General features: G+C 46.4%; 3 protein-coding genes across 14 annotated transcripts; all 3 read right to left on the reverse strand.

Annotated features, from left to right (window-relative positions):
* Window positions 1–23921: 23921 nt before the first annotated feature.
* On the reverse strand, window positions 23922–24576 carry LOC103875490 (the record flags this gene model as incomplete). Its single annotated transcript, XM_017962121.3, has 1 exon — window positions 23922–24576. A coding segment is annotated over one exon (582 nt), but the record flags the coding sequence as incomplete, so codon positions are not given.
* SMIM12 (small integral membrane protein 12) lies at window positions 23922–29452 on the reverse strand. Of its 7 annotated transcripts, none has more exons than XM_017959560.3 (2): window positions 28576–29452; window positions 23922–24860 (listed from the first exon to the last, which is right to left on the reverse strand). In XM_017959560.3, the coding sequence occupies exons 1-2, from the start codon at window positions 28868–28870 to the stop codon at window positions 24577–24579; spliced, it is 579 nt and encodes a 192-aa protein (XP_017815049.2). In that variant the 5' UTR covers window positions 28871–29452; the 3' UTR covers window positions 23922–24576. The 7 variants fall into 7 exon arrangements, with proteins under 7 accessions (XP_017815049.2, XP_003891609.1, XP_009202786.1 ...); XM_003891560.3 differs by having other exon boundaries at window positions 28354–28636; XM_009204522.4 differs by lacking the exon at window positions 28576–29452 and adding an exon at window positions 27736–28339.
* A 4905-nt stretch (window positions 29453–34357) lies between these two features.
* On the reverse strand, window positions 34358–99687 carry DLGAP3 (DLG associated protein 3). 6 transcript variants are annotated; one of them, XM_031666841.1, is made up of 13 exons: window positions 96570–97087; window positions 94843–94946; window positions 76810–76892; window positions 73859–75016; window positions 69659–69864; window positions 69262–69334; window positions 56642–56855; window positions 56061–56374; window positions 55579–55664; window positions 38624–39108; window positions 37575–37666; window positions 36016–36159; window positions 34358–35223 (listed from the first exon to the last, which is right to left on the reverse strand). In XM_031666841.1, exons 4-13 carry the CDS (start codon window positions 74963–74965, stop codon window positions 35005–35007), a joined length of 2940 nt encoding a protein of 979 aa, XP_031522701.1. In that variant the 5' UTR covers window positions 74966–75016; window positions 76810–76892; window positions 94843–94946; window positions 96570–97087; the 3' UTR covers window positions 34358–35004. The 6 variants fall into 6 exon arrangements, with proteins under 6 accessions (XP_031522701.1, XP_009202819.2, XP_009202842.2 ...); XM_009204555.4 differs by having other exon boundaries at window positions 94843–94951; window positions 95188–97087; XM_009204578.4 differs by lacking the exons at window positions 94843–94946; window positions 96570–97087 and adding an exon at window positions 99486–99687.
* Window positions 99688–140508: the final 40821 nt, after the last annotated feature.

Here is a 140508-nt window from a genome sequence, read left to right on the forward strand (position 1 = left end):
AGCCGGGCGTGGTGGCGGGCACCTATAGTCCCAGCTACTGGGGAGGCTGAGGCAGGAGAATGGTGTGAACCCGGGAAGTGGAGGTTGCAGTGACCCGAGATGGCGCTACTGCACTGCAGCCTGGGTGACAGAGCGAGACTCTGTCTCAAAAAAAAAAGAAAAAGAGGAAAAAAAAAAAAAGAAGCTGATACTATATGGCAGGATCCAGTCAGATCGTGTGTCCCAACATCACCTCATTGCAAGATCCAATAAGATCACGCCTCATTATCCTAGGCTTATAAAACCTGACTCAGTCCCAGCTCAGGGAGACACTGCTTTGGAAACTACCCCTGGCGTTCTCCTTATTTGTTACATGTAATAAAATCCCCTTGCTAAATCTTTCTTGGTTGTGGTCACTGGGTTGATACCCACCAAGAGACCGAACCCATCCGTGATGTGATGAACGTTACCAACAGAACACTGTAAGGAGGATGAGAAAGGTTCTGCAGTCAAATAAGTCGCTTGAGAAACACTGGTGAGCTTGGGTTCCTTCATTTCCGGACAGCTCAGAGTCTTTACTATGCCAATGTGCACTGGGAACATCTAGAAGAAATCAACAGCTTTTCCCTGGTTTATTTAACCATGCAACTCGATTCTCGTGGAGTATTTTGTAGGACTCGTGTTCAGCAGATCACACTTAGGCAAACTGATCTAACCTAACCCCCTGATATTCAGACAGGGAAACTGAGGGACTTTCCTGGTCTCACCAGGTCCCTGGCCTCGTAAGAGTCAGCTCAGGACTCAAGGAAGGGACCAGTTCCCAGAAAGAGGAAGCAAAGATGGAGGTAGGGACCTGGGCCAAGGAAACTGCTCAGGCGGTGTCCAATCCCTGGTCTGGTGCTGCCTTCCCTGTTCTGTCTGCTGACATGAGCTCACCACCAGGTGCAGCTGAACAATGCACACTCTCTATGCCTTCAGGTCTCACTTCCACCTTCAGGAAACTCCTTCCAGGAAAGAGGGGGAAACATCATGGGCTGCACCAGGCGACAGCCCTGCTCCCCAGCTGCCTCCACAGCCAGAGGGAAGGGGCAGGACACTCGGTAATCAGCAGGTGCCAGGGCCTGGTTGTGAAGCGCGGATGCTGGAGTCCAGGCCCGGATCTGCCACATGGCTGTGTGACCTTGAGAAACAATAGTTAATTCTCTGAGCCTCAGTTTCTACAGCGGAAAAAGAAAACACTGATCAGTTGAGACATTTCAAATGAAAGTATCCAGCAAAGTGTAAAGGATTCTGCAAATGTGGAGAGTTATTGTTACATTGGACATCAGATATGAAACAAACTTTCCTCTTTTTCCTAACGAGAGATCCTGAAAAAAGATTTATCAGATGGGTTACAGTAACCCTGGGGGCTTCCCTAAAAGGAGGTGTCTCCTATTTGGTTTAATTTGACAGGGCTGTGATCTGCCAAGAAACAGAGATAAGACAGCATAACACTGAAGTGTTTATTCTAGAAATATTCACTGAGGGCTGCTATTGTGCCAGAACTTTGCTTAAGTCTCTCTCTCTCTCTCTCTCTCTCTCTCTCACACACACACACACACAATATACACACGCACACACCATGTCAGCTTGCACCTTCATCTCCACACCCTTTCTCTGATGGTCCAGGCTGCCTAGAATGTGCTGCCCTCGCTTCACCTGGTGAATTGCTATTCATCCTTCTCAGTTCAGCTGAGGCATCACTTCCTCAGGGAAGTCTGCCCAGCCTCTCCTCCCTCCAGGCTAAGTTGGGTGCCTGCTTTGTGCTGCAACCATGTAGACTGCCATCACTCATCCTCCTATCCCAGAGTGACTCTTACCTGTTTGTACACCTGTCCCCTCTAATAGGTTGTGAATGATTTGAAGGCGATGACCCTTGAGCCCAGCCTGGCTCATACAGGTTGACTGAATGAATATGTGACCCAGCTTTCAGTTCTCCCTGTTGAGGGAAGCCTCAGATTTTGCCTCCTGCCAATTCTTGAGCCAAGATTCCACATGTCTTCATATGTCCCCCCAAGAAAATGCATACCCCAAAGCACCTGAGCACTGAAGGTTTTGTAAGGAAGTCAGAGGTGATGCACACACCACAGCAAAGCCCCCCAGTATTCAACAGACATGTGTATCCCCCAGTCTCCTTCCTATCAGCAGTAGTCCTTGGTGGAAGACAAAATGAGGCCCTCACCCCCAAGATGTCCATGTCTTAATCCCAGAACCTGTGAATATGTTAGGTTACATGGCAAAATGGAATTAAGGCTGCAGATGGAATTAAGGTTGTTAATCAGCTGACCTTAAGACGGGGAGTTTATCCTGGTTTATCAAGGGAGTCAGTAAAAGTATAAGAGGAGGCTGGGTATGGTGGCTCATGCCTGTAATCTCAGCACTTTGGGAGGCCAAGGAGGGCAGATCGCTTGAACCCAGGAGTTCAAGACCAGCCTGGGCAACATGATGAAACCCCGTCTCTGTAAAAAATACAAAAATTAGCCAGGCATGGTGACACATGCCTGTAGTTCCGGCTACTTAGGAGGCTGAGGAGAAGGATCGCTTGAGCCCAGGGGGTGGAGGTTGCAGTGAGCTGAGATGGCACCACTGCACACCAGCCTGGGCAGCAGAGTGAGTGTCTCAAGACAAAAAAAAAAAAAAAGTGCAAGAGGAAGGGAGAAGTGGAGGTCAGAGTAATGTGATGTCACTTGAGCTGGCTTAAAGATGGTGGAAGGGAGCCATGTGCCAAGGAATGTGCGTGGCCTCTAGAAGCTAGAAAGGATAAGAAAACAGGTTCTCCCTTAGAGCCTAAAGAAAGGATGCAGCTTGCTGACACCTGGATTTTAGCCCAGTAAGATCCACTTCAGAATTCTGGCCTCCAGAACTGTCGGATAATAAATTTCTGTTGCCTGAGGCCACCACATTTGTGGTAATTTGTTTCAGCAACAATAGGAAACTAATACATCCTCTTTCTTGCCCTTGCCCCATACCATGCCCAGACTCTCCTGTCTCAAACAATTCAGTTCTGGCCCAAAACCTGCAGCACATCTCACTCAGTTAAACAAAAGCCCTGCAGTTGCCCAATCTATCATTTTTTTTTTCTTTTTTTTAGACACAGAGTCTCACTTTGTTGCCCAGGCTGCAGTGCAGTGGCACAATCATAGCTCGCTGCAGCCTCGAACTCCTGTGCTCAAGGGATCCTCACACCTCAGCCTCTCAAAGTGCTGAGATTATAGACATGTGACATGGCACCTGGCTTACCCTCTTTATTTTATTTATTTATTTATTTATTTATTTTGAGATGGAGTCTCACTCTGTCGCCCAGGCTAGAGTGCACTGGCGCAATCTTGGCCTCTGCCTCCCAGGTTCGACTGACTCCCCTGCCTCAGCCTCCCGAGTAGCTGGGATTACAGGCATGTGTCACCATGCTCAGCTAATTTGTGTATTTTTAGTGGAAGGAGGTTTCACCATGTTGGCCAGGCTGGTCTCGAACTCCTGACCTCCGCCCACCTCGGCCTCCCAAAGTGCTGGCATAACAGGCATGAACCACCGCACTCAGCCTACCCTCTTTAAATAAAGAGTTCAGCAACCATTTGTTGTTACTCAAGGATAACAACAAATGTTGTTACCCCTAGCAACTAGTCAAAGCATCCTTCCCAAGCAGACGGTGTGCTCCCTGAGGGAAGTACTGGTAAATGCAATTTTCTCCATCTTATCACTTGTGAAATAAGAACACAGCTAACATGTGGGAGTACCTGCAGTGGGCCAGGGACTATTGTTAGTGCTTCGCATGTATTAATTTGCTTCACCTTCCCAACAACTCAGTGCAGCAGGTACTGGTATCATCCCCACTATATAGTAGAGGAAACTGAGACACAAGGTGTTCAAACAACTTGCCCAAGGTCACACAACTGAGATGGTAATTCAGGCAGTCTGACGCCAGAGTCCGGGCTTTTAATCATCACAGTAGAGTCTTCCAGTATACAAGTAAATGAATAAATGAAGTGAACGTGGATGCAGGTGTAGACATATACCTATGTGTGCAGATGCTGACAGTCATCACAACAGGTCACCTGTGCTTATAATCACAGCACTCTGGGAGACTGAGGCAGGAAGATGTGCTTAAGCTCAGGAGTTTTAGACCAGCCTGGGCAACATAGCAAGACCCCATCTCTAAAATAATTTAAAATTTAACTGGTCATGGTGGCATGTGCCTGTGGTCCCAACTACTTGGGAAGCTGAGGTGGGAGAATGGCTTGAACCCAGGAGATCAAGGATGCAGTGAGCCATGATCACAACACAGAACTCCAGCATGGACAACACAGTGAGACCCTGTCTCAAAAAACAACGAAGAAAAAGACAGGGCACCTCCCCTCAAGTTTCTCACAGTCCACCTGGGGAAGCAGGGGCAAACTGCATCCGCAACCACCCAGAGCTCAGAGAGCTTTTCTGCGCAGAGCTCTGGGAGCAAAGGGAAAGGGCATCTAAACTGGACTGGAGTGAGGGGTCAGAGAAGCTTTCTGGAAGAGGTGGCACTGAACCGAGTTTTATGGGGTACATAGATAATCGCTGAGTGAAATGCAGCAAAGGCACTGGGTCAAAAGACCCTGAGGCCTAAAGGGAAAATACAGGGACAGGACAGGGACACAGAGAGACAGAGAAACACTGACTGCAAATGGTAGAGGCAGAGAAAAAGCTACAGAGAAAGAGGCAGAAAATAGCTGATTGTGTCGTGAGTGGCTGCTCCTGGCCCAACCTCCCTCCAGTCCTGGGACAGAAAATAGCCTGGCTGACCCGTAGTGTGCAAAGCATTTCCTGTGCAGCCCTGGGGACCCCTGAGCTGTACTTTCTCAGGGGTGGGGCTGGCTGGAGTCTGGGTGTGAGGGCAGAGAAGGAGGGGTCAAGCAGTCCTGGGCCTGGATGAATTCTCCAGAGCGAGAGTGGCTGAAGATGGGAAGGCGCTGGTGTGCATATGTCAGGGTCCGTTTCTGCATACGGGTGTGCGTGTGCCCTTGTCCGTGCCCATGTGGGCAACTGCACCTCAACTCACCCATGTGGCTAATCCTGGGTTTCCATGTGTCTCTACATGGGCATTGAAGGCCGGATGGGCACAGCAGGGCACAGTGGCCACCTCCCTATCTTAGGTACTCAGGCAAAGGGCAGCTATGAGCCTTCTTGAGGTTACAAGCCACCTCCTCTGGGAAGCTACCAGCTTCAGTGTTCCTGGAGCAGCTTCCACTTGATTCCTTATCCCGCCTGGTCCCCAAGGACACCACCTCCATGTATCCCTTTATGGGTCAATGAACTAGTCCCAACTTTTACTGGGGACTGAGTGATCCAGAAAGAACTTTCTCTGGAGGCCTTTCCTAAGGAACAGGGGGAGGGGTTGGGGGACAGTTAGGCCTGGTTCCCAGAACCCAGCACATCTCACTGAGGAGGACACCTCCTTTCAGGAAGCTCTCACACTTCCCAAGTGACTGCTCAATGACTTCAGCCTAGTCCTTTTCCCCTGCCCCCTTGTGGAGTCCCTGTCCCCACCCCTGAGCCTCCGCCAAGGTTGATTTTTTTTTTTTTTTTTGAGACAGAGTCTCGCTTTGTCACCCAGGCTGGAATTCAGTGGTGCAATCTTGGCTCACTGCAAACTCTGCCTCCTGGGTTCAAGCATTTCTCCTGCCTCAGCCTCCTGAGCAGCTGGGATTACAGGCACACACCACCATCCCCGGCTAATTTTTGTATTTTTCGTAGAAATGAGGTTTCACCATGTTGGCCAGGCTGGTCTTCAACTCCTGACCTCAAGTGATCCACCCACCTGGGCCTCCCAAAGTGCTGGGATTACAGGGCTCACAAAGTGCCAGCCCCCAAGGTTGCTTTTTAGATTAACTATCTTTAAACCAGCTCTCCCCATCCTGTCTTTATGCAGTTTGTTATTTTACCCTCTACCCCTGTTAGACTTTTCTCATTCCAACACACAGAGATGGCTTTGAATCTAGAGCACAGGTCATTCCTATTCGATGGACCTGATTTCAGAAGCATCCTAGCAGTAGCTGCGTGACCACCAACGGGGCTGCCGCAGAAGGACTCCTGCCCGGGAGGGAAGCTGGGCTTTCATCTGCAGCAGGGCAGATGCACCTGCTGCAGGGGCAGTCCAGGTGAAACATCGGTTTTCAGGATGCCCAAAATGTACATTCTTGGGCTGGGCACAGTGGCTCACACCTGTAATTCCAACACTTTGAGAGGCCAAGGTGGTGGATCACTTGAAGTCAGGAGTTCGAGACCAGCCTGGCAAACATGGTGAAATCCCATCTCTTCTAAAAATACAAAAATTAGCCGGGCATGGTGGCAGGCACTATAATCCCACCTACTCGGGAGGCTGAGGCAGGAGAATTGCTTGAACCCGGGAGGCAGAGGTTGCAGTTAGCCAAGATCACGCCACTGCACTCCAGCCTGGGCGACAGAGCAAGACTCCATCCCAAAAAAATAAAAGGGGGGGGCCGGGCGCGTTGGCTTAAGCCTGTAATCCCAGCACTTTGGGAGGCCGAGACGGGTGGATCACGAGGTCAGGAGATCGAGACCATCCTGGCTAACGGGGTGAAACCCCGTCTCTCCTAAAAAATACAAAAAACTAGCCGGGCGAGGTGGTGGGCGCCTGTAGTCCCAGCTACTCCAGAGGCTGAGGCTGGAGAATGGCATGAACCCGGGAGGCGGAGCTTGCAGTGAGCTGAGATCTGGCCACTGCACTCCAGCCTGGGCGACAGAGCGAGACTCCATCTCAAAAAAAAAAAAGAAAAGAAAAAGAAAAAAAGATGTATATTCTTTTGCTCGCCTCCTATGTTGGAGGTTTCCAGCCCACATCTCAGCCAGGATTACCTCTCCATGACCTTTGGTCTCATACCCTGGCCCATCTAACCACCAGTTAGGATCTTTGATTCCACCACATTTGGACCCATGGAGCTCCTGTGAAAAGTCCATAGAAGAGTTGCTGGGCTGGATGAATGCCAGCTTCATTGGCCAAGCCATGCCAGGCCTTCCTGGCCTTCAGGGTCTGCTCCCCTACTCCCCTGGTTTCCAAGCAGCTGCACAAATAAGGGGTGCTAGCATCCCCGCCTTCCTAATAGGAGAGCAATGCAACTAACATTTGTTGAGCACATATCCTGTGTCTCCCTTAATCCACACAACAATCCTTCTAAAAGGACACTGTAATTCTGATGAAGAAGGGCTTTCCAGATATGGCAAGTCAGGATTCAGAGCCGGGTATATCTGATATGTGGAAAGGCCAGCATCTGCTCCTCCCAGCATATATTTACAAGGGGAGGGTCTGATATGGAAGGAGTGTGCAGGGGGCAGGCCTCTGGAGGAGGTCAGGGCCAGATGACCCTTCTCTGGCCCAGCTCCTAGGACTAGGGCAGCACCTCAGGAAGAGACAGGGGATCTTCTGGCAGAGGCCAAATAACTTTCTTTCCTGGGGGATTTTGTGAGAGAATGCTCACCAGCTGAGCTGCTTTGGGGGCCAGTGACAAGGTATGATCTGGATGTGGTAAAAGGAACCTTCTCCCGCCTTCTTCATGGAGCTTCAAATGGCTCCAGTTCAATAAAGACCAATGGAAATATGGTGCCACCTGGAACCCGGGCTGTCTGCAAGTTTGAGGGCACCAGGACAGCACTGGACACAGATGGAGTAACGATTCCTCCAGGGGCCCTACAGCCCTTCTGTAGCTTGCAAGCCAGGGCCAGTCATGAACTAGCAGCCTGTGCGCACATGAGAGATAGCCCGGGGTCTCTCTGAGTAGGCAGAAGTCTGGGGTTCTAGAAATGGGGAGGAATATGAGGCAGAAAAAGTAGAACATTAAAGCCAGTGTGATTTCATTTGAATCCACAGGTTGATGAGGTCAGGGAAACTCACATCTCGTGCACTTTTAGAGATGGGATCAGAAAGGCCAAGTCACTTGCGGGGGTGGAGCTAATGCCTAGCCTTGGTCTCTCAAGCCTGGCTCTACAGCCACATACTTTCCAAGACACCAGGCTACTTGGGCCACTCTTAACACCCGTTTCCAGACCTCACCTCAGTTCCATTTTTAAGGTTAGTGCACTTCTAAGAAATGACCAGCCAGGTGCGGTGGCTCACAGCTGTAATCCCAGCACTTTGGGAGGCCGAGGTGGGTGGATCACTAGGTCAGGAGTTTGAGACCAACCTGACCAACATGATGAAACCCCATCTCTACTAAAAATACAAAAATTAGCCAGGCATGGTGGCACGCGCCTGTAATCTCAGCTACTCAGGAGGCTAAGGCAGGGGAATCGCTTGAACCCAGGAGGCGGAGGTTGCAGTGAGCCGAGATCACACTACATGTTCTCCAGCCTGGGCAACAGAGCAAGACTCCATCTCAAAAAAAAAAAAAAAAGAAAAGAAAAGAAAGAAATCACCAAAGCAGAGAAGGCTGAGTCCATCCCTGCAAACCCCTGCCCTGCCCAAGAGCAACTGTCACACCTGTTCCTTCTTGGAACATCATCTGAGGAACCATGTGCCTTCTCTGGGAACTGTGACCCCAACCACAGGCCATTGCAGAAGCTGCCTCGTCTTACCTAACATGTCTTCTTCCCAGACACTATTTAGTAGTCAAGGGACACAAGTACCTGGGCTAGTGTGTCCCTTCTTTAGGATTTTTGGATTTAGAAACCAAATTTGATAGTCAGCCCTCTCCTGTGACTGACAGAACCTGGCACACAGAAGACCTGGGGGTTATCAGTGGCCCTGCTTTCCTCCACCTGGAAGAAATAGGTCTGCTGGGAGAGGTTGGGGCCACCCCAGAGAGAGATGCGGAGGGAGGGGCAGGGAGACAGTACCGGGGAATCTCGTGTCTGTCGCCAAAGCTGCCCTGGGAATTAGTAAGGTCTTTTTGCCTGAACGAGTTGGATTTTGGTCACTTGCCTAAAGCCCTATCCAGCCCCCATATGCCCTTTCCCATCCATCCCAAGATAGGAAGGACAAAGGGCAGCAGCACCAGGGAAAAGAAAAGCCCTGGGGGGTGGGGAGGTAGAGGGAGGCCCCCGTTAGACTGTCCCTTGGGTTTCTCCCAACAATGGCACGGGCAGTGACATTGTTTGTTTCTGGGATCGAGATCCCTCCCCGGATACCACCACCCCTTGGCTGGCAGTCAGGTGGGATGGAGGTAAGAATTGGTGGTGAGGCAATTGCCAGTGTCTTTGGAAACCTGGTGCCCGTGGACCCCCTTTCTCACACAACTTCACACGGGCAGGGAGGGAAAGAGGAAGAGATCAGATGGGGACAAGAGAACAGCTTGTTCTATGCTACAGAGCAAGAGAGTGACCCCAGGCTTGAATGAAAAGGGCTAGGAGACTTCAGAAACAACCTGGATGCTTGATCACTACTCAGACACCCCAGGGTGGCCTTGTGCAACCAGTTCTCTTTTCTTTGCCTCAAGATCTACAACTATGAAATGAGCAATGGGAGCAGAACATACTCTGGGCTGGAGACCCTGATCCCTCCCACGTTTGGGGAAAACTTGGCCTCACATGTGATCCCAGATAGGCTCCTAACCGTGTCACCTGCCAAGCTCCTATGAATTCTAACTGCTGTGACTGTCTGGGAACCTACCAGAGTAGACCAGCCCACAGGGCCTTCCTAGACCGGTCCAACACCCATGGCCTCAGGTGCCAGGCTTGCTGAGCCTCCACTGTTGGTACAGCTGATGGGAAAGGACAGGAAGGTGGGACGGGGCAGGGAGGGTGAGTTATTCCAAAGGCAAGATCCAGCCCAATGCTGATCTCTTGAGGCCATTTTGATGTTCACAGCAGACAGATTTCAGAATTAGGGTTTCAGGAAACAGGCGTGTTCAGAGCAGGATCCCAGTCCAGAGCTTAGGAGTACAGACACCCGACCCCGCTCCTCCAAGGGGAGCAGAGAGGGACGCTGACAAGGCTAATCAGTGTCAGGAAGCAAAGCAGGGCTGATAAACTGTATAAACTGGGAGTGTGCAGCTGAGGTTAGATGGCTTTGGTCCGGGGGTGCCCAGGACTTATACACACCAGGATGTTGGCAACAAAGCTAATAATTCCAGAGCCCACAGCCCATGGAGGCTCAGGGAGCAGCCTGGCTAAGAGTGGTAAGATCGGTGCCTGTAGCAGAGGAGGGAGAGACTTCGAGCCACATGCTGGAACTACAATCGATGCTTGGGGGATGAGTCTGTCATTGACATTAGGGAAAAGCCATGTGATTGTCTATGGTTTCTGTGCCAAGGATGGGAGACAAAGGGAAGAATCTAGAGTGGCAGGTGTCGGGATAAAGAGTTCTAGGGCAGTTGTGGCTTCCTTGGGCCTAAGCAGTCACAATTTACACCTGTATGGGGGCCACAGAACACAAGGCAAACTCTGTTAGTCAGTAAGGCCTGGCCATGACCCATCTGTGGAGCACGGGGCCTGCTTGGGCAGCTTTCTCCGTCCAGCCCCAGAAGTTCCTGGCCTTTGAGTGTTAGACCAAGTGTGCACTGGATTAACTCCACCAATGGAAGAAGAGAACCAATATCAAGAATCCAAACCCCATAGACACTCCAAATAGTAGAGGGATACTATGTCACTCAGTTCTCAGTCACCCAAATCCTTTTTCCTCATTAATTTATTTCCTTCCACTTATCAGGTTCCACAGTTATATCACACTCTCTCGCTCAGCACCATTCAATAGGACATTCTGCAGTGATAGAAATGTCGGTCCCCACCGTCCAATACACTAGCCACTAGCCACGTGTGGCTAGTTAGGAGCTAATTTTTCATTTGTGTTCATATTACTTTAAATAGTCACATGTGGCTAATGGCTACCACATTGAACAGAGGCCTGGTTCTCCTATGCTGTAGGGCAGTAGGATCCTCAAGTCCAAACACTTAACTATATCTGTACACCAGCAATGATTAGAAAGGGATCTCTGCTCAGGGTAGGGCTGAGTGACAGAGACAAGAGGAGAAGGGAAAGAAATGGAAGGAAAACATGACTAGGTGAGGAGCATGTGCATTACCTTATTTTATCTTCACAGAGACCTGCAAAGTAAATATGATTAAGCTCAGATTATAAGTAGAGACAGAGACTCAAAGAAGTCAAATTACTTTCCTTGTCACACCATTAGTTAGGGCCAGAGTCAAGATCTGAACCCAAGTGTCTGCCTCCAGAGTCCATGGTTTTCCACCTATCAGACAACTGAGAAAGAGAGTGGCCCCTTCCTGGCAGCGATGGGTCTCAGAGTTGAGCAGGTCAAATTCATGGGCTGCTAGACAGTTCTCTAACTCGCCTCCTCCAGAGCAGGTCTGCCCTGTTACAACTGCATTGATGTGAACTTCCAGAAATCAGACACACCCAGACTCACACACAAGGCCAAAGGCACATGGCCAGAAAAAATTATCTGTGACTGTGCCATCCATTAGTGCAGATAATTAATGGTCTATTTGATATTCTTGGCATTAAAAAAAGGCAGAAATAATGCTTTGTTTGGGCTGATATTAAAATATCTCTTCATAGCCCTGCTCTCACTAATTCACTTGCTCACTGGCAGACCAGGCAGTAGGGTCAGAAGTGAGCTACAAGGGAAGGAGATGAGGGTGGAGAAGGAACTCACATTTCTTAGACATCTAATAAGTACCAGGTACCAAGTGAAAGACTTCAACAGATTGTTTCAAGCAATGATCATCCCTATGAGTCAGCTCTTACTATCCTCATCTCACAGGAGCAGGACTAAAGCTCAGAGGGGTAGGGTGGTATATGCGCAAAGCTGCACGGCTGATAGCAGTGAGGGACGACTTCAAAATCTAGGTCTGCCTGACTCCAAACCCATGCTATTGTCACACTGACCATTGGCAGAGATCTAGAAAGCCCATCGCTGCTAATAAAGTGATGGACCTCCTTTCCAGCTCACTCTGGTATCATGCCTAAAGCCAGGCTTCTGTGTAGCCATCTCATCTTCCAGAAGTTCAGGCTCCCATGAGCAGGAGAGGACCCAACCCCCAACCCCATTGTGCAACCAATGACAATGAGAGCCAGGCGTCCCCTTTCTTACCCACCACTTTCCTCCCCACCCCATGGGGTGCTGCCAGTTCAGCACAATAGTGTATTCTGTGTCCAAAAGCCTCTGCTGGCGGCCCCTAGTCTTTTGCAGTCCCTCCAGACAATGGCAGAGCCCAAAAGGCCTGATAGCCAGTGACAAATATATGTGAATGACCAGCTCACAGGAAGTGGCCTTCAATAGTCCGATAGTTTCCTGTATCCTGACATTGTGAAGGCCCACTTCCTGTGCTGTCTCTGAAAATACAGCAAGGCAAAGCTGGGGGTGGGTGCAGAGGCAGGGTTTCCCTGTCTACCCCCTAGCCCAGGCTCCCCTATAATATGCAACTCTGCTTGCCTAAGGATGCCACCAGCCAGTCTCACCTGACTTCTGATTCAAGGGTGAATTCCTGGCTGGTCTCTGACCTGTCCCTTCTCCTCTTAACCAAACCCCACCCAAGCCCAGTCAGAACAAAATGACCTATTTTTAAAGATTTTACAGGCTTCCTCAGTCTCACCCCCAACCCCCCTTCCAAGTTCCCAGGCCTTCTCCTGCTGGGAAAGGCTTTCTCATGTCTACTCACATACCTTTGCTGCATACTAAACCCATTTCCGCGTGTCCGCTGGTCACTCTGCCCTGAATGATAACCTTGATAGGTTTACAAATGCTCATTAAGTCACCCTTCAAGTTTATCTTCCCAGAGCCGATAATCACAATGCCTTCAGCTTCCTCCGTGTTACAAAAAGCAAAGCGAAGCAAGAGAGCTGGGGAAACAGGGAGGCCTCCTTTATCTCTGGCTCCAGCTGGACTCAGGAAAGGCTCTCCCAGGTTGTGCCTCCCCACAGCACCTTGCCTCCCAGCAGAAGCTGGCCCAAAAGATCAAGCGCACCTGCCAGTTACCAGGAAAGCAGGGGCAAGAGGGAGAACGGATGTCTTCTATGGAATGAGGCACTATGCTAAGAGCTTTCTCCTCAGTTACTTGGTGAAGGAGGTAGTAAATCCCTATATTAAAGACTAGGACACAGAGAAGCTAAGTGGCTTTGCCCAGGGTCCCACAGCTAGTGAGAGGGGGAGCCATGTGACCCACAGCCTAGTAAGAGGAAGCCGACAGTACCCATAGCCTTGCTTGGCACTGGAAAATGGTTTGGATACGGGGGAATGGGGAGGTTACTGTTTGCTCCCTCCTCTCACACCTGCTCTCAGGACCCTCATATCTCATACATGGAAAGTCATCTCCCAACTTCCTAGCACAGGAGAAACAGTGCTGGAGGGGGGCAGGTGGCTGCAGCAGTCCCGCCAGCAGCCTGTCTCTGAGCATTGTTCTCCACGGTCAACAACTACGGCACTGAATCAGCCTCGGGCCATTGTGGTCACTGGGGTAGGAGACATAGTGGGGGTGGGGGTACAGGTCAAGAGGTGACAACCCATTCATTCCCTCCTAGTCATTGGAGATCTGAGAGCTGCAGCCCAGTCAGTCAGGAGCCCTGAGCCCAGTGTGTCCAGGAATCAGGGAAAACAAAGAGGTCTCTGGAGATGAAAGGAAAGAGGAGGGGAGGAAGCCCCCACTGACTTTCCCACCCTCCACCCTCCACTGTCCAAAGGGAAGAAAGGCCAAGGGCACAGTGAAGCTGGGAGGAACAGCCAGCTTCACTGGAGGTAGAACAGAGCTCCAAAGCCCACAGACCTAGGCTTCGCTTCCAGCACAACCACTCTCTCAACGTGCAATTCAGTTACTTAGCCCCTGAGTCTCAGTTTCCCCATCTATAAAATGGAGAAAACAACCCCTGCTTTGCAGGGCTCCTGAGAGGATTAAATGAGATATCAAAAGCATCCAGCCCAACACTTAGCCTAAAGGAGCTCAGTGGGCACAGTTCTTGGGTTCCCAAGACTAATGAAGTCCACAGGAAAAGCAGGATGGCTGCCTTCTAGCCCTTTTCCAAGAAGCCAGGGAACCTCTGCAATCCTAGGAGTCTGTGGACCTGGCTGGGCAGAAGGCAGGGGGCAGCTGGACCTAAAGCATCCATCCTTCTTGCCCCTCCAATGCTGGCTTCTGGGCCTGGGGGGACAAGAGGGCGTGAGAGACCTAGAACTGCTGACCCCAGAGGAAGATGCAGGATGCTGGGTGAGGGCAGTGCACCATCAGAGGACCCTGAGATGATCTCAAGACCACCTAATAGGGCTGCATGAAAGACTGACGGGGAGGTGGGCTTCAGGGCCAGGCAAAGCGCTTACTTGTCATCTATGGCCAATTCTGATTCCCAGAAAGTTTATGAGCCACTTCCCAACCCGCCCTCAGCTTTTATCAGAAAACACATGCACTCAGAGAGGAAAGTCTTTACTAGAATATCAGCCTAAACCAACTCAGTCAGACAAGAAAATCTCCTGGAAAAAATAATAGAAGTGATGTTTGAACTCTCAGTGCTTTTTCTAAACCACTCCCTGCCAGGTGGGGTATGTAGACAGCTGCAGAGCTCAGCTAAAACAAAGGTGGTGGTGTTACCCCCTTCAAAGTCACTGCTCATGGGGACAGCCTGGGTCACAGCCTGGAGGCGGAAGGGAGTCGAGGCGCTGATAAGGCAGGGGAAGGATGGGACAATGCCTGGGACCTGCTGACTGTTCCTTCACCCCAGAGACCACAGGGATAATCAGCTCACAGAGCCTTCCGGCCTCAGGCATTTAGTTCTGACTCTAAGGCCTCTTGTGGGAGAGAGGGAGGACCCAACACCAGCCTCTCCCCAGGGTGGGCTGAGCGCCTCCCCATTAAAGGCTCTGGCTGCAGCCACTCTCCTATGCAGAGGGTTCCCCAGCGGCAGCAGCCCGCTTCATGCTGCTGTCGTCTGTCTGTTACTGCTGAAATGTGTCCCCACAAGATTCATATGTTGAAGTCCTAAACTTCATATTTCTTCATAATATGACTGTATTTGGAGATAGGCTTTTAAAGACAAGATTAAGTTAAATGTGGCCATTAGGGTGGGCCCTAATCTAACCCGATGGTGTCTTTTTAAGAGGAAATTTGGGCATACCAGGAGTGCACAGGCACAGAGAGATGCCCATGTAAACAGGCAGCAAAAGGGTGCCCACCTGCAAGCCCGAGAGAGAGGCCTCAGAAAAACCCAATCAAGTCGGCCCCTTATCTTTGACTTCCAGCCTCCAGAACGGTGAGAAAATAAGTCTCTGTGGTTGGTGAGCCACTCTGCGGTGTTTCATTACGGCAGCCCTGACAAACTAACATGCTTCCCCTGTCTGGGGGTCATGAGCAACAGTCTGGGGGACCCCCTCCGCATACACTCCCAAGAGCCACAGTAGCCCTAGCAGGGTCCCCTCAGCTCAGTGCCACCCTCAGCCAACCCCCAGCTTCTCCAGCCTCCTCCAGAAATCTCTCTCTGCCTGAAGGCCAATCAGTGAGCCAGCCAAGGCTGTGTGCAGGTTGGGATTGCTGCAAGACACCAAGGCAGTCCAGGAAGGGCCTGGGGACTCGGAGGGGGGCAGTGAAACAGGGGCAGAGAAGCAACAAACAACACAGCCAACAGGCCTCAGGACTGAGGATCAGGGTTCCCCAGCTGTTGGCCACAGGGTTACTGTAGGCCTGTTTCCCCACTACACTCCAGCACCCCTCTTAGAGCCCAGAGAGAAATCAGGGTCCTAAAGTGTGGCTCAACGTATGAAATGGAAAAAATACTCCTAATCACAATAACCAACTTTTCCTAGTGCTAACTATATGTGAGCCACTGTTCCAGATGCTTTGGTGTGTTTTCCTTGAATCCTCGCAATAACCCTATAAGTCATACATTAGCCCCATTTGACACAGGAGACACTGAGAAGAAGCTTGCAAAGGACTGCAGCTGTGAAAGGCAGTGCTGGGCTTTGAATGGGAGCAGTCTAGCTCCAGAGCTGAGCTTCTTGAGGAGAGTGGATTGCAGGGTGCGAGGTGGGGTGGCGTGGGATCTGAGCCCATCAAGGCCCCAGCATATATCAGCGAGGTGAGAGCCAGCCAAGGACAGGGCTTTAGGGACAACAGCAGCTGAACAATCCACCTTGTCATCAATCAACCAAATTATAAACACACAGGACTTGCATCTGTGGGAAACACTGTGACCTCCTACCCTCCCGCACGTGGAGAAAACAGCTTGGAGAGGATCAAAGGGGCAGAGGTACCCTAAGAGTTGATCTTTAGTCTGTGTGCTGGGAAAACAAAACTGGGAGGGGGCAGGAAAAGCAGGCTGCAGCCTTCATCAGAGGTAAGTCACATGAGCCACCAGAGGGGCTGTGACTATGCCCTACAGCCAGCAGGCACCCAAGAGGGTTTCCCCTCATCGTCAAGTCAAGCAAACTGCAGGCCAGAAGCTGACCTTGGTTTGGCATGATGACACGGTGCAAGCTGGAAAAGGGAGGGGGCATGGGGCGGCCACAGGGCCAGCTCTGCTAAGAATCCCATTATCTTGGGGGAGCCATTTCCCACTCCAGGGGTAGAAGGCGAATCGGTGATTTTCTCTCTTTTAATTGAATCCTTAAGAATGACAGACAAGTGGAAAGAGGGTTTCATATAAATACAAGATTTATAGTCTGCTTCTTGAGGAGGTGGGGAAACCGGAGCCTTCTCCATCTCTATTTTCAGTGCTTACAGGCTTCACCTGCCAGCCCACCCCACCCTCTTAGGCACGTGGCTAGAGGGAAGGCATGAAGGGGAAGATGGAGATAAAACAGAGACACTCCAGAAGCAGTGGCTCCCACAGGATCTCCAGGAAGTCATTCTCACCCCTTCCCAGGATTCCTCAAACCAAAGGGTTGGTCCAAGGGTCCACCGAGAGGCTGGAGAGCACCACCTGGTAAGTGCATTAAGAGGATCCCTGGGCTCAGACCCAGGGCCTCGCTGGATTCCTTGGAGTTTTCCCATCCACCCTGCTGAGCTGCTGCAGAGCTTTGATCACTACTACACGAAGGGTTTCCTGAATGCTTTCCTGAGGACATTGTTCCCCACCATAGAGTCATCAGGGTCAAATTCATCACGGGCTATCCTGGTCCAGGTCCTACCCAGGAGGGAAATGCAGTCTTCTGCCCAAGTCCCCGTCCCCTAGAAAATTAAGCCAGCAGTTTCTTTTGGTTCATCCCATTACCAGCCTTGGGGAAGGTAACGCTGTAGCAAAACACAGCTGCCATTAGCTCTAAGCTGCCAGGCACCTCAAAGCACACACCTGGCAGCCCTGCTCCTTAGCCTTCTGAGACCTGTCCCCACACCCAGCCCCAGTACCTGCTCCATCCCAGAATCACACTCCAGGGCCTCTTAATTCATTCAACATTTATTGACAATGATCATTTGTGAGGCACTCTGCAAGGGGCAGAGGAGTAAGAATTGGTCCCTGCCCTCAAGGAACTCACAGTCTAGGGGGGATACAGACACACAGCAATCCCAGTGCCTTGTAACGACATTCTTACAGTAGAACGAACACAGGGCTAGAGAAGCAGAGCAGGAATGACAATCTGTGCTTGGGAAAACTGCATGTGGCCCTGCATGCTAAATCCTGTAGTGTAACTAGGAGTTTACCAGTTACCAGGCAGCCAGTGAGGGAAGTACCAGGCAGGCACAATGTGTAGGGCACATGGAGGTCTCAAAGTTTAAATGGGCATAACATATTCAAGATGTGGCAAAAACTAGGTCCCATCATGGGGAACAATGGGAGATGAAGCTAAGGAGGTGGGCGGGGGCACGATGGTGAAAGAGCTTGCATGACATGCAAGGGCCTTTCATTTGTTTCCTGTAGGCGAGGAGCCAGGAAGGTCTTTAGAAAGAAAATGCTGGTAGAAATGGGGAGAATTTTCAGGAAGAGACCAAAAGCTCAGGCAAGAAATGAAGAGGACCAAAAGCAGGGGAGTAAGGGGGAAAACAAAGGATGGATTTCAGATGCAGAAGTGGCCACCACGGTGGGTGATGGAATCCATGGGAAGGAGGAGGGGCAAGATCAAAAACAACCTGAACAACAGGACAGAGGGAAGAGACTCTGCCCGACACTGCACTAGGTGTCTTATAAACATAAACATTATGTCAATGTCACCACTCTGTGAAGCGGGCAGAATTCACCCCATTTTACAGATGATGTTCATAAACTTTAAATAACTTCTCTAGTCACACAGCTAGATTACAGAGTTAGGCTTCAAACCCAGGTCAACATTTCAACCATTATACTATATGGTAAATCTAGACAGAGATGGGTGGTATGCTGTTTTGGATAATGATCTAGAATTTAAGGGAAAATTCAGAACTAGAGATATACATTTGAGAGTCATCGCCACTGGGGTGGGGGAAGCCACAGATGAGGCTAAGACTGTCCAGCAAGAAAACAGAGGCACAAACGAAGCTGGAAGAACATTCACATTAGAACAGGAGGGAGCAGGGGCAGGAGAGCTGAAAAAGGAAACTGAGATGTGGTGATGTCAAGGGAGAATCCTATGAAGAGAACGTTGTGTACTTCAAAAAGCTAGAATATGACCAGTATAACAAGATTTGCAATTACAAAGGCTTTGAACCAAAATGCCCTCACCGCTGTATTGGTGGAGGCAGACAGCAAGCAGTAAAGAGCAACAAAGGGCACGGGGATGGGGTTGAGATCCTCGAGGAGCTTGGATTTAAAAAAGATTACCTTGGCCGGGCGCAGTGGCTCACGCCTGTAATACCAGCACTTTGGGAGGACGAGGCGGGTGGATCACGAGGTCAGGAGATCAAGACCATCCTGGCTAATACGGTGAAACTCCATCTCTACTAAAAATACAAAAAATTAGCTGGGCTTGGTGGCGGGCGCCTGTAGTCCCAGCTACTTGGGAGGCTGAGGCAGGAGAATGGTGTGAACCCGGGAGGCAGAGCTTGCAGTGAGCCGAGATCGCGCCACTGTACTCCAGCCTGAGTGACAAAGTGAGACTCCATCTCAAAAAAAAAAAGATTACCTTGAAGTGTTGCAGACTCTGTTGCCGTCCACAACCCATGAAGGAAGAGGGCCAGGCAAGATGGTTAATACAAACTACTCCAGCTGCACTTAGCAGCTTAGAGAAGGAGAAATGGACATTGGAGCGGGGATTAGAAGTGAAGAAACTGGGCACTGAGAGAGGGAATAAGGGCCCTAAGGACTTTGGATTCTTCTAGATGGAAAAGCTGCCCTTGCTGGGGCGCTAGTAAAGATTTTTTTAAATCTCAATAATTAGAAGGGCCCATTCAGCATTTTTAACAAAAAACAAAGCCAGGGTTTACTTTTGTATTATGTAAAAAGGATCTGATTAACAGATAATTGATGTTAACAAGTTTAATTCAAAAAGAATAAACTGTTTTTCAAGTACCACAGGCACTGCTGGAAAAGGATGAAAACGGATACACCAGTTACTAATTACTCCTCACTCTTCAAATTGATTCCCGTAAAGACTTCTACTTCGCAAATACTTTAAAATAGGCTGTGTACAGGAAAGAAATAATAGCACATGTATTTGTATTTTACTATTCAGACTGGCTGCCATCCCAACTAGATAAAGGAGGTTTTACTGGGCTGTAATAGCTAGCACTTGCATGTTTTCAGAGCACTCTAAACTGGTTTTCTCCCTCTTCACAGGATCAGCAGGGAACACGTTCCCCATTTTGCAGGGAAACCAAGGCCAGGAGAGGTGAAGCGGCATACCCCAGGTCACCACTCAGACCTCTTGCCTCCAAGTCCAAGGCTCTTTCCTCTCCCAATTCTCCTGATCTGTGACCTCCTGGGCATTCTGGCCAATCTGCTTCCCTCTGACTTTGCAGACTGCCCTGATGGAGCTACCACGAAGGCAGGTGGGAAGCCTGCAGTCTCCTGACCAGCCTGTGCTTCTTGGCTCTTACGCAAGCCAGTTCTTTCTGTGAAATATTTATCAGCAGCTCTCAACCACCAGGTCTATGAGGGTCCCTATTGTCCTTCAGCCAAGGCTGCTCTCTCCCCGAGACCCCCGCCTCACCAGGGGCACAAGGATACACGCAACTATTGCAGGAAACGTAGGTTCTTCCTGCAATACAATTAAAGCTGCTAACATTTACTGAGTACCCACTGGTGGTTGTGAGGATGAGGTAATGTATGTAAAGTTTTAGCATAGTCTGTGACAATGTATGTAAAGTTCTTAGCATAGTCACTATGTTAAGAAGTCATTATGTAAAGTTCTTAGTCACTATGCTAAGAACTTTACTTAATTACCTCATCCTCACAACAACCCAACAAAAATTCTTACCCCTATTTTACAAGTGAGGATATTGAGGTTCAGAAGGGCTAAGTGACTTGCCCAAGGTCATCCAGTTAATTGTTGAGGCAGTATTCATAATTCAAGTCTGTCAGACTCGAGAATCCACTTTATTTTTCCTCTGCTACACTGCCCTGGCTCCCTACTTTACAAGTACTTAAGAGATCTAAAGCAAAGTGGAAAAGAAAAAGTGAGGCAAGACGGAGGGGCTTTTACATTTTCACTGCCTGGCTCCCAACCCAGACTCTGGCAAGGCTAATTCCATGATGTTTCACTCAGCGACAGTCCCACCAACCAGGAGCCCTGGGGAGCTGACCAGAGTCAAAAGGCTCCCTGGCAGGCTTGTTCTGGCAGCTGCCCAGTCGACTTGTGCTAACACAGCAACAGGCACAGGAAAGGGTCTAGAAAGAGTGGAAAAGCACCAGACACTGAACCGCTGCAGGGAGAGAAGTGATTCCTGCCGTGCTCGGACAGCATAACCCTATACTAAAGCCAACACCATCACAGGGCTGGGAAGAGACGGGGAGAAGTGGTAGGAGCAAAAAGCCCCAAGCACGTCCACTCACTCATGTGTTTCAGTGAACTGTGACTGGAAGGCCAGTCAAAAAGAGGGTCACTGCCTCCAAGGTGAATCAGCAAGCATGGAAGAAAACCAGTCTGTACCTTGGTTCATTCCAGCAACCCTGACCTGTCTATACCCACATCCACATAAACCTTGCTACCTAATGTCACCTGAGCAGAGGCAAGAGCACATATACTATCTTACAGCCACTGCAATGACCAATTTCAGCCAGCCTGTGGGAAAGAAAGATCTAGCTGAGAATACTAATAGACTTGCTAGAGGAAGAAATTCAGTGACGACGTGCTCTTGGAAAGAAAAGTATTTAAAAGGGGGCACAATCAAAGTGAGACTGGAAGAAGGGAGCCACTTGGATTCCGAAAGATAGGGCTCTCTCGACCAGACACCGAGTGCAGGCCAATGGGTGGTGACAGGGATATTTTAAAAGATCTGAAAATCCAAAAATGTCTGTGGGAAAATGTGTTTGCTATTATTTCTGTAGGCTTTCCATCCTCACATTTTTCTTAGGTTATTAAGCTGTCTTTGTACAGGATGCCCAAAAGGGTTTTGAGGGAAACCAATTCTGGGATCTAATATTTGTCACAAGTTGATAGATCGAAAAAAAAGCATATTTCTTAGGTGTCATCAGAAGGAGGAGGCAGTTTGAGAGGTCACAAATTGGCAGCCACTGGGTCAAATTAACCCCACAGGTAGGTTAGCATGCTTAGAATTTTGTAAAATGAACTATCAACACTTAAAAATCAGAAGGTTACACACACCAGACAACCCTGAATTTCTAGCATCTTTTCTTTTTTTTTTTTTTTTTTTTTTTTTTCCACTCTCTGGAACTCTTAGAACATCTTTTAGAAAAATTCAAAAATCTGGTACCACTGGATGAGCAGCAGATTGGAAGGTGAGTCGCCACTGCCCCCTTTCGGCAGGTCTGTACTTTCTGCCAGCGTGGTGGCGCATTTGTCACCTGACCTCTGCCGGCACCGGTGTTTGGTTTAGCCCAGGGAAGCGATTGCAGGCTTGGTAATGCCCAGGACTGCCACAGGGTGGCAGCACTGGTGTGCCAATGAGGCCTGCTCATCAGCCAGAACCAGAAATCTCCTTACTTGGTAGCTGACAGCCTCTCCCCAAGTTCCATCGGATTTGTTCCCTGCGAAGCAACAGCAGCTCATTTCCACATTCCCACTAGGCCTCAGTGACCTAGAAGAAGCCAACGACTCAACCTGCTCCCTCCTCTCAGGCCACCACCAGGTCCTGGAAGGTACCTCCAGCTGGCACCTCTTCACAGCTGGCACCTCTAACTGTTCAGGAACTCCACCCTCACCCACCTGTGAACGCCATCAGGCCTCAGGAGAGACAGTCTAAGAAGCAGGGCCAATACCCACTCCCTTTTAGAGGCAGATTAATTCACGAAATGCTCAGTACTGCCCTTTGCTGACTTAAACATCAGACGACTTCAAGAGGCAACAGCTTCTTATGCTTCTTCCTGCTGTCTGCTTTTACTCCCCTCACAGCCTTACCAGCAACATCTTAAGTGGTAACATTTAGTAGAAACTCCTAGAGCCCTTTAGGAAAGACATTTGGTGTTATGCATGAGATCCTCAAAACTGCTCATTTATCCCATTTCATCCAAAGTGACATTTACTATTTTTACTGTTTATTCCAAAATGCAGGAAAAACTTCATATAAGATATTCATTGCAGTATCTAAACAAGTGAACAACCAGAAACAACTGAAATGTCCGGCAATATGGAAACTGTCCAGAATAAACTTATGCCATACTCCCACTTGATAGACAATTATGTTGCTATTAAAAACAACTACAGCCGGGTGCGGTGGCTCATGCCTGTAATCCCAGCACTTTAGGAGGCCAAGGCAGGCGGATCACAAGGTCAGAAGTTCGAGACCAGCCTGACCAACATGGTGAAACCCTGTCTCTACTGAAAATACAAAGATCAGCCAGGCATAGTGGCGCACACCTGTAATCCCAGCTACTTAGGAGGTTGAGGCAGGAGAATCGCTTGAACCCGGGAGGCAGAGGTTGCAGTGAGCCGAGATCACGTCACTGCACTCCAGACTGGGCAATACAGCGAGACTCCATATTAAAAAAAAAAAAAAAACTACAGGCCACCAGGCACGGTGCCTCACACCTGTAATTCCAGCACTTTGGGGAAGTTGAGGCAGACGGGATCACTTGAGGTCAGGAGTTTGAGACCAGCCTGGCCAACATGGTGAAACCCCCATCTTTACTAAAAACACAAACACTAGCCAGGCATGATGGTGCATGCCTGTAATCCCAGCTACTTAGGGAGCTGAGGCGGGAGAATCACTTGAACCCAGGAGGCAGAGGTTGCCTTGAGCCAAGATCACACCACTGCACTCCAGCCTGGGTGACAGAATGAGACTCCATCTCCAAAAAAAAAAAAAACAAAAAACTACAGGCCAAGGCCGGAGGATCGTTTGAGACCAGCCTGGGAAACATAGTGAGACCTGGTTCTACAAAAAATTAAAAAATTAGTTGGGCGTGGTGGCATACTCCTGTAGTCCCAGCTATTTGGGGGGCTGAAGTGGGAGGATCACTTGAGCCCAGGAGGTCAAGGTTGCACTGAGCCGTGAATGATGACCACACAAAATGGAAAAATGATAATGTGAGAAAAGTATATAAAATTAAATGTACAGTAATAACTATCTTTAAAACCTATGCAGAGAATTAGTAAAAGACAACAAAATGTTAATGGTTGTTATTAACGAGCTGGGAACATGGGTGCCCTTTTTAAAATCCCTACCAAATTTTCTTGAATGTGCGTATATACTTTTATAGGGAAAGGCATGTGCGTGTGTGTGTGTGTGGTCTACTTCCATTTAGACTTGAAGCTGCTACGGCCAATTGTAATGATGGTAAAAAGGTTCCTGGGAATCTGTGCCTCCAGGATTCAATGCAACCGCACTAGTAAAGCAGTTTCCAGGGCTCCTTGGCACCCTTTAATACCAATGTTATCCTGCTCTAAAACACCTGTACTTGCCTAACTCCTAAGAAGACTCCCAAATACCATCTAGATGATAAGATTCGATCATTATGGTTCTCAGATACCACTTTAATCAAGTTTTGCACTCTACAGTGATGGGGGTAGATGATGGGGACTGTTTTCAAGCAAATTCACGAGGCACATGTTCGTCCCTGCCCCAAAGTGAACAGTCTGGGCTTCCCAGAACAGAAAAATGCTTTCCTTCCCGGGGGAATCCCATTCCTGAGCTGACAAGACAGATTTCAGTAAGAATGAGCACAAAGGATAGGGCAAAACAGTGAAGGGAGCCAGGTGCATATTTGAATTCTTCCCAGTGCAGACTGGAACTAGACATGCAGGTATCCCTCCTAAAGGCAACACCCAAATCCCAGCCATTCCCACTCGAGGCCAAACCGCCTGCCCACAGAGATTGACAGCCAACGTTCATCTCATAACACTCCTCCCAGCAGTGCACCAGTAAACTCAGATGCCTGAGTGCTTGTGGCCACCACACAACAGATGCGGCCTTCCTCTTCACTGGCCCTTTGGCTGCCGCTGGGTCTGCCTGGACATCAAGGAGCAGCCAGTATTTGTGTGGCTGTGTGGTGTGGGAGGGGCCAGAATAAGCAACAAAGCCAATTAGATGTGGGTTCTGGGGCTGTGTCAACATGGTAGCAGGACAAGTCACCGCCCACAGTAGGGCCGTAGGGCCCTGTGTCCTCCATCAATTCTTCTCTGGGCGGTTTCTGTTCAGCACAGCTTTTGGGGCAAATTCTAGCTTGTCCTTAAGGCTCACCACCTGCGTGTGGTCCTTGCCTAGAAGCTCATCCAGCTTGCGATCCTCTCGGCGCTCTGAGATGCTCTTTTCCTCCTCCACGGGCTGGGGGTCCTTTCCCCTGATGAACCATTCCAGGTGGTAGCCCACAGCCCCGACCACGAAGGCAACAGGGAATGTGACATAAGGAGCATAGGTACGAACCACGGTCCAAAACACAGGCCACATGACATCTGTGGAAGAGCACAAGGCAGCATTAGAGAGAACCCAGCATCACCTCCCACCAAATAAGAGCAACCCACTAGGGCTCTCCACTTACCAGGCAGCCTGGCACAATGTTTTTTACTTTTTGTTTTGGTTTTTTTTTTTTTTTTTTTTTTTTGAGACAGAGTCTTGCTCTGTCACCCAGGCTAGAGTACAGTGGTGCGATCTCGGCTCACTGCAACCTCCACCTCCCAGGTTCAAGCAATTATCTGCCTTAGCGTCTCAAGTAGCTGGGATTACAGCTAATTTTTGTATTTGTTTAGTAGAGACAGGGTTTCACCGTGTTGGTCAGGCTGGTCTTGAACTCCTGACCTCATGATTTGCCCACCTCGGCCTCCCAAAGTGCTGGGATTACAGGCGTGAGTCACCGTGCCTGGCCAGCCTGGCACAACTTACTGAGCACCCACCCCCATGCAGAGCAATGCGAGAGGTGGGTCCCTGAAATAATCTAGGAAATTTCAAAAGATTCCATTGTTAGGGAAGAAGGAGGGATCTTCAGTTTACAGACTGTAATCTTTGACAAGTGTGCACCAATATATGACAATGTTCCCCACAAGGGGACCTCTGAGCCTTACCTAATAGAGCTTCAAGCCCATTGACCCCAGGCCCTAGTTTGCCAACATTTCAAGAAGGGAAAAAGACGCCTTTCTCTGCTCTATGAAATTTCTCCATGAGCGCAGCCAGCCACCTTTTCCCCATGACACACAATTCTACAATTCTCCACCATATGAAAAGTCGTTCCTTTTCCTCATGTAAAGCATAAGGAGTATATTTAAACAGTCAAATACATACTGTGTTACCTAATTATTCTGGATTTTGGGTAAATAGATAATGGTTTTATCCTATTCTGAAACCTGGCTTTTCTAACAAGGGGACAAACCTATACTTTACAAATCTGCTGACTAAACCACTTTCAAAGTATCCTATCTTGGCTAAAGACGGTGGCTCACACCTGTAATCCCTGTTACTCAGGAGGCTGAGGCAGGAGAAATCACTTGAACCTGGGAGGCGGAGGTTGCAGTGAGCTGAGATTACGCCACTGCACTCCAGCCTGGGCGGCAGAACGAAACTCCGTCTCAAGAAGAAAAAAAAAAAATTCCTGTCTTCAATGAAACCCATACAGTCGTATTTACATAAAAAGCTCCTGAAAATATCACAAATCATTATACATACTCTGGATATCGCAGAACTTGAAGATTTACTGTGAAAAACCACTGTACAAGCCCTGGCCGGGAGCTGGGGCGGGGGTAGGGGGGCAGGGAGAGGAGTGGAATTGTCTCAGGGCCTCCTGAAATGAAGTAGGGCAATGCCAAAGTAATGTAAAAACACACAAATTGGGTCACTCTAATGGCCATTCTGTCTCAAATGATTATTACATTATCAATTTAAAAAGATCATTCACAGTTATAATAACACAGCTACCATGTATTGAGCACTTATTACATGCTAGGCCTTGGGCTAGGCACATCGTATGCACTCTCTCTCTTAATCCTCATGTCCACCACGTAAGGTAGATACATAACCCACTATCAGAGGGTTAAGAGACTTGCCCAAAAGTATCCACTAAAAGATCTTTCTGTTTATGCCCCCGTAGGTACTTCTCCAACACTGCTATCTCTGATCTAAAGTGAACAATCAAAACCTCACCAAGGATAAGATGATTCTCCCCCTCTCTCTTTGGTTCCCAATTCTCTTTGAAGGAATCCCATTGTTCTCTGGACATTAACACTATAAGGCAGCGGTCCGCAACCTATATTTGGCACCAGGGACCAGTTTCGTGGAAGACAATTTTTCCACAGATGGGGGCTGGAGAGGGATGGTTTCCGGATGAAACTGTTCCAGCTCAGATCATCAGGCATTAGATTCTCATAAGGAGCACACACCCAGATCCCTCGCATGCGCAGTTCACAATAGGGTTTGCACTCCTGTAGGAATCTAAGGCCGCTGCTGATCTATCAGAAGGTGAAGCTCAGGCGGTAATGCTTCCCAGCTGGCCCACCGCTCACCTCCTGCTGTGCAGCCCAGTTCCTAATGGGCTGAAAACCACCACCGGTCTGTGGCCCAGGAGGTTGAGGATCCCCCCAGTAAGGGAGCATCATGAAATTAAAAATAATAAATAAAATAAATAAATAAATAAAACTGCAGCATCTCCAAGACTCCCCTCCTTATTGTCTTAGCACCAGGCACTATGATGACAATTTACACACGAACCATCACCTGATCCTCATAACACCTCTATGATGTAGGAATGATTAGCCCAGGCTCTTGTTGACACAAAGGCTCACAGACATTATGTTAACTTACCCAAAATCACCAGAAGTGATAGAGCCACTGATTTTGAACCCAGGCCTCTCCAACTTCAAAGTCTACACTCTTTCTAGTGGGAAGAACACACTGCAGAGGTATACGATTTCTGTTCAAATCCTGGATTTGGAGAGAGCTTCCTACAGTTCTTTTCCCATCAGCCTGGCATTTCATTACCTAGAAGAGCTTCCCCTTTCCCAAACCCTGAGATTATACTCAGGGATTTGTGAAATTCAGAGATATAACAATAGTTAAAAGAGGCACCTCTGAAGAATCTCAAACCTAATACTTCTTCATTTTCCTTCCACCTTTAAAGCAAGTCCTCTGTAGAAGTAAATGCTTCCCTAAATAGCAACTGTCCAGACTTTCAAATCTGTCTTAAAACATATCGAGCCTGAGTTCACAACGATCTCTCACATGCAGCATAAAGTCTCTCTCTACCGTCCTGCTCACGTTCTAATCATTCCCAAATAAGTCAATTCATTCCTTTATTCAACACTTATAACCACTTGCGCTGTGTCAGGCACGGTGCTGGCTTACCCTGTTTGCATTTCTCAAGACACTTTAAGCTCCAAAAGGCTAAGCACCATGTCCGTGTGGCCCCATTGTGCCCTATCCATCCAGGCACCTCTCCCACCCTGCCTGGCAGAGTGCCCAAAAAAGGTCTGCTGAACGAATGAATGACAGCCCAAACAACTCCCTAGTGTATAATCACAACATTCTCCACCCACTCTCCTCCAGAAGGTGGCAGGAACATAACAGACGCCTTTGCTGATTACAGAAACCTAAAGACTCCATCATAGTCATCCCCAGACAAGGTATCACAATGAAAGAGGCAAAAGTGTCTGAAAAACACTGTGACGCATATTTCCAGCCCGGCATGGAGGACGTCTGCCAAAAGCATCCGGTAAAAGTCAACTGAGTTGCTGGGAAACCTGCCCCAGTGCGGGGGCCCGGAGGCCCAACGAGGCCAGAAGCCGTAGTCCTAAATTCAAGAACTGCTAACAAGGACAGAGGAGGCCTGAGAAGGTGAAAGAATTAACCCTGACAGTCACTCAAGCGCAGTCCAGGAATGGGAGCGCAAGTGAGGTCAGGGTCCATCCAAATGGCTACCCTTCTCCCTTCTGTGGGGCTCCCGGTCCACTGCCCCTAGCCCACCTCATTCGTGGCCTCATCAACGTCCGTCCTCACTGAGGTGCCGATAAGCCCTGTCTGCGGAGGGCTACTTGGGCTCCCAGACTGGGCACCAGAGCACCCACCAGAGAAGGGGGCTGGCAGGTCTGGCCGGGACCGGGGTGGACCCTAGCGATCACTCCTCCCGTAACTCAGAGGTTACGGGCCTGGGCTGACCGGACCTGCTCGCCCGGACCGCGCGCTCACCTGCGACCCAGCCCACACTCCCCCGTGTGGCCCCCGCTCTCCGCCCGCTCGCCGGGAGCACGGAAGTCGCCGCTCCCAGCGGCCCGCGGGACCTTGCCCTGTGACCCTGCCCACTGGCCGCCGGCTCTCGGAGCGCAGGGATTGGCTGAACTTTAGCCAAAGGAGGGAAGGAAGCTAGGCGCCCGCAACCGGGCCCCACTGCGCTGAAATGGACGTCGCGCCCCCTGGTGGCCTGGAGGTTTCTCAGTGCTGTCGCCACGTGCTTTCTACGTGGAAAAAGTGAAAGATCGATCATCCAGTCATTTTTTTCAACTGATGTTTATTAGGTGTCTTCTAAGACCTAGGTCTTGGCACGCAAAAACAAAAGACATGATCCCTGACCTCAAGAAGCTCTTCTTAGGAAAGTATAATTTAGTGCTTTAAGACCTCTTGGGATCCAGGCTAGCTTTCTAGTGACCCTGGGAACATTATTAACCTGTCTGAGCCTCCCTTCCCCTTCTGTGTAGAGGTAATAACACCCATTTCGCAGGGATGGTGTGAGGGTTGGATGAGACAATATTTGTAAAGTACTGTGGCAGGCACACAGCCAGCAGGGAAATAAATGTGGCTAGTGTTAGTGTAAAAATAATTGAAATATAGTAAAACCTAAGTCTTGCATGACCTCTTGGGTACAAGTATTCACTTCCTCCTCTGTGTCCCCACTGTACCCTATACAGACATCAATTTTATCATATACAGAAAAGTCCCAAAGCTCAAACTTCTTAACGCTCCCACAAGGCCCTTCCCACCTTCAACCCACTAATCTCAGTCTGCATATTTATTTTGCTCACACATACAAAACCCGGCAGACCATGCTGTTTCACACCCAGTGAATTACTGATGCTTTTTCATCTACCTAGAGTGTCCTTCCCACCTTTTTTTTTTTTTCTTTTTAGTTTCACTCTTGTTGCTCAGGCTGGAGTGCAATGGCACGATCTGGGCTCACCGCAACCTCCGCCTCCCAGGTTCAAGCGATTCTCTCCTGCCTCAGCCTCTCGAGTAGCTGGGGTCACAGGCATGCACCACCACGCCCGGCTAATTTTGTATTTTTAATAGAGAAGGGGTTTTTCCATGTTGGTCAAGCTGGTCTCGAACTCCCCACCTCAGGTAATCCGCCTGCCTCAGCCTCCCAAAGTGCTGGGCTTACAGACGTCAGCCACTGCGTCCAGCCGCTTTTTTTTTTTTTTTAACAAGATCTCGCTCAGTCACCCAGGCTGCAGTGCAGTGGCACAATCATAGCTTACTGCAGCCTCGACCTCCTGGGCTCAAGTGATCCTCCCACTTCAGCCCTCCGAGTAGCTGGGACCACAGATGCACACCACCAGGCCTGGCTAATTTTTGTACTTTTTGTAGAGACTGGGTTTCACCATGTTGCTCAGGCTGGTCTCAAACTCCTGAGCTCAAGCAATCTGCCCCCCTCAGTCTCCCAAAGTGCTGGGATTACAGGCATGAGCCACCGTGCCTGGCCATGCAGTGCCCTTCCCGCCTTTCTTTACTATGCCAAATTGTGCTCTGGCACAATTTTCAAACTTCAGGGACACCTCCAGAGGAAGCCTCATACATAGACTGCTTACCACGTTAGGCACCCTTCCCCTATTATCTCAAAAGCTCAAAGCTAAGTTCTGGCAGTTAAGATGGAGAAAGGGGAACAGTGTTGTAGGGACCAAGGTTCACTGAAAATCAACTGACAAAAGGCAGATTAATAGGAGAAAAGACATACAAAATTTTATTTTAACGTGCATAGCACGGGGTGGGGGGCAAGGGGGCGGGAAGGGAAGGGTCACAGGAGAATGATTACCCAATAACCCAATGGGGTACAGAAGCTTATACACCCTTTTTCAAAGGGGAAGGGGAGAGATGGAGAATATAGACAATTCTTTTGAGGGAAGCACGTGATTCTTAGGGCGAAAAAATGGACAGAAATTAACTTGAAAATGATTCTCTTTAGAATTTGAATGAGCCCGAGAAGCAGGCATCATCTTGTGAAAAATCCATCCAGGCGTAGTTGCCTTCCTCAGTCTTCTTTTCTGAGATAGATGAGATTTCGCGGAGGGGAGGAAGGCAATTTTGTTTCTTTTGGAAAGAAGTTTTCTTGATTAGATTAGGACATTCTAGAGAGAGTGCCTCCCTATACTTGGGAGAGAAGGTTAGAGGGACCTTGATTCTGAGGCAGCTTTGAAGGCCTCTCACCATGTCAAAGCGCCAGTCTTTGGGGTATCGCTTTCTGAGCCCCAACAGTACAAAGAAATATTTAGGAGACCGTGGTTAGCAGAACCTGTTCACTAACTGAATATGTGGAGACGAGAAGGGAACAGAACTGCCCAGAGTAACTGGCATTTGGCCAGCCAATCATGTGCTAGGCATTGGGGATGCAAAAATGGCTGGGACCAACCTGCCTCCAGAGTTCTCTGACTAAAGAAACAGATGGGTCTACAAAATGTCAATAGAATATAAGAAATGTGATGACAGAAGTATACACACGCAGCACAGAGGAGGATCTTCAGCCCGGCCAGGAAGATTCAGGGAAGGCTCCCTAGAGGAACCAGGCCTTGAGCTGAGTCTTGAGTCATGGCTAGCAGTTCCCTCAAGCAGAATTGCTGAGGGGCTCAGGAGCATAGACTTAGAAATCAGATAGCCATGGGTTCAAATCCTGACTCTTGTCTGCTTATCTCAGAAAAGCTATTTACACTCTTTGTTTTAAAAAAAGACAATAATAGTACCCACTCCTAGGGTTGCTGTGAGTATTAAATCACCTAAATGTGTATAAAGTGCTTGGCATAGTAGTTTGCACCTTCTCAGTGCTCAGTAAATGGTTATTGACATGTTAAGTATTTCCCAACTGTATTGCTCCTTCTGTAATGTCCTATGTCCATTCGTGGCATTACTCATTCATTAAGCCAGAAATCTGAGTGACACCTTCAAGGCGTCCCATCTTTGCGTTATTCTCCAGATCCAGCTTGCAGCATGTATGCCTCCTAAATGTCTCTCAAAGTCAACATCATTATCTCTTACCTGGACCACTTTAGCAGCTCCCTCAATGGTCTCCCTGCTGTCTTGTTGCCCCCTCCAGTCCATGTCCTGTCTTTTGGCCATAGTTTTATCTTTCAAATAAAACTATGAGGCCTCCATCTTAGCCCCCTACCCCCAACTCTATGGGTTCCTCCTGGCCATATCTCCTCCACGCCCTCCACAGCCACCATAACCTGTCACCCTCTCCAGCCTGTGCTTTCATTCCCAACACACATGTGCCTCCACGGCTTTGCCCAGGTTTGTCCCTTGGCCGGAAATGAATTTCTCCCTTCTCTTCCTTGACTACAAAATGCTAATTCATCCTGCAAGATCCAGCTCACAAGGCTGAAAGCTCTCCCAGACTGCCTGTGCTATGGTTGTACCCTCCAAAACTTACACTGAAATTTGTCATTGTAAGTATTAAGAGGTGGGGCCTTTAAGAGGTTATTAGGCCACGAGGGTTGCACTCTCATGGGTGCAACTGACGCCCTTATAAAAGGGCAAGTTCAACTCCCTCTCGCCCTCTCTTACCTTCTCACCTGCCATGGGATGACACAGCAAGAAGGCCCTCATGAGTTGCCAGCACCTTGAAACTGAACTCCCCAGCACCCAGAACTGTGAGCCAATAAATACCTGTTCATTATAAGTTACCCAGCCTGCAGTATTCTGTTATAGCAGAACAAAATGGACTAAAACACCCTGGTTGCTAGAGGCTCTCTCCTCTCTCAACCCCTTGGCCCCTCTGAGAGAGCAGGTCTCCCTTTGCACCATAACTTTCTGTTTATGTGCTGGCCATGGCCAGACTGTAAGCAACTTAAGCCAAAGGACTGGACCTAATCTTTCACTGATATATGGGGCTCAGCATAACTACCTAGGCCACAAGAACCAAAGGAGACTCATCCACACCAGACATAGAAAAGTCTATGAAAAGTCATAGACCCATAAAATGCTGTATAATGTAAAGGTTAAACTCAGACTCAGCCACTTCCTGGCTTCATGGTTTGAGGTAAGCTGTTTAAACCTCTCCATGCCCCAGTTTCCTCATCTGTAAATGGGGATGATAACAATATCTGTTTTACAGCGTTGCTCTGAGTTCAAACCTCACCCATGCCCCAATTTTAGAGATGATAAAACAATCTCAGAGAGGTAAACTGACCCAGCCCTTCTACTGGAGACCCTTGGACAGTCATCCAATTTAAGTTTTCCCAAACCTGGCTGCTCAGAATCTTGTGGAGCACTTGTTAAAACCTTATTTGAGGGCAGAGTCTATTCACTAAGTCTTGGACGAGGCCCCAGAGTCTGTATGGGATCACCTCCAAACTAACTGCTTTTGGGAATTCAGATCACATTACAGCCCTCCTCACCTTCCAGGCTCATGTGAATTTGTATTGTGGACCATCTCTTGCTTTTCAGAAGTTGTCTACCAAACCAGTCTATAAAATGTTCATGCCACTCTTCTGTTCAAAACCCTTCTATAGCTCCCTACAGCCCACAAGACCCAGGCCACCTGCCTCAATGAGACCCAAACACTGATATAATCAAGACCCTGTGCTCCCAATGTCTCTTCCTCCTCCAGGCCTTTGCACAGCTGTTCCCTGATCTTGGAACATTCTTCTCAACCCTGGCCCTCCTTCAGCAGCTAATCCCTAATCATCTTTCTGGCACTCACCCCTGTATTTTAACTGCTTGCTTATTTATCTGTTTTTCCCATATGACCATAAGCTCCATTAAGGGTAGAAACTACATCTTGTTCAAGGCTATTCCTGTGGCGCCCGAAAGTGATAAATGTCTGCTGAATAAATGAATGAGAAGAATTAGCTGATCCAGTGTGGCCCAAAAAAGCAGCCAATCCTGAAGGATTTTCCTCCTGCCTGGAGGTGACACACCAATCCAAAGGACTGCTCAAGGAGTGGAAAGGGGCTTTCTGGGTGGAGAATGCCATCAGCCCTCTCTGGTCTAAGAAGCCTGCAAAGCTAAAAGCTCACGATTTGACATTAGACCTGGGTCCACCACATTTAGCCCTGTGACCTCAGACAGGTCGTGTAACCTGCCCTGAGCTTTGGCTTTCTCTTCTGTTTTAAGGACCAGCCACATTCATGTAAAACACTCACCCCTTGCCTGACCCACACTGGCCACTCAATAAAGCCATCGATACTAGGTTCTGTTTGCCATTTAGCTTCCCAGGAGAGCTCTGTTCTTTGTACTTCCTCTTCCCCCACCCCAGCCTCCACCAAGGTGGCCACCCATAGGAGGCATCAGAAAATGTGGCAGGACTGAAGTTTTTCTGCTGCTGATCAGGAATGACTGGAGCAGAAGGAACATTGCGTCCCTAGGGGAAGGGAAACCAGTTATTTGTCAATACCTAACAATCACCACACTCCCGGTTTATCAAGCACATGCTGTGTGCTCAGCGAGCTCCGGACTTCCCTCTCTGGGGGAACCCTGGGGACTGGGAGGCAGAATGGGATACAGCGAAACCGGGAGAGAGGAGAAATGGACACCCTCCCCCTCTTCACCCCACCTGGGCCCCTCCAGGAGGGTCCAGGTCCTTACTGTGGGCATCAGGGGGCCGAATCTCCTTTCCACCAGCTGGCCCATCCCTGGGAGGAGCTCAGGCAACACCCCTGCTGTCTCCAAACCAAGAGAGTGGGCTCCCGGCCCCTTCTCCCTTCACCCCCGTCCTCCCACACACGGGACGGAGGTGGCCTCTTCTGGAGAGAGCAGCTGGCTCGAGTGCAGTTCTGCCGTTTTATTTTTCCTGGGATACTCAAGGGGATGTGGGAACAGCCACAGGTGTGGTGAGGGGAAGCCCCCATCTCCCCTACCCAGCCGCTGGGAAAGGGGAGAGGCCCAGGCGCCCTGGTCCTGGGTTGGTCCAGCCACTGTGGTCCCTGGGCCCAGTGGGCAGAGGGCTGAAGATGGAGCCCCTGGGAGGGTGGGGCGGGCTCCTAGGCGGGGTTCGGGATTCTTCATAAAAAGCCACGAAGCTTGATCCCCACGAAGCCCAGCCCCGCGGGGTGGGGGGAGGGGACGCAGAGCCCAGATGGGGGGCCCGGCCCGGCCTGGCCCGTGGGGGGAAAAGAATGGCAGAGATGGTGCCCATTGGAAGGAGGTGGGGACAAAGCGTCGGACCAGGTGGGCGAGGGATCCAGGTGAGGGGCACAGGGCGGAGAGGCACGGCCCCCTGCCCAGCCCGGGCGCCTTCCCGTGGGGTCAGGAAGGTAAAAAACCCACGAGAGTGTGACGGGCCCGGGGGCTGGGGCGTGCGGTGCCGGTGGGGCGGGCGCACGGGGCGGCCCGCGTTCACAGTGACCTCGACGCTGGGTGTACAGTACGGGTGGAGAACCGCGGGCCCAGGCCGGGCTGGGCGGGCCGGACCGGTCACAGCCTGGTCTGGGCCTCGGGGATGTAGATCTCGATGCTGTCGGCGCTCTCGGTGGCCGAGCTGTGGCGGAAGGAAGCGGCGCGCTTGGCCGCCAGGAGCCGCTTGCGCGCTTCCTGCCGCTGCCGGTCCACGGAGTCCAGGGAGCGCTCCTTCACCGGCACGCCCCGGCCCCGCAGGGGCTTCTTTGGTATCGGCGGAGGGACCTTCTTCTCCTCCTGCGGAGCAGAGGACAGCGCTGAGCTGGGGCGCCGAACTATCCTAACACCCCGGTGCCCGCCCCCGCGCCCCCGCACCCCCGCGTCCGGAGCGCTGACGACCGCGCGGCTCCGAACGCCATGGCGCTCAGAATCCGCCACGGATCCCGCGACCTGAAGCCCCACCTGCGCCTGTTCCGACAAGGTCAAATCCCCACATTTTCTACCAAAGCGCGGCGCGTTCGAGCGCCCCCTGGTGGCGCCGTTCTCAACAGCTCGCATCAGAACCGGGTTTTCACTCGGGGTCCCGACCCGGAGGAGGGAATTCCCAACCCAGGCTCCGCAATGAGGGTGCACATACCAGGCCTCTGGCCCTCATCGCAGACAAGGTCCAGCGACCTGGCAGCTGAGGGGACTCTCAAGGCTCTGCCCTGGATGCCTAGGCCCGAACTGAAGACAGTCTGTCCTTCTGTAAGGTCTACTTTTGCCTTTTGCTCCCTCCAGCTGCAGCCGCCCTGCCCCTGCAGCCTCCCTGCCCCCCCCGCCCCCCCCCCCCCCCCCCCCCCCCCCCCCCCCCCCCCCGCCTTGGGGTTCTGGCAGCTCAAGCACTGATGAGCACTGGGGCCAAGCAGACGGCAGTGGCCACAAGCATGGTCACTCTGGAAGGGGATGGTCACCTATCACCTGTCCAAGGCTGCCCTTGCTGCCTATGGGTCCCTTCCCCTGCCCCCTTGTTCGTCCCACCCTTCACCTTTCTGGGGAGGGGAATTTCCCAGAGTCTGGCCTCTTTGCCTGAAGGGACCCCAGCCCCACCTTAGGCTCCAGGAGTTTCCAGCTGTTGGCCTTGAGTTGCTGTAGCTCCAGGAACTTGAGGGTCACATCCTCGATGGAGAGCTGTAGGAGGTCCCAGAAACCCGCCAGGTCCTGGAAGGTGGGCACAGGGAATGCAGTGGGATCCTGCAGCAGAGGAAGACAGAGGGAAAGTGATTGGTCAGGGAGGTCTGAGCCCCAGGCAGGACTATCTGGGGAACCTGTCCCCGATAATTCTTCATGGGTTCTTTTCTATTTTCCCTAAGTGTTGGCCAGTCTGAGAAACAAAGGGAAAGCATACAAAAGAGGTAAATTTTAAAGCTGGGTGTCCGGGGGAGACATCAGATGTCGGCAGCTTCCGTGATGCCCCCAAGCCACAAAACCAGCAAGTTTTTATTAGTGATTTTCAAAAGGGGAGGCAGTGTACGAATAGGGTGTGGGTCACAGACATCACATGCTTCACAAGGTAATAAAATATCACAAGGCAAATGGAGGCAGGGCGAGATCACAGGACCAAGGCGAAATTAAAATTGCTAATAAAGTTTTGGGCACGCATTGTCATTGATAGTATCTTATCAGGAGACAGGGTTTGAGAGTAGACAACCCATCTGACCAAAATTTATTAGGCGGGAATTTCCTCGTCCTAATAGGCCTGGGAGTGCTACAGGAGACCGGGGCTTATTTCATCCCTTATCTACAACTGTAAAAGACAGACACTCCCAAAGCAGCTATTTCAGAGACCTCCCCTTAGGAATGCATTCTCCTTCTCAGGGATGTTCCTTGCTGAGAAAAAGAATTCAGCAATATTTCTCCTATTTGCTTTTGAAAGAAGAGAAATACGGCTCTGTTCTGCCCGGCCCACAGGCAGCCAGACTTTAAGGTTATCTCCCTTGTTCGCTGAAAATCGCTCTTATCCTGTTCTTAAGGTGCCCAGATTTCATATTGTTCAAATACATATGCTCTACAAACAATTTGTGCAGTTAACGCAATCATCACAGGGTCCTGAGGCAACATACATCCTCAGCTTACAAAGATGATGGGATTAAGAGATTAAAGACAGGCATAGGAAATCACAAGAATATTGACTGGGGAAGTGATAAGTGTCCATGAAATCTTCAGAATTTATGTTCAGAGACTGCAGTAAAGACAGGTGTAAGAAATTATAAAAGTATTAATTTGAGGAGCTAATAAATGTCCATGAAATCTTCACAATTTATGTTCTTCTGCCATGGCGTCAGCCAGTCCCTCCATTCGGGGTCCCTGACTTCCCGCAACAAGGACAAGAGAAAGTCCTATCCACCCTAACTGCCAGGAACCTCAGCCTGGGAGAGTGGGTGGGGGCTGGGAGACAGGGGGACAAGAAAGAGCCCAGCCCTCCCTTCTTATGCACAAACACCTGGTCCTACCTCCAGGCACAAGATTGACAGCTACTCCTGCAGGCATGCAGGCCTGGTCTCACCTCTGGTACACACGCACACTGGGTCACCTGCCTGTCCCACCTCCAGCACACACACACTCTGGGTCACATATATCTGGTAGGATCTACTACTATGGGCACTCACCATGCTTTGCTGACACAGCCGGAAGAACTGCTGAACCTTCTGGGACAGGAGAAGTTGTGTGCTGCCCACAGCACTGCGGATCTTCTCCAGGACTAGAAAGCAGAAGGAAATTCAGGGAGGGAAATGATGCATCTCCTTCCCCAGACTCCAGGAACTCTGCCCTGAACGCTGATCCCTCGGTTGCTTGGCACTGTCTATCCATCAATCTCCTCCAGCCCCAGTCCCATCCTATCCTCAAGTTCATAACAAGTTCTTGCTCCACTACACCAAGACTGTATCCTCAGACCCTGATGTTCCCTCCTTCATACAGCCTACATTTCTTGAGTGCTCATTCTCCTTTATCCTTTCTCCCTCCCATATCAGAAAACAGACAGAAACCAGCCCCAGCCTAGCCTATGGCCTTGGCCAGGGCATTAGCTCAGTGACCACCCATTGGCTAAGCTTTGTTCATCACTCACCAGTGCATGCAAGACTCCTTGGCTCTTTAAGAATGACCAAGTAATTTAATGTACGTAACACATCTTCATAGTCACTGTCCCCTCAACTCAGAGATTCTGGAGTAAGACTGTGTCTCTCAGTGGATCTGACTTACAGGAAGCGCCAGGCTTTCCCTCGGGCCAGGGCCATGTCTCCCTGGCTGAATCTCCCTCATCTATGCCTCAGACAGGATCTGACATTGTGAACTGCCTCCCTCTCTGTAATCTCGGTCCCACCACCTGGATCCCCACACCAGTCCAGATCTTAGTCCCCATAAACTTGGTGATTTGGACTAGTAGCCATCCATAGAAGGTCCAGCCCTTTGGCCTGCATTGTCTGCAGTCCCAGCCCCTGGCCTCTAAAGCTGCACCGTGTGCACCCTGCTCCCTTCCAAGAGCTCCCAGCATGCCTTGCTACCAATGTTGACCTGCCACGCTCCAATGCAGACCAGTGAGGCACAAACTGAAGGGGCCTCCTGTTACATTGCAGCCCCAGCCACCCCCATCAGGGTCTCCTGAGCACACACTAGGCCATGGTCCCCAGAGTCCCCTCATTCCGATGCCGTGACTCACTCTCCTCAGGTAGCTCATAGTCCTCCGCCTCACGCTCCATCTGCTGGCACCAGTGCTCCAGCTTCTCCACCTCTGCCCGCAGCATCTTGATGAACCACTCGCCGTCCCGTGGGCAGGGGGACGCGCGGCCTGAGTCGGGGAGGCTACGTGAACCGCGCTCTATCCAGGAGTCACGGCGGCCGGCCCCGGGGCCGGGGGTGGGGGCGGGGGCAGGGCCGGGCGACCCATCGGTGGCCGGCGGCTCGTACGGCAGTGGGTAGCCCTCGCGGTAGGCCCACTGGCCCTGTGTGTGGACCGTGCGGAAGACTGAGTAAGTGGGGGCCCGGGGCCCAGGCTGGGGCTCAGAGGCATGCCTCTGGAAGGAACGTCCAAACTGCAGGGCCTTGTCTTCTGTGGCAACCGTGGCCAGGCCTGCCAGGCCCTCCAGCTCCAGGTCTGCCTGCACGCCGGCTGTCACACTGTTGGAGCGCTTGAACCTTGCTCGCCTGGGGAGAGGGGTGGCTGTCATCCCCCATTGCCCAGGCTCATCCCAGCTCTCACCCCCACCCCAAGCCAAAAAAAAGGAAGGGAATGAGGAAGGGAACCTACAAAGTGATGGACATTAACCTATGCACTTTAAATATATTGGTCCTGGCCGGGCGCGGTGGCTCACGCCTGTAATCCCAGCACTTTGCGAGGCCGAGGTGGGCGGATCCTGAGGTCAGGAGATCGAGACCATCCTGGCTAACACGGTGAAACCCCGCCTCTACTAAAAATACAAAAAATTAGCCGGGCGTGGTAGCGGGCACCTGTAGTCCCAGCTACTCGGGAGGCTGAGGCAGGAGAATGGTGTGAACCTGGGAGGCAGAGCTTGCAGTGAGCCGAGATCCGCCACTGCACTCCAGCCTGGGCGAGAGAGTGAGACTCCCGTCTCAAAAAGAAAAAAAAAAAAAAAATATATATATATATATATATATATGTCCTTGCAACAGTTATGTACATAATATACCTACCTATTGCACTGCCTCTAGACAAGGGTGATATCCAAACTATTTAGCAACCAGTTCAGTCCATGGACAGAGCAGATGCTGGCATACACCAGGCAGAGCAGGCACAGACCAAAATGCTGCAGCAGTGCCCTGGAGAGGCTAGATTGTGGGGTGGGTCAGAGGAGCCAGGGTGGTGGCTCTTTACCAGTGAAGGCAGAAGTATTTCAATTTTTTTTTTTTTTTTTTTTTTTTTTTGTGATGGAGTTTTGCTCTTGTTGCCCAGGCTGGAGTGCAATGGCATGATCTCGGCTCACCACAACCTCTGCCTCCCGGGTTCAAGCGATTCTCCTGCTTCAGCCTCCTGAGTAACTGGGATTACAGGCATGCGCCTTTTGTCTCTTTTTGGAAGAGACAGGGTTTCTCCATGTTGATCAGGCCAGTCTCAAACTCCCAACCTCAGGTTATCCGCCCACCTCAGCCTTCCAAAGTGCTGGGATTACAGGCGTGAGCCACCACGCCTGGCCGAAGTATTTCAATATTTTAACAAATGCTATGTCTATGCTAGTTTACACCAGCTGCACTAGAGTGTCCTCAGCCCTACCTAGAGATAAGTAAACCAAGTCAACCCAGCTTCAAAGCAGCAGAGCCAGGATTTGGACTCAGGGCTGCTGGGCTCCACAGTCCAAGCATTTCGCACTGCACCAGCTACTAGAACATCACAGGAAGAAATGCCTTGGAGCAGCTGCGGGTGGAGTGGGCCTGCAGCTGGGAGGACTTCTCTAGGGACCCCGATGGCTCAGCCCAGAGCCTGGCCAGACACAGTAAGTCAGTGCCAGTGGAGCTGAATTAAGTTATTTGCAGGAATGACATAGGGCTTGGAAATTTCTTGTCTTTGAGTTAATAATATGCAAATCTTATGCAAACCAGAAAGTCAACTGACCTTGTTCATTTTTTCCCTGAATTCAGAGTTCTTTTCTATAAAGAAGTCAGTGGTCCCTTAAGATGCATGAGGTTGGGACCAGGCAATACTTTAAGAAGTGGGAGCCAGGAGATGTGGGAAGTGGGGGATAAACAGAAGATCAAGGTTTGGAAATTCAAGGACCACAAAAGAAAAGCCTGTGTGTCCTGAGCTACCTCCACCCCTACATGGTCAGAAGGGATTGTGGGGCCAGCTCTAGGGGTCCCTCCACCTCCCCAAGAGACTCTCCCAACCCCCGCAACTTCAGCCTTCCTCTTGCTGCCCAGGCCTTCTCTCCCTGCCTGCCTGCCTACTTCTCTCCAGCTGGCAGGCTGCCTGCTGGGAGCCTGTTGCCATAGAAACCATGCCCAGAAGGATGCTGCAGGACCCAGGAAGGAGAGATGCACTCATGTGCAGTCTCCAACGAGCCCTATGTCCCAACCCCCACCCAGAGAGGGAGAAGAAGAGAGAACATATCCTCATTGCCTCCCACACAGTCTTCCCCTCAGTGTCTGCCCTGTCCTGCCCTGGTCAAGGCTTGTACCACCACCTGCCCTGATGATTAAACTGGCCTCCTTTCAGATACCTCTGCCTCCATGAGTACCCTGCAGAGGAAGAGCATGGGACCAGGAGTTAGCTCTGAGTTCTAATGCTGGCTTTGTCACTGTGTGCGTTTGTCACTCATCCTCCATCTAGGTCGTCCAATGTGTATGTGTATGTACTTAAAATATATATATATATTAGATATAAATATACACACATATATACATCTAAAAATACACACATATATACAATTATAGAAATAGATAAGTAATTGCCAAGGTAGCTCCTCTCTCTAAAATTATATTTTGCATATTTTAAGATCTGGGGCCCTCCCCAGTCCACCCAAGACTGGAATAGTCTTCCTAAAGCTGAGCTCTGCCAAGTCATTCCCCTGCTCAAAACACTTCCACGGTCCCCTACTACCAACAAGACAAAGTTCAGACTTCCTGTACCAGCATTATCTGAGGCCCTGATGCCCTGGACACAGTCCTCCTCTTCAACCTCATCTCCCCCACATTCTCCTTGTTCCCCAAGTTGACTCCAAGTCTTTGCACACGCTATTTCCCTGCCTGAAATGTCCATTCCCTGCTTAAGTCCTGTTTCACCTGTTTCACCCCTCTCTGCCCCCAAGACCACTCCTGATTACCACACCTCCCTCAGCAGCCCTCCTGGCTTCACAGGCAGCCCTGCTGTTCGGGCAGATTGTTCTTTCTGGTGAGAGTCTTGAGTGTCTAACTGCAGTTAGGATGCACCTTGACTTGCTTTGAATGTTCGTGTGCCTTTGTGCTCCAGTTAGCTTGTGGCTCCTTCAGAGCTACAGCTGTTGCAAACCACAATGGTAATGGAGGGGTTTGCTCCAATAAATACGTGCCTGATGATCTGCCACGCCTGCGTGCTTTCCTGTCACCCCTGCTAAACACAGCTCTGTCCTTCGGCACTGCCGTGTTCGCTGCCTTCCACCTGTCCTCTGAGATGTCCTGAGAGAATCCCATTCCATCGCGATGGAAGCAGTATGGAAACAGCCATACTGCCGGGAACAGAAGCACCAAGTGCCCCAGGCTGCATGCTTCTCAAGTCACTGCCTCAGTGAGCTCTCTCACATGTCTGCCTCAGAGGAGACCAAGGAAGCCGACGAGCCAATGGGATGACCGGAAGCACAGTCCTCACCAACGCTCCCGGCCAGCAGCCAGAGATGTGTACAGCACAAGCAGGAGGTGCTCATCCCTATGCAAGTGGCATTTAAAACCAGCAGTGTGGGACAAGCTCACCCAAGAAAAGAACAACGGATCCAAGATCCAAACCCCGGGGAAACATGGACATTTCAGGGGTGGGTGGAGATGGTGCAGCTCATAGAGGAGTCTAAGCTGGAAAGGAAGAGGGAGAAAACCAGCAGAAAGTGACATAAAAGCAGAGAGGGGACAGAAAGGTCTCATGAAGGAATGGGCAGCTAATATGGAAAACGCAGCCGGTTAAGAATGAAAGGTGCCCACGGATTTGGCAATCTGGAAGCCACGGGTGATCCAAGCAAGAGTGGGTTTGGTGGAATGTGGGGGCAGATGCAGACTGCAGCAGGTTGTCAGGAGGTGGAGAAAACTAGTCAAGGCAACTCTCAAAGAGCCTGGCTGAGAAGGGAGGAAGGCAGAAGAGAATGTACTGTTAAAGAGGGATATTTTGTTTTGGGTGCTTCTTGCTTGCTGTATCCCAAGAGGAAAGAACCTGTAGGCAGAATAACAGCCACCAAAGGAATCCACATCCTAATCCCCAGAACCTGTGAATATGTCACCTTCCACAGCAAAAAAGGAATTTGCAGATGTGATTAAGTTAAGGATACTAAGAAGAAGAGACTCTCCTAGATTATCCTGGTGTAATCACATTTTGTAAATGAAAGAGGGAGGCAGAAGAGTCAGAGAAGAAGATGGAACGACAGAATCAAGGTTGGAATAATGCAACCTGGGGACTCAGCCCACCACTGCTGGCTCTGAAGACAGAAGCAGGCTACAAGCAAAGGAGTGTGGTCAGCCTCTACAAACTGGAAAAAGTGACCAAATGGATTCTTCCCAGAGCCTTCCAGAGTCCAGTTTGAAACCCCATTGAGACTCTGACCCCAGATAATAAATATGTATTGTTTTCTATCACTGAATTTGTGATCATTTTTTTCAGCAGGAATACGAAATTAACACAACCTGTAAAGAGAAATGGAATGAAGAGAGAGAAGAGAGAAGGAACCAGATATGAGGGGGATAAAAAAGAATAACATCTTCTGAGCACTTAGTATGTGCCAGGAGAAGCACTTTCCATGAATAAACACGCTCAGTCCTCACAAACAGTCCCACTCTATGGGTGTTAGTATCAGCCCTACTAGTAGATCAGAAAACCAAGGCTTAAGGGGGTTGACTCCTAAAATGAAGGCAGGGCTGGTGGAAGAGACAAGGGAAGAGATCTAAGTAAGCTGGGGTTTGGCTTGGAAGTGGACAGAAGTCCCACCAGTTGACCCCAGTCATCACAATGAAGTGGGTGATGGGGGGTGGTTATCTGCTGGAGATGTCTGGGGAGTAGGGAAAGGAATGAAAATGAGCAGCTTTAGTGGGGGCATTAGAACAGAGCAGTTAGGCCGGTGTGCTCTGGAGCCTTGCCCGGGTCCAAAACCCAGCTCTGTGGCTTGTGCCTCATTTCCCCATCTGTAAATGAGAATGATAATAGTAACAGTTCATAAGATTGTTGTGAGATAATATCCATAAAGAACTCAGAACAGCACCCTGCCTGCCCATTGTGTTAGCTATTCTAGAGAAGTAGAATGGTTTGCAGCTCTCACTGAAAAGAAAGGGAGCTGGACAAACACAATCATCGGAATGTAGCACTGAGAACCCGGCTAGGGCATTGTAGTTATTAATTATTATGATTGCTGTTGATCATTTCCATCTGTTCTCCCACAGCGCTTTGAACAAAACTCTTTTATACTCCATATCACATTGTATCATGGCTGGTTATTTGCATAAGTGTCTCCTCACTAAATAGGGCAGTTCATCACACAGAAACGTTGGCTGGTTGGTTGGTTGGTTGGTTGGAAGGAAGGAAGGATGGTAGAGACCACTAACTGTCTTCTAAGATCCACTCTCCACTTCCCCTTAGTAACAGAACCCCACCATTTTATGCTGGACGCATGGCTACTTTGAATAAAGATTCTTTCCCATTCTCCCTACCAACTAGATGTACCCATGTGAGTAAGTTCTAGCCCATGAGACAAAAGTAGAAGTGGCATGTGCAATTTCCAGAAAGTGTCCTTAAAAGGAGGAGGTATGCCCTTCCTTGTCTCTTCCTCCTTCCCAGTCACCAGAATGCAGACATGATGGCTGGACCTCGAGCAGCCATTTTGAAACATGAGACCAAAGGGAAGTGCTAAGTGGGGTGGGGGATGAAGAATAAGATAGAAGGCTCCGGGTCCTGACACTGTGGGGCACCTACCAGACCTCAACTAAGTCTCCCTGGATTTCCTCTAAGTAAGAAAGAAATAAACTTCTATCATATTTAAATCACTGTTGTTTGGGGGTTTTCTAGAACTCACAGTCAAACCCACTCCTAACTATAACAGATGAATTTTTAGAATAGTGAAGTTCAGGGCTTATGTCGCTATTTAGTTTTGGATTTGGCAGTATTTGCTGTGGTGTCCACCAACAGCTGTCAGCACAGGATAGAAACTGGCTTCAGCTGTGAATTGTCATTAATGCGTAACAATGCGTTCAAAGTATTTTCTCCCAAGCCTTTAAATGCGGCTGCAGAAGCCTCCTCCCTTTGAGTTCTCCAAGGTGACAATGATTACATTCCTGATGATTCTGCAAGTTGTTATCATGGTTACTTCAGGGAGAGTTTCCACTGTGATTCTACTTCAGGGAGAGTTTCTACTGTGATTCTCTGGGGGATAACATAAAAGCCTCTGGGTAGAAGCTGGATTATCCCAAGAGACACAGTATCCAAGGAAAGCTCAGTATCCAGAAGTTGTCGAGAGGTTTTGCCAGGAGTATTTGGCAGCAGGCTGGAGGGGTGGGAGGGGGAGTGGGTAGGGAGGGGGAAGGACGGTGTCATTTCAACTAGGCATAGCCTTCAAACTAGCTGCTATAGAAGCTCCTGTGTGAAGGCATCTAAGAGCCTAAACATATAATCAAGCAGGGCTCACTGAACCCACCGTTCCAGCCCGGGGGCTGTGACAGGGATGCCAAGTGGAGGCTAGGGTGGGAGATTCAGGAGGAGTCATGAGGGTCAGTCAGGAACTGTCCTAAAGTTGCAGGCTCAGGAATGGAGGCAGCATCTGTGCCCAGGGCTTTGGGTAGTCAGCTTCTCGTTGCTTTTGCAGGATTGTTCTTGGAATATAACTTCATGGGGATGGAAGCTTCCTTCCCAGGCTTAAGGGGCCATTCTTTCAGCATATACCCTTCCCAAGGTCCCAAAGCTAGAAATGACCATAATGTCAAGGAAAGGGTAGGCAGGTCTTCCTCCACAGAGTTCTCCAGGTGGCCCTTAGTGGGCACAAGCAGGTATGAGTAGGGATGTCAGATAAAATATAGGACTCCCAGTTGGATTTGAATTTCAGATAAATAACAGATTTTTTTAGTATAAGTATGTCCCAAATATTGCATGTGACATACTAAAATGTATTCATTGTTTATCTGATCATCAAACTTAACTGGGCATCCTGGTAGTTTTTCTTTCTTTATTTTGGCGGGTTTTGCTGTTGATGTTGTTGGTTTTGTTTTTGCTAAATTTACAGTTTAAGATAAGGTCTTTCTGGGGGGAATCTAGAGGTGGAAGATACAGGCAGATCCCCATGGTTAGAGAGAGTTGGAGGCAAAAATCCCATTTTCGATGACTTCAAAAGGCCATTTGCTAATATTCAGCAAGGCATTTGATGCATCCTTTTATCATAGCCCAGAGTGTGCTGGGTCTAGGGAAACAGGTGCCGTAAGGACACGTTGAGACACGGCTGGTAACTGATTAAGTATGTTCTCTCTCACCACAAGGCCTTAGCATATGCTATTCCTTCTGCCTGGAACCTTATCTTCCATTTTTCAATCAGTTAATTTTTGTTCATCCTTCAGATCTCCATCCAAATGTCACTTCCCAAGGAAGCCATGCCTGACACCTCTGGCAGACTCAAAGCCCCATAGTCTACACTGTCAAGGCTCACATGCCTCTCCTTTGCGGCACCTGGCACAGTGGCTATGTCATTAATGAGATTCTTAGATTCACTTAGTGGTAAGCTTTGCATGGGCAGGAGCTGTCTCTGGTTCTGCTCACCTTTGCATCCTCAGTGCCCAGCACAGTGTTTGGCAAATAATGCAGATCCAATAAATATCTATGGATAGATGAATCTTGGCAGGGGTGTGTGCAGTGGAGATAGAAATGAAGGGGTGCCAGCCCCCTCCTCGTATATTCTACGCCAAGTGATCACTGATGCTGGGCAACTGGAAGGACTCACAGACAATTCCCAGACAGAAGGGACAATAAGTCCAAAATCCTCACCCAAGAGGTGAGCAGGGAACATCCTGAAAGGCAGAAGAGAAGAGATGTTTCCTGCCCAGCAATTTTTAAAACCAAAGCACAGAGAAAGAAACAGATACTGGGATGAGCGAAACAGCAGTAAGGACAAGAGAGTCAAAGAAAATGGGGCTGGGCTGTGTGCGGCGGGCTCGGCCTGAATGCTGGCCAGGCGAGGCTGCTGGAATTCATGGCTCACTTTTATGCACCAGTTGGGGCATGGTGTGTGAGGAGTCAGACTTAAAGTGCCAGGGACATAAGGGACAGAAAGGACTGTGCAGGTGTATGACTAAGGACGCCTGCAGCAGACAGGCCAGGGAGCCTGGCCAAAGAGATGGGCCAGATTTCCCCTCTCCCCACCTGTCACTCCCTCTGAATTCCCAGTGTGATCACCTGTCCCAGGCAATTTGGTTCTTTAGATGCTTATTCAACACCATGTCCTCTCCTCAGTCCGCCACATCAAGACCTCACCAACCACTTACACGACAGCAAGGAAGGCCACGTTCTCTGCCTGTCCCTGCCCTTCCCTGACTTTCACTCCAAAACACTGCTCAAATTGGCCCACTTCTCTCTGTATCCACCGCTATCAGCCTTACCCAGACCACCGACCAACAGAGTAGACTGAGCTAACTTAGGAAGCTCCCACTCACACCCTAAACACATAGAAATGCTGGGTTTTAAGAAATCAAAAAGGTGTTTTTGCTACAATGCTGGGCTTGAAAATAGGAATGAGAATTTTCAGGGTACCAGAAACAGGAAGGAAATTCAAAACCCGTATAGTCAGAGAGGGTCTAAGCCAAGTGAACCACAGGGAGATCAGGCCAGACATATGCTAGAGGCTGGATGAAAATGCTGAAGGAGGATGAGAGGAGAGACCCCAAAGCTGTGCAGCAAGGGGAGCTGGAAAGAGACCCTGTGCACAAAGCCGGCAGCCAAGAAGGTCTGTTTCATTTGCAAACTTGGACTGGAAACACTCATGCCAGGGATGCAGGAATGTGGCCTGGAAGGAGAATGCTGGGAAATCAGAACATGAAGGCTTCCTTGTGTGGGGGTGTGGGGTTCAAATGAGTATTACCCCCGTGAAACACAAGAAACGTCAAACCTCAAGGGAAGATATTAACTTTAAAATTTCAAGCAATGCGGCCGGGCGCGGTGGCTCAAGCCTGTAATCCCAGCACTTTGGGAGGCCGAGACGGGTGGATCATGAGGTCAGGAGATCGAGACCATCCTGGCTAACCCGGTGAAACCCTGTCTCTACTAAAAAAAATACAAAAAACTAGCCGGGCGAGGTGACGGGCACCTGTAGTCCCAGCTATTCCGGAGGCTGAGGCAGGAGAATGGCGTGAACCCGGGAGGCGGAGCTTGCAGTGAGCTGAGATCTGGCCACCGCACTCCAGCCAGGGAGACAGAGCGAGACTCCGTCTCAAAAAAAAAAAAAAAATTTCAAGCAATGCTTCAGCATGAAGGAAACTGAACCAGGAGGAAGAAGAGGGCAGTAACAAACAATAGTGAACACACAAATTATGGAAACACACTTGTAAATCTAAACTGTTAAAGCATAAAAGATACAACAGCAGCTGATTTCGCAGACTTTTAAAGAGGTATAGTCAAACTGCTAGATAAACATAACATGGAAGATGGGAAGAGAAAATTAAGAAGGAAAGTAAAGTGTTCCAAAAGTCTTGTTTTGTGCCTAACAGGGACAGAAGTACTGACTAATGTTAGACTTTATTAGGAAAATATGAAATTAAGTATATCTGTTAAATTTTTAAGGGAAATCACTACTAAAATGTAAACTTCCAAACCAGTGGAGAGAAGAAGAGAAATAAAATAAACTCTATTTACTGTTGATCAGTTCAACGTAAGATAAAAAGTAGGAGAGGGAGACAGCAAAGAAAAAGCATGTCAACTAGAAAATTTTTAAAGAGATGATAGAAATAAACTCAAATCAGTAAAGAAAAATATATACATGGATTAAATATGTCTAAACTCTAGTTACATATCGCTTATAAGCAACACATATAGGCCAGGCGTGGTGGCTCACTTCTGTAATCCCAACACTTTGGGAGGCCGAGCCAGGTGGATCACCTAAGGTCAGGAGTTCGAGACCAGCCTGACCAGTATGGCGAAACCCCGTCTCTACTAAAAACACAAAAAATTATCCAGGTTTGGTGGCACATGCCTGTAATCCCAGCCACCCAGGTGGCTGAGGCAGGAGAATTGCTAGAACCCGGGAGGCGAGGTTGCAGTGAGCTGAGATCATGCCAATGCACTCTAGCCTGGGCGACAAAGCAAGACTCATCTCAAAAAAATAAAAATTAAAAAAAAAAAAAGCAACACATCTAAAACATAAGGATATAGGAAGGTCGAAAATAAAAGGATGGAAAAAGATGTATTGGAAAATTAACCAAAAGCAAGCAGTCATAGCAATAAAAATCAGGCAAAAAAGACTTCAAGGCAAAAGCCATTAGTAAGGATGAAAAGCAGCCTATTTAATGATAAAAGAGCCAAGCCACCAAGAAGATACAACAGTCACAAGCTTGAATGCTTATAAACAGCACACTCTCAAACTGAAGTAAAAATTAACAAAGTTACCAGGGAAAATGACATATCCACAATCGTGGTGAGACATTTTTAACACACCTCTCAGAACTGGTAGATCAAATGTACAAAAAAAGAGATAAACATTTGAAAAATATAATTTATAAATTTAACCATATACGACAGTGGTCCCCAACCTTTTTGGCACCATGGACTAGTTTCGTAGAAGACAATTTTTCCAGAAGTTGCAGGGGGGCGTGGTAGAGGATGGTTTTGGGATGATTCAAGCACATTACATTTATTGGGCATTTTATTTCTATTATTATTACATTGTAATATATAATAAAATAATTATTCAACTCATCATAATGTAGAATCAATAGGAGCTCTGAGCTTGTTTTCCTGCAACTAGACGGTCCCATCTGGGGGTAATGGGAGACAGATTATCAAACATTAGATGCTCATAAGGAGCACACAACCTAGATCCCTCACATACACAGTTCACAATAGGGTTCAGGCTCCAATGAGAATCGAATGCTACCGCAGATCTGACAGGAGGCGGAGCTGAGGCAGTAATGCTCACTCGCCTGCTGTGCACCTCCTGTTGTGCCTGGTTCCTAACAGGCCATGGACAAGTACCAGTCCCCCGCCCGGGGTTTGGGGACCCCTGATATATGATATACAAATATATAATGAATGAAGTCTCAACAAATTCTAAGGAATAAATATAACAGATACATAATGTGACCACAATGGAGCATATTTAGAAATCTGTAATGAAAAGGCAGTCCTCTGTCAAAAAAATTCATTTGAAAACTTAAAAAAAAAAAATTATTCCAAAAGTTCAGAGGTTAAAGAGGAAATTATGAGAAAAGTGATGAAAGATGAAAGTTACATCTTCAGAAATGTACAATAAAAATGCCGCTTCTCAAAACTTATGAGATACAGCCATGAAAGTATATAGATATAAGGGAAGTTACAGTCCTAACAGCACATGTTAAAACATAACAAATATTGAAAGTTAGGGATGAATTCAAGAGGCAGAAAAAAAGACAAACACAGCAGATGAAAGAAAATAATCAAAAGTAGTAGAAGAAAGGAAATATTAAAGATTGCTCACCAAAACCAAACACTAGCTTTTCTAAAAGACGAATAAAATATAAATTTCAACATACTTTTTTTTCTTTCCCCCCCCTTTTCTTTCTTTGACACAGGGTCTCACTGTCTCAAAGACAGGCTGAAGTACAGGGGTGTGATCAGAGATCACAGCAGCCTCAAACCCATGGGCTCAAGTTATCCACCTGCCTCGGCCTCCCCGGGAGCTGGAACTACAGATGCACACCACCAAGCCCAGCTAATTTTTGCATTTTTTTGTAGAGATCTGGTCTCACTATGTTGCCCAGGCTCATCTTGAACTCCTGACCTCAAGCAATCCTCCCGCCTCAGCCTCCCAAAGTACTGGGATTATAGGTGTGAGTTACTGTGCCCAGCCTAAAAATATATTTAAATGATAAAATATACAAACCTCAGGCAGGGTTGATTCAAGAAAGAGAAGTAAGACATAAATACATGGTATTAGAAATAAAAAGGGAGCCAAGCACAGTGGCTCAGGCCTGTAATCCCAGGACTTTGGGAGGCTGAGGCAGGCGGATCACTTGAGGTCAGGAGTTTGAGACCAGCCTGGTCAACATAGCGAAAACCCATCTCTACTAAAAGTACAAAAATTAGCCAGGCATGGTGGCAGATGCCTATAATCCCAGCTACTTGGGAGGTGGAGGTTGCAGTGAGCCAAGCTCGCACCACTGCACTGCAGCCTGGGCAACAGAGTGAGACTCTGTCTCAAAAAAAAAAAAAAAAGAAATGCAAAGGTAGATATCAATATAGAGATGCAATAAATATTGATAACACATTTTAATACTATGAGAAAGAATATTTGTGCCAAAAACTTTGAAAACCGTCAATTTTTATAAAATGTTTCTTTTTTTAGAAAAATATAAATCACCAAAATGATTCAAGAAAAAAAATAAAACCAGAACAGGTCAATAATCACTAAAGAAACTGAAGCTGTAGTTTTAAAAGTCTCTCCTACCCGCAAAAGCCATCAGACCTAGATAATTTTATAGGCAGCAACTACAAACCTTAAGGAATAGATGAATTCTTTTTTTTGAATGGTGCCTCTGTCATGAGCTGGAGTTGCAGTGGTGGGATCTCGGCTCACTGCAAGCTCCGCCTCGAGGATCCATCATTCTACCTCAGCCTCGAGTAGCTGGGACTACAGGCCTGCCACCTGCAGCCCGGCTAGTTTTTGTATTTTTTAGTAGAATGAGGTTTCACCGTGTTATGGGATGGTCCCGATCTCCTGACCATGTGATCCACCCGTCTGACCTCCCCAAGTGCTGGGATTACAGGCGACCACCGCCCGGCCAGGAATAGATAATTCTTGTCTTACAGAAATTGTTCCAAAGAACAAAAACACAGAGAAACGTACCAAATTCATTTTAGGAGCCTATCTTAGCTCTAATACCTGAATTGAATAACAATAAAAAATGGTAGGCTTATAATTATTATGATTTATCACTTATGATATATTCATAAATATAAATGATTTAAAATTTTAAAGTAGCAACTGTTCAAAAATCTAATAATGTATACAAAAATAATATAGCAAAACTGTAACAAAAACCCCTAGAGTTCCACATACCTATTCTTTGTCTTTAGGCATGAGAACCCTGATTGTTAGCTATGTAGTTTACACCCTCCACATTGCTTCCCAGCTAAAAGACTATACCCCACAGCCTCCCTTGCAGCTAGGTGCCACCATGTGATGAGATTTTAGCCAATGTAATGAAAGTGGTTGTGTGTAACTTTCAGGAAGTCTTTTTAAAAAGGAAGGACTGCATCCCTCTTCCTCTTTCCTCCTTCTCACTGGTCAGAATGCAGACATGCCTGAAGGAGCTTGAACCTGAGGTCCCTGGACATGAAGTGATGTACAAAATAGAAGGAGTCTGGAGTCCTGACATTGCACTCCCTACATCTAAGCTGGCTTTTTTTTTTTTTTTTTTTTTTTTAACGAGAGAAAAATACACTTGTTTAAGACACTACTGAGGCCCTGTGACTCACAGCCAAATTTAATCCAAACTGACAATGGGATCAAGCAGGGTTTATCCCAGGAATGAAAGAATGGAAAATCCATTCATATAATTCACCGTGTTACACATTGAAGAAAAATCATGATCATCTAAATAGATTCTAAGAAGCATTCAATAAAATTCCACTCATGTTCTCTATTTTAAAAAATAAAAATAAGATGCGTAGCCAACTAGGAATAGAAAGGAATTTCCTTAACCTGACAAATGGTATCCATCAAAATATGTAGCAAACATCATCTTGAAAAGCATAGCCACTAAAGTCAGTACTACTCAACAGTGAACAGAAGTCCTATTCAATGCAGTATTACAAGAAAAATAAATGAAAAATACAGATTTAAAAGAAATATCTTCATTCGCAGAAAAATAACTGACTATATATATATAGGAAGCCCATCATGATTTTCAAAATAACCTATGAGACTAGTAAGAGAGACCTAATTCAGCAGCAACGTTACTGAATACAAAATCAACATACAAAACATACAAAATCTAACAGTAGAGGCCAGGTGCGGTGGCTCACGCCTGTATTCCCAGCACTTTGGGAGGCTGAGGTGGGTGGATCACCTGAGGTCAGAAGTTTGAGACCAGCTTGGCTAACATGGCGACACCCCGTTTCTACTAAAAATACAAAAAATTAGCCAAGTGTGGTGGCAGGTGCCTGTAGTCCCAGCTACTCAAGAGGCTGAGGCAGGAGAATGGCGTGAACCCGGGAGGCAGAGCTTGCAGTGAGCTGAGATTGCGCCGCTGCACTCCAGCCTGGAGGACAAGAGCGAAACTCTCGCTCAAAAAAAAAAAAAAAAGAAAAACCTAACAGTGCTCCCACACACTAGCAGTGCCTAGTTGTAAAATACAATAGAAGAAAAACATCCCAATCACAATAGCCACCATACTGCAAAACACAATCACCTGTCTTCTGGATCATGAAAAATTCTCCTAACTAGCCTTCTCGTTTCTACTATTACTTTCTTCTAATTCATTCTCCACTCAGTAGCTTGTGATCTTTCATGAACATAAGTTAGATCATGTTACACTCCTTTTTTAACCTTTTCATGGCTACTCATCACTCATAATTAGATTCCAAGTCCTTATCATGTCCATGCTCTGCATAACCTGCCCCCTGCCTGTTCTCCAATTAACTCCCTCCCCACTCCCCTGCCCCACTCCACACCAGCCACATCGACGTTGTTTCAGTTCCCTATGCATGTTAAACTCTTTCCTGCCCCAACACCTCCACATATGCTAGTCCCTCTCCCCAGAATGCTTTTCCCTCCAGTCATCACCTGAGAGTTCTTAGTCAATCCTCGAGTCTCAGCTTAAATGTCACCTGCTTAATCTAAATAAGGTCCTTTCTCTCTTATCTCCTCTTTTTCTTTCATATTCCCACATAATGTGCAATAATATTCCACTACCTATTATATCATAATATGTAGTCATATTTTTAGTCAAGGATTATTCATTGCCTTGATTTCCCCCTAGGCCATAACTTCTGTGAGGGCAGGAGTCATGTCTTTGATGTTTCCTGAAGCATTTAACACAGTGCATAGGAGCTATCATACAACACGTGCTTAGTAAGTATCTGATGAATGAATGAATCAACGAATGAATGACAAGAGTTTGCTGATTTAGCAAGAGTCTCAGCTAGAAGGCCTGCAGCACTCTTCCCAAGATTCAAGGGTTATTAGGAGGAATGGGGGGACCTCCCACCCCCTTGGACCTAACTAGACAGGGAACCAAAAAGCCTCTAAAGGGAGTGAGTGGGCTTGGTGGTCCATGGGATAGCACTAGAGTTGGGGGTGGGCAGGATTCAGACCACAGAGTTACATCCGTCCATGACTCCTATCCCATCTCTCTGTAATTCAAGTCACAGATTTGCAAATTGGGTTTGCCACAAAATGGTATTTTTCTGAAATCTTTGTGGCACAGTAAAAGTTTGGAGGACAGCAGCTTTAGAAGTCATGCAGGCAACCAGGGCAGCATTCTGCCACCCTCGATGAAGGCATTTATAGCCCCAGGAGCATACAGAACTTCAGGGAGCCAAAGCAGAAGTTGAGAAAAATGGTGAATCCCATAGGAACACCAGAAAGACTTGATCAGACACAAACACAAGACATCCCAAGGACATCTCAGAAATAGCTGGGGAAATCTGGGCGAAGGACGGCAACTAGGAATAGAGCTATGAGGAACCACTGCTAGTGGGACACTAGTTTTTTGTGTTTTGGGTTTTTTTTGAGACAGTCTCGCTCAGTCACCCAGGCTGGAGTGCAGTGGTGCAACCTCAGCTTGCTGCAAGCTCAGGCTCTTGGGTTCAACCAATCCTCGTGCCGCAGCTTCTCGAGCAGCTGAGACTACAGGAGTGTGCCACCACGCTCAGCTAATTTTTGTATTTTCAGTCGAGATGGGGTTTTGCCATGTTGGCCAGGCTGGTCTTGAGCTCCTGGCCTCAAGTGACCCGCCCACCCTAGCCTCCCAAAGTGCTGGGATTACAGGCGTGAGCCACCGCACCCGGCCTGGGAGACTAGTTTTATTCCTCTAGTCGTATGCCTGGGAAGCTCAGAATACCATGAAACCATGATGGCCAGCCCCTGGCAAGTTCCCAGACACTCTTTCTCCCCATAGGCACCCAACAACAGAGACGCCTCTTTCTGGTATCCTCTCCAGAGCTGGCAATGCTAATTCTTCCGTGAAAATTAAGGAGTCAATGTTTCTGAGGCCACCTAATGCCAGAATAGTGGCTGCTGGTAATTGTACTATCTCGGGTACACCACAGACTCAGGCATGTAATAGGTACCCCCGACTGGTTAAATGCTTGTGCGAGCCAAGTGAGGAGGAGTGTTATATCTGCCAGGGGCCCCTGAGAGGCAATCTTCCTGTTTGTTTCTTTTTGAGCTCACATACTTGTACACCACAGGATGTAATAAGGGATTGGCAGATCCTGTCATCCCCTGGAAAGGACAATTGCTGGAGTCCTGCTCGGCACCTACATGTAACCTCTCCCATCCTCTTCTTCCCTGCAACTGCTGTGTATCTCCCGTCTGACTCTGAGCACCTGGGGTGGGCATGGGCACAAGAACTCTAGGTTTGATGACTCCCCTGGTGATATCTCTGTGGACAGCCTCTGTGGCTGCTCTGACCACCCTCTATAAAAAGGCTTGGTCTCACCTCCAGGAAAAGAGGATGTGCAGGGAGACTGGGCTAGTGGGGACACTATGTAGCCCTCTCTCTCTTCCTCTCCCCCAACAAAGCCTGGGCAGTCCCACCGTGACCTACCTCTTGTCCTCTTCCACCTGCACGCCAATGGAGTGGAACTCCCTCCGGCTCCTGTTCTCGGTGTCTGAATCTGAGATCGTCTCCACCTGGTGGCAGGGTGGAGGAGTCAGTGGCTGTGGCGAGCCAAGGTGAAAACCCTTCCCGGGGAGAATGGCTAGCAATGGCTGCGCCCCAAGCCAGCTGGCAGGTCCTGCAAAGACCATCTGCCTGAACAAGATGAGAGACCCAGGCGGTCGGTCACAGGCCTCAAAGTGGCAACCACTGGGCACGGCCCTCCATCCCTCCATTAGCCAGGACGAGGGACGAGGGAGTGGGCGGAGGCTGGCTGGAGCAGCCCCGTCGATGTCCAGGCACGGGGCTCACTTGCAGCTCAGGGGAAGCCAGGAAGAAGGTCGATATATCCAGAAGGCCGCTTCCGGCCCCTCACCCCAGCCCCAACCCGCCAGGGTCCGAGCCCTTGTGGGCGCCTCCCCGTTCCATACCTGCACCCCAATGGACGGCCGCCACTTCCGCTGCCGCGCCAGGCTCCTTAGCTCCTCCCTGCCAGGGATGGTCTTGATGATGAGTGTGGGGGGCTTGGGGCTGGCCCGGGGCGGCACCGGCGCCAACTCCAAGGTGCGCGCACCCATGGCGGGGCCGTCCAGCCCGTCGGCGGAGCTGCAGCGCCGGGCGGGGCCCTCGGCTGCCGTGAAGCTCTCGTGCGCGGAGTCCGTGCTGCTCTGGGCGGTGATGGAGATGCGGGGCGGGGCCTGGCTTCCCGGCGGGATGGGGGGCGGGGCCTTTCTGAAGTTGAAGGCTGTGGCCGGCGGGCACAGAAGCGCAGTGCGTGAGGCTCGCGGCCCTGCCTGGGTCCTGGGCCCGCGCCCGACTCCCACCCCAAGAGGCCCTACGGGACCCTGCAGCGGCTGCTGCACACACGCCAAGGGACGCTCTCCCCGTTATATCCGACCCCGGGAGCGAACGATCTGCGCAGGGTCACAGCACAGTCGAGGGGGTGGCCAGAACCCGGACCCAGGGCGCTCTCCAGCCTAGGGCCGGGCCAGGGGCAGGGAGGTGTACTCACAGGAGCCGGGCCTCCCTGAGACAGCGGCAGGGGTAGCGAGGAGAGGCAAGCAGTCGTCGTCTTGAGAGCAGCCGGCCTGGATGGCCCGGAGGTAGCTGTGGCTCCGCATGCGGAAACAGCCGGGCAGGTCCAGGGCGTCCACGGCCTGGGACTCCAGCTCCCCAAACACGGACCCGCACACGGCCTCCAGCTGCTGGTTCAACTCATCGCTGAGCTGGAGGGCAGGGGGTCGGGAGGACAGTTACGAGGTGCCGGGAGGGGGTGGAAATCCCTGGGGTGCTCTGCCTTAGGAAGACCTCTCTATATCTGCAGAGGCTGTGGGCGACTCTTCCGCGTTTGAACTAAAGGGAACCCTCTTTGCAAACGAAGATGGGGTCATCTCTGCTCCATTCTAGCTCCCCAGGCTTGTCTTGGGGCCCAGTCTTTCCTCTAAATATCCCACCCCCACCCCCACCTCCACCCCACCTATGCCTCTTCCAGGTGTCTGTCTGGCTGCACCCCAGGCTGCAGACCACCATGTTTTCCTCTCCACCTAGTCCCAGCCCCTGACGTTTCTCTCACCTGACCCCAACAGAGAGGACCAGGGACCTGGCATGCACCCTCCTGCCCAGTATGGGGGTGGGGACTACATGGAGGACACCTTTTGTTTTATTATTTATAATCCATTACATTACAAAATTGACTGAAAATTGATATATATACCCATTAGTTTCCGTCCTGCCACTTGGTATTTTATATGTATGTTTATATTTTATATGTATGTTTATATTTTATTTATATATATATATAAAAATAAAATATAAAATACCAAGTGGCAGGACGGAAACTAATGGGTAAGTGATGGAGCAAAGTTATTAACCTACCAGTGTCCCAAGCCTTCCCCCACCTTCTACCCACTCACTCGGGTTCTGGCTTAACCTGTGGGCTCCTTCTCTACCCTCCCCCACTGAGGAAAGCTTAGCCATTGCTGGATGAGGTTCTTGGTTTTGTTTTTGGTATTTTGGTGGTGCAGAATCCATGGTGTTAAAAAAAAAAAAATTTAAAGCATGAAAAAAAGCAAAACAAAAATTTTGTTCATGGAACTGTGCCGCACACCACCACACGAAGACTAAATATACCACAGAGGTTGCAGCTTCATTCACATTACATGAGAAAACTGGTGCAAAGAAAAAGTACAGGCAGGAAAAGGTGCTACCAGAGGTAAGTGCTACCCCCAGAACACAGGTGACAAAGTCCTGAACATTGCTTAAGATGGGCACATATTTAACCCTGAGCTTCCAAGCAGGCAAAGCATCAGGGAGTATAGCCTCAGAGTTGCCTGCATGGGCTATGAGTGAGACCTCTCCAAGATTCAAGTGCTTGCTCTACCACTTCCTAGCAGAATGGCTTGGGGAAGTTAAAGTTTGGGGGCCTCAGTTTGCTCACCTGTCAAATGGGAGTGATAATGGTACCATCTTCACAGGGCTATTGAGGGGACTCAAAGAAAAATATGTGAGGCTTTTGGTACAGGTACTAAAACATAGTAAGCCCTCAGCTAGTGGCATGCAAAGGTCTCAGGGCTTCCCTGGTAAACACAGGCCAGATGCCGAAGAGAACCACAACAATTCCTGTCCCTGAGACTAAGAGACAGTCATCCCCTGTGGATGATTATGTAGAGTCCATTGGATGACGTCATGGACAAGGTCCTCGACAGCATCCCATGGCAAATGTAACAGCAAGTATCACATGGCTGCATCTTGTGACATCTCCCAGGAAAGATTCATGGCATTATATTTATGTGTAGTCAACAGAGGCTCAAAGGAGTGGCCTGATCCATGTGTAAACTGCAGCTCAATGTTTCCATAATTCAGCCTCCAAAGCATAACATGATTTTGCTGGATTCTACTTCAAATAGAGCCATTTCTATTCCAATCTATTAATGGGCAAAAAGACCCAGAGAGGGCAGATGAATTGTCTAAGGATGCCCAGCTGGTAAGTGATAAAACTGAAATTAAATGTCATGCTTCCTGGCTCCCACGGAAGGCTGATTGAGCAACAGAATCTCTTGGGGAGCTTGTTAAACCTACATTAACTCAGGCCCCACCCCAAGGATCTGAACCCAGGGTTAACAAAACACCTCTCTTGCTTTGGCTGCTTAGAAGCTCAGAGTCAAATTTGCTGGAGATTTAGATTCAGTGGTTTCAGTGTGGGCCCACTAATTAAAAAGAAGAATTGTCTGAACTTTTTGAAGCTTTTTCTAAAGTGTATGGAAATCACAGGCCATGGAAAAATCAATCCGAGACCCCATAGAAGTTAAATTATCTCATACTTGACTGTCACAAGCCACACTTGTGTGACAGTTGTGGCTTTCACCATGATGCTCTGTCATCTACCTCTCAGTCTTTCTGTCTCTGTACTTCTGGGGCACCAAGGACAACAGTTGCCAGTGTATTTCCTAAAACACAGGAACTGAACTAACTCCTGCTATTTCTGGGCTAGGCTCAAGACACTCCCCAACTAGAACAAATGCAGCCCAGAGTGTCCCTCTTGGAGCACAGGGGAGCTAATCTAACCCTAGCAGAAAGCACGCTGGTCTCAAGTCCAGACACCAGGGATGAAAGGAATGTCACTCTGTAGTACGTTTCTGTATCTCTAGCCCTCTTCTGTGTATAAAGCACTAGGCATAATATCTGGCACACAGTAGATGCTCAATAAACTTTAGCTACTATTATTAGCAACAAGAGGCTCTTAAATCACAGTGACAATACCACTCAGAATGAGAAGTGCCTCTTTCCCTGGGGTTCTGAAGCTCTTGAAATCCCACCCACAGGCAATATTCACAACCAATTCTATCCAACGCAGACAAAAGAGGGTGAACAACTCCCTGGGGTCATACACCTGCCAGCTCAGCTGGCCAAGAGGAGCTTCTGGGGTTCCAACAGGAGACCAGGACACAAGGGAAACACGGACTCAAGAGACTCTCAGAGAAATATTGCACCCAAGTTGATCTTTACTATCTTACAATTATAAAACTATAACATTGTACTATGAATGTTCCTATTATCCCTGCACTGACTTCCATCCACCCTGCTTCCCTCCACACCCACTTACAGGAGGGTCAAAGTCAAAGGATCCTCTTGGGATGAGATCCTTAGCCTTTCTCCAAACCGGACTGAGAATCAGTAGCCATTTCCAAGCTCATGGCATATTTACAGTAAAAATGCTTTGTGTCTAATTGGAAATTGTCCAGACTAGAGTTGGTGGGTCCAACAGGGGGCCAGGCAACATCCTGTATACTTTACATGTGTTATTTAGTTTAGATAACCTTTAGAAAACTCTCCCATTTCAAAACATTGGATAAAATATAACAAATGTTGCTTTATATGCATAGCTGAGCTCACAAGAAAGCGAGATAAGTCCCCAGGGGACAAAAGCAAAGAGGAGACTGGAAAATCAGAATATTAACTGTATGAGCCAATGCTGCAAACAGCCCAGTGGAGGCGGGAAGTGGGGGCAGGGGCTGTTGGTCTCAGCATTTTGGTAAAGACTTAAGTTTTAAACACCCACTTGGGCATAGGAGAAAGGCTTTGGGCCCACATGAAGCATGGAATTGGAAAGGAGAACCTGCATAAAGTTAGGAAAAGTGAAACCTTTGATGAAAATGTAGACTAGAATAAAAAAATTAGTCATCACCACAGGCTGATGACAAGGAAGCTAGTCTGAAGTACAAGGATGGCGGGAAGGGAAAAGAGGCAAATCCCCTAAGAGTCTGTACCTACAAGCTGGTCCTCACACAGCTACAGTACCGTGTATCTGCATGAACCTTCATGGGCCACACCCCCAAAATTAAAACTTAACATAAAATCATCCCAAACCATGGATATTCTAACAGAAGCAACTGCAAAATATTTCCTGGGGAACTCACTCCTAAGCTGCTCATGCTTCTCACAGATAAATTTCCAATGAAGGTGAGTGTACTATGTGGGAGACAGCCTCTGACATAGCTCCTAATGATCTCTGTCTCCTGGAACTCACACCCTTGTGTAATCCCTTTCTCATGAGTATAGACTGGACTTATTGGCCCACTTCTAATGAATGGAATATGGCAGACACAATGGGATATCACTTCTGAGATTAGGTTACAAACAGACCATGGCTTCCATCTTAGACACCTTTTCTTATTCTCTTTCTCTCAGAGCCTTTGCTCTGGGGGAGGCAAGCTGCTATGCTGTGAGTAGCCCTATAGTGAGTCCCACATAGAAGAAATTGATGTCCCTGGTCAGTAGCCAGCAAGAATCTGTAGCCTGCCAACCGCCATGTGAGTGAGCATGGAAGCAGATCTTCACCCAGTCAAGCCTTGAGATGCTGCAGCCTTGGCGAAAACCTTGATTGCAACTTTGTGAGGCACTTGACCCAGTCACACCCACAGCCAGGCTGCACTCAGGTTCCTGACCCACAGAAACTGTGAGACAATAAATACTCATTGTTTAAAGACACTACATTTGGGGATAACTTACATAGCAATAGAAAATACAAATTGTGACATAAACAAAAACCAAACTTTTATTGGGTTAAGCCATTGAGAATTCAAGATTTCTCTGTTATAGCAGCTAGTGCTACCTTAGCTAAAACAAAATAACTTTTAAACGATGTTTAAAAGTTCTAAACTTAAAAGATAAAACTGAAAACAGAAGAAAATAAGACTCTAAAGCAGGACAAAACTGTCAAAAACCACCATTTTATCACTCTGCAAATCAATAAAAGACATATGACAAAGAAACATGTATTCATAAAAATTACTGAACTTTGGGTAAGAATAGCATGACTCTATAGTATCCTGAGGCTGCCCTCGTTCACCAGGTCCCCAACGCTATCAGTTGCCATACTTCAACAAACGTGGTGCCGCATGTGAAAAATCAGCTGCTTCACTGCCTCTGCCAGGGGGCTCCACTTAATATGGGGCATTGTCAGTTATAATATCAAGAACGGGGAAGGCCAGCAGCACTGTTAGGCTGGGTTCCAGCAATGTTTGGGCCAAACAATGGACTGGCAAACTAGCCAGGAATTTATCAGAAACTTCCAGGGGGTGAGACAGACCTGGGGAGTTTAATAAGCTCTCCACATATTTTGGGTTAACTCGAAGCTGGGTGAATGCACAGCAGAGAGCAGAGAAGCCTGAGCCACCCACACATCCCTAACGAATGGAGCCTATATATGTGTGCAGGGGAAATAAAAGAGTCTGGTGAAGAGTAAAAGCCAGGGTAGGTTTGAAAACAACCTGAACTTTGCCCTCCCCAGCTCACACGTAGAACTATAGGCAGAGAGAAAGTCTAACTAGCTTGAGGTTCTTGAGCACAACCTCCGAAAAATCTCTGGCTGAACACTAAGCTATGCAGATATGGGGGAACCCTCTAAGAAACAAGGCTTAAAAATAAAAATAAGAAGGAAATAAAACGGAATGGAAACATTAGAGGCCACATGCTGTAGGGAAGACAGATTTCACAGATTTCATTCAGATTAACAAACAAATAAAGCAATAACAATCTTCAAGAGGAAAACATAAGAATCTAGAATTGCTACAATATATTAGCTAAAATGTTCAGTATTTAACAAAAAATTATGAGACATGCAAATAAACAAGAAGGTATGCATATCCCCAAATGTTGGATTTATCAGACAAAGACTACAAAGCAGCTATTATGAATATATCAAAGAATTAAAGGAAACCATGTTTAAAGATTTAAAGGAAAGCATGACAACAATGACTTCATGAATACAAATCACAACAAAGAGAGAGAGATTAAAAAAGGAAGAAATTGAAATTCTGGAGCTGAAGAGGATAGTAACAAATTAAAAATTCAGGAGAGGGGGTCAACATGATAAATGATCAGTAAACATGAAGGCGGATCTGTATAAATTATCCAATATGAATAATGGAGAGAAAAAATATTAAACAGAAATGAACACAACCTCAGAGGCCTATGGGACAACATCAAGCATATCACCATACACGTAATGGGAGTTCCAGAAGGAGGAGGAGAAAAAAGAGAAAAAGGAAGAGATGGGGCAGAAAAGATATTTGGAGAGATAGTAGCCAAAAACTTTCCTTTTGTTTTTGTTCTTGTTTTTTGTTTTTTGCTTTTTGGTTTTTTTTAGAGATGAGGTCTCACTATGTTGCCCAGGCTTGAGTGCAGTGGCTATTCACAGGCACAATCATAACAATCATAGTGCACTACAGGTCAAACTCTTGGGCTGAAGCAATCCTCCTGCCCCCACTTCCCAAGGGGCTAGGGCTACAGGTGCCCACTACTGTGCCTAGCTACCAAATTTAATTAAAAAACAAAAAGCATTAGAGATCAAAGAAGCCCAATGAACCTAAAGTAGGCTAAACACTAGGAGATCCATATTCACACAAATTATAGTCAAAATGTTGAAAGCTGAAAACAGAGAAAATCTTAATAGCCGCACAAGAAGAACAATTCATCACACAGAGGGAAACAACTCACTTTTCATCAAAAACAATGAACACCAGAAGGCAGTGGAATGGTATATTCAAAGTGCTGAAAGAAAAATAACTGTCAGCCAGGAATTCTATATCCAGCAAAACTATTCTTCCAAGACGAAGTAAAAATAACATTTCCAGATGTTACTGAATAATTGTAGACTGAATAATTTATTGCCAAGAGACTTATATTATGAGAAGCACTAATGGAAGTCCTTCAGGCTAAAAGGAAAATAAAGTAACACCCAATGGTAACTCAAATACAGAAGAAGAAATAAAGAGCACCAGAAATGGTAAATATGTGAGTAAATACAAGAGCCTCTATAAATATATTTTCCTCACTTCCTCTCTTAACCTCTTTAAAAGACATAAGATTACACAAAACACTTATTATAATACCAATATTTATTTATAACAAGTGTTAGGTTTAAAACATATATAGGTAATATATGACAGTAATAGCACAAAGGGGGAAAATGAGTTATATTAGAGCAATGCTTCTATATTTTACTGTAATTATATTTTGATAAGCTAGGATATACATTGTAATTCCTAGTGCAATCACTAAGAAAGTAACTCAAATTGTATAGTAAAAAATTAACAAATAAATGTAAATGGTACACTAAAATATTTATTGATTTAATACAAAAGAAGTCAGTAAAGAAGGAACAGAGGATCAAAAAATAATATGAGACAATCCAACCACATCAATAACCACATTAAGATGTGAAGGCCTGGCATGCAGGCTCATGCCTGTAATCCCAGAACTTTGGGAAGCCAAAGTGGGTGGGTCCCTTGAAGTTTTGAGACCAGCCTGGGCAACATAGTGAAGTCCCATCTCTACCAGAAATACAAAATTAGCTGGGCATGGTGGTATGTGTCTCTAGTCCCAGCTACTTGGGGAACTGAGGTGGGAGGATTGATTGAGCCTGGGAGGTCAAGGCTGCAGTGAGTCATGTTCACACCACTACATTGTAGCTTAGGTGACAGAGCAAAACCCTGCCTCAAAAACAAATTAAATAAATAAAATAAAACACGAATGGACAAAACATTCATTCAAAACGCATAGTGATAAGATAAAGCAAAAAAAAAAAAAAACCATTAGATGCCATCTACAAGAGACATACTTAAATCTGAAACACAAACAGTTGAAAGTAAAAGAATGGGGAAAAGATATACTATGCAAATTATAACATGAGAGAATTTTCCAGAATTGAAGAAAAACATGAATCCACAGATCTATGGAGCACACACATGAACATATCATAGTGAAACTGCAGAATGATAAAAATCAAAGCAAGATCTCAACAGCAACCTGAGAGAAATTAAAACTACCTACAAAGACAATCGGGTTGATAGTAGACTCCTTAACGGCACCAACAGACAGATGACAAAAGAGTATCTTCAAAACACTGAGAGAAAATAAATGTTAAGCTAGAATTCCCACAATAAGCTAAACTGTATCAAACAGTATGGGTAAAATATATTTTTTGTTAAAGTTCAAGTTTGCTACTAACAGATATTCACTGAAAAAATTACCAAGAATATAGGAGGAAACAATGAGATGTAAGGGGGTAAAGTGAGGAGTAAAAAAGGTAGAGATGTGAGTATATATAATCAAGAGCTAACAATATAAAAAGTAACAATAATAATGGAGACTAATTTGACAGGTTAAAAGGTAGAACTAAAATACTGGGCAATAAGTCCACATAAGAAGGGAAGAAGTCAAGGAAATTAAAGTGTCCTAAGATCACTTAAGTATTTGAGGTGATGGGCATGTCAATTCACTTGATTTAATTATTCCACATTGTATTCATAAATCATAACATTACTTTGTACCCCATAAATATATACACCTACAATTTGTCAATGTATAATAAAAATTAAAAGTAAAATAGGCCAGGCATGGTGGCTCACGCCTGTAAACCCAGCACTTTGGGAGGCCAAGGCGGGTGGATCACGAGGTCAGGAGATTGAGACCATCCTAGCTAGCACAGTGAAACTCCGTCTCTACTAAAAAAACAAAAAAAAAATTAGCCAGGTGTTGTGGCGGGCACCTGTAGTGCCAGCTACTCGGGAGGCTGAGGCAGGAGAATGGCGTGAACCCGGGAGGCAGAGCTTGCAGTGAGCTGAGATCATGCCACTGCACTCCAGCCTGGGTGACAAAGCGAAACTCTATCTCAAAAAAAAAAAAAAGTTTAAATAATAATAACAATAAAAATAAAATAAATACTGAAAGAAACCAAAGAAGAACTTAATGAATGGAAATACATCCAATATTCAAGGATAATAACACTTAATATTGTTAAGAATACAATACCCCATCTATACATTCAGGGCAATCCCTTCAAATTCCCAACTACATTTTCTTATAGAAATCAACAAGCCTACCCAAAAATCATGTGTGTACGCAAAGGAAACACAAAACACAAAGCAATCTTTAAAAGGAGTAACAAAATCGTATAATTTCAACTTACCAAAATCAACACTTACTACACAGTTACAGCAATCAAAGCATGTGGTAATAGCATAAAGATAGGTTCATGCAGACCAATGGAATAAGTTTTAAGGTTCATTAATAAACACATGCATTTACAGTAAATTGATTTTGAAAAAGGGGCCAAGAAATTTCAATGAGGAAAGAAAAGCCTTTTCAACAAATGATGCTGGGAAAATTGCATATCCACATTCCAAAAGATAAAGCTGGACCCCTAACTCGAATCACACACACACACACACACACACACTACTCAAAGTGGGTCATACATCTAAATATACATATTAAACTACAAAATGCTTAGTAGAAACATTAGAGTAATTTTTTGTGATCTTGCATTAGACAAAGATTTCTTAAATTTTGCACCAAAGCACAATCAAGAAGAGAAAAATTGATGAATTATGCACCATCAAATTTAAAATGTTTTTTTCTCCAAACAGCAACATAAAAAATATAAAAATACAAATCACTGAATGGTAGAAACCACTCCAGCTGACAGCTTGATCAGATTTCTAGCCTCCAGAACTGTGAGAAAATAAATTTTTCTTGCCAAAAAAAAGAACAAGAAGGGAAGAGGTCATCAAAATCAAAATGTTGGCCAGGTATGGTGGCTCACATCTGTAATCCCAGCACTTTGGGAGGCCAAGGCGGGTGGATCACCTGATGTCAGGAGTTTGGAACCAGCCTGGCCAACATAGTGAAACCTGTCTCTACTAAAAATACAAAACAATTAGCCAGGTATAGTGGTGCAGTTATTTGGGAGGTTGAGGCAGGAGAATCGCTTGAACCTGGGAGGTGGAGGTTGCAATGAGCAGAGATCTAGCCACTGCACTCTGACCTGGGCAACAGAGCCAGACTCCGTCACAGAAAAAAAAAAAAAAAAAAAAAAAAGTCCTAGGGTCTCTGCATTGTTCAGGAGGAGTACAGAAAAAACTGTCAGCTTCAGTCATTAAGTCAAATATGCATATGAAAATTATAAGAGTAACCACAAAGAATAAAATAGGATATATAACTACTAAACCAGTGTGGGATTTGGTGGGGAGAAGAATAAAGAAAACTCAAACCAAAAGGAGGCAGCAAAGGAACAGAAAAGCATCAGCCCAAAGGCAAGATAAATACAAGTCCCAAAATAAGATGATAGAAATAAATCCAAGGGTTAGGGCCTGGGTCATCACAGTACCCTAGGTTTAGGCCAAGGGGTAATCACAGATTATCAGTAATCACAATAAATATAAATGTACTAAACTCTCAAGCAATTATCAGAATGGATATAGGTAAAATGTAGCTATAATTATTTTCAAAAAATATACCTGAGACGTAGACAAAAAGCTTTAAAGTAAAAGATGGAACAAGGTGTTCCAGGCAAATACTAAACAAAAAAACAATGGACTTAAGGGGAAAAAAAGTATTATGAGACATAATAGGGTGACATCTCTAGTGCTTTAAACTTATTTCATCTTCTATAAAGCAAGAATAAGAAGCCATACCTCCAGGCTAAATATGTCAAGTATATGTGATGTTAGATAGTGCAAAGTGCTAAGAAGAAGGAAAAAGAGCAGGAGGAAGAAGGCGGAGAAGACCTCAACAATGACAGCACAGAGAAGGGGAATAGGAAATGTTGGAAGGGGGGCGTTAAATTAAAATTTTAGAGCCTTTGGGAAAAGACCTGAAAGAAGTGAGGAAGTGATCCATGGGAGTGTCTGGGAAGGTGACACCCAGGCAAAGGTAGTGGCAAATGCAAGGGCCCTAGGGAGTCTCGTGTGGCTGGAGTGGGAGGGAGGGGAACAGCGTTAGAAGAGGAACTCAGAGGCAGCTCCACTCCAGCGAGGTCACCAGGTCATGCAGGCCTTGAAAGCCATGGTTAGGTTCCTGAGTTTACTCTGAGCAAGGTGAGAGTTTTGAGCAGAAGAGTGAGTGAGTGTGATTATAGTTTTTAAAGATCATGCAGGCTGTAATGAGAGAGGATGAAGTGGAGCAAGAGCAAATACAGGAGACCAACTAGAAGGCAGTGCCATCATCCAGACAAAAGGATATGGTGCCTGGAAGAACCAGTGGCAGTGGAGGTGGTGAGGAGTGGTTGGATCCTGGATATATTTAAAGGTGGGACCAGCAGGATTAGCTGAAGGATTGGAGGTGAGTTGTGAGAGAGAGAAAGTGGTCAAACTGACTTCAGCCTTTTAAACCAGAGCTTCTAGAAGGATAAAGTTGTCATCTGAAATGGAGAATTCAGAGGATAGAGCAGCAACTGCGGCAGCGAGGGACGGGAGGGGATTGTGGAGGGTGTGTGTATCAGCAGTTTAGTTTTGGACATCTTAAGTTTGAGATGTCTACTAAGCATCCAAATGAGATTTCAATGCACAGTTAGACATATATGCCTGGCATTTACGGGAGAGTTTGGGCTGGAGATATACATGTGGTAGTCATCAGGCTCTCAGCCATGAGCCCGGACAAGATCACCTAAGGAGTAGGTATAGAGAGAAGTCCAGGGGTTGAGTTCTAGAAAACTCCAGTGTTCACATCCTGGGGAGTTGCAGAGGCACCCAAGACACAGACTGAGGATAAGCAGCCAGGGAGAGAATCCAGGAGAATGTAGAGGGCGTGGTGTCCTCCAAGCCAACCAAGTACAGTCTTTCAGGAAGGAGGGAGTCTTCAACTGTGTTACATGTGACTGATGGGCCAGGTAAAATGAGGGCTAAGCATTTAACTCGTGGGTTTAACAACATAGGCTGGTCTGATGTAAAAAGAGAGCTGTGCCAATCAGATTCCCTGGTTCAGGCAATGGAAAAGGAATACTGAGAGACTGCAGCAATGAACAATGGGAGCCAACGTGGATGGTCTTTTGCATTGCATTTTTTCCCCAGCATACAGTAAAAATAGCTAACCTTTATTGAATGCTGGCTATGTGCCAAGAACACTATTATGATGCCTATTTTTAAAAAGGGAAAGTGGGGCTCAAAAAAAGTCAAGTAACTTGCCCCAGGTCACTCAGCTGGTAAGTAGCCAAGCTGGAATTCAACCCCATCTCGTGTGTTTAATTACTAAACAGCACTGCTTCCATCTAATTAAAGGGAAAGTCTGTACTTAGATATGGAACTCACATTTCTCAAATGCCATTTTCGGGCCAAGTACCTTGTGTTTGCATACATTTTCTCACGGAACTCTCACAAAACCCCTGCAAAATAACTGTCCCTACTATTGCCATTTTAAAGACGAGAAACAGAGGTGTTGAAAAGTGAGATATCTTGCTTGTGGTTCCTCAGGACAGAGGGGCAGGGTGGCAGAATTCAGGCCCAGATCATGTCTGAGACTGCAGCTTGGCCTGTGCCCTGTCTGTACAAATCAATCCTACCTTTTACACGGGGGCAGGGAGGAAGCAATCGGGCCTGTGGAGAGCCCCAGGGCACTGGAGTTGCCCTTACAAGCTCATCACTTTGAGGACACTTGGTGGGTTTTAAGGCTGTGATTCTCTGAGACTCCCAGCCTGAGTCAGCTCCAGGAGTCCTAAGGCAGGTTTCCCAGTTTCCCCAGAGCCAGGCCTGAGCTCTCTCCACGGGCAGACCCTCTGATTTTAAGTCCTAAGCTAAGCATGGCACTGAATCCCCTTTTCACTCTTTCCTCCAGGCATACTGGGCCTCTCCCTACCTGTCCAGTGGTGAGGGAACGGCTGTAGCCAGGGATGGAGCTCCGGGGGTGGATCCGGGGTGGGACACAGCAGCTGGGAAGGGCAAAATTCCGGAGTCAGAACAGTGGACTGCTAGGAGGTGGGGGAGGGGAGATAATAGCACTGGGGCCCCTGAGCAAGTCCTATTCCTCAGAACCCCCAAAGAGAGATCCCTTAGGAGATCCTGGGTAAAGAGACTCCCAAAGAGGCCCCAGAGAAGGACTCCCACCAAGACCCTCCCTTTATGTGGAGCGGAGTGAGACACCCTAGTTGAACCCTAAGCAGGACTACTTGACTTTCACCCACTCTACACACATCTCCCGCAGGAATCCAGCCTCAGCCTCCCGACCCGCACCCCCCGGCCCTCCCTGTCCTTACTTGATCCTGGCCTGGTCCACGCTGGAGGAGCGACGGGTGGTGAAGCGTCGGGCGACTGCTTTGGGAGATGTCTTGGGGCTGCCGTCTGAGTCTCCGCTCTCCTCATCCCCCATGGCTTTGATGTAGCTGCCGCTCCGCATCCTGCGGCAGGGGATCTCCCCATCCTTGCCACCAGTGGGGTAACCCCCCCAGTCATCTTGCGGCACCTGCAGGAACAGGGGCCTCTGTCTCTCAGACTTGACCCTAGTAAATCTAGAGGCCAGGACTCTTTCCCCACTGCCAGTGGGAGGTGCTCTGCCCTGGCTTGAACAGGCACACTCAGGTACATGCAGAGGCAGAAGGGGAGGGTCTCAGGCTGTCCCCCTCCCTTACAAGAGACACCTCGTCATCCTCCACAGACCTTCTGCACTTAATTAAGGGCCACCTAGAGAGTCTGAGGAAGTGACATGACAGGCGTCAAGCAGTTGATGATCAGAGGCCAAAGTGACCTGTGTCAATTCCATGCCCGGCAGTCAGGCATCACCTGACCTCAGTCAACCTTCTACCCTTCCTTTTCCTTCATCCTTTCAACCTGCTTACATTCCAAATCCTCTCTCCTTCCCCGCTGTGGGGAGCCACAGAGGGCTTCATGCAGGGGAGTGACATCAGATTTGTGTTGCAGAAAGAGCTCTCCCACAGTCCAAACAGAGGCTGGATTGTGGAGGGCCAGGAGCAGGGCAGAGGCTCAAGTGGCGAGAGGACGACCAATTAGGAGGCTGACGCTGTTATCCAGGCAAGAGATGATGAGGCCTAAATTAAGACAATGACAATGAGGGGGAAGAGAAGGAGATGGAAATGAGAGGTGTTAAGGAGCATCAGTGAGCCTGATTAGACGTGGGGGATGAGGGGGCGGGAGGAGTCGAGGATGACTGCCAGGCTGCTGGCTGAGGACCTGGAGGAGGGTGCTGCCGCTCACTGAGCCATAGAACCCCAGAGAAACAAGTCTGGGAAAAGGTGGTAGGGTCGGGGTTGAGCACCTTGAGCTTGGCATAGAACTGTTGAGCAGGTGGTTGGATGTTTGGTTCTGGGATTCAGTGGGGAGATCGGGGTTGGAGGCGGACATGTGGGAGTCATGGGCGGCAGCTGAATCCATAGCAGTGAATGAGACAGCCCAGGGGAGAGAAGAAGAGAGATGAGCAGAGATCCACTGACATTTAAAAAGGGACTGTGAAGAAAGGAAGAGGAGCCTGTGAAGTCACCTGAGAAGGAGTGGGCAGAGGGGTAGGAGGGAAGTCAGGAAAATGCCATGTCATAGAAACAGGAGACATTTCAAGAATAAAAGGAGTCGATTATGTCAAATGCCACAGTGCGTTCAGAGGTTAGTAACTCAGGCTCGGGAGTTAGAAGATTCATGTGCAATTCTGGCCCCATCACTTGCTGGATAGGTGAACTTAAGCAAAACGGATTAACCTCTAAGTGTCAGTTTCCTTGTCTGCGAGTTGGTCATGATACTTATGCCTACATCGGAGGGTTGGTGGCAAAGATAAATGAGCCAATAGAGAGTTTCCAGGACATAGAAAGTGGTCAATAAATGGTAACAATTATTATAGGCACCAAAAAGTACCTTTTGAAGACAGCTCTCAAGAGATCATCTGTGGCCACTGCCAGGGCATGTCAATGACAGGAAGTGTGGGAATCAGACCACAGTGAGGGGAGAATTGAAGGAAAGTGAAGAAGAGGCGTCTATGCTCTAAGCACTTGATTATGAAGGACATGGAAGGTGGGATGGAGCTGCAGAAATATTTTTTAGGATGCAAGTAACTTTGGACATGTTTTCAGGATGACAGAAAGAGCCAGTAAAAATAGTCTTTAAACCTCAGAAGGGAGGAGAACAGTTCAGGGATGGAGGGGGCCATGAGGAGATGGGCTCAAGCCCTGGAGGAAGGATCAGCCTGGGATGGGTGGTCCCAGCTTTTCCTATGAGCCAAGGAAGGGGATGAGGGTGGCTGAGAATCTGGATGTGTCTAGAGAGATGCTGTCAGGAAGCTGAGGGAGTCTGTGATGTCAGCCTACACTTCGGAAAATGAGGTGTAAGTGAAGACGTGGGGGAGAGGTCTGGGGGAGGTAGGGAGGATTTAAAACCCTTGTTGTAAAGAACAGGTTAAATGGGGTAGGGATGGGAGCTCCAAAAGGGGTAACACCTCAGGGACAGCATAGGGTTCAGGGGAAAGGTGGAGACTCGGGATGAGAAGGAACCCACGGGGAGGAGCAGGCCTCTTCGAGGGGCTGGGGCTCAATCGGAAGATGAGAAACAAAGAGATGAGGCTCCATAAAGAAACAGGGGCTCAGAGTGGACAGAGGGATTCTGGAAGAGGCTTAAGACAAAGCTGGTATCCAGTGGGAGAAACAGGGCTTCAACAATCGGATTGGGAGTCCGACAAAGACACCTGGCTGCATGTGGCCAGTCTCCCCTGCTTTTGTACCAGGGGAGCACGAGGCTTTCTGGAGGGTCCCTGTAGCCCCTTGATTCTTTCCCACATGGGCTCAGACATCCCAGTCCTCAGATACCCTGGAACTCCAGATCAGAGGGATCATTCCCCTTCCCCATTCTCTACAGAGAGCAGCAGGCAGGTGGAGAGAGGCAGGCCAGCAGATGGGAAGGCCACACTGCAGGGTTCCCACTCTAGCCACTGCAGAGCTCCTCACTCCTCTGCAGGACACTGTGAGGTGCATGTTAAAAAGGAAGCCCCCAGGGAGGTCAGGGCAGCCCTGGAGAAGCAGCAGGGAGCAGCAAAATGGCAGTGAGTCTTCAGGGATGGCAAGGAGTCGGCTATGGGGGAGAAAGGATGGGTGTTCCCTCCCTGGACCCTTCAGTTCCCAGCTTAGAGCACCTCCCTACCCAGGGAGGGGGCAAACCAGGCCAATCCAGAAGTCCTGAATCCAGAAGTCCCTTCTTATTTGCTCTGTGGCCCTATGTGCTCCCTTGGGCCTTCATGAGTTCTCCAGGAGAGCCCTAACTTATGCACAACTTACCTAGCAAGGCCAATGTCCCACAAAGACACACGCAGACTCTATTTTCCACACCTTTGAACATGCTGTATAGTCTCTTCCCAGAATACCTTTAGTCGGCACTCAACAACTGCAACTCCTCCACTGAGATTCAGCTCAGGGAACATTCCTCACCCAGGTCGGTGAGGTGTCTCCTCTGTGTTCCCAAGAAGCCCAGGGCTCTCTCCTATCACAGCCTCACCACGCTATATTCTATCTGCTTCCTTGTCTATTCCCACTGTACACTGTGAGCTCCTCACAAGCAGCATCTGTATCTTCATCCTTGTATCCACAGCACCCAGAAATGCTCATTGAATAAACAGATCTGTAGCAGCTATGTGGAATGCAGAAATACACTGAACCTCCAGAACTTGTATTGACTTTTTCTCCTAAAATTATGGCACGACTTAAGAAAACGATGTAGGCTGGATGAGGCTGGGGTGAAGGCTCCATAAAAAGTAGGAATCAGAGTTCCTGGCCTCACCTGCAGAGACCATAGAGATGGTAAGACAAGATGAGAACAGCATGCCAGCTATCACCTGCACCATCCACTCCCAGGAGGCCCTGCCTGAATTGTATCAGGGCTGAAATCCAGTTTGTCCCCTAACCTAGGAAAACACATGAGACACATGAAACTCCCAGGACCCCTCCACAGCTTCGGCTGTCCCACCACAGGTACCCCGGAATGACAAACTTCAGCAGAGGCACATTCTGGAAATAACGGATCTTCATATTCAAACATGTGGGCCACCCGGATTACAGCAGAAAAGAGGGCTGGAGAAGGCTTTGCTTTCCAACTGCTGACCTTCAATCTTAAGAGCAGCCACAGCTAAGGTGCACCTCAGTATCCTGTCCACTGCCTGTCCTCAACTTCATTATGCCTCCAACCTCCTAAGACAGAGATCAGCACAGCCTGTCCAAAACAGTAGGTCAAGCGGAAGTCTCCAGGGACTGACACATCATTAGAACAGAAGGGCCCTTCATGGCACAAATAGGGAAAGTGAAGCCCCACAGGAGCTCAGAGTGACCCAATGGGGCAGGGCAGAGCCTCCCGGCATCCAGGCCCTCCATCACAGGGACAGCTGGCTCTCACCCAACACTTTCCACTGCTCCCTGGTTGACAAGACTGGTGAAGGCTGAGGACCCTGTTCCCCAACCCCCAAAAAGCCTCACCTGCAGATAGTGATAAGTCCTGGCTTTGGCCTTGGTCTCCGGACCCAGGAGCCCCTTGCCTGGCCCGGCCCCCGGGTATCCATCCCGGCCCTGGCTGACCATCATGGTATGCCAGGCACTTCGCTTGACCGACTGTCCATCCAGTGACATGGACATGCCAGTGCAGGCAAGGCAGCGGCCTTCCGACCCGCCCGAGCGCCCCTTGAAGCTCAAGTCCCGGTAGGACCCATCTGGACCCTCCAGGCAGAAGGGACCACTAGGCTCCCCAGGGGGCCTGCCACCCGCCAGGAAGCCGCTATCACTGTCCAAGTTGTCATCGGAGCTCCACCAGCCTGTAGACTTGGCCTGATGCCGCCCATCCCCCTTGCGGTCCTTGCTCTTGCTCCTCTTGCCGTGCCGGGACTGGTGGTGGTGGTGATGGTGGTGGTGATGGTGGTGGTGGGAGGTGTGGGGGCCTCCGGAGCCTGGGCCAGGGTAGCTGTCTCCTCCAGAGCCACCTCTTCCCTCAGCCTTGGGCCCATTATAGTCCCGCTTCCCCGGCGCCTCCAGAGAGTGGGACTTGGCAAAGAGCTTCTGCACAGAATGAACCAGGTGCCGGATGCGGCTAGGGCTCTCGCTGCGGGGCTCTGGGGCAGTGCCAGTCCCTGGCACTGGCCCGGGCCCTGCCCCTGCTGGCCCTCGCTGGTATGGTAGTGTGTGGAAGCCATCTTGTTGAACTGGCAACTGCTTTTCAAACTGATCCAGGAGTGTAGGAGGCAGGCGGGGGGCACCCTTGCCCTGTGGGTGGCCCACACAGTCTTCACAGGTGTCGAAGGGGCTCTGGCCAGGGTACATCCTGGGGAAGGTGCTGCTACCCCCCCCAACCCCGGCCCCCCCTGGCCCTCCCTCAGGGCCTACCGACGGCCCCTCACTCAGGCTCAGAGGCCCTTCAGGAGAAATGTGTCCCAGGCCAGCTCTCGGGGCACAGAAGCGGGGCTCAGTGGAGAAGGCCTCCCTGGAGCCCAGCAGGTATGGGGCCCTGGCAGCTGGGCCCACGTCCATATGCTGCTGGTCAGCAAAGCGGGCTGGGCGGGGATGGCTGCCTCGGTCGCCATGGTAACCCCTCATGGCCTCAGCAAAGGCTCTTCATAGTCTTGGGGGCCAGGCCCCAGGAACCTCCTGGAAAAATAGGGAGAAAAGGTATTTGAATTGAACAGCCCTCTTCACCTAAAACCATCTTTTATTAGGCATCCTTGTATCCCTTTAGGTAATACATATCAATTTATTATGATTAATTTTACTATCCTCCCACAAATGGACTAAAAACTCCTTTAAACAGTCATAATAGACAGATAGACACTCAAGGGCACAAAGTAATCCCATCATTCAACGAAAGCTGCAAATCCGATAAATACTTATTCACAGGAGGATATTCCCTCAGTCAAATGGGTTTTTAAGTGTCCTTAGAGACTGGGCACAGTGGTTCACACCTGCACTTCTAGCACTTTGGTAGTCCAAGACAGGAGGATCACTTCTTGAGCACGAGAGCTCAAAGCTGCAGTGAACTAGGATTGTATTATACCACTGCACTCCAGCCCAGGCAACAGAGCAAGACCTGGCCTCTAAATTTTTATATATATATATATAATATATATATATTTGTTTGATTTTATATTTGTAAATGTATATTAATAAATATTTATAAATGCATATATATTTATATATACATAGAAATATTTACATATATACATATATACACATTTATTTGTAAATATATAGATATACTTTGGGATGTGTGTTTGTGTGTATGTGTATATCCTTAGTTTACCAAAAACAAAAGTATACCCAGGGAGACATAAAATATTCAAAGGAACCAGTCTTTAGGTGAACTAGCTTTTAACAAGCTGGCATTAGGCAAATAGATCCACAGCCACATCTCTACCCCAACCCTGCCCTACACCCCACTGTTGCAAGAGCCAAGCCTCAGGGTCACAGCTCCCAGCTGCTGTGAACAAAGAGAACACTGGACCCAAATCTACATATCCAGCACCATCCCACAGAAAAATCCCTCCCCTTCCTTCCATGCCCTGTGCATTCCATCTGGCTGCAGGCTTATTCTCCCTCCCCTGTGGACTGAAATAAGGAGAATCTGAGATGACTCTTCCTCCTTCCTCTTCTGGGTTCCAAATATTTCCCCCATGAAATTACCCCTTTTGCCTTTTACCCCCCACCCTCCACTCCCATTCCACTGGAGGGGAATCATGAAGAAGGAAAATCCTTGAAGAAGAACAGCAGCTACACAAAGTAGCATCTGAATCCTAAACTGGGATTGGAACCCAGGAGTTCCTCCTCCCAGGAACAGAGGGAATGCAAGACAGGAAAGCGATGGAGGAAAAACTCAGGAACCAGTGCTCCCGGCCTCCATCCCAGGCTTGCCAAGGCTACAGGACAGAGAGGTCAGCTCTCAGCAAGAGCTGCCTCCAATCAGGACTCCAGGAGCTGCCAGGATAGGAGCTACGGCAGGAGGGAGTGACAGCAGGAGGGACAGGGACAGAGGAGCTGGCAGACGGTGCCCTCCCTCATCCTCGACCAGGCTCCTGGGCCATCTGCTGACTAGGAGGGATGACAGCCTCAAAGGCTCCAGACAGCGGCACCTCTGAGACTCATTCTCTTTCTCCCTACCACCACCTCCCCACACCCACCTTTCTTCAGATCCTGCTCATCCCTCATCTCCTACTATTTCCCAAGTACTTGCTATATACCAGGTATTGTGCATACCTGATACTCTCTAATCTTACTGAAATCTTGTAATGCAGATATTATCCACACTTACCCATGAGAAAATTGAGCTCAAAATGGTGAGGTCACACAGCCAGTAAGTGGATGAGTCACTTTGAATCAAGATTCAAACCCATTATTCTGGCATGAGAACCTGAGTCTAATCCCCGCTCCCAGACTCTTCTATCACTCACCATCCAGGGTGTCCCATCCTTGATGTCAGGATCCTCACCACCAGGCAGAATCCTAACTTCAGAAGGCTCAGGACCACTGGTTCCTGATGGAAAAGAAAAGGATGGTAAGCAAAAGGGGAGAGATGTTTTCCCACAGTCCTCAGAGGACTGGTCTCTGGCCCTGACAGTTTCCCTTCCCAACCCCCCCAAAACCAGGACTGATTGGATCCGCCATGATGCAGAGCCTTTGAACCCCCAGGGAAATGAGGTTGGCTTCATTATTCAAATACATGCAAATGAGCTTACAGGTTGGACTACCTCCAACTGCAGGTGTCTGTGGGATCTGTCCATGGTGCTGAGCCACTGCATTTTTTTTTTTTTTTTTTTCCATTGCCCTCAAATATGATTCCATTCCACAAACATTTGTTGAACAGCTACCATAAGCAAGAGAGTGGGAAGTGTATAGAGGTGATTTAAGAGTGGTCCCTGTCCTCGAGGGGTTTATACTCTAACAGGGGAACAACCTCTCACGTGACAGAGTTATTTCAGGCCACTTTATTTTTGCACAAACTGTACCCTCCTCCTAGAATTTCCTTTCATCCACCTCAAAGCCCTCCCCCTGGCTAACACTTACTCATATTAAGCCCCACCTTCCCTTAAAGACTTTCTGTGCTCTTATTCTAGGTTATGCTCTTTATCGGGCTTTTATAACACCCTGGGTGTCCCCATGAAAGCAGCCTTCACACTGCATTGAAAATGTCTGTTTTGGTTTCTGTCTCCCCACTTAGAATGTGGTCTTCTTCAGGATAGGAACTAAGTCCTATTCATCTCTGCATCTCCAGCACCTAATTCAGGGCTTTGCCCAGAGCCAGTCCTTAATAAACATTCACTATGTAGACGAACAAATGACTGTGCTGTAAAGAGGTACCAAAATGTTAGGCTACGTCAGATGAGGATGGGACTAGATTCAATAGTGATGGAGTACAAGATGTCTGTGTGTCCCATACACATAGGTGATGGGGAAGAGAACCTACCCAGTGGAGGAAACAACAAGCACAGGGAGAAGAGGTGTGCAAATAGGGAATTCTAAGGGGTAGGCTCAGAGGGTTCTGGCAGACAGGGAATGGCAAATAGTGGGAATAGGAGAGAGAAATTCAGAAAGTAAGACGACCCTGAAGTTTGCAGCAGCCGTGACTGGAAGACTAATGATGCCATTATTAGACACAGGGACATCAGGAAGAAGAGCTAGCTTTGCAAGCATGATTAATAGTAGTGGAAGAGGCACAGTCAGACATCAGGAAGAACTTCCTGACCCTGAAGGATATGAGACAATGAAGAAGACTGTGGTTTCCTAAGAATCTTCCATAGAGGACAGGGTGAGACATGCCCAGCCCCTGGCCCACCCTGGAGCCTGGACTGTAGAAGATGTTGGTTACACTGCCTAAAGGGAGACTGGGGTGACCTCACGGATACCAGCTGCCTGGCTCTGGATGACAATTCTCCTCCATTGCCCTTCTTCGGGGAAACAGAGGGAATTTCAGGTCAAGATGGCCTCTCAAGTAGTTGTTGAAAAAGCACTTGGAAGCATCTCTCTGCCTTGGAAAGAAGACAGAAAGACAGCCTGGTCCTTCATCCATGTCATTCTCTTTCCTCTTCCTGCCCCAGGCGAGACCTGTACCTGAGACTCACGGCACAAAAGGCCACTTTGGCAGAAGCCCAGATCGTCCCATTTGCTCTGTGTGTGGCGACATCAAGCTAGGGCCTCATGGAACTTCCCAGGGGTGGACATTCCCAGGTGCCCCTCTGTCTCCTGCTTCACGCAGGTGCTGCTGGCAAGCTGTTCAGCTTTCATCAAGATCCTATGAAACTTCAGCCCCTCTGGCATCAATCCACATTCTCCTTGCCCTTGTCTTGGAGAAGATGAGCCCTATAATTGCTGCTCTCCAGACAGATCACCCCTCAACTCCTTTACCCAGATGCTACAGGGCAGCCCTGTATAGTGAAAAAGCACAGGTCCTGAGACCAGAACGTATGTGACACCTGACGTACCAGAGGCGGCCCACCCTCTCTAAGCCTCAGGATACCTGCTCACCTATCTCCCAGGATTTCAATGAATATCAAATAATAAAATCACTCTTACAAACTCTAAAAGATTAATATAGTGTAATCCCTCATGAGAAGCCTTTCTTTGGATTTACAAAATCCCCAGTGTCCAAATAGTAAACAGTATAATCAAAATCCAAATTACTGGGAGCAGGAGATATCCAATTTATGGATTTTCTAAAGAAAATATTTAATTAACAACTGGCTTCCTCCTATATATTATGCTTTATGATCACATTCCTCCCCCCACATCACTCGCCTTCACTCCATTACTAAACAAAATCAATGGGAGGGAAAAACAAGTGAGGAAGAGACTAATAATTCAGTCCATCACCATGCCCTATGGATTTTGCTTCCTAAAAAAAAAAAAAAACAACAGATGTGCCCATTTATTCCATATTCACCATATCACTGTTGGCTGACTCGCTAAAACTCATTCCCAGCCTCCTTGTCCTTATCTCGGCCTCCTTTGTAACTAGAGGCCACATGATTCCATTTTGGTTAATGATATATACATGGAAGCATAATGAGGGTTTCTGGGAAAGACTTTGCCTTTGTGACCAAAGGGGCAGGAATTGCTAGTGCCATCTTTCCTCCTCTTATTTTTAGCTTGACTACAACCATGATAGCCAGAGCTAGGGCCGCTATCTTGCCACCACAAGAGGCCTAGAGAACTGCAGAGATGTCAGTTCTGACATCATCAGGCCATGGAACCAACGTGAACAGTTGCTTTACTCCAGGTCTACATGTGATAAGGAATGCGCTCTTTATTTAAACCACTGTTGGCCAGATTTCCTGTAGTATTTGCAGCAGAAAGCACTGCTAATGAATCCAACTGTTCCTGAGAACACCATCTCCTGCCTGCATGCCTGCACGTCTTCTCCTAACTGGTCTCCCTGCTTCCGTTCTTACCCCGCTCCAATCCAAATGGTCACTTGAAAATGCAAATCTCATCATGTCACTTCTCTGCTTAAAATTCTTCATTGGTTTATTGATGTTCTCAGGATAAAATGCCTTCACTTGTCCAACAAGACCTGCAGGGTCTGGCCCTTCCTACTTTTCCAACATCCTCTCACAACATGCTCCCCTTGCTTTCTCTGCGGCAGCCAGGACAGTCTTTTGTCAGTCCCATGATCCCTCGCATCACGCGGCCTATTCCCCCTGTTGGGAAAGCTTTTCCTACCCACCTCTGCCTTGCTAACTCCTACACACCCTTCAGATCTCAGCCCAGTTGTTGCTTCCTCGGGGAAGCTTTCTCTGGCCTCCCTGACTAGGTCAGATCCCCCTGCTGTTTGCTCTCAAGGCACCATGTACCTGTCTCTTATACTGTTACCATTTAAAATATGTGTGACTCCTAGATTGTCCGTCTCTCCCACTAGAATGTAAGCTCCACATAAGTGCAGGAATTGTATCCATCTTATCCACTGAATTGTCCCCAGTCCCTAGAACAATCCTTAGCATATGGCAGGCATTTGCTGAGTGCATGTGAGTCTACAAAGAACAAGATCCTTTCATTTATGATATTTTGTGTGATTCCCACAACTATTCCAAGGGATAGGTATTGTCCGCCCCCCACCACCTCAGTACAGAAGAAGAAACTGAGATTTGGAGAGGCTAACTTGAGCTCCCCAAGATCACACTGAGAGCTGCTGTCAAAGCCAGAAGTCAAATCCAGTGTTGGCCGATTTCAAAGCCTTAGCTTTTCTCCTATCTGTGTTGCCAGCCCAGAGAAGTCAAACTTATTCAATGCCATTCTGAAGTGAGCACAGTAATGAAAGTGAATATGTGTTTTTTTAAAGTAAACAAACAAATAAAAAGACCTCATCCATACATATCTCCCAGAGCTAACCAGAGTGTAATTTAGCCTTTTCCCATGTGTGGTGAGCACTGAGTTTATACTAAGCCCAAGGTCAGATTAGTATAGAATAAAGGACACTCCCTGAAGTCCTATGACAATTCTGGGTGCTGGTGTTATTTTCTCATTTTTATTGCACCAAGTCATCCATCCACTATCCCAGGACACAGAGAGCTGCCCGAATGGTGAGAGGGCCGAGGGAAGCAGCCACTTTTGCAGTAGTCTATGGTTGGCTGGAAAGTGGTGAGTGAAGGAGTCTGGGAGGGTGCCGTGTGTGACAAATTCTTCTCTGATGCAGCTCAAATCTATCTGGGAATGGAAGAAGTGGCACAGATGCCGTCACCAAGAAATTACCCAATTTAGCACCAACTACACAATCCAGCAATTAGTTTCTTAAACCGGAACTTGCTGGGGGCTGCCAGGCTGGCGGGGTTGTTGTTACAAATCTCACTGGGAAACCAGCTGTGTAATTCGCCAGGAGATTGTCACTGCCCCAAGCAATTACCTTCCAGAAAAAGAATGGAAAATGGGAGAAGGAGTCAGAGTGTTTTCTCTCCCTCTCCCCTAGGGCCCTGCCCAGCCAAATCGGTTGGTTTTCCTCTCTTGAGAACTAGGCAACTCACAGACTCCCTTGATTAAAGCAGTTATTGGTATGAACTCTGCCATCAGACTCTGTGGGCTCAAATCCCTTTCCACTCACTTAATGGCTGTGTGTACTTAAGTAAGTGATTCACCTCTCTTAACCCGTTTCCTCATCTGTAAAATGGGGATAATATTAGAGCCATAATAAAGGTGTGAATGGTGTAAGGTTTAACAAGGTAAAGCATATAAATCCCTTAGCACTGTCTCTGGCACATGACAAATACTCACTAACGGTAGCTATCTTTATCATTGTTTCCTCCATTGGTTTACAGTGACATTGGGTAGGTCACTTAATTTCTCTGGATGACCATCTAAGACCAAAGATACTCACCTGGGGAAAAGATAAGGCATTCTTACTCTAGACTGTCCACATCTGGGTACCCAGAGATTCAGGTGTGTTTGACAAAGGCCAGTATCTCAGCGTTTGGCACAAAGTGATGCCTTGGGCCAAGATGAAGATTTCAAAAATCAAATTTTAGCCAATTCACTCCTTCCCCAGGAAGCTGTCTGGGAGAGCTACAAGCTGGACATGATGATCCAAACAGCAGCAAAAGGTTAGAGTTGTTCCCTTGTGAAGGTCAGCCCTATCCAATCCCCTCACCTGGAGCCTATAAGGTCATCTCCACACCAGTTCCAACACAGTAGAACTTCCAGCAAGGAATTCTAGTGAGGCCTAGAATTCATTTTGCTGCTGTCAGCCTGGCTCCTCCACGCCGGTGAGAAGCCATGTGTGTCCCTGGGATCCCAAAGTTTTAGGCTTTGTCTACCCACCCCCTCTCCCTGTGTTAACCAACCAGTATAGACAGGATTGTGCCTCAGTTTCTCTGTCCAGCCCTTCACACTGGGAGCCCTAACACAGAGCCTCTGACCTGCAGCTCATACCCCTGATTATTCAACTGTGCCCATGGATAGGCATCCCTCTGCCCCCTCAGCCCCTGGTCTCTTCCTGCATCCAGTTCTGCCTGAGCCCCCCGACTGATTTGACACTGGCCTTGCCCAGATGCCTATAGCAGGATCTCTGTAATTGGGCTGGTGTCCTAGTCCCTGGCCTCCCTCAACCCCACTACCCACCCCTGTTGCTGAAGACTTGGCATGCCTTGTATCCAACCCCACACCTTAGGACCCCAAGGGAAATCACCTCCTCTTCCCCTCACCACCCCAGAAAATGGAGAAGGAAGAAGGGGAAACAGAACGGAAGGAGGGAGGCTTGCCGTTTTATTCACTCATCTTTATTACTTTATTTAATCAAGTCTTCCTAGGGGCTTAGGGCAGAAATTTTACAGAAAATGGGTTTACAGCTCCAAAACACTCGAGCCATTTAGGCAGATACAAGTCTAAATCCATCTCCTGACCCACTGGACAGTGCTCAGCCTGTGAATAACCCACACTACCTATAATCTCTTTGAAAATCCCACCTCAGGGGGCTTTGCACTTGATGTTCTCTCTGCTGGAACACTCTGCCCCAGATATTCCCATGGCTTCCTCTGTCTCAGAAGAGACAGACAGGCCTATCTGACCACTCACTCCAACTATAGTTGAGCTGCAACCCTGGGTATGCTCTATATCACCTGCTTCATTGCCCTCAGAGCACTGATTGCCCTTTGAAATTATGTTCTTTGTCTATTGCGTGTTTATAGTATGTCTCCCCATAGTAGAACATAAGCTCCAGAAGGGCAGGGACTGCGTCTGTTTGTGTGCTGCAGCATTTTGAGTGTCTAGAACAATGCCTGCCACTAAACGGTGTTTAAAAAAATACCTGTTCTGTGAATGAATGTTTTCCCTTGCTGCCCTCATCCACTCTGCTCCTATGTACAACAGCCCACAGAAAGGACCTCCACTCCTTTCTCTTCAAAGGCTTTGGAGAGTCCTGGAGAATCTGGCATTAGAAATCCAGCCTCTATACCCAGGGCCTTGTTCATGATGTTTGTCTAGCCACTCTGCTTAGCAGGTAAAGATGGTGCTTTTCCAGTTGCATCTCGGTCTCCCCCAGATATGTCCCTCTGCAGAGCTCAGGGAAGGTAGTGGAGGGAGAAGGGAGAGTAAGAAGGAAAAAGGTGGCCCTCCCCATGCTGCAGAGAGAAAGAATGAGGCACAACTTTCAGGGATGGACTGCAGGAGCAGGGTTCGGGGTCTACCACCTAGTCCCACACAGGTCTCTTCACTCAGACTTGCTAGGCCCCAGCTCCCTTCCCAGCTAGGGCCATGTACCCAACAGGCATCAGAAGCAGAGTCTGGGTTTCCTCCTCCTTCTCCAGGGCTGCCAAAGGCCCTTTGAGACACAATTCAGCCTGATCAGCCTCACTCCTTCATGCCCCCTAATTGCAGCCATGGCCATCTGCTTCCAGCCTTTTCTCAGTTATCTCTTCCTTTTCTGTCAACTGAACCAATTCTTAGGCTATGCTGCCTTATCATTTCCACTTTTCCCCTCTTCTGAAAGTCTGTAGGGGCCTTCTTTGGGGAAGACTGCACAACTGCTGAAAGGGAGGACTTCTAGGACCAGAACTCTTCTAGGACCAGAACTCTTCTAGGACCCTTGTTAGGGGCAGCTGGTGAGAAACGGTGGCTTCTGGGTCTTATGCTAAACTGTTTTGAGTTCATATCCCAGGTCCACCACTTACTACACGTGTGGCCTCAAGGAAGCCTCTTCGCCTCTCTCAAGTTCAGTTTCCCCATTTTCAAATGGGAGCAAGAGTAACCCCTTTCTCACTGTGATGTCAACGAGGACTAAGATAATGAAGGTAAAGTATCTAGCAGGGTGCTGAGGGTTAACTATTGCTAACTAGGGAGAAACTACTTAAATGCATGAGACTTGGAGACAGGGAGAGGATCTCTAGACAGCTTTGGGCAAAGGCTGTTACTATCCATACATGACTTGGTTTGGATCAGAGATGGGTAGTCTGAAAACTCATCTGTTTCATACATGTAGGAATTTCTGTTGGCCTGGGCTCCTTTTGAAGACCTCCCACACCCTAAGCATACCAAAGACAGCAGAGCAGTCCTGGTAGCCAAAGATGGTGGCACCTGAGAGGATGAGAGGACCTTGATTTGCAGACTCCCACAAACTCCTGTAGCCAGGGTTAGTGGCCTCTCTTCCAACTCCAGGGATCTGGAAGGGAAAGCCCAGCAACCTCATAGCTGGGTATTGGAGAGCCAATCATCCACCTCCATCCATTATGTCACAACCTATCTTTATGACCATGAGCAATTTGCGTTATCTGCCTGAGCCTCAGTTTTCTCATCTGTAAAATGGGATCACAATACCTACCTCCTTAGCTTGTGGCAATGAGTAACTAAGCTGACCTATCCAACGCAACTGCACATATATCTCCCTATGTTGGCTTCTTTTGACTTTAGCACTAAAGCACCTTCTTTCATTTGCATGTGATTTGGGCTGCTGCTACCCTAGCCTCCAGGATGCTCCACACCTGAGCCTACCAGGGCCATCAAAGAATAGCAGATAGGAGTCCAAGCCCATGGCAGGGGTCCACTGGGCAGGAGTTTCTCAGCCTGGCCACACCGATGACCTTTCCTACTCTCTGGCCCAGGCATCTGGTCCCCTCTTTGTGTCCAGAGCTTGGGACTGCCTCCTGGATTAGCACATTGTCCTGTAAGCTCTCTGTGTGAGCTGGGACAGGGGCTTCTAGCAACAGGGCCTGAGCCCTCTTTCTGGGCCTTTCCCACAGAAGAGTCAACCACAGGAAGCCAACCACGAAGGCTGGCTGGTTGGCTGACTGCCAGGTTCACGTCGTGGCACCTCCCACCCCTCAGCTCTGCCTGAAACCCTGCCTGACCCTGCCCCAGCTTCAGGGATGTCTATACCTTTGCTCTCTCTGGGTTTCACAGAAGACAGCCAGGAGCTGAGAGACACAGCATGAGAGCACACAGAAAGAAAAGGCAGCACAGACTGCAAAACCCCTGTCCTCCCAACCTTAAACCCTCCGCTGCCACGCAGGTGTACTCTCTTCCAAGAGGCCTCCCCTACAAGTGCCCTCCCATCAATCCCAGGACACAATTGCCAGCTCCTCTTGGGTCTCATACCTCTATTCCTTCCCCACAGTGGGGTAAAGAGTTGTTTGTAAGCTGTGAGTTCCTTGAAGGCCAGGATTCAGGGGATCTATCGCTACATGGACAGACATGGCATACAGGAGGTGCTCAGTGAGTTCAGGGTCAGCAACTAAGCCATCAAGGAGTGCCCCACAGCTGAGGCATAGCGAAACGGGGAGAAACAGAGGGGAAAGGAAGGCAATGACTCCCTGCAGCTGGACCAGAACTTCCCAGCAGATAGAACTGCTCCAACGTGATGTGGCTTTCCTGAAGAGCTGGGAGTGTCCTGTCTGGGGAGGCATGCAAGCAGAGGACCGCTTTGCAGGATGGTACAGTGTGCATTCAAGCACTGAATACATTGAATACATTTCAGACCAGACAACCTCTGGTGCCTTTCAACTCTGAAGTCTAAGGTTAGGCTCCTGAATACCTACAATTGTCCAGACCCAGCGTTAAGTGCTTTAGATGTTTTTCTTCGTATAATCCTCACAAATATCCTTTGCAGTAGACACTATCATTACTCCCATTTTATAGATGAGGAAACTGAAGCTTATAAATGTAAAGAAAATTTCCCAAGGTCATACAGATGGTGGAAGAAGGATTTGAATCTCAGTCTGGGTCCAGGCCTGACCAAGACCCAGGCTGAACGAACACTTTCATTTAAAGTTTATCTTATTTATGTATTTATTTATTTATTTAGAGACAGAGTCTCGCTCTGTCACCAGGCTGGAGTGCACTGGCGCGATCTTGGCTCACTGCAACCTCTGCCTCCCAGGTTCAAGCGATTCCCCTGCCTCAGCTTTCCGAGTAGCTGGGACTACAGGCTGGTGCCACCAGGCCTGGCTAATTCTTTTTTGTAGTTTAGTAGAGACAGGGTTTCATCATGTTGGCCAGGATGGTCTCGGTCTCCCTGACCTCGTGATCTGCCGGCCTCAGCTTCCCAAAGTGCTGGGATTACAGGCGTGAGCCACCGCGCTCAACCTCAGAGCGCCTTTAAAGTAGCATGTCTCCCTGACCAAACTAGTCTGAGGAGGCCAATAGGTGGACCCCAGTGTGCCCTTTCTCATCACTCAGCCCCGGGAAACCTTCCATCTCTGTCATTGTTTCCTCAGACACAGCTATACACGGCCCCAAGACTGCTCATTCACAAATTAACAGGTGTTCAGCCAGAGGCAAATTACACAGCCACACAGTCATCCACACACAACTTACACAGCACCTGACCTCATCTATGTAGTCACTGTCACGCACTATACACAGATCCACACAAACTTGTTCCTGAGAGGGTTCATACACCTCATGTGCATTTCCATCTGATAGATCCTTTTTCCTTTTTTTTTTTTTTCCCAGATAGGATTTTGCTCTGTCACCCAGACTGGAGTGCAGTGGCACTATCACGGCTCACTGCAGCCTTGACCTCCCAGGCTCAAGCAATCCTCCTGCCTCAGCCTCCTGAGCACCTGGGACTACAGGCATGTACCACCGTGCCTGGCTAATTTTTTATTTTTTTGTAGAGACAATGTCACTGTGTTGCCATGGCTGGTCTTGAACTCCTGGGCTCAAGAGGTCCTCCTGCCTTGACCTCCCAAAGTGCTGGGATTATAGGCTTGAGCCACCACGCCTATCCATCTAATAGACTTTGATGCTTGTGTGCATAGAAGCTGCACAGATACAACACCTTAAATACGTGTCCACATGTTTATCCCCATATGACAGAAATACATGACCATTTCACAGCGCTTAGGCACCCATATCTGCTCAGGATCACTCACCAAATCCTCCCCAAACAAGAACTTTATCCATTGTTCCCAGATCCAGTACTACACCCAGGTGAGCCATGATGCTCCTCCTCTCTGGGGTTGACCAGGCCGTCCAGAGAGGGGAAGAAGGCTCAGCCTGCCTGTGATGGATGGAATTAATCTACTGAGCTGGAGAAACTAAATAATTAAATCCCTAATCACCCCCCAAGCCAGCCCAGGCCAATATAGCTGAGGGAGGGAGGGGGCTCGGAGGCCCAGACCAATATCCTAGAGAAAAGGAGGGGCTTGGGAAATGAGGCACAGGCAGAACCCTCTGGGGGGGTCTCTCAGAGGAACTCTGCCAGCCAGGCATACAGACAGATAGACAGACAGGCAGGCATGGTTCTCCAGTGCCACAGGCTCCCTTTCCACATGGAAATGAAGCAGCTTGCGAAGACGGCCTGCCACCATCCACTGACATAGGGAGAGAGGAGGGGCAGAATCCTCCTTCCACCCTTCCGGAGCCCTTCCTGCCTCGCCTAGAGGGGTGTCCTGGGGGTCTAAGGGGATGGCAAGCAGGACCCTCAGAGTGCCCAGGGTGGAGGCAGACAAGGGGTCTGCTCAATGCAGAGCTGATGTGGTCTCAGCCAGGCCTTGGCCCACCCCTGCCCCCCTGAGAACAAACTCAGCCTGGTGCAGATGGCAGGGGAGGACCCCTCCACACAGGTTCACCTGCTGCCCTTAGGAAGTGGGTCCAGCACGTGGCTAATAGGCTGAGGATGGGGCAGAGGCCCGGGCAGGGGGGCTCAGGAAATCAGCCGGGGAACAGGCCCCAGTCCGATTGGCTGAAAAGTGGGTCATTTTCCTTTTGAAAAATAGTGAGAAAATGGAGAAGTAGGTCGGGCTCTTATCCCCTCAGCCCCAGGCACCATCCCCGACTTGTGAGGTAAGGAGAGAGGGAGACGCCTGAACATGCCAAAGCCCCATATACCCTAGGACCCTGGCCAGGACCCCACAGTGCGGGAAGTCAAGGTCATCATTACTCAGGACATCCAAGGACATGCACACTCCGAGGCCAGGGCTGGAACACCAGCCCCACCCTGCCCCAGGGATCTGGGGTGAAAGGAGCTAGGGCTGGGGCCAAGCTAGAGGGGTGGGGGCTTCCGCACGCAGGACCCTGAGGAACCCCTCCCATCCCCGTGTCTGCTGTGAAACCTCCTCTCCTCTCTTCTCCTCCCTTTCCTCATCGTCCACGTGGGCAGAGTCGTTGCCATGACACCGCGGGCAGGTGGGCGGCTCTGGCGGCTGCTTCGGCCCAACCCCCATGCTCACAGCCCAGGTGGGAGGGGAGCGGCTGCAGCACCCTGGCCCCTAGCCCAGATGAGAGAAGAGAGAGGCAAGAGGCCCCCCTACACCCCTAGAGCCTGGAAGGGGCTCTATCACTGGCCTCTCAGTCATGAAGCAACCCAGCCCCGTGCTTGCAGGTCTGGGGAAGGAAGTGCCAAAGAGGATCTTAGGCCTTGACCACTCCCCTCCACCAGAGGTCCCTGGAGTGGCATGGGGTGGGGCAGACCCCCAACTCCCACTTCCTCCTTTTCTTAGCAGCTATCCTCCCAGCTTTCCCCACATACTATGTCTTAGTCTCTTCATGCTAGCAGCTGATTGGTCCTGCCTGAGGTTTAACCTCAGTTGCTCATTTTGCCACACAAGCTCAATTCTCCATGCTCTCTTGGGAGAAAGGAAAACAACCAGGCTGGGCTCAGTGACTCACGCCTGTAATCCCAGCACTTTGGGAGGCCGAGGTGGGCGGATCACCTGAGGTCAGGAGTTTGAGACCAGCCTGGCCAACATGGTGAAACACCCATCTCTACTAAAAATACAAAAATTAGTCGGGTGTGGTGGCACATGCCTGTAATCCCAGCTACTCAGGAAGCTGAGGCAGGGGAATTGCTGGAACCCAGGCGGCAGAGGTTGCAGTGAGCTGAGATCATGCCACTGCATCCCAGCCTGGGTGACAGAGCGAGACTCCATCTAAAAAAAAAAAAGGAAAGGAAAGGAAACAACCAAAGTTGAGACACTCAGAGAAATTCCTCCCCTACTGCCAGACCACAAAATGTCTTATAGAAATGAGGATCCCTTCCTCTAGGTCTCCCCGTATACCTGAATTCACATCACAACCCTGGGGACAAATCATTCCTAAGTCCATACTTGGCTAAGGCATCCACACCACCAGGGTAGAGGACCAAGAGTGGAGCAGGAGAAGAAGGGAAGAAGGGAAGAAGGGAAGAGGTTGAGGCCAGGCATTAGAAGCTGCCTGAGGATGCTGTCCCACCCCTACCATATCTGGCTTCAGGAAGTCTGGGCCATGCCTGAGCTTTCCATCTCTGAGCTCTCCGCAGCCATTCCCCTTCTCTCTACTCCTCTCACAGTCCACGTGCCTCTCTCCAAGTGTCTCTAAGTCTCTATCTGTGGCTCTGACCTCCTAAGACTATTCCCTTTGTTCAAGACCCAGCTCCCGACTCCTGTTCCCTACGGCAGGAACCCTGCATCACTGACAGGGTGGAACCACAGAGACCCCTGCATGGCAGGCCTCTGCAGCCTGGCTGGCCAGAATTAACATACATGGGATATTGGTGACAAGATCCAAAGGAAGGGAGAACTGCAGTCAGCATTAGCTGGAGGGTGTCCAGCCTGTCATGAGGTGTTCATGACATACATACCACACATACACATAAAGACACTTTTACTTTCTTCCTTAGTCTTCCCCTACTAAAACAGCAGATGTGATTAAAGTACAAGCACATGCATGTATATTTGTGCACGCATGTGTTTGTAGATTGTGTCTCCTTTTCTCCACCCCCACTGTTGGTGTTCTAGGTCAGGCCACTCTCATCCTAATTGCTCACCAAAGCTATGACAACAGGTTCCTAACTGGTCTCCCGGCCTTGCGTCTTGCCCCACCTTGATCCTTTCTCCTCACTGGCTGCCAACTATGTAAAATTTCTTTATTCAACAAATATGTATCGAGTGCCTACTCCAAGCTGAATACTCTTCTGGACACTGTAGATACAGCAATGAACAAAACAGATGAAGCTCCTGTGTTCATGAAGTTTATATTCTAGTGGAAAAAGAGGGATGATAAGCAAATATATAAAATAATGGTGGTGGCAAGTACTGAGATAAATAATAATAATAATAATGGAGTGAGGAGATAGAATGACAATGGGCTATTTAAGATAGACTACTGGGGAGGTCTTTCCAAATACGTGACTTTTGAGCAAAGACTTGAATACAGTGAGGAAGTGAGTTGCCTGGATATCTGGCGGAAGAGCATTTCAGGCTGAGGGGAAAAGCAAGGGCGATTGCCTCCACATGGAACTGTGCTTTTTATGGAACAGAAAAGAAGCCCACGTAGGAGTGGCCCCTGAGATCCAGGAGGTAATAGGGGGCTTTGCACACATAGCACTCATGTTGCTCAGGATGCACTACACTTTGGATTTCACTCTGAGTGAGATGGAAAGCAACTGGAAAGGAAAGATCTCATTTTACTCTGGCTGCTTTTTGGGGAAGAGTCTTTGGAGGTGGGGCTGGCAAGGGTGGAAGTGGGAAGACCATCTGGAATATTTCCTGTCACTGAAATACCTGTTCCCACAGTTGCTCACCTGGTAAGCACCTGTTCAACTTTTAAGCCTCAACTCAAAAGCCCCCCCTTCTATGGATCCTTTACCAAACCTTTCCCTTCCCCACTCCAGAGCCAACCTACCTCTCTTTAGGTCCCCAATCCCTCCAATGAACACTTAAGTGTACCTACCCTCCTTAACACTCTCCTTATTTGGTTCCAGGTCCTTTATCCTCCCAAGATTGCAAGTTATCCGAGGTCAGGGACCATCCCTAGTGCCCAACACAGCATGTGGCACATTAGAGGCATAAAATAACCACTGGTTGAATGAATGGATGCACTGGGTGAGGCACATGTGATGGGGAAGGATATGTTTGCAAGCTATTGTTAACCTGGATGAGTGAGATGCACAAATGTATGGCCATGGGTTGTAATCAGACAAATGTTAGCATATGCCCACATATTTCTGTATATTCTGTTCACATGTATATGTGTTAGCATGTATGTGCATGCTGACAAATCCCCATGTTGGTATAGACACTCCTGTAGATTTGTTAATGGATGTACATGTTAGAAAGTGCACCTATGTTGATATATCCCTATTATGGCACAGACAAGTAATATGCTCATGTACCTGTACACGTGTATTGCTACGTGTTGTATGTGTGAGGCTTATGCACGCACTTGGGCTCCCCTCTTGCTCACTATCCCTTTCATCCACTAGGCCCAACTTGTTGGATTTTGAAACCTCTGTAGCAATGTTAATATTTAAGTTCCCATCCGCTTTCCCCACAGACAGCTCTGAGCACCACAGCCTGAAGCCTGGATTTCTTACTCGGCTATCCCCAAGGCCTTATAGGTTTTCCCTCTGCAAACTCCTTTCATATGATGGAGAAGAGCTGGCTCCCAAGGACATGAGAATTTCAGAGACCTCAGAGAGCCTACTTTCTGGAGAAGAGCTACAAGTAGCAGGGTGATCAAGTTCAAGGTAATGGGAAGACACCTTTGGGTAGCCCAACATTCAGTCAGAATTGGTCTCTCTCTCTCTTTCTCACATTTATTCACAGGTTTGGCTCAACTTGTGTACATATATTCATATGTGGTTGATACGGTATGTATATGCATGCCCCACATACATGCTCACATGCATGCTTACACTCACACATATGCATTACTGGATAAGCACACCACACACACACACAGACACACACACTAGTTTAATTCAGTAATTTCCTTCTCATTCACATATATACATGAATGCATACATAGAGTCATACATATATATACACACATTCACACTTATACAAATAAATGTGCTTATACACATATACACAGCATACTCACACATACTTATGGACATATACACAGTCATATACCCACTCACAGGCAGAAATACACATGCATGTCCATGGAGTCCCAGATCTTGCAGAGATATCCAGCCTCTCCCCTGGCTTCTATCCTGTCCACAAAGTTCGTATTCTCTCCAAGTACATCACAAGTTTGCATTTGCTCTCTCCTCTTGCTAGTCTCCCACTTCTCTATTTGGAAAGTCGTTCCTGTTATCAATGAGATATGCCCACTCCTGGACACATCCCATTCCCACCCACTCTCAGGGGGAAAAGAAACGTCACTTTTTTAAAAAGGGCTCTGTTATGCCCTCATCCCATGCCTAGAGAAACGAATATTTCCTCAGACAACCTTGGTAGGAGTAACAATAAAGTAGGTGTACCTCTTCAAACCCAGGAGACAATCCCCCCGTACACACAACCCCTTAACTCTAAAAAAGAAAGAATGAAAGAAAAGAAAGAGAAAATATCAAGGCCAAAGGCCTTCCTCCCAGTACCTCTGGGTAAAAGTCTAACACTCTCAAACTTCAAAACAGTTATTGGGGCAGAGGAAGAAACAGTAAGGAAATTAACTGTGGGCACTAAAACCTCCTAGGACACCCCTTTTCTTCCCTAGAGGGCAACTTCATGATGAGTGAACCCCTCCCTTCCCAGCCTGTGGGCCTTGCCAAGGGAGAGGTTAGACCAGGGGGCTTAAAAATGTAAAGGGGGTGACCTGGGCTCAAATAACAAAAGAAGCAAGTATTTTAAAAACAGAAGCTGGGAAGGGAGCAGAGAGGCAAGCTGCAGACACCTCCTGGCAGGGAAGCAGCTGCTGGAACAGTGGATCAGGAAGAGCAGGACTCTCCAAGGGGCCAGGGAAAAGGGGGTGGACATCTAGCATTTCATGTGGGGGTGGAGGGGTGACTGCTTCAGGCAGGAGCAGCAGCTCCAAAGTAAAGTCTTATCAAAGCTGTTATGTAACCAAGGGAGCTGAGTGGAGCACAAACACCTCCCCTCCCCAAACAGGCACCCACACCCACACCCACCACCTCCCAGCACCCACAGCAGAGGAAAACTCAGCTCCTCCCAAGCAGCTAGAGAAGGCAGGAATCATCTTGATGAGTTACATCAAAAACATGATGGGTGAGGGGCTCCTTATGAACTACAAGTCACATCTGGGAAAGGATCAACTGGTTTAGTTTGAGGTCCCTAGATTCCTCTCCCTTTTCTTGAACTCTCTGCCACACCCAATTTTTGCCCAGTATTATCTGGAAACTGTCTCCTTCCTCTCCTCACAGGGAGGATCCCATTTGAATATTTGATTGTACTCTTGGGGATGGGAGGTGAAGCCACCATCAACTCTTCCTGCCTGTTATTCCCCTACAGACTCATCTGCATGTCCTGACATTTGGCTCTCATCCCCCTGGGATGACAAGGGAAGGGACCTTGAGAAATAACTCCTTGCTCTATTCCCTTCACGGTTACAAAGACAGTGCATAAGATACAGATACTTGAAATGACCCTGACTCTAAGTAATAAGGAGAAAGATATCCAAGAGAACTAAAGACTGAGATCCAGACCTCATCCCTCCATTTGAATATTTTTTACTCCCCCAGATCTTCCTCTTTTCCCACTGCCCTGTCTCCAGTAGCCTCCTCCTTCTCTTCTCCATGGCACTGAACAACCCCACCCACTCCTTGAATCTTTTGCTTAAAAATCTTCCTCCCCAACAAAAAGTATCTCCCAAATGCTGCTCTGAGCTAGGTTTGGAAATGGACAGAACACAAGACAGGCTTGCAGAATATTTCAGTGTCCCCTGTCCCAAATCCCAAAGTATGGTGGGCAAGGGAATATCAAGCGGTCAATCAAGTGATCCTGAACTCCTGAGCTGTAACCACCCCACACCTAAGCAGAAAGACCCAAGTTCTCTTAATCCAGAAGCACCTTGAGCCTGAATTTCTGGGCCCCAGTAGGTGAAAGGCTGGTATCAATATCTCTGAGCTTGTTGCGCGAAAAAACGTTCCCAGGAGATGAGATCTCACAGGCACAAAATCATTCTCCAACTCTACCCCAATAATAACAGTAGGATGGTTTTGGAAGGGAGAGGAGGAACTGAAACAGCAAAAGGGGAGAGGGGCCCCTTGGCGGAAGGGTTCCTAAATACCACTAACAACTGTGAGACCTAAAACATAGGAAGAACCCCAAATACGTATTTCCATCCAGGGACTGTGCCCTTGGAAAGTGGGTCATCTGGGAGAATTTTTCTAGTGAGCCCTTCCCACTGCCCATCGCCTTTCCACCATCGGGACCAAACGAAGCCTCATTCAGCACTCGGGACAGCTCCGAAGGAGCAAATCCCCGCCGAGTCCCATTCAGCACCCGGGACAGTTCCCAGCGACATTCCCGGACCCGGTATTCAGAAACCCAGGCTGCCAGGAAGGAACAGGCTTACCCCACCACACACCCTCTTTAGAACAGAAGCCCCTCTCCCCTGCCCCTCCCACTGTCGCTCCCATTCACCGGGGGCACCTGACAATCCCCCCCACCTTCCCTCTATGTCCCAAGAGAGAAAAGAAACCCAGACATGGGGCTTCCCTGAGCGAGCCTTGAGAGAGGACCCCACCCACCTTCCTTCAGCCCAGAGCCTCTCAACGCCACTCACAGCTGGTTCTAAAAACCACTTTCCTTCTTAATCACCACCCCCAAAATAAAAGAAATACTCACGTGGGGGCTTCCAGCCCTGCAGACAGATGTGGTGGGGGGAGGCAGAGAGAGGTAGCTCCCCAAACCCTGTTCTGAGCCCCCTTTCTGAAGGAGCCAGCTCCCATCTGGACTGGGGGGAGGAGAGACATGTGGAAGCACTGAGTGAGGGGAGGGGAGAGGGGAGAGGGGAAGAAGCAGGAGCGAGGGACTGCGGGGCGGGGGTGTCGAGATGGGGGCGAGGGAATCCTTTTTAATTGCATTCTCTCCCCATGTCTACATCAGCCCTGCAGGCTCAGCTCTTTAATATTTACACACAGGAAGAGGAGAGGATGAGAAAGAACAGAGAGTGAGGGGGGCAGAGACTACCTGAGCTCAAAGGGCATAGAAGCAGGGACCTTTGGGAGCTAGGAGCTTGGGTCCCCGACACCATCCCCAGCCCACTTCCACTCTGAGCTCTTGACTGGAAGGAAGAAGAAGGAACCCTGGGACCATTCTGTCCCTTTGTTAACAAGACACTTTGAAGCTGCATCAGAAAAAGATCAGATCCCCACCCACATACCTGGACACCCCCACAAACCCAGATTTCTTGGGTGCCTTATGTGCAGATGGTAGAGACAGTATTCAGGCACAAGCATGTTCTGAAGCTTGGAAGCATGTTTGCCTGTGGGCTGCTGTGTAAAAACACATGAACATGTCAGCTAGCATGTATAAGTTTATACAAGCATGTTCTGAGTGTTTTCACATGTTAACAGCCCACACAATCATATGCAAGCCTATGTAACCATATGTGTAAACCAGCTTCCAAGAAGCCTCCCCGCAGCTCTCCAGCTACAGTCCCAGGGACAAGGCCACCCACTTCTCCAGACTCCCTTATTCCCAGACCCCTCCCTCAAAGCCTCACTTTTTCTGTCTGTGACATGGGAAGAAGGGCTGGTAGGAAGAGATGCTGCATAGAGCCCAGGGGCCTGACAAGTTATTAGCAACGATGAGCTGGCAGCTCGTTACCATAACGATGGTGCCACTGCCTCACCCCAGCTCAAACCCAGACTCCCCAGACGGCAGGAGGCCCGCTGAGCCAGCAGCCTTCAGACTGGGGAGGGGCGGGGTGGATAAAGAGGAAATCAAGACATAATGCTTGCATAGTGGAGGGTACACAGCTGTTCTTCCAACCCCCACTGAGTGACAAAGCTTTGACTCTACCAAGTGGGAATGAAATCAGAATCTGGGAAGGTTTCCTGACCATGGGGATGGTAAGACCAGAAGGGGTCTTTGGAAGCTCCTCTAGGGAAAAGTTTTTATCATCATTTGCTCCCTTCACCACCTCACCCCCAAAAAACTAAAAAGCAACCAAATACGGGGCCCCTTGCTGAATTTCAGTCTCCCCACCTGTAATATGGGGGCAATCCCTTTATCATTTGTCCTAGACTCCTGGAAGATTTCATTAGAAAGGGTTTAGGGGTAACTACAGACCCTTCCTAAATCAGACAAGCCCCAGAAGTTGCTCTATTCATTAGGAACCCAATAAGGTAAGGAATAGTCCATCCAGCTAGAGGCAAAATGCATTGGAAATTGGGGAGGATGAAGGAAAATGAGCTTAGCCAGCTCGAGCCCCAACATCAGCTGGAAGAGATGATGTTAGGTGTCAGGCAGCCGCTGAAAGCAGGTACTAACACGAGAAAGTCTGGGAGTCTGGCCTGTAGCAGCTCCAGCCCCTCACCAGCAGGAATCAAGACAAGCCCATAGCCTACCTCGGTGGTGGGTGTGGCTAGGAATCCCCATCCCCAGCGACATCTGTAGCGCCCTCTCTTTGGCAAGGAGTCCCAAGTTGAAAGATGTACAGCCTTAGGCTTTTTGAGTCTTCATTTCTTTTCCAAAAATCCCCTGTACTCAGCTCTGATGGGGGTGGGGAGAGTTCAGGAATAGAAGGCAACATGGAGGATTGCAAAGTTCCTGGTCTAAGATTAGCCTAGGAACCCACAAATTTGTTGTGTGACCTTGGGCAAATCCGCTCCCTTCTCAGGGCTTCAGAGTCCCCAGTTTGTAATGAAGACATTGGACCAAGTCAATTCTAAGGTTCCTCTCCTGGCCATCATTCTACAGCTACATACAAGCTCACTCCTTGGATGTGAGCCCCCTGGCACAAAATTCAGTGGGCCCTGCCTGCCAGATCAGTGGGGCAGTGGCGGGTGGGAGATGCGGGGGCTGTATGTGAGGCCGTTCATCCTATGTTCATGTTCCTTTTAGAAACACCTGCCACCCTAGCCCTCCCAGCTCCCTTTTTAGACCCTGATTCACTGCCAGCTCACGAAGCCTCTCCCTCCCCTCCCTCCTCTCTTTCCCCCCCCCCCCTCTCTTTTAGGCATTGGCAGCTGGGTGCAGAAGTAGCCCCAGCATTCAGGGAATGCTGCGCAGAGGTAGGGGGCAGTGCCCCCAGGGTCAGAGAGAGCACACCAGGAAGTACCACTCTCTAACCTTGGCCCAGCCCAATGCTTTGGGTCACTGAAAGACCTGGGCTGAAGTCTTTCTGTACCACTGACTAGCAGTGTGTGGTTGTGGGAAATGCAATTCATTTCTCAAGCCTCAACATCCTCATCTGTAAATCGGCATTATATTTGGTTGAACCATGTGAAATTGCTGTTTTTGTAGGTTAAATAAAAACAGTTGAATATTGGCAATTTCATATGGCTTAACGTGATACCTGTCCTGCCTGCTTCCCAAGGCTGTTGGGGAAATAAGAAGAGTTCAGAGGGCAGCATTTTCAAAAGCCCTGAACTAATATGAGGGCATTATTTTATTATTATTACTTCAAAGAGCTTAGTACAGACCCACCCGGAGCCAGTGGACTGAACCAATGACCCAGAACTTGAAGGCTTGGGACTTGGAAGTCTGGGAGAGCGCCACCTGCTCTGATGACTAACAGGGCAGACGCTTCCACCTGGCCTCCTCATCTCCTAGCTCTAAAAGGCCCTCGGTGAAGCATTATTGAGATGACACAAGTTCCCAGGCCCCCAAAAGGAGAAGCAGCACACACAGGCACATACTCCAGCTCACCCCAGATCCCCCTCCCACCCACCAGGGACCTCAGCATGCAGGAAGGACACGACCAACAACATCCCAGAGGGCACCCCCTGAGGTAGGTGAAGGTAGAGACTAAGATGGGGAGTGCCACATAGCTCTTGCCTGAATGAAGGGTCAGGGGTCACCAGAGAAGGGGGGATGATCTGACCTCGGAAAAGTCTCATCTCCCTGTCCTATATCCCACCAGGAATGGGAGGACGGTGGGGGGACAAAGCACAGGTGTGGGTGATTCAGAGTTAACCGTGCTCAGATACACTCTCTCTCACACAGCCAACGCACGCGCGCACACTCGCACACACACACACACAGTCACACAGGGCAGATACCGGGACCCACTCACAGAGATAGTCACACCGGCACACACATCCATTCACACACTCACAGAGACACACACGGGGACAACACACACTCATTCACTCACATGTCCACAGATACATACACAGTACCACCCTCCACACTCACGCTGCATACACCCACTAACATGCACACACACTCTCGCCCACAGTGGCACACGCACACACGGCATACACTCACCGGCACACACAATCACCCACAGACCCACACAGTGACACACTCGGCACAGACACACAGCGACACGCACTCACATTCACACACCTGCAGAGGAAACTTCTCTCCGGATCTCCCCAACACTACGACTTCCCCCCCCTCCAACCAGCGGGCTACTCCCTCCCAGACCCAAGCCTCCAGCCGGGCGAGGGCTGGGCCGGGGCTGGCCTGCCCCCGCGGCACTGACCGGGAGAGTGGGTCCGCGGTCCGCGTGGTCCCCGCCCGCCCCTCGGGTCTGGCCCGCTGGCAGCCAGGCTGGGGCAGGAGCGGGGGCAGCCGAGGAGGCCCAGCCCCTCCCCCCTCCCGGGGCCGGGAGCCGAGGCCGCTGGAGCCCGGGGCGTGGGCGGCGCCCGGGCCGCAGCCGGGCCGAGCCTGGGGGGCGCTGCAGAGGGCGCCACAAGCGCGGCCCCGTCCCCACTCCTCCCCGCGGCTTACCTGGCCCGGCTCGGGCTACGGCCGGGTTACATGGTGCCAGCGGCCCGGGCCGGGGGCGTTGCGGCGTTGGGCAGGCGGGCAGGCGGGCAGGGACCGGGGCCCGGCACTGCGGAGCCCCCAGCTGAGGGGCCGCGCCGGCTGCGGAGCCCCGAGCGAGCGCCGAGCGGCAGCGGGCGCGGGAGCGGGAGGCGGCCAAGCCACGGAGGCTGGATTTCCCGGGGACCGGGAAGGGGAGGCGGGGGGGATCCCGCCCGCGCGCTCCGCCCCCGCCCCCGCCCCCGCGCAGGGCGACCAAGCCGGGAGAGGGAGAGGGAGAGGGAGGGGGACCGAGCTCCTCGCCCCCGCGCGGACCCAGGAGAGCCGAGGTCGCCGCCCGCGGGCGGCCGCCGGGGTCCCCGAGGAGCGCCCACCTCGCTGAGCGACGGTGCTGGGGGCACCCAGCGTAGGGGCAGGAATGAGATCCCCCTCCCCGGGGACCCAGGAACAGGCACCCGAAGTGTCACGGCCACGCACAGCCGACCTGGGCACAGGGACCCAAGCCCGGCGGCGGGCGGGCGGCCGGGGGCCAGCTTAGCCTCACTGACCGGGTCTCGCCCCCCGCCGAGGCGCAGTCACGCCCTGAATGTCACACACAGCTCCCAGGCCCGTCCGCTTAGGAGACTCTCCTTCGGGCTTTCCCAGTCGGCCGCCCGACCTCAGCTCCTGGCCTGGGGTCAGGGGGGCCCCCTTCTTCTGCCCCAGCCCCTGCCAGGATGGGGCGCTGTGCCCGGCCTCGGAGCCGCTGGCAGGCATCCCCCACCCACAGTCCGTACAGCCGAGGCATCCCCAGTGTGGAGGGAGAGCCCCGCTGTACCTGCAGCCTGTGCTGGGCCCCCGCCCGTGCCCACTGTGCCCGCCCGCCTGTGGGCCCTGAGCCTGGGATTGTGCCGTGGCGGTGTCGGGGTCGGGGGAAAGGGACTGTTCGAAGCACAGCTGGAGGCTGCGGAGCCCGGACACAGGCTGCGGGAGCCGAGAGGCGGAGAGCTGACTGCAGCAGTCCCCTGGCTTGAATCCGTCTTGGCGCCCAGAGCGATGCTGTAATGGGGGGGAGGGGGCCGCGGTGGGGAAGCCGCAGGGGGAGGGGCTGAAGACGTGGGGGAAGGGGTGGCTCCGGATTCTGGCTTTCCAGGGTGCGTGTGAGGGAACACTGCCTCCGGCGCTGAAAGTTGGGGGTGGAGGTTCAGTGGGCCCTCTTCCCTCGTCTACCTTTTCCGATCTTGAAAGCTTGGGGTGGTGAGGTGTGGGCTTGGGAGGCTTGGGAGACTGTCCACCTCTCTAGGAACATACCTTGGAGTTGTTCTGATTCAACGGCCCCCACCCTGCACCCCAACAACTTCCTGCTCTCTGTTTCCTTGTGGAGCCACCGGCTCTCCTCCCTGTATAAAGGAGGAAACCGAGGCAGGGGACGGAGAAGCTAAAGACCCAGAAGAGCTACAACTGGGAGCCAAGACCTCTTTTCCTCAGGGAGATGATGTTTTAAGATGCCACATTACATTAAATAACATAAGGGGCTTGGAGAGCCCTCCTCCCAAGGGAGACCTAGAAGTCTGGTAAGAGACTAGTAGATTGGTCACCTACCCTGCTGCTCACAAGAACAGTTCATTGTCTCTTCAATCATGAACTGAGGTTGCAGACCATTTCCAGCCCAGGGTTCAGTCAAGAGCAGATGTCAGAGAAAATAAGAGAGAAAGTTGTTCCCAGGAACCTACTTTAGAACTGAAGGAAATATCTCACTTTCCGTGGAGCATAAGAAGAGCCCTCAGGCCTAGCGTGGTGGCTCACGCTTGTAATCCTAGCACTTTGGGAGGCCGAGGGAGGCAGATTACCTGAGGTCAGGAGTCCAAGGCCAGCCTCGCCAACATGGTAAAACCCCGTCTCTACTAAAAATACAAAAAATTAGCCGGGTGCAGTGGCACGTGCCTGTAATCCCAGCTACTCAGGAGGCTGAGGCAGGAGAATTGCTTGAACCCGGGAGGCGGAGATTGCAGTGTGCTGAGATTGTGCCACACTGCCGCCTGGGCAACAGAGCCAGACTCAGTCTTAAAGATTAAAAAAAAAAAAAAGAACAGCCGACAGCCAGGCGCAGTGGCTCACGCCTGTAGTCCTAGCACTTTGGGAGGCTGAGGCAGGCGGATCACCTGAGGTCAGGAGTTCGAGATCAGCCTGGCCAACATGGTGAAACCCCGTCTCTACCCAAAATACAAAAATTAGTCCGGTGTGGTGGCGGGCGCCTGTAATCCCAGCTACTCAGAGGCTGAGGCAGGAGAATCACTTGAAACCGGAAGGCAGAGGTTGCAGTGAGCTGAGATCGTGCCATTGCACTCCAGCCTGGAACTCCGTCTCAAAAAACAAAAAAAAAGAGCAGCCATCACAGAGGATGCTAAATAGCACCACGGTGTTTTCGCAGTTCTAAGACCTGTATTTTGTAAACTATTCTGAAACTGGAAAGCATCTTACAATAAACGAGGACATTTAATATGACTCTTCTACCTTTCTGTTAAAGCTATCAGAGTTGGTGCATTTTAGAATTGAGAACATGATGTTATTTTCATTTGTTCATTCAACAACCCTTTACTGATTATACCTGGCACCTTGCTAGCCTCTTGGGGGCATACAGATTAATCAGACAGGCTTACCTTAGGCAGTGTTCTCTCATAGCCATCCAGTGATTAGTAAGGGAAATGGAGATGTAAACCAATAATTACTATACGGGCCAGCTTCATGGGATTGTGACCTGTGCAGTTGTACAGAACCCCACATGTAGAAGGGCATCACTCTTAGTAGAATATTCTGCTGTCACTGTCTTAAAATTGTTAATAATTTTTGAACAAGGGGCTCACCCTGGGCCTAGCTCTGCCTAGGTGAAGAGGACAGACAAAGAAGCACAAAAAGCTGGGCGTGGTGGCTCACTCCTATAATCCGAGCACTTTGGGAGGCGGAGGCAAGCAGATCACCAGGTCAGGAGATCGAGACCATCCTGGCTAACACGGTGAAACCTTGTCCCTACTAAAAATACAAAAACAAAATTAGCCGGGCATGGTGGTGGGCACCTGTAGTCCCAGCTACTCAGGAGGCTGAGGTGGGAGAATGGCGTGAACCTGGGAGGTGGAGCTTGCAGTGAGCAGAGATAATGCCACTGCACTCCAGCCTGGACGACAGAGCGAGATTCCATCTCAAAAAAAAAAAAAGCACAAAAGCAGCATTTGAGTGGAGTCTCAAAGATTGGGAGAGAGACTTTCAGGTAGACAGTCACATGTGCAAAGACAGAGACTCACCCAGTGTCAGTCAGACAGTATGACAGGTGCCTTGTTTGATCTTCCCACTGAAAACATGATAAATAGCAAAACAAAACAAAACAAAAATAAAGTAATTTTTATTAAAACACAATAAAGAAGAGAATATATATGTATAAATATGATATTTTTTAATATTCTTAAATGTATCAATGTGCTGGCAAGAAAATAAGAATCACTCCAGCCAAAATCTAGGTAAAGGCAGAACCAGAGAAGTAAGCAGAGCACTGAAGCCAACTTTAGTCTTGGGGGCTGTGATAGATGAGTTGCAAAAAGAGCACCAATTCTCTGCCTCCACCTGAATCCATCTCCTTTGCCCTGTGACTTTGCAGCTCCCTGCATCAAGAGGTGGACTCTTTGGAACAAGGATCTCTGAGGAGGAAAAAAAAAAAAAAAAAAAAAAGCGGCAGACCCTGCTTTCCCACCCCTTAAATCTGAGTGGACTTGTAACTTGCTTTTGCCGGTGGAATCTGGAAGAAATCATGGTGTGCCAGTTCCAAGCTTAGGCCTTCAGAGACATGAATACTTCTACTCTTTCTTTTGGTCTCCTGCCTTCACTATAAGAACAAGCCTCAAGCCTGAGACAGCTGGAGGATGAGTGACAAGGTGGAAGAGAGCTGTGCCATCACAACCGTCCCAGCTAAGATCATCATGGACCAGCCTGTAGCCAGCAGATCTCCAAACATGTGAGAGAGCCCAGGCAAGAGCAGCAAAGATATCTACCTGTCCACAGCTGACTGCAGACACATTAGTGAGACCAGCTGAATGAGAAGAACCGTCGAGCCAATTTGAAGACTCTTGAGCAATAATGAATACTCATTAATTTAAGCTACTGAGCTTTGGTATGGTATGGTATTATGCCACAATATTATGGCACTTAGTAACTAATACAGGGTCATTTGCTGACAGTTGAAATTTAACTTCAGTTTTCATGATCTCTCAGGGCACCAGAGATAGAAGATAAAACCCCAGTCTGCCCAACATGGTCACATACTCTCCTGTATAAGCTTAGAACCCCAAAGGGCTGTACTCTCAATGTACAGGAGAGCTAGAAAAAACTCACCCCATCCCCAAACCTAGGAAATTGTAAGAAAATTGCATGCTTTAATCCTCAGCAGTAGTAATGAGTGTAGGAAGGAAGCATTACCTCCTGAGTATCCATTACTACAAGTTAGATTTCACACCATATGCAGTCAGATCCACTCTACCTAGAGGATCTGGACAAACTCAAGCCAATAATTTGGTATAAAATGTACCAGACTGGTAGTGCCTCAGGTGCCCAGCAGAAGCAAATGTAAATCTTTGTCTCGGGCCTCAAATAATTTCCACAGATAAAATTCCAAAGAAAATGAATGACTCACAGTTAAATGTCTATCACTGAACAAGGAAACATGGCACTGTAAACAAGAAACAATGTGATTGTTCATTTTTATGTGTTAACTTGACTGGGTTAAGAGATACTCAGATAGGTGGTGAAACATTATTTCTCAGTATGTCTGTGAGGATGTTACCAGAAGATATTAGCATTTGAATCAGTAAACTGAGTACAGATCCAACCTCATCAGTGTAAGCAGGCATCATCCAATCCATTGAGGTCCCAGATAGAGTGAAAAAGGCAGAGCACGGCAAAGCTGCTTTCTTCTTGAGCTGGGATATCCATCTTCTCCGGCCCTTGAACGTTAGAGCTCCTGGTTCTCAAGCCTTCAGCCTCAAACTGAGAGTTATACCATTGTCTGCCTCAATTCTCAGGCCTTTGGGCTCAGGCTGAATTACACCAATGGCTTTCCTGGTTTTCCAGCTTTCAGACAGTATATCGTTGGACTTCTTGGCCTTCATAATTGTGTGAGCCAATTCCCCTGATAAATCCCCTTCGATATGTCTACATATAGACCACTGGCTGTTTCCTGGAGAACCCTAACTGATACAACCAGCAAAAACAACACATAGTAGAAAAATACCTGCAAATAACAACTAATAGTATTATGAGACACAGAATATAAAATAACTATGTTGAGTATATTTAGAGAAATAAAATAATCTTGCTCCTTTGGCTTATTTTTCTTGTCTTACTGTGCTGGCTGGGTCCTAGAGTACAATGTTGGATAGAAGTGGTGATGGTGGGTATATTTGTCATGTTCATAACTTTAATGTTTCTGATAGTTCTTCTTTAGGATGACATTTATTATAGGGTTTTTGGAGACCCCTCTTGATCAGGTGAATGAAGTTCCACTTGATTTCTAATTTACTGAGAGTTTTTATCAAATGTATGTTGAAATTCATCAAAGGCTGGATCTTTTCACTTGATCATATAATGTGTTCAATTATATTTAGAGATTTTCCTAATATTAAATTTTACTTTCCTGGGATAAACTCAACTCACTCATAGAATGTTATGATTTATTTTACATAGATAGTATCATCAGACTCAATCTGCAAATATTTTATTTTGGATTTTTGCATCTATATTAATAAACAAAAATAAGTCTGACATTTTCCTGTCTTTGTTATCTATGATTTGGCATCTAGGTTAGTCTAGCTTTGTAGAATGAGTTGGGGGAGTTTTACCTCTTTTCTTTTTTTTCTTTTTTTTTCTTTTTTTTTTTTTTTGAGAGAGAGTTTCACTTGTGTTGCTCAGGCTGGAGTGCAGTGGTGCGATCTCGGCTGACTGCAACCTCCGTCTCCAGGGTTCAAGCGATTCTCCTGCCTCAGCCTCCCAAGTAGCTGGGATTACAGGCGTGTGCCACCATGCCCAACTAATCTGTAGCCGTGCCCAGCCACCTCTTTTCTTTTTCTCTGAAAAAGTTTGTGTAAGACTGGAATGATCTGTTATTTGTAAGTTTTTGTGAGATTTGTGTAAGACATGTGTTTCATCTGTAGAACTGGTGTTTATTCATTAATTTTTTTTTCCTATTGCTTCTATTTCCTTAGCAGGATATATTAGTCTGTTCTCACGCTGCTGTAAATTACCCAGTTCTCATCGAGACCGGGTAATTTATGAAGAAAAGAGGCTTAATTTACTCACAGTTCTGCAGGCTGTACAGAAAGCATGACTGGAAGCCTGCAGGAAACTTACAATCATGGTAGAAGGCAAAGGGGACATGAGCATGTCTTCATGTGTAGGAGCAGGAGAGAGAGACAGCAAAGGGGGAAGTGCTATACACTTTTAAACAGCCAGATCTCATGAGAACTCACTGTCGTGAGAATGGCAAGGGGGAAATCCACTCCCATCATCCAATCACCTCCCACCAGGCCCCTCCCCCAACACTGCAGATTACAATTCAACATGAGATTCCGGTGGGGACACAGAGTCAAACCATATCACAGGACTATCTAAAGTACTAGTTCAGGCTTTCTATTTTTTCAACCACTTCTAATAAGTTGTGTTTTTTTGTTTTGGGGGGTTTTTTGTTTGTTTTTTTTTTTTTGAGACGGAGTCTCGCTCTGTCACCCAGGCTGGAGTGCAATGGTGCCATCTCAGCTCACTGCAAGCTCCGCCTCCTGGGTTCATGCCATTCTCCTGCCTCAGCTTTCCAAGTATCTGGGACTACAGGCGCCTGCTGCCACGCCCGGCTAGGTTTTTTTTTGTATTTTTAGTAGAGACGGGGTTTCACCGTGTTAGTCAGGATGGTCTCGATCTCCTGACCTCGTGATCCGTCCGCCTCGACCTCCCAAAATGCTGGGATTACAGGCGTGAGCCACCGCGCCTGGCCATACGTTGTGTTTTTAAAGGATATGTCTATTTTGTCTAAGTTTTCAAATGTATTGCCATAAAGTTATTATAAAATTATTCTATCATTTAAATTTCTGCTTTACCTATAATTATGTCCTCCTTTATAAATATTTATTTGTACTTGCTTTCTTTTTCTTGATTCACATTGCCAGAGATCCATATTTTAATCATTTTAAAGAATTAGGCCAGGTGTGCTGGCTCACACCTGTAATCTTAGCACTTTGAGAGGCCAAGGTGGGTGGATCATTTGAGGTCAGGAGTTTGAGACCAGCCTGGCCAACATGGTGAAACCCTCGTCTCTACTAAAAATACGAAAATTAGCAGGGTGTGGTGATGGGTGCCTGTAGTCCCAGCTACTCAGGAGGCTGAGGCAGGAGAATCGCTTGAATCCGGGGGACAGAGGTTGCAGTGAGCTGAGGTCGCACCACTGCACTCTAGCCTGGGTGACAGAGCAAGACTCCTTCTCAAGAAAAAAAAAAAAGAATTAGGCCAAGTGTGGTGGCTCACGCCTGTAATCCTAGCACTTTGGGAGGCTAAGGTTGTGAGGATTGCTTGAGCTCAGGAGTTCAAGACCAGCATGGGCAACATAGTGAGACCCTGTCTCTATTCAAAAAGAAAAAGAAAAAATCAAATGCTTAGCTTCCTAACTTTGTTGATTTTCTCTGTTGTATCTTTTCTAATTTGTTGATTCTGCTCTCATTTTTATTATCTACTTCTTTCTACGTTCTTTGGGTTTACTCATTCTTTAAGAAATTGCTTAAGTTGAAAATATAATTCCTTAATTTTCAGCTTTTCTTCTTTTTTAATATAAATATGTAAGGCTATAAACTATCTTTAAAGAACTGTTTTCACTGCATCTCATGTTTTCATTATCATTTAGTTCTAAGTATTTTTAAATCCATATTATGATTTTTTTGACCTATGAGTTATTTGGAAGTGTATTTTTCATTTCTAGAGAGTAACATTTAGTTTATATTTTTGTTATTAACTTCTAACTTAATTGAATTGTGATCAAAGAATCTTGCCTGTATGGTACTTATTCTTTGAAGTTTGTTGAAACTTGCTCTGTGACTAGTATGTGATCAAGGTTTGTAAATGTTCTGTGTGTGTTTGCAGCTGTCAGTCTCCAAGGTGGCTTCATTTACTCTCATCTCATTGTATGTCTGGCCTTGGGTAGCCTCCTCCCACACTGGATAATAGGGCTAATATGTACAAGCAATAGAATTTGCAGAAATGACAGTGTATGACTCCTGAGGCTAGATCATAAAATACATTGCCGCTTTCACCTTGCTGTCTGAGGTAGTTCAATAGCTAACTCTGGGAAGCTAGCTGCCATGTCATGAAGACACTCAAGCAGACCTACATGGGGCAAAACTGAGCCCTCCTTCTGAGGCAGGAAGTGGGACTCAACTCCAGAGGTGGGGACACGGGACCAAATAGACAACTATCCAAAACAGGGCTGCGGCAGAAGCAGCTTTCTATAAGACATGCCCCCCACAGTGTGCCATGTCAGTTTACCATTGCACCCAGATGTTACTGTCCCTTTCCACGGCAATGACCTGACCTGGCAACGAATCCAGAAGTTAACACCCTTTTCCTAGAAATGTCTGCATAAACTGCCCCCTAATTTGCACATAATTAAAAGTCAGTATAAATATGAGTGCACAACTGCCTCTCAGCTGCTACTCTGGGCACACCGCCTATAGGGTAGCCCTGCTCTGCAAGGAGCAGCACCTCTGCTGCTACTGTGCACGGCCCATTCAATAGAAGTTGTTGTCTAACACCACCGCTAGCCCTTGAATTCCTTCCTTGGTGAAGCCAAGGACCCTCCTGGGCTAAGCCCCAATTTGGGGGTTCATCTGTCCTGCATCACTTCTAGTCATTAGCACCAACCTTGTGATTATGTGAGTGAGTCAGTTTGACAGCAGATCCTTTGGCTCCAGTCAAGCCATCAGATGACTGCAGCTCCTGACAACATCTCTCTGAATTTCATGAGAAATCTTAAGCCAAAACCACCCAACTAAGCCACTCCTAAATTCCTGACCCATAGAATCTGAGAAATAATAAATACTTGTAGTTGTTTTACACTACCAAGTTTCCACAGCAATTGGACAACTAAGACAATTCTGGAGAAGATTTTGTAGTCTCTCACTGTAAAAAGCAGAATTATGTATATGTTAAGCCTCTGTTTTTCAGTTTCATTGTTCATATCTTCAACATATTTACCAAATTTCTGTTTGACCTATCAACAACTTTTAAAATGTGTTGAAATCTCCCACCATGGTGGAGGATTTGTCTATGGTAGCCCTATTAAATTTTCTTTATATATTTTAATGATACTTTATTAGGTGCATGCATATTAGGATTAAAAAAGGAAAAAAATAAAATTATCATTATTTTCAGATGACACAAAATTCACCTGGAAAATAAAAAAGAATCTAAACAAATCGTTAGAGTACTTGTACTTGCCAAGGAATTTGGATAAAATATCAACATACAAAAGTCATGTGCATGTTTATATTTGCACAATAATAAAACATAATTTTTAAAAGCATACCACTTACAATCATTACAAAAAGTTATATATTTAATAATAAATATAATGAAAGATGAATAAAATTATGAATATTTACTGAGTCATTTTTAAATACTTAGTAAGTGGAGAGATACTTCACATTCGTGTATTTAAAAATTATAATTTGCAATGATGTCAGTTCTTCCAATATTAATCCCTAGATTCAATGCAATTTCAATCAAAATACATGCAATTTGATAACCTGATTCTGAAATTAGTATGAAAAAGTTAAGAACCAGGAACTAAGTTACAATTTTTTAACTTTTTATCATGACAAATTTCGAACATAGTTTTTAAATAGAATAGAAAAATATCTCCCCATGTGTTTTTTACCCAGATTCAATGATGATAAACTCTTAGCCAGTTTTGTTTAATCTATGCATATATTATATATATATATATATATTTTTTTTTTTTTTTTGAGATAGAGTCTTGCTGTGTTGCCCAGGCTGCAGTGCACTGGTGCTATCTCAGCTCACTGCAACCTCCGCCTCCAGGGTTCAAGTGATTTGCCTGCCTCAGCCTCCTGAGTAGCTAGGACCACAGGTGGGCACCACCATGCCCAGCTAATTTTTGTATTTTTAGTAGAGACAGGGTTTCACCATTTGGCCAGGCTGGTCTCAAACTCATGACCTCAGGTGATTCACCTGCCTTGGCCTCCTAAAGTGCTGGGATTACGGACGTGAGCCACCATGCCCAGCCATAATCTGTATTTTCTACTCTTCCCCTCTTTGTACTATTTTGAAGCAATTGCTAAACATAGTACTTTATCGATAAATATTTTAGTAGCTATCTCTATAATAAAAGAGATTTTTGTTAAGCATAATCACAATACTATTACCACATCTAAAAATTTTAATAATTTCTTAATATCATAATATCATTAAATATCTAGTTAAATATCCAATCAAATTTCTCTGATTCTTCTTATACATTGCAATCAATTGATGTCATCTAAGTCTTTATTTTTTTTCTGAGACGGACTCTCACTCTGTTGCCCAGGCTGAAGGGCAGTGGTGCAATCTCGACTCACTGCAACCTCCGCCTCCTGGGTTCAAGCAATTTTCCCACCTCAGCCTCCCCCATAGCTGGAATTACGGGCATGCGTCACCATACCCTGTTAATTTTTGTATTTTTAGTAGAGATGGATTTCACCATGTTGGCCAGGCTGGTCTCGAACTCCTGACCTCGAATGATCCACCCACCTCAGCCTCCCAAAGTGCTGTGATTACAGGCGTGAGCCATGGCTCCCGGCCCACTTAAGTCTTTTTTAATCTGTAGGTTCCCTCCTTTTTTATTCCAGCAATTGTACTTGTTGAAGAAACCAAATTGCTTATCCTGAGAATTTCCCAGTTTGGGTTTTGCCTCTGAAGTTTTATCATATTTCTCTATCCCCTATATTTCCTGTAAATTTGTAATTCGTTTTAGAGATTTGATCAGATACAGGTTCAATTTTTAGGCAAGATTTCATTAGTAATGTTGTATATTTCCATTAGTAGATATATCTTACATATCTTTTGAGTAATGGTTGCATAGATATACATACATGTAAATTTGCATCAATCAATACATTTAAGATTGTACATTAGGTTGTATATATTAAGATCTATACTTTTAAGATGCACTTTAGTATGTGTCTTTTTTAACTCAATAAAAATGAAATAAAAGTAATAATTTGGTTCCCTTGCATATTACAAAGGTGACTAATAAGGATTTTGTGGGATTTTCTTTGGTAAAATTATAACTTTTTTTTTTGAAACAGGGTCTCACTCTGTCACCCAGGCTGGAGTACAGTGGCACAATTACAACTCACTGAGGTCTCAACCTCCCAGGCTCAGATGCTCCTTCCACCTGAGTCTCCAGAATAGCTAGGACCACAGGCACATGCCAACACCTCCAGCTAATTGTTGTATTTTTTGTAGAGACAGGTTTTTCCCATGTTGCCCAGGCTGGTCTTGAACTCCTGGTCTGAAGTAATCCACCCACCTCAGCCTCCCAAAGTGCTGAGATTACAGGCATGAGCCACCGTGCCCGGCCTTTGGTAAGATAATGAACTCATGCATTTAAACATGTTTGATATATTTTAATACACTGAAGGTATTCTATTATGCTCTATTTTTCCCAAATTTGACCAAAGGTAGTTTCTTTAAGTTGGCTGCTGGGTCCTTCACAAGCCCATATTTGGTAATTTCCTTGTTTTTTAATATAAGAAAGCATTTCACTCACTGATTACCTGATGACAATAAAAGATCTGATATTCTGCCTTCCCATGTAGCATTTTAATTGAAGTCTGGAAATGTGGCTAAAAGTCTGTCTTATTTTTTGAGACAGGGTCTTGCCTCACCCAAGCTGGAGTGCAGTGGCCCTTTGAGGCTTACTACAGCCTCAGACTTCTGGGCTCAAGTGATCCTCAGCCTCCCAATGGTCTTTGTAGACAGCCTGATGGAGTCTCATGGCACAAGAAGATTAAAACAGTGTCTCCAATTTTAATAAATTTTTGCAATCCAAAAAAAAAAAAAAAAAAGAAAGCATTTCAATTCAGTTTGTGCATTTTCTGTACAAAATAGTCATTTTTTCCAAGGATTCAGAATGCTTTTAATTCAAAATGGTATTAAAACCTTCAAACTGGGTACTAGGAGATTTCATTAATTAACCAAAACACTTCTGAAGAAGAAGAATAAAGAGGTGTTATTTGCCTTATCAGGATCAGTACTTATTAAAAAGATATAGCATCAAGACCATGTGGTGCTGGCTCAGAGAGACAACATGATCAGTACAATAGACTAGAGAGCTCAAAAACATATTTATATGTGGAACTTAGATGTGTAACAGAGGCAGCATGGCAGATAAGTGGAAAAAGGAGGGAAAAGGATTGCCCGTTTTGAAAAGTAATTAATTGAATTCCTACTTCACACAATACACAATTCATCTCCAGCTGGATTGGGTTAATGATTTAAATGTCAAATGCAAAACTCTTAACAGAAGTTGCGGGCAGGCATAGTGGCTCACGCCTGTAATCTCAGCACTTTGGGAGGCTGAGGTGGGTGGATTACTTGAGGCCAGGAGTTTGAGACCAGCCTGGCCAACATGGCAAAACTCCGTCTCTACTAAAAATACAAAAATTACCTGGGTGTGGTGGTGCGCACCTATAGTTCCAGCTACTCGGGAGGCTGAGGCACGAGAATCGCTTGAACCCAGGAGGTGGATGTTGCAGTGAGCCAAGACTGTGCCACTGCACTCAAGCCTGGGTGACAGAGGGAGACTCTGTGTCAAAAAAAAAAAAAAGAAGTTGCACTTGTCTGGGTTCTTTTGACAAACAGAACCAACAAATGTGTGTACGTGCGTGTGTGTGTGTGTGTGTGTGTATGCATGGATGGATGGATGGATAGAGAGAGAGAGAGAGAGAGAGAGAGAGAGAGAGAGAGAGATGCATAGATGCATAGATAGACAGACAGGTAGATAGATAAGTATAAGGAATTGGCTCACACAATTACAGAAGCTGAGAAGTCTCAATATCTGCAGTAAGGCAAGCTGGAGACGCAGGAGAGCTAACAGTAGAGTTCCAGTTCAAGTCCAAAGACGGGAGAAGAACTGATGTCCCAGCTTGAAGACAGTCGAGCAGAGAAAAAGAATTCTTTCTTACTCAGTTTTTTTATTCCACTCAGGGCTTCAATGAACTGGATGAGGCCCATCCGCATTGGGGAGGGTGATCTACTTTCTCAGTCTGCAATTTAAATGTTAATCTCATTCAGAAACACTCTCACAAACACACACAGAAATAATGTTTAGCCAAGTATCTGGGCACTCCATGACCCACTAAAGTTAACACAGAAAATTAACCATCACAGAAGTATAGGTAAATATCTTTCTGACCTTGAATTAAGAAGATTTTCTTAAACAAATTGAAAAAAAGAAAAAAAAAAGCACTATCTAGGAAAGAAAAGCTGGATACCTTTGACTATATTAAAGTTAGGAACTTCTATTCATAAGTCATCTTAAAGAAAGTGAAAAGACAAACTATAAATGGGGAGGAGCTATTTATAACAAGCATAACTGGCCAAGAATCAGGATCTAGGATTTTTTTTATTTTTTCATATGAACTCCTTCAAATCAATAAGAAAAAGGCAATCAAATAGAAAAATACATGATACATGAATAAGATACATGAGCAAGATAACTAAGCAGGAACTTCTCAGAGAAAACACATATAGCAGATACACGCTTGAGGACATGCTCAAATTTATTAGTAACAAGGGAAATGCAAATGAAGACCAGAATGAGAAACCAATTTGCTCTCATCAGATTGGCAAAAATTAAGAAATCTGATAATCTCAACTGTTGGACAGAATGTGAATCAACAGGATTTCCTACACATTTTTGGTGGTGTATAGATTAGAATAATCATTTTAAAATAATTTGGTTTGCAAAGTTTGCCATTCATAGTCCCTCAGGGATAACATTCAAAGTTTTAATGAGTACTACATGGGACTGACCAAGCAGAACAGATCCAGCCAAACCAGATGCTAGCCAATAGTTCTGCTGATGTGTACTGGCTGACTACTAATCTTACATACACTTAAAACTTAGCATTTCACCCCTAGTTATCAATACGTACCCAATGGAACTTCTGCTCATATTTAATCAAGAGACATATACAAAAGTATTCATAGCAAGATTGTTTGTGGTAAGGGAAAGAAAACTAGAAACAACCAAATGCCCATTAACAGAAGAATGGATAAAATAATCATAGAATAGTCACACAATGAAATATTACATACAGCATGCAAAAACATGAATAAATCTAAGTGAATATAACATTGAGGGGTTTTTGAAAAGTCCCAGAAGATTATATATACCATAAAGTGACTAAAACTGAAAAATATTTGGGCCACAGATACATTTGATAAAGCTATAAAAACACAGGGAATGTAAATCACAAATTTGGTAAAAGGCGAAAAATTTATACAATTTGAAGAGAAACCAGAGTATAAATCACAAATTTGGAGAAGAGGAGGCAGAGTTGTAGGATAGGGGAGAATCAGGGAGAGTGCTCTTGTAGCTTGTGAGTTGGGTTGTGGAATTCTAGGCATTTATTACATTCTTTTACAAATATCCACAGATATATACTCATACACAAATAACAGGTCCATGTGCACTGATGACAGTGAACCATAAATCAAGAATTATGATTTATCCAATTCTATGAATCTTAAGTCATTAAAAAATAAAAGACAAAATATGAGCAGAAAACACATTTAAAGAATGACCAAGCAAATAACAAAAGGACCTAAACAGAGCATCTAGAAGTGAAAAATATAACTGAAACATAAAACTCGATGAATTGGTTTTACAGCCAACTGGAAGCAGGTGCTAATTGAATCAATGAACAGAAAGAGAGAGCTGAAAAATACACACAAAAAGCATCCTAGAGAGAGATTGTGAGAGACAAGTTAAGAAAGGAACATGAAACAGCCCAAGTTATATCTAATCCGAAGCCCAAAAGAGAGGGAGAGAATGGGGCAGGAGCAATATGTGGAGAGACAAGGGCTGATTATTTTCCAGAACTGATGAAGATATCAAGCTATGGATGCCCAACAAATTTCAAGTAGAATAATTAAAAGGAAATCGAGACCAGGCACAGTGGCTCACGCCTGTCTTCTCAGCACTCTGGGAGGCCAAGGTGGGCAGATCACTTGAGCCCAGGAGTTTGAGACCAGCCCAGGCAAGAAAGAAAGACCTCGTCTTCATATAAATACAAAAAAAAATTAGCCGGGAGTGGAGGCATGCACCTGCAGTCCCAGCTACATGGAGGTTGAAGTGGGAGGATTGGTTGAGTCTGGAAGGTTAAGGTGGAGCTGCAATGAGCCATGATCGCACCACTGTACTCCAGCCTGGGTGACAGAGTGAGACCATGTCTGGAAAAACACACACACACAGACACAATAATAAGTTCTGGTGGGTTTCTCACACACACACACACACACACAAAACTCAGATTATATATATATAAAATATATATAATATATACATAATATATAATATAATAGATTTTATATAATAGATTATTTATATATTATATAGTATATATTATATAATATATTATAAAATATATAAATAATATATAATATATTATTATATTATATATAATATAACAATATAATATATTATATATATATTATATATATATAATCTAAGCTATCGCAGCCTGTGAGGTCGATGCCTATATCATTAACCTCATCTCTTACCACTATCCCCACACAGTTTAATCATTCTGAAATGGTACTTGGATTTCCACTTCCCTTGAATGTCTCTTATTTCAAATTTCCTACAACTATTTTGGAATTTATACATTCTTTCTGTTCTTTTAATGATTGCTCTAGAAATTTTAGCATATATACTTAACTTATCAAAGTCTGAAGTTAATCAAACTCCAAAATACAAGAAACTTAGACACACCGTAACTCCATTCTTTCCTCTCTCTATATATATACATATACCTACTCACACAGACACACAAAATTGTCATGTTTTAATTCTATCTTTGAAAAACCCACTAGACCTTATTATTACAGTTTTATACACTCAAGATCTACTTACATTTATCTTTTTTTTTTTTTTTTTTTTTTTTGAGACAGAGTGTCTTGCTCTGTCACCCAGGCTAGAGTGCAGTGACGCAATCTCAGCTCATTGCAGCCTCTTCCACCCAGGCTCGAGCAATCCCCACCTCAGCCTCCCAGGTGGCTGGGACTACAGGCACACACCACCATGCCCAGCTAATTCTTGTTTATTTTTCGTAGAGATGAGGTCTCACTATGCTGCCCAGGTTGGTGTTGAACTCCTGGACTCAAGCAATCCTCCTGCCTTATCCTCCTAAAATGCTGGGATTATAGGTGAGACCCACCATTCCCGGCCCTATTAATCCACATATTTACCATTTTCTTTTTTATTATTTCTTGCATCCTAGACTTTCATGCTGAGATATTATAAAATCTCACAAAGGTCTGGGTGCAGGGGCTACTTCTGAGTAGTCCCAGCTACTTGGAAGGTTGAAGCAGGAGGACAGTTTGAGGCTTCAGTGTGATATGATCGTGCCAGTCAATAGCCACTGAACTCCAGACTGGACAACATAGTGAGACCCTATCTAAAAATATAAAAATTAAAAATTTCATGAAGGTAAGCAGAAATCTCAAACTTTCTGAGATGTTTATTTTCTTCTTCTTTTTTTTTTTTTTTTTGATACAAAGTCTTGCTCTGTCACCCAGGCTGAACTGCAATGGCATGATCTCGGCTTACTGCAACCTCCTCCTCCCAGGTTCAAGCAATTCTGCCTCAACCTCCCAAGTAGCTGAGACAACAGGCGCACACCACCATGGCCAGCTGATTTTTGTATTTTTTGTAGAGACGGGTTTTCACCATGTTGCCCAGGCTGGTCTCAAACTCCTGAGCTCAGGTGATCCCCCTGCCTCAGTCTCTGAAAGTTCTGGGATTATAGGCATGAGCCACCATGCCCAGTTAACCTAGAATTTTTGCAAGCAAGCAAAATGTGGAGGCTTTAGGCCATGGCTAGCCCAGCCATAAATCTGTATACTCAGAACCAAACATTCAGGGAAGGGCCTCTCCACAGTGGCAGTTGACTCCAATCATTGCCATGTGCCATTGTTAGTGGAATTGAAATGCTGCTGCTTTGGCTTGATGCCTGAGATTAAAGTTATCTCTTGTGAAATGGAGAGAATGATTTTTCTGTGTTATGCTCAGTTGGAGAAGTCCTGCAGTAAAATTGCTTGAGCTGTTAGTTATATGACTCTTTTTCTCATTGCCATGGACATCCAGGCAGGGACTCCATAACCTCAGGCCCTAATGATTTCACAAGAGTCAAACTCCTGCTGCAACTCCATTCCTGCTGATGTTATCACCACCACCACCACTAGGAACCAATGAAGCAGGAACTCAGCCATGCCACATGCAGGTGGAGTGGGAATTCAGCCATAGCCTGAAGGCCATGGAACTTGGAGGCTGCATTGCATTCAAGGGAGAGGTTTGTGTTTTTGCTCCTTGGAAGTAAGAAAGAGATGCTCCCTTTGAGGAGTATTCAGTGGAAGAGAGGAGGGGGTCATAGTAAGGTTGACTAAATTTTTAGAGATTGGTGGTTTCATTCTTTCAACTCAAACTCATAACCCATGTCTCCCAGGGTGCACATCTACCACCGGAGTGACCAAATTGAAACTACCTCCAGTACCAGCCTCTGTCTTGTATCTAGAACCAGCACTCCGTTCCACTACTTAGGATCTATTGCTAGAGTTGGTTCATGTGCCCAACTCCTTCTATTTATAGTGAGTCTCCCTCACTGACTTCTGATCTCTTTCCCTGCCCTCCGGCTTCTGTTGGGGTCACCCGCAGTCCATAGTCTTATTTGTATATGTCTGAAATAGGTCAGGACTTCTCTTCAGAGATTACTCAGGCCTTGTGTAAATCGTAAATACAAATGGATACAAAGGGAAGAGATTTGCCTAACTTTTCTCCGAAAGACCTGAGCCCTAATTCATACCTAATCATGGCATTCTGTTACATTTATATAATTTAAAGCAGTTTTAGAGGTACATTTTTAAAGTACATTTTTTCATTTCTAATGAATTAAATGTTTTAAAATTTAAATAGCTTTATTAAATTGTAATTGCATTGTATGCGTATATAGATGTGTATATATCTACATACAGTGCATAAATTAGAAGTGTACGATTTGATAAATATGTCACAAAGTAAACGTATGCCTGTCACCAACCCTGATCACGAAACAGAACATTATCAGTATTCATGTATATGTTCAAGTTAAGAAGGACTCGGTGGTAGGAGAAAGAAGAGCCCAAGATCATCCCAGAGTTTGGTTTGGATGACTGAGTGGATTGTGGTGCCATTCACTAAAATAAGAAACACAGGAGAGAAAGGAGGTATGGAGGAGAAAATTATAAGTTTGATTTTAAACATGAGTTGAAGATGCCTATGGAACACACAAAATAATATTTCTAGTACTCAGTTGGAATTATGGGATTAAAACTCCAGAGAAATGTTGGGGCTGGATAGGTAGGTTTGATGACAAGCACATTTTTGTGCTTCTCCCACACTTGAGAGAGAAATTTTTAATACCGAAGTATTGACATTCTTGGGATGTTTCAATGCTTTAGGAAATGTGCTTAACCTCTCTATCCCCAATCTCCTCATCTGTAAAATTGGGATAATCATGGTACCTACCTACTTTACAGAATTCTTTTTTTTTTTTTTTTTTTTTTAGACAGGGTTTCGCTCTTGTTGCCCAGGCTGGAGTGCAATGGCACGATCTCAGCTCACTGCAACCTCCGCCTCCTGGGTTCAAGTGATTCTCCTGCCTCAGCCTCCCAGGTAGCTGGGATTACAGGCATGCATCACCACACCCAGCTAATTTTTGCATTTTTAGCAGAGACGGGGTTTTACCATGTTGGCCCGGCTGGTCTCAAACTCCGGACCTCAAGTGATCCACCCGCCTTAGCCTTCCAAGGTGCTGGGGTAACAGGTGTGAGCCACCATGCCCAGCTAATTTCTGTATTTTTATTAGCAATGGGGTTTCACCATGTTGGTCAGGCTGGTCTCAAACTTCTGACCTCAGGTGATCCACCCACCTCGGCCTCCCAACATGCTGGGATTACAGGCGTGAGCCACCGCATCCAGACTTAACAGAATCCTTATGAGTAAATACTGAGTATTTAATGAGTAAATAAATGTAAAATGCTTAGAACAATGCCTGGCACATAGGAAACACTCAGTAAATGTTAGTCACTCTTGCCTATGGGGACAACAGAACTAAATATTTGAAATGAGAAGTGCTCTCAATATCGGGATATTTACAACTGCTTACTACAAACAGGTGTTAGGGAAAAAACCAGATGAACCCAGCCAGTAGCCTCTTTGAATTGAAGCAAAAAGAGTCTGTCTCTGGTCCCTGTGCTTTAGAGGGCCTTACATCACACACACACATACACATACACACCACAATTTATTAAAGAACACATGGATATCTGTCTCTCTAAATCCAGAGCTGTTGAAATTGTATTTAATAATTATATCTTTAAAAGGCTTAAAAATAGCAACAATTGAGAGTATTAAATATAAACTTTGATATAAAACGTTGGCATGATATTCTTAAAAGAATAATGTTATGTTTTGATATTTAGCCAACAAAAGCACATTATTTCCAGGAAAGAAAAATATCTATTTTCTAGGTTCAGTAGAAAATATTTTGAAATTTGATGATAGAATGGACAAACATGTAAAATGGATAAAAAAGTAATGATAAACAATCACTGTCTGAGATGGCGAGTTCAAAATGAAATTAATAATTTAACAGGCAACATATTGAAAGAAGAAATAACAGTCAGCCCTCTGTATCCATGGTTCTGCGTCCAAGGATTGAACCAACCAGGGATCGAAAATATTCAGGAAAGAAATGAATGGTTGTGTCTGCACTGAACAAACACAGACTTTTTTCCTTGTCATTATTACTTAAACAATACAATATAACAATTATTGGCCGGGCGCGGTGGCTCAAGCCTGTAATCCCAGCACTTTGGGAGGCCGAGACCGGTGGATCATGAGGTCAGGAGATCGAGACCATCCTGGCTAACATGGTGAAACCCCGTCTCTACTAAAAAAAATACAAAAAACTAGCTGGGCGAGGTGGCGGGCGCCTGTTGTCCCAGCTACTCGGGAGGCTGAGGCAGGGTAAACCCGGGAGGCGGAGCTTGCAGTGAGCTGAGATCTGGCCACTGCACTCCAGCCTGGGCGACAGAGCGAGACTCTATCTCAAAAAAAAAAAATAAAAAAAAAAAAAATAAAAAAAAAATTATTTATATAACATTTACCTTGCATTAGATATTATAAGTAATCTGGAGATGATTTAAAGTATACAGGAGGATGTGCCTAGGTTATATGCAAATACTATGCCATTTAATATCAGGGACTTTTGTATTTGCAGATTTTGATATCCAAGAAGGTTCTGGAACCAGCCTCCCATGGATACCAAGGAACCACTGCATACATAAAATTTCAAAATGTAACTATTACTCCATTCAACTAGATTGTGCAGGAACCAGAGTCATGTTGAACAACTAACTTTAATATATATAATGTGAACTACCAGAAGAAAATACGGAAGTCAAAAATAATTAGCACATCATTAGTTTTATGCTTGCTATAAGAAGTACAAGATTTTTTTAAATTGGGATGTAATTTATAGTGTAACAAAGTGCACAAATCTTGAGTGTACAGAGCCACTGTTACATATGTAATTTCCATCAGATAAAGATACAGAAATTTTCAGTACCCCATAATGTCTCCCTTATGCACTATACCAGCTAACACCTCTCAAGAAATATTATCACTGTTCTGAACTCTATTATCACACAATATTTTACCTGAACTTTATATAAAAAGAGAACCCAAAGAGTGTAATTTTTCATGTCTTTTTTTGCTCAACTTTATGTCTGTGTGGTTCACCCATGTTACTGCATCCAGTTAATTCTTTGTCATTGCTGTGTAGTATTCCAGATACAACTATATCATAATGTATTCATTCTACTGTTGAGTAACATTTGGTTCACTTCAAATTCGTGGCTATTACTATTAATGCTGCTATGAGTATACTACATACCTGTCTTTTAGTGGACATATGCATTCATTTCTCTTGGGTATACACTCAGCCCAGGAGCTGAGTTGCCCAGTCATGCATTATATGTTTGCTTAGCTTTAGTAGATGCTGCCAAGTAGTTTTCTAAATTGTTGATGGAAATTTATACTCACATAAGCAATATATGAGACTCCTAGCTTCTCTGTATCTTCACCAAGTCTTAGATTTGTCAGTCTATTCACTTTAGCCATTCTAAAATTAGATGGAGATGAGGTGGTACCTAATGGTAGTTTTAATTTGCCTGTACTTGATAGATAATGACGTTGAACACTTTTAGAAATGTTGATTAGCCATTTGGATATCTTCTTCTGCGAAATGCCTATCCAAGTCTTTTGATCTTTTTGAAACTTATGTTGTCAGTCTTTTTAAAAAACTGCTCTGAAAGGTTTCATGATATAGTCCAGTTATGAGTTCTTTTTCCAAAATATGTATTGCAAACATTCTCTCCCAAGTTGCGGTTTGCCTTTATACTGTCTTAAGTTTGTGATTTGTTGAGAAGATTTTTATTTTAATGAAGTCAATTACCAGTCTTTCTTTTAGTTTTTCTTATGTCCTGTTTCAGAAATCTTTGCCTGGCCAGGCACGGTGGCTTACGCCTGTAATCCCAGCACTTTGGGAGGCTGGGGCAGGCGTATCACCTGAGGTTGGGAGTTTGAGACCAACCTGACCAACATGGAGAAACCCTGTCTCTACTAAAAACTACAAAATTAGCCGGGCGTGGTGGTGCATGCCTGTAATCCCAGCTACTAGGGAGGCTGAGGTAGGAGAATCACTTGAACCCGGGAGGCGGAGGTTGCAGTGAGCCGAGACGGAGCCATTGCACTCTAGCCTGGGCAACAAGAGCAAAACTCCATCTCAAAAAAAAAAAGAAAAAAAGAAATAAATCTTTGCCTACCTAAAGGTTGTAAAGATATTCTTCCACGGTTTATTTTGAAAGCTTTGTCCTTTTACACATACATCTATGCTCCATACCCAATTATATGGATGATGTAAGGTAGGGATATGGTTCATTTTTTTCTCTATCATGTATTTAAAGATCTTCCTCCTCCCACTAAATTGTGGTGGGACCTTAGTAATAAATCAGAGGATAGTATATGTGGGGGTCTGTTTCTTCCTCTCTATTCTGTTCCATGGGCTATTTGTCTGTTATTGAATCAATTACATACTCTTGTTTTTGGGGTTTTTTTTGTTTGTTTGTTTTTGTTTTTTTGAGATGAAGTCTTGCTCTTGTCAACCAGGCTGGAGTACAGTGGCACGATCTCAGCTCACTGCAACCTCCGCCTCCCGGGTTCAAGCGATTCTCCTGCCTCAGCCTTCCGAGCAGCTGGGATTACAGGCCCACACCACCAAGCCCTGCTAATTTTTGTATTTTTTTTAGTAGAGATGGGGTTTCACCACGTTGACCTGATTGGTCTTGAACTCATGACCTTGTGATCCGCCCGCCTCGGCCTCCCAAAGTGCTGGGATTACAGGCGTGAGCCACCGCGCCCAGCTTAATTACATACTCTTAAAGCAATACATGTCTTGACTTCCGCTTTGGGCAATGATGGAGTAATAGGGCCCATGCTTACCCTTCTACCCAAATAACTAGGAAACATGACAAAATATAAGAAACTATTTTTTTCATACATCAGACAAATAGTACAAAACTGTGAACTTGAGAAAAGGAAAATAAGCATAGTAAGCCCTATGAATCCTAAACTTTCTACTTGAGGATACATTCTGGACCATGGTGCAGGATAACAGATCCCAGCAGAGTACGGAAGTCTTGTTTAGTTGAGAAGAACAGAAACTGTCTCTCATGGAGCCTACAGTAGTTGCAAGTAGCAGGGCAGAGTTATAAATAAGAAGAACTCTATAGAAAAGGAGCTTCTGAAATCTGTTTAGGGGTCCTCTTAGTTTATGTCAAAGTCTAAGCCATGCATGAAAGGGTGAACACCACAAAGCTAGATAAAGAACATGTAGAGAGTTGTAAAGTGGAAATTTATCACAGCTCACACAAGGTTAGGAGACATTCAAGCTCTGACCAGCCAGAGTGAAGAGTCTTCATTGAACACCCTTGGCATTTAGTAAAGAATAGAAGGGTAATATATTAGTAGTAGAGACAAATTATCTGTAGATCTGGCTGAGTACAGTGGCTCAAGCCTGTAATCCCAGCATTTGGGGAGGCCAAGATGGGTGGATCACTTGAGGCCAGGAGTTTGAGACCAGCCTGGCCAATACAACGAAAGCGCATCTCTACTAAAAATACAAAGCTTAGCCGAGTGTGGTGGTGCATACCTGTAGTCCCAGCTACTCAGAAGGCTGAGGCATGAGAATCACTTGAATCCGGGAGTTGGAGGTTGCAGTAAGCCAAGATGCTGCCACTGTGCTCCAGCCTGTCTGGGCAACAGAGGGAGACTCTGCCTCAAAACAAACAAACAAACAAAAATCTGCAGAGTAGAGACCATTCCGGACCATCTCTCATAAAACTTAAAAACAAGTCTCAATCCTCAATATCAAGAGGATCAATATGATCTTAAAGTAGTTTCGCTGCCTCACAGGACAAATCCCAAAGTTCTTTAGAGAAAGACACTAAAATTCTGTAACATACATTTCACAATGCCCAACATCCAATCCAAAAATAACAGATACACCAAGAAACAGCAAAATGGGATCCATAAACAAAAGAAAAAATAGTCAATAAAAACAAACATCAGAAATGTGAAAGATTATGGAACTAGAAAACAAAATAGCTATCATAGATATATTTAATATATTCAGGAATTTGAAGAAAAATATGAATATAGTGAAAAGAGAAATGGAAGATTTAAAAATTACTAAGCCAGGCATGGTGACTCACACGTGTAATCCCAGCACTTTGGGAGGCCAAGGCAGGTGGATCACCTGAAGTCAGGAGTTCAAGACCAGGCTGGCCAACATGGTGAAACCCCGTCTCTACTAAAAATACAAAAATTAGCCAGGTGTGGTGGTGGGCACCTGTAACCCCAGCTACTTGGGAGGATGAGACAGGAGAATACTTGAACCTGGGAGGTGGAGGTTGCAGTGAGCTAGGATTACGCCACTGTACTCCAGTCTGGGCAACAGAGTGAGACTCTTTTCAAAAATAAATAAATAAATAAATAAATGGAACTTCTAGGTATGAAAAATACAACATGAAAAAAAAATCACTGGATGGAATTATTAGCAAATTAGAAATTGGAGAAAAAAAAATCAGTGACACAATAACAACTATTCAAAATGAAGAACAGAGAGAGGAAAAAAGGTGGGAAAAATAAACAGAGACTCAATGGAACAATTTCAAGTGGTTGAATATATTTGTAATTGGAGTCACAGGAAAACAGAAGGAGGAAGACAAAAATACTATTTTAAGAAACAATCCAAAATTTGTCCAAATATGGTGAAACCTCTAAAGTCATTGATCCACAAAGCCCAAAGAACCCAGAGCAGCATAAACACCAAAAAAAGCACATAAAGGCGTATCATACTAAAATTCCTAAAAAGTGGTGATAAAGGGAAAATATTAACAGCAACTAGGATAAAACACAAAATACGAATAAGAGAAACACAAATACGGATGGAAGCAAATTTCTTATCAGAAACACAGCAAGTTCCAGAAGACAAGGAATAACATCTTGAAAGTACTGAACAGAAAACAAAAGCAAAAAAACTTCGTCAACCGAGAACTCTATATGCAGAGAAGATACTCTTCTAAAATGAAGAAAAATGAGTGAATTTATGGTATGTAAATTACACTTAGATAATGCTGTTTTGAAAATCAAGAAAAGCTAAAGTTTGTTTCAGACCAAAATAAACTGAGATAATTCACAGTCACCAGGCTTGCACTTGCAGAGATATTAAAGGAAATTCTTAAGGTAGAAGAAAAACGATCCTAGATGAAAACATGGATCTACACGAAGGAATAAAAAGTGCTGGAAACAGTGCCTATGAAAACATTTTTATTATTTTTTAAAGTCTGTAAACCATAATTGATGGAGGGGACATGGGGAGTTATTGTTCAGCGGTGTAGAGTTTCAGTCACGCACAATAGGGAGGTTCTGGGGATTTGCTGCACAACAAAGTGCATGTAGTTGAGAATATTGTAGTTCACACCTGGAAATTGTTGGGAGGGTGAATTGTATGCTATGTGGTTTTTTTCTGCTATGATAAAAAAAAAACATAACTGATGTTTAAAGAAAAGATAGTAATAATTTGTTATTGGAGTTTATAACATATGTAGAAAACAAATGCATGGCAACACTAGTACAAAGGATGGGAGGGAGGGCACAGAAGTACACTCTTGTGAAGTTCTCATATAATAGGTGAAATGTGAAGTAGAATAATATTATTTCAAAGTTAATAGAAATAAGTTACAATCCTAGAACAACCACTAAATAAACAAAACGAAGAATATAGCTAATAAGCCAGTAGTGAGTGCAGATTAACCTCCATCTCCTGGGTTCATGCGATTCTTATGTCTCAGTCTCTTGAGTAGCTGGGACTATAGGCAGGCACCACCACTCCCTGTTATTTATTTTTGTTTATTTATTTATTGCATTTTTAGTAGAGATGAGGATTTGCCACATTGCCCAGGGTTGTCTTGAACTCCTGAACTCAGGCAATCTGCCCACCTCGGCCTCCCAAAGTGCCAGGATTACAGGCATGAGCCATATTTATTTATTTATTGGAGCTTTATCATCCAAGCTGAAGTGCAGTGGCACAATCATGGCTCACTGCAGCCTCAGCTTCCCGAGGCTCAAGTGATCCTCCCACCTCAGCCTCCCCTGTAGCTGGGACTATAGGCACATGCCACCACACTTAGCTAATTTTTGTATTTTTTTTGTAGAGATGAGTTTTACCATGTTGCTCAGCCTGGTCTTGAACCCCTGGCCTCAAGTGATCCTCCTACCCTGGCCTCCCAAAGTGCTGGGATTACAGATGTGAGCCACCAAGCCCAGCCAATTGTCCAGGCCTGGCACAGTGGCTCATGCCTGTTAATTCCAACACTTTGGGAAGCCCAGGTGGGCAGATCACTTAAGGCTAGAAGTTTGGGACCAGCCTGACCAACATGGCAAAACCCCATCTCTACTAAAAATACAAAAATTAGCCAGATATGGTGGTGGCACCTGTAGTCTCAGCTACTTGGGAGGCCAAGACACAAGAATCGCTTGAACCTGGGAGGTGGAGGTTGCAGTGAGCCGAGATCGCACACTACACTCCAGAAAGCAAGATCCTGTCTCAAAATAAAAATAAAAATAAAAATAAAGAGAGACAGGCTAAAAGTAAAAGGATTAAAAAGATACAGCATACAACAAAATAAAGTGAAGTGACTATATTAGTATCTACCAAAGTAGACTTCAGAACAAGGACTGTTACCAGTGATAAAGAGCTACATTTCATAATAGTAAGGAGTCGATTAAACAAGAGGGCATAATAACTCTAAATTCACATTCATCTAATAAAGGAGCTTTCAGCAGCATAAAGCAAAAACTGAGAGAAGAGAAAAACAATAGACATATCTGCAATTATAGTTAGAAATTTCAATACTCCTCTCTCAGTAATTGATACAACAAGGAGACAAAAATTAGTAAATACGTAGAAGACTTGAAAATTATCAACCAACCTGACCTAACTGACATTAATAGAACACTCTACCAACACAGAAGAATAAATATTTTTCTCAAGTGCACAGGGAACGTACAACAAAATAGATCATACGCTGAGCCACAAAATAAATCTCAATAAATTCAAAAGGATTTCAATCATACAGAATGTGTTCTCTGGCCATAACAAAATTACATTAAAAGTAAAAAACAGCCATATATGCAAATAACTCGTGTCTAGGAATTAACAAAGTTCTAAATAATTCATGGTGAAAGAAAATATCACAAGAGAAATTAGAAAATATTTAAAACTGAATAATAATGAAAGCACAATATATCAAAATGTATAAGGGCATGGCTAAAGTCGTGCTTAGCAAAGAATGTATACTTTTTTTTTTTTTTTTTTTTTAAAGACAGTCTTGCTCTGCTGCCCAGGCTGGAGTGCAATGGTGTGATCTCAGCTCACTGCAACCTCCACCTCCTGGATTCAAGCGATTCTCCTGCCTCAGTGCCTGGGATTACAGGTGTCTGCCACCACGCCTGGTTGATTTTTGTATTTTTAGTAGAGACAGGGTTTCATCACGCTGGCCAGGCTGGTATTGAACTCCCGACCTCAGGCGATCCACCTGCCTCGACTTCCCAAAGTGCTGGGATTACAGGTGTGAGCCATCGTGCCTGGCCAAGGTATACTTCTAAATGCTGACATTAGAAAAGAAAAAAGTCAAAAATCAATAAGACTCCACCTTCAGAAAAAAGGAAGCATATATTAAACTCAAAGAGAGTTTCCTTCTACTTATTAGTAGAAAGAAAGAAATAATGAAGATAAGAGCAAAATTTAAAAAGTAGAAAACAAATAATAGAAAAAATTGCTGGGCGCGGTGGCACGTGCCTGTAATCCCAGCTACTTAGGAGGCTGAGGCAGGAGAATTGCTTGAACCCAGGAGGTGGAGGTTGCAGTGAGCCAAGGCCAGCCATTCCAGCCTGGGTGACAGAGCGAGACCGTGTCTCAAAAAAAAAAAAAAGGAAAAAGAAAAAAATCAATGAAACTTAAAGCTGTTATTTAAAAGGTCAATAAAATTTATAAACCTTTAATTTAAAAAAGACACGATTTATTGATGTCAGATATGAAAGTGGAAACATCATGATCCTACAGATATTAAAGTGATAAGATAATCTTATGGCAATTTTATCTAATAAATTCAATAATTTGGATGTAATTGACAAATTCAATGGAAGAGACAAACAGCTAATACTGACTGGAGAAAAAACAAAAAACTTCAATAGCTCTATATTCTTGAAGAAACTGGGCCAGGCACAGTGCCTCACACCTGTAATCCCAGCACTTTGGGAGGCTGAGGTGGGAGGATCACTTGAGTTTGAGACCAGCCTGGGCAACACAGGGAGACCTTATCACTACAAAAATAAAAATAAAAATAAAAATAAAAATAAAAATAAAAAACTAGCCAGGTGCAGTGACACATGCCTGTGGTCCCAGCTACTCAGAAGGCTGAGGTGGGAGCATCACTTGAGCCTGGGGGGTCGAGGCTGCAATGAGCCATGATTGCAACACTGCACTCCAGCTTGGGCAACAAAGTGAGATCCCATTTCAAAAAAAAAAATTGATTTTCTAATTAAAGCCTTCCCATAAAGAAACCTCTCAACCCAGATGAATTCTGGTGAATTCTATCATTGTTCCATCCAGCTGAACCCACAGCTAGACTTTCCCCAAAAGCAATGGCAGGGGAATTCCTTCAAGGGCCTACTCCAGAACTTCTGGATATGGGGATGGTTCAAATTCCAAAGAAAGAGGCACTAAACACCAGGGTGATCAGTCCAAAACATGTATTAGGGCAATTTATAGCCCGATGCAGCGATCATTGCATTGAATAGTGAGTGAAAGAGAGGTTCTGCCTAAGTATGTCTGCAAGGAGGGGATCAGCTTATGGAGTTGATATGAGGGTTTAAGGAATTTAGCTCAGAGTGAGAGCTAGTTTTTTCTACATGTTTAGCAATGTGTATTTCAGGCAACAACCTAAACAATTTTATCAGTGTCTGGGAATATTCAAGGCCCAGGTTTGGGTTCAAGCCTGCGTGATAAAACATGCAGCTGGCCAGGGCACAGAGCAGACAAGGCACTCTGTGTTTCTCCGTCTGAACAAGAAAAAAAATGGGGAGAACTGAGAGATCCTAGAAACATCAAAGAAGAAATAATACGTTCTACACAAAACGTTTTCAGAAAACAGTTAAGAACACTTCCCGACTTGTGTATAAGATCAGCATTACCGTGTTACCAAGGTCATACAAAGACCTCTCAAGAACAGAAAGCTATTGGTCAATATACCTCAAGAATATAAATACAAAAAGTCCACAACAAATATTAGCAAACTGAATCAAGCATGAAATTTAAACATATGTCTTGATATCTGGAAGTGTAAGTATTCCAAATTAGTTCTACTGTCAAGACTGCCTTGGCTATTCTAGGTCCTTTATATTTCTATATGAATTTTAGAATTGGCTTGTCAATTTCCACAAAAATAACCCTGTTTGGATTGTTACTGAGATTGTATTAAATCTATGGATCAATTTGAGGGGTACTGGCATTTCAAAAACATTGAGACTTCCAATTCATAAGCATGGTATATCCATTTATATAAATCTTCTTTAAGAATATCTTAAACATTTTGTAGTTTGCAGTTTATAAGTCAAGAACATCTTTCATTGACTTTGTTCATAGGATTTGTGTGTGTGTTTGTCTGTGTATGAGTGCATACACTATAGCGACTGATATTATTTTATTTTGTTTCCTAATTGTATGCTTCAATGTAGATATACCATTGTTTTTGCACATTGATCTTATATATAGTGACCTTGGTAAATTCATTTTTAAATTCTAATAGTCAATTCTTTGGATTTGTACAGAATTATCTACAAATATTGATAGCTTTATTTCTTCCATTCCCATCTTTTTAATATTTATTTCTTTTTCTTTATTGCACCAAGCAACCAAACTAAACCTTCATAGGCACATAATAGTCAAACAGCTGAAATCCAAAGACAGTAGGAAATCTTAAAATCATACAGAAGAAAATACACATTTCAGTCAAAGGAGCAATAAAATTGATAAATATTTTTCCAAAGAAAGTATGCAAGCTAGAAGACAACATAATGACATCTTTAAAGTGTTGAGGGGGGAAAAAACTGGAAACCTAGAAAAAATTATTAAGGTAAAAAGATCAGGTGAGATGGTTCATGCCTGTAATCCCAACACTCTGGGAGGCTGAGGCAGGAGGATTCCTTGAGGCCAGGAGTTCAAGATCAATCTGGGAAACATAACGAGACCTCATCTCTATAGAAAATTTAAAAATTAGCCAGGGAGATAACATATACCTATAGTCCCAGCTGCTCAGGAGGTTGAGGCAGGAGGATTGCTCCTGCCCAGGAGTTTGGGTGGGATTGGACAATGATCACACCACCGCACTCCAGCCTGGGTAACAGAATAAGTGAGACTCTGTCTCCAAATAAATAAATAATTAAGGTGAAATAAAAAATTTTTCAGAGCTAGGCTGGCTGCAGTGGCTCATGCCTGTAATCCCAGCACTTTGGGAGGCCAAGGCGGGCAGATCACAAGGTCAGGAGTTTGAGACAAGCCTGGCCAATATGGTGAAACCCTGTCTCTACCAAAAATACAAAAATTAGCTGGGCATGATAGCATGCACCTGTAGTCCCAGCTACTTGGGAGGCTGAGGCAGAAGAATCGCTTGAACCTGGGAGGCAGAGGTCGTAGTGAGCCAAGATCGCGCCACTGCACCCAGTATCGCCTGGGTGATAGGGCGAGACTCTATCTCAAAAAAAAAAAAAAAAAAATCAGAGCTGAGACTAGTCTTCATTAATAGATCTGTGATACAATAAAAACTAAGGTAGACAATAATAAATCAATATTGTAATATCTAGGGTAAATATTGAAGGAATTATAAAAGAACGTATAACAAAAGAGTTAATAGAATTGAGAAAAATTTAAGAATATCTGATTAATTCAAAAGAAGACAAGAAAAATATATAAAAGAACAACAAAAAGGTGAGACGAAGAGAAAACAAATAGCAAGATGGTAGATTTAAACCAAAGCATATTAGTAACTACACTAAATGTAAATGAACTGAACAATCAAATTAAGAGATAATGTTGGTCTCATTAGATAAAAAACACCAACTATTTGGTTTTTATGAGATTCACTTTACATAAAATGAGGCAGAAAGGTTGAAAATAAACCATGGAAAGGCTCTATATGATAAAGTATATTGCTCCCGGCAAGGGCTTTCATACTGCTTTTTCATAACATAGCAGAAAATCAGAATGGGAAGCGAACACATGCACAAGAGACCAAACTCTGTGCACTCTGTAACCAGCCACTCTCGGTCAGGCGCGGTGGCTCATGCCTGTAATCCTAGCATTTTGGGAGGCCGAGGCAGGCAGATCACTTGAGGTCAGGAGTTCGAGACCAGCCTGGCCAACATGGTGAAACCCCAGTCTCTACTAAAAATACAAAAATTAGCCAGGCATGGTGGCCCACACGTAATCCCCGCTACTCGGGAGGCGGAAGCAGGAGAATTGCTTGAACCAGGGAGGCAGAGGTTGCAGTGAGCTGAGATTGCACCACTGCAGTCCAGCCTGAGCGACAGAGACTCCATCTCAAAACAAAAACAACAAACAAGCCACTCTCACGGTAACGGATCCAGTCCTGAAAGAGCTGCTAATGCAGAGTTCCCAGGACCCAAACACCTCATAAAGTTCCCACAACTTCTCAACACTGTTACACTGGGAACTAGGTCTTCAATACATACATTTTGGGAGACAAATCATATTAAACCATAGCAATGCCTTTCATCAGTTTTGAAAAGTTCTTGGCTTTCATTTATTTAAATATGCCCTCTGCCCCATCTCTCCTCTCTTCTGGCACTACATTTACAAGCATAATGGAATTTTGATTGATCCCACATGTCTTTTATGACCTAAACTTAAAATAATAATAATAATAATAATGCTTGGCTTGGCATGCTGGCTTATGCCTGTAATCCCAGCACTTTGGGAGGCCAAAGCAGGCGGATCACTTGAGGCCAGGGTTGGAGACCAGCCTGAACAACATGGCCAAACTCGTCTATACAAACAATTAGCCAGTATTGGGTACTAGGCTTAATACCTTAATGATGAAATAATCTGTACAACAAACTCCCGTGACATGAGTTTACCTACAGAACAAACCTTCATATGTGCCCCCAAACCTAAAATAAAAGTTAAAAAAATAAATTAGCTGGGCATGGTAGCTCACACCTGTGGTCTTGGCTGCTCAGGAGGCTGAAGTGGGAGGATCACCTGAGCCAGGAGGTCAAAGCTGCAGTGAACTGTGATCGCACCACTGCACTCCAGCTAGGGGACCAGAGTGAGACCCTGTCTCAATAAATAAATCAATACATATAAAATAAACAAACAAACAAATAAATGTATTCTTAATTCGCTTTACATTCTGTTTGGATATTTTCTAATGACCTGTCTTCAAGTTGGCTAATTTTATTACCTACATTGAGTCCTCTCTTAAATCCATTCAAGGAATTCTAAATTTCAGATAGTGTATTTTTTAGTTCTGAATGTCCATTTGGTCCTTTTTTTTTTTTTTTTTTTTTGGAAAAAGGCGAAGCTCAGTCTTATTTTTTGGTTTTTCGGCAAATGGTGCTACCTGGGGAGTTTAGACAAAGATGGGCTGTAGGCTTAGTTTGGAAGTCCAACTCTGACCAGTCATTGTCAATCACAATCCTTGCCAAGAAGTAGTGTTAGAAGGGGACCCTTCTAGCAAACAACATTCTCTGTTTCATTTGCAATGGAAATCTGTAAGCATTTATTTTAGCAGGGGGTATAAGCTGCTGTTCCCATTTGCTTAAGTTTGTCCCACCTTGTGATAACATCAGGCTTTTCGGAATGGCCATTCCCCTGAATTAGCCAGAGGAATCTATTTGTTCAGCACAGCCTCTTGTTTTAGTTAAAATTCACAATGCAGAAGATAAATTATAGCACAGAATCTCAAACGTCTCCACTTCTGACATTTGTGCTGCTAATTAGTTTCTGCTCATTGTTACATTCCATCTTCTCTGTTTTACTTTGGAAAAAAATACATAAATGTAAATACATTTTCACATATTCAGAGTTCCATTTCAATATTCAGAAGAAGTATAGTTTCAGTGTCTGTCCTGAGCATGTGACAAGTGTTTAGATGCCACATTTCATATTCAATCACATTGTGTTTTATTTCTACAGTACCATAGAAGCAAATCTGCTCAAACAAAGCCCAATTAAAAACAAAATCTTACTTGGGAGGCTGAGGGGGGAGGATTGCTTGAGCCCAGGAGGTCGAGGCTGCAGTGAGCCATGATCACACCCACCACTGCACTCTGGCCTGGGCAACAGAGCGAGACCAAAAAAAAAAAAAAAAAAAAAAAAAAATTCCAGCATGAAACTGGAGGTTAAAAAAAAAAATCAAAACAATGAGCATTTTATCTCCAAACATCAGTTCTATCCCATTTGTAAGAATTATCACTACTACCAATTGACCCCTGATATATCCAAGCACTATATGAAATGCCTTATGGATGCTGCCTCCTCCTTTACACCTGGGAAAAACCAAGCATGTGGAAGAGCAACACTTTGCTAAGAGTCTATAGTTGGAGCATGATGGAGCTGAGATTTTATCCTAGGTGTCTCTAACTCCAGATCCCATGCTTTTTCCCATCTGTATTCCAGGCTTTCATCATGCCTTAATTTCCAAGCAAAATTTGACAATCCAAGCAAAATGATTTTAATTAATTGGAATATTAGACTTTGCATTTTCTTTCAAACCAAAATGATACCTAATTTTTTCTCAGCTGACATTTTTACAAAGACAGTTTTCTCCTAATGGTTTCCCCTTGTCTCTGAAAACTGCTGCTGTACTTAGAGTGTTCAAGGGTAACCTACCCCACCTCTAATTTCCTTTAATGCCCCAGGATAAAAGCCCTGACAGCTTACAGGATGTCGGGAGGTCCTGGACCACTCATCCTCCTGAATGGCTGAAGCCAATAAAATAATGTGATAGTAGACTTTTCTTACTTTGTTTCCATCAGTGTTGAAATGCTAGTGATTCCTTCTTCCCAGATATCTCTGGTGACATTTTACCATGTAACATAAATTATTAATGTTTATTGATAGATTTGCTTCTAGCAAGAGGTCCATTAATTTGTTGTACTTTATAGGGTTTGGACTGAGAGAAATTATACAATATTGAATTCTGCTTATTAGCTGTTATTCTATTGTAAAAGAATCCCACATCCTGTCAATGTTATCTTACCTATAGTTCTCAAATCAATAGTTTTATTCCTTTTTATGAATTCCAATTGTTAAAAAATATCCATTTTTCACTCATTTGTTGATATTTTCCTCTATTTTAAAACCACTTTAATTATCATTATATCATTACATTATTATAATTATTTAAGTATAATTTGTGTTTTTTTTAATAGTTTGGGTTTTTGGGTTTTTTTTGTTCTTTTTGTTTTTTTTTGTTTTTGAGACTGTCTCTCTCTGTTGCCCAGGCTGGAGTGCCGTGGTGCAACCACAGCTCAAGTGATCCTCCCACCTCAGCTTCCTGAGTGGCTGGGACCACAGGCGTGCACCACCACCACATCCAGCTAATTTTTAGACGTTTTTCATAGAGACAGGGATCTCACCATATTGCCCAGGCTGGTCTCAAACTCCGGGGTTCAAGTGATTCTCCCACCTTGGCCTCCCAAAGTGCTGGGATTATATGTGTGAGCCACCATGCTCAGCCTATAATTATTTAATTACAGTTACTTAAAGTCCTTGTCTTATTACTTCAACATCTGGATCATTTATGAGTCTGTTTCTATTGTCTCTCTATTCTCTTGATTATCAGCCACATTTTCCTGCATCTTTGGATATCTAGTGACTTTCTATTTAAAAAGAGCTGCAGAGACCTGTATATGAAAGACCTGTAGAGGTTCTGTATGGTATTTCCCACCAAGTTCCAGCTTTCCTCTGTTAGGCAGATAGAATGATGGACTGATCACCTCAATCCAATCAGGAGTTAACTGAGGCAGAGCTGGGCTGCAGTTTTAATATGATGCAGTCCATGGCTGGGCGCAGTGGCTCATGCCTGTAATCCCAACACTTTGGGAGGCCGAGGTGGGAGGATCTCTTGAAGCCAGGAGTTCGAGATCAGCCTGGCCAACATGGTGAAGCCCTGTCTCTACGAAAAATACAAAAATTAGCCAGGTGTGGTGGTGCATACCTGCAGTCCCAACTCGGGAGGCTGAGGCAGGAGAATTGCTTGAATTGCTTGAACCCAGGAGACGGAGGTTGCAGTGAGTCAAGATCACACCACTGCATTCCAGCCTGGGCAACAGAATGAGACTCTGTCTCAAAAAAATGTAGATAGATAGATAGATAGATAGATAGATAGATAGATAGATAGATAGATGGATGCAGTCCACCTGCATTGCATTCCTGTTTTCATGTGAGGGCTTTCTAGGTTTTTGATTGAAAGTCTTGTGGCTCTCTGTCTCCTCAACCCTGTTGGCCTACAGAAGATTCCCTTGGAAGGTTCTGAGCTTAGAACTTTAGCCTTTTTCCCAAGCTCCTCTTCACCTCACAGCTATAAACTGGCTAATTTTTTGAGGGGGATACCATCATGTTTTTGTATCAGGCCTCATTCCTCTAGTTGGACTTTGTGTTCTAAGCATTTCAAGATTAGGGGGGATTTCACCCTGGCTTTTAGAAGCCCTCAACCTAGCTTTCCAGGCTTCCACACTCAGTCTCAGGACCTGGAAAATGTCATATGGCTATAACCAGCTGTGTTGTTGTTGTTGTTTGAGATGGATTTTTGCTCTTGTCTCCCAGGCTGGAGTACAACGGTGCGATCTGAGCTCACTGCAACCTCCACCTCCCAGGTTCAAGCAATTTTCCTGCTTCAGTCTCCCAAGTAGCTGGGATTACAGGCATGTGTCACTATGTCTGGCTAATTTTTGTATTTTTAGTAGAGATGGGGTTTCACCATGTTGGTTAGGCTAGTCTTGAACTCCTGACTTCAAGTGATCCACCTGCCTTGGCCTCTCAAAGTGCTGGAATTACAGGCATGAGCCACCATGCCAGCAAGCTGTGTTTTTTGAGACCCCAACTTTTCACAACAGCCCCACTTAACTACCAAAAGTCTTGCAATTGTAGAAGCCCTCTGTACGAATTAAGCCCGATACTCAGTTCATACATAGAACAAGCAAATGTTCCCAGGAAGAAAACATCCCATGACCATCAGCTCAACTCAGAAGGGATACTCCCTGTCTGAGTTCCAATTCTAGTCATTGTTGCTTCCACAGCTCTCCAGTATCTTAAAGATATGATTTTTGTCATTTATTTGGCTTTTTCTCGTTATTGCAAACAAGAGTGCAGTGTTAGGGTGCTACCTCCTATACAAATCAGAATCTCAAAGTACAAGTTTGATTTGAAAGAGGAACTGAAAAACACACACACACACACACACACACACACAAAAACCCAGCTTTCAATTGTCAGCAATGATTTAAAGGATTGCCAATGACAAGACTACAGTCATGATGCTAATATGACTAACAAAGAAAGGTATACAAGGCAAAATTTCGGCCAAAATTCTAGAAGTATTCTTTGGCCATGAAGACAGTTTCAACTGTGCTGATACCAATGACATTTTTGGGTGTAATTCAGATTTCACACAATATTTTCTGGATATACCCAAAGACGGAACATATTGATGAAACACATCAAATCTGACCTCTGAACTACTCTCAGACGCATTATGGCAATCCCAGCTAAATGCTGCTAAATAAATTAAAATGAATTTATTTAAGATATGAGGTGTACTAAAAAAGTTAAATGAGACAACCAACATTCTCAGATAACAAATTATGGTCTTTGGTGGAAAAACATTAATTTTAGAGATGTATTATTGTTAGTTGATTTGCACTATTGTTTGCTATTTAAAATGTTGTAAAAGCTTATGTAAACAATTGACTAATGCTGTCATTTGGATGCTTGTCCCCTAAGCCTCCTGTTGAAATTTGATCCCTAGTGTTGGAGGTGGGGCCTAATGGAAGGTGTCTGGATCACGGGGGCAAATCCCTCATGAATGGCTTGGTGCTGTCCCTGCAATTATGAGTTCTTTGTTAGCTCCTGCAACTGCTCATTACAATGAGCCTGGCACCTCCCTGCTTCTCTCTTGCTTCTCCTCTCACCATGGGATATCTGCACAGCCAGCTCCCCTTCACCTGTGGCCATGAGTGGAAGCAGCCTGAGGCTTTCAGCAGATGCCCTATCTTGAACCTTCTAGGCAGCAGAATCACAACCCAGATAAGCCTTTTTTCTTTGTAAATCACTCAGTCTCAGATATTCCTTTACAGCAACACAAACAGACTTAGACAACTAAGTTTAACCACTTTACTTTTAAAATTAAAAAATATTTCTGTAGGTATTAGAACATGGTTTTCCTAGTTTGGAAGAAAACTGCATATGAAATATACAACCAAAGTGAAATTTCAATGAAATATAAGGCAATTAGGACAATGAAAGGAAAATATGTGCATGACAGTGACTAAGTTCACAGTCAAATAATCTCAAAACTAATTTCTACAGAGACTATTTTTTGACTGTTACAGATTGAGGTATTAATTGATTGAAGAGAAATTTGAACAAGTTTAACAACAAACTGTCATAATATAATAGTGAATTTCTGTTTTTTAAATAGACCATCATTGAAGATTCTGAAAAAAATAAGTTAAGAAATACTGTATGAATATAACTATGGCTTGAAGAAATAGTAAAAAAAAGAAAAACACATTATGAATGATAGTAATTTATATGATGAAATTCAAATATTTTATATTTTCTGTGATAATCATGTATCATACATGACCCAAACGCAATGTTTAAACACAATATGTAAAACTGAATGCAGTCATCTTTGATAATTTGCTTACTTTCAGTCCCGAAACCCACAGCTTCCCACATATTTTTCTATTTTGTCATTACAAAGGTAGATTTGTCAATGCAGAAGGATGAAATGCATTTTATTCAGCAATGTATGTGCTTGATTTATAATTTTTAAATATATAGACATAGAGTATGTGGGCCACCATTCATACTCTTGCCACAGATGCTAGGGACCAACATGAGCCCAGCATCCCAACCACAAATACATTTCAGAACTAGGCTGGTGAGCACTAAGAATAAGGCGTGAGGAAGCCTGATTTAATGACAATAATTCCCCGTCAGGGCTAAGTGACTGGCATGTGCCACACCAAAGGCAAGAAAGGGCGGGCCCAAGAGAGGCCTAGGAATGGTTGATCAAGAAAGGAGGCTGCTGTCCCTGAAGCTGGAATATAGTTCAAAGAGGTGGTTTCAAGGTCAGCAAAGGACAGCTGCAGCTCAAGGGAGATCTGCAGGACCCAGAGGGGCAAACACTACCCTCCTCCTACGGTCAGAGAAGAGGGGCACAGATGTCAAGGCAAAGAATCAGATGCAGAAAATGCCTTGAAGCCCCAAGACAGAGATCAAGCTTGAATCTGACAGGCTTCCCTACAGAGGCCCGGGGAGCAGGTGGCACAGGGGCTGGAAGTGAGGGCCCCAGCAGGAGCAGACAGGGTCACAGAGGAAGGGCCCTAGTGGAAGGGCCCAGGTGGGTGTGTGCACAGCCAAGGACCTGGGCCAATCCTGGCCAAGGTCAAGAACCCGGATGGGCTGAGTTCAGAGACCCGGACTGTAATTGAGCTGAGGGAAAGAGTAGAGTCCAGTAGAGAAAGGGAATTTTGTTCTTTGTGTGCTGGGAGCAGCTTCCCTCGACCATGTCTGCACTTCACAGCCACAGGGTGTGGCCTGGGTGGGTAGGAGCAGAGATAGGATGTTTCTGTAGGAGCAGGGATAGGATGTTTCTGGTCCTGCAGGACTGTGGGGGTCTGGGGCAGACTAATTGGTAGCTACCGAGAACAGCTGCAGATGAGTTTTCCCTGAATCCTTGGAGAAAGTGGGTGTCCAGCATCTATCTAGTCAAGCTCCTTTCTTTTCTTTCCGAGAGGAAGGGAGCTCCCTTCTCCAACCAACCTGAACAACCTGGACTCCATTCTCTTCCTTTCAAGATTGAGGAAGGATCTTAGGTCAAATTCGTGATGGTTTGAAATAAGTATAAAGACCGAGAGTCCAAAAGGACTGCCAGTGCAAGGCAGTCTGTTCTCTCTCATTCCTCGGGTTCTTCACCTTTAGGTCCTCACCCAAGGTTCCTCCTTCCCTGAGTCAACCCAGAGGGAGGAGAGGATCCCTACACACTGTCACTCTAGACAGAGGCTTATTTCCATCGCGTCTGACCTGCCAGAAGCAATAGACTCTCAGGCTTTTCTTTTTCCCCAGGTCAGACACAAAAGACTAAGTTAGACATTTCCCGAAGGAAACTGACTACTAGGGGAAAAGTCACATCAAAAGCATGATAGTACAAGACTGCAGAGATGGATGTGGCCATAGGGAATTATTTTTTTATTTGTGCAGAATCAAATTCCGCCTCAGGAGATTCAGCTGGCTCTAGTGTGGATGCCAAGTTATTTCTCAAAGACCCAACCTTGTATGGCCCCTGGGGCTGAGCGACTCATTCCACCATAGCAAATGAATTCATGATGTGGGCCCAGGCTGCCTCCTGGCCTTGGGCTGAGATGTTGGTCAGTGCTGCATGGCATGAGCCAGCCTAATTCCCAATGAAGGGGAGGGAATTAATTATTAAGGACCTACCAGTTTGCATTTGGGTTTTCATTTAATCCCTTCAACAAGCAAGACAGCTAATATTTGGCTGGTATGAGATCTTGGTTTGACCCAGTCAGGTTTCAAATAGCTATGGAGGAGACTGAGAAATCTTCTAGGAAAAAGAAACAAATTGACCATGCTCACAATTAGAATGCAGCTTTATTCAAACACATCTAGAGGAACTAGGGCACCAACAGAAGTCCAGACTCAAGACGGGGCAGGTGATAATGCCCAGTGCTGGTGAGGGACCATTACACGCTTTTGATCAGTGTATAATTTGGTGCAGTGTTGTTTTTTATTTGTTTTTTTGTTTGTTTGTTTGTTTTGAGATGGAGTCTTGCTCTGTCACCCGGGCTAGAGTGCAGTGGCGCGATCTCAGTTCACTGCAACCTCCGCCTCCTGGGTTCAAGTGACCCCAGCTTCCCGAGTAGCTAGGATTACAGGTTCCTGACACCATGCTCAGGTAATTTTTCGTATTTTTAGTAGAGATGGGGTTTTACCATCTTGGCCAGGCTGATCTCGAACTCCTGACCTCATAATCTACCCCCCTCGGCCTCCCAAAGTGCTGGGATTACAGGCGTGAGCCACTGTGCCCAGCCTGGTGCAGCGTTCTTGAAGGCAATTTGCTGTCATTAAACATTTGCACACAGATACTCTTTGACAGCAGTTTCACTGCCAGGAATTTATTCTACAGATTTACAAGTACGCAAACATTTGTGAACAAGAACATTCACTGAAGTATTGTTTATAACAGTAAAATAATGGAAACAAATGCCCATCAGTAGGGGACTAACTGAGTAAAATACTCTGCATCTATTGAAAAAATGAGATGAATCTATATGTGCTAATACAGAACAATATATAAGATAAAAATGAGAAGAGTAAATTGCAGAACCTTGCAATACTATCCCATTTGTAGGTTTTTAAAGAAAACTGACTACATATGGACTTACAGTGGAATAGAAAATATCTGGAAAGACACACAAATGAATATTGTGTATATTTATAATTGCATATATAATAGTGGCTATCACTAGGTGACTCTTACTTTCTTTTTAATTGTTTTTTGAGACAGGGTCTCCTCCGTCTCCAAGGCTGGAGTGCAGTGGCTCCATCATGGCTCACTGCAGCCTTGACCTCCTGGGCTCAAGCAAGCCTTTCACTTCAGTCTCCTAGTAGCTAGGACCATGCTCAGCTACTTTTTGTATTTTTTGTCGAGACAGGGTTTTGCCATGTTGCCCTGGCTAGTACTTCCTATCTTACATTTTTCTTTACTGCTTTGAATTTACTTTTATGAACCTATATTACTTTTAAAATAGAAAAGAAAAAAGTTAAAGAAGGAATTAGGGACCAAAAAGAGGTAATTCGTCAAGAAAAAAAGGAATTTACCAAATGTATCCTTAGACGTCAAACTCAGCAACAGGACCTAAAGGCAGGTAAGCCATGGTAGCTGATTGACGGACGCTTCCTGACCAGCTGACATGGCCAGATGAAGAGGGTTTGCTCTCACTCATCAAGCTCGACTTCCTTGAGACCCAAGCAGTCTTGCTGTGGGGCCCCAATAATGTGGCTGAGGAGAGTGGTGCCCTTTCCCATTAGCAGCAGACTGTGGAGTTGTCAAAGAACAGAAGGGTAAGCACTGGTAGCTGGAGCCCCTGGCAGAGACTAGCACTCATGGAAGAGTCTGGAGGCAGCAGGCATTGGATCTCCAGCAGGCTGGATCTCCAGCTTACTTACCACCAAGTCTTGGTACACTGGAAGTGATGGCAGAACTGCAAGTATCCAGCAACAGCAGAAGGAGGCA

Source organism: Papio anubis, chromosome 1, assembly GCF_008728515.1.
Source record: "Papio anubis isolate 15944 chromosome 1, Panubis1.0, whole genome shotgun sequence".
Classification (NCBI taxonomy): Eukaryota; Metazoa; Chordata; class Mammalia; order Primates; family Cercopithecidae; genus Papio; species Papio anubis.

Bases quoted from the DNA above. Each gene is read 5' to 3' on its own strand.
- DLGAP3 (XM_009204578.4), bottom strand. From the start codon at position 74,965: ATGAGGGGTTACCATGGCGACCGAGGCAGCCATCCCCGCCCAGCCCGC. The intron at 56,856-69,261 runs GTAGGGAGAGGC...CCTGCCCTCCAG, and splicing joins GTTCCCTCACCACTGGACAG to CTCAGCGATGAGTTGAACCA. The intron at 36,160-37,574 runs GTGAGTGCCCAT...CCTCTGCTGCAG, and splicing joins GGCTGTGTCAGCAAAGCATG to GATCCCACTGCATTCCCTGT.
- SMIM12 (XM_017959560.3), bottom strand. From the start codon at position 28,870: ATGATCGATCTTTCACTTTTTCCACGTAGAAAGCACGTGGCGACAGCA. The intron at 24,861-28,575 runs GTGAGCGCGCGG...GCTCTTCCACAG, and splicing joins GAGTGTGGGCTGGGTCGCAG to ATGTCATGTGGCCTGTGTTT.